A 144,179-nucleotide genomic window follows, 5' to 3' on the forward strand; every position below is an offset into this window, starting at 1 on the left:
TGTGTTGGTATATTGCCCACACGTCCTGCATTTTTAAGGTAATAACCAATGGCGTCCCTGGGGGGGGGGCAGAGGGGGCTCTGACCCCCCCCCCCCCCCCCAAATTATGCTATGCCCCACCATGTGCCCCCCCCCCAATTTAAAAAAAAAAAAATATATATATATTTTTTTTACAAAAAGGCAATGTCTAAGAGGGAGAGCATCCCCAGTCAGCTCCTGCGGGTAATTCTCCCCCCTCCCTATGATCGCTGACACTGCATAATGCGAGCGTTCACACAACCACGGCCGCCCGATCTGCTCCTTCCCCTGCATCCTCATTGGCAGGGAGAAGAGCGAGTTGCAGGAAGGACTCCACCAGGACTCTCAGTTACTAAAAAAACAGACTGATTTCTCCCATCCTTAGGACAGGAGAACCAGCCTGTAAATTCCAAGAGATGCCAGACCAGCGCCTGTCAATAGCAGGGGCAGGACAGCAAGAGGAGGCTGGGGAACCCCACAGTGGCAGAACAACCAGGGCCCGGCAAGACAACCTTTGCAACCCTGATAGTTCTCCCACTGCCTTGGACCCTTATATTTTCTTGGTATGCTGGTGACATATATCTCTTGTTTTCTGCAACCCTGGGGGGGGGGGGCAATACAGTAGGACGTGAGCTCACTGCAGAACATGTAAAAGGGCTGTTGTGGGATCGTAGTAAAGGGCCCCAGGATATATATAGATATATATAATATTGCATTTTATAGTTGCCCCCCTACTTTTGTCCCTGTCCCCTCATGTTCCCCCCCAAATATGAAAGCTGGAGACGCCACTGGTAATAACTCACAATCTTTATCCACTTCTTTCCTTCATTTCATGCTCCCCTTTTCCCTTGCACCCCAGTTATCACTCATTGTCCTCGATGTATCCTTCTCACCTTGTCTTAGCTTCACCCTTCACCTGACTAATTCACCCTTCACTTTTTTTCACTCACGCCTCCACTTTTCCTACACAATTTTTTCAGTGTTGGCTGTTTCACCTCAGGCTTTTTTTCACAATTGCACTTTCCCTTTTGCTTCAGCCTCACTTCCCATTCTCAGCAGTGTTATTTTGCACATCTTTTCAATTCTTTTTTCTTTTCTGCCTTTGTCTAGCTCTTTCCTTTCCCCTCTTTTTCTTTCTTGTTTTTTCTTCCTTTCATTGTCCCCCCCCCCTTTTTTTCCCCCATTTTGCTTTTCCTTCACCTTACTCCCTTCCCCTGCCCCCCCCCTTTTTTTTCCTCCCCCTCCTTCCTTCCCACTTATTCCTCACTTGTCGGGGTATTTTCCTTGACTGCTGAGGCGCAATGGGCTTAGGTCCCACTTAACGTAACACCAAGGGATAAAATCCCCCACCACCCTTGCCCTTCACTCCATTAAATAAGACACTTACAACCATTAGGTTGGAAAGGGCAAGGCCACAGCTTTATTAAATTCCAACACATAACATGTGAACATATTTAACCAGTACCAGTGACAGTCGTACTGTGAGCACTTAACCAAAAGAGGGAAGTGGGGATTGTGCTTACCATAACTGCTGGACATACAGCCTATTTCCAATTTTCCATCAAGGGCATAGCCCATTAGAGCAACTTTAACTGCTGGCAAGGTCAAGAAAACCGCAGCAAGCTCTGACATAACAAACATAGGAAAAAAGGGGGTGGGAGGGTGGGCAGCTCTTCCAACGACTCTTCCGAAAGACCCAGAATTCCCTGGGGCACACGATTTCCTGAGCTCAGGCCCATCTCATCCCCATGTCCCAACCAATCGTTCCCCTTGTCACACACCTAGCCATGCCCCCATCAGTCAAGGCTCTCTTTCCCTAGGGGGTTCAAGAGGCCTTCATGACTGCTGAGGTGCAATGGGCTTAAGTCCCACTTAACGTAACACCAAGGGATAAAATCCCCCACCACCCTTGCCCTTCACTCCATTAAATAAGACACTTACAACCATTAGGTTGGAAAGGGCAAGGCCACAGCTTTATTAAATTCCAACACATAACATGTGAACATATTTAACCAGTACCAGTCACAGTCGTACTGTGAGCACTTAACCAAAAGAGGGAAGTGGGGCCTGTCCTTACCATAAGTGCTGGACAGAAAGCCTATTTCCAATTTTCCATCAAGGGCATAGCCTACTACAGTAACTTTAACTGCTGGCAAGGTCAAGAAAACTGCCAAACGCCTGTCAGTTAACAACTGACGAGCGTCTCACCGCAGCCAGCACCTGTTCGACCAGATGGGCACCAAATTGGTGTAATATGCATAGCATTAAGCAATGTCCCACTTGATGGCAGAGATCAAGTCACAGAATGTCTATAACCCACATAATTCCCCCCAGCGTGAAGAATCAAGATGATGGGGCCAGACACGTGGGACCGAATGCGTAAACACTCTGGAAGGACCGAGGCCAGCGTAAACCGTGAAGCCCAAGTCAGCGGATCCGGTCGAGATCATAGGTAAAACCCCAATTCTTCCCGTAGCTCCGAACCTCCGCCCGACGCGCGGCCCAGTAAATGAAGGAATCTCTCACGATCCAGAAGAGAAGGGTCTCAAACGGGGAAACAAACGGACGGTAACAGGGAAAGGATACCGGAGAGAATTGGGAGGGAATCCGGATGCCAGGAATCGGGGGAATAAGTTGCACACCTCCAACCCCGCAGGACCCGACGGGTCGGAAACGCTTCTGTGATGTCCTCCCACCCAAGGAGCTGAAACCAAGAAGGACAAAGAAGGCATGGCCGACGAAACCGTGGCAACCTGAAGAACCTCTTGTAGTAAATAAACAAGGTAAGAAACAAAGCCACGCGTATTACCTGTGAAGACGAGATGGAAAACTGACCGCCCGACGCCTGGACCCATTTGTCCCACACGCGGCAGTACGACGCCCACGTCCAAAGGGAAGGCGACACCCAGAGGACTGGCAAACCTCGAAAACGAGGTTCCACAAGTAGGCCGGACAGGGGAGGCCCTCCGGGGAAGCCGACGGGGCAAGGGCGCAGAAATGATGGAGCTGTAAACGAGAGGGAGCATCGGCAATATCATTAGCAGTTCCAGGGACATGCCTAACTCTAAAGCAAACATTAAACTGCAGGCACTTTAAAACCAAAAAACACAGCAACGACATGACCAGAGGGGATCTAGCAGACTATTGACTGACCACCTGCACCACGCTCATGTTATCGGACCAGAAAAAACCCACCTATCGATTACGCAACCGCTCGCCCCACCGCTCATTGGCGACAATAATCGGAAAGCGCTCCAGCCATGTGAGGTTGCGCGAAAGATCCATGCGGGCCCATGAGGCCGGCCAACATTCAGCAGACCACTCCCCTTGTAAAAACACCGAAACCACAGAATCCTGCCGCATCAGTGTATAGCTCCAGCTGTGAGTTCATTACCTCCTCCAGCAACCAACATGACTGGCCGTTGTAGGACTGGAGGAAGGACAGCCACATCCCCAAGTCATGGGCTTGGTGATACGGATATAATAGAGGAAGTTATCCAAATAGTGTAACACGGACTGCAAACCAGTCCCCTGTACAACTACCCGTTCAAGAAAACTACTGGAGAGTTCAAAGAAATACCAAGAAATAGCACAGCCCATGGGAAGGCACATGTCAAAAAGTAGCTTCCCTGAAAGTAGCATCCCAGCTCTTCCAAAGACTCTTCCGAAAGACCCAGAATTCCCTGGGGCACACGATTTCCTGAGCTCAGGCCCATCCCATCCCCATGTCCCAACCAATCGTTCCCCTTGTCACACACCTAGCCATGCTCCCATCGGTCAAGGCTCTCTTTCCCTAGAGAGTTCAAGAGGCCTTCATTCGTTCTTCTCTCTTTCCTTTCTTTCTCTCCTTCCTCCCACTATTCTATTCCTGTTTTCTTTTCTTTTTTTCACTTCATTCACCTCATGAGTCCTACCACTATACTTGGATACACGTTATAATTTTTATCATTAAGTACATAATTCATTCTTATGTTGCTTGTCGTGATAATTACCGTATTTATTGGCGTATAACACGCACCGGCGTATAACACGCACCCCAAGTTTAGGAGGGCATTTTAAGGAAAAAAACTTTTAGAAGGGAAGTTTAAGGAAAAAAGCTTACATTTAAATGCCAATCAATGCAGCCTTATCAGTGTCCATCTGCAGCCTTGTCCATCATTGCAGAATGATCAGTGTCCATCTGCAGCCTTGCCCAGTGCCATTTGCAGCCTTGCTAAGTGCCATTTGCAGCCTTGCCCATTGTCATATGCAACCTTGCCCAGTGCAGCCTTGCCCATTGTCATATGCAGCCTTGCTCATTGTCATATGCAGCCTTGCCCAGTGCAGCCTTGCCCTGTGCCGCGTGCCGTTTGCAGCATTTAATTGTTTAAATTTGCCGCCGAGATAGACAGAGCCTGTGTACTCGGCTTGTCACGCCTCCACGCCTCCCTGCTGTCTCAGAGAATGAGGAGCGAGCGCTGCCGAAAAAGACCGAGCCGAGTGTACTGTGTACTCGGCTCGGCTCCGCTCGCAGTCCCGCCCAGTCCCACCATTGGATGGAGTGTTATGCCTATCATAGGAGCTGGGCGGGACTGCGTGCAGAGCCGAGCACTCGGCTCGGTCTTTTTCGGCAGCACTCGCTCCTCATCCTCTCAGAGACAGCAGGGAGGCAGGACGGCGTGACTGCGAGCGGAGCCGAGCACTCGGCTCGGTCATTTTCGGAGGCACTCGTTTTTTTTCGGCGGCGCTCGCTTTTTCAGTGGCGCTCGTTTATTCGGCGGCGCTCGCTCTTTTTTGGCACACAGACAGTGGGGATCGGCGTATAACACGCACCCACGATTTTCCCCTGATTTATACGCCGATAAATACAGTAGGTACAATAGCTTAAATCTAACTAACATCATGATTATTATCATTAACCCTTTTACCCAATTAAGTACACATACTTATAATCAAAATCTTAGTTGTATCTCCTTATAAGCACTAACAGTGCTGTTGCTTGATGTGAAGATTGCAGGTGCTGCTTGCCCACACGCCCCTTGCCGACTATAGGGCAATTCCACAATTGTAATCCATCGTAAGTTGCGCAGTTGTGCTCAGCCTTCCCCCCTTGGGGCGTTGGCGGGCCGGGGGGACCCGGGCCGAAACCAGGTGGTGAAAGTCTTTTAAAAACTTCAGATTCAGGAGAAATGGCTATACACACGTGATTGGTAACTATGCCATAAATTGTTCTGTATCTCTACATTTATTATATATAATCATGTATACGCGCATTGATATATTTTTCATGCATGCAATCTTTTCTACAGCGCATACTTATCCTCTGAAGAAGACCTGATGGGGTCGAAACGCGCCAGCTTTATCCAAGAGCTTGATTATTTGTACAATTGTGTGTAGTTTTACATGCGCTATTGTGCTTTTTATATCTCCTGTACCACAGCTCATGTTTTAACTTTATTGTCATTTTGTTCCAATAAAGACTATTCTTTTAATTTAGTGTCCCCTTTTCATATTGCCTGCTGCCTAGAAAAACCCTTTTTCCTGGGGGGACAATTCCCTTTTTTCTGACATACATTACTCGGGGTGTGCAGCAATTTTGTTTTCCCAAGTGTTCCATTGTCCTCAGATGATCACAGTTTAACAACTTAAGGACCGAGCCTCTTTCCGAGATTTGTTGTTTACAAGTTAAATACAGGTTTTTTGCTAGAAAATTAGAACCCCCAAACATTATATATATCTATAATTTTTTTCTAACACCCTAGAGAATAAAATGGCGGTCGTTGCAATACTTTCTGTCACACAAGGTCTTACAAGTGCACTTTTTGTGGAAAAAATACACATTTTTAAAATTAAAAATAAGACAACAGTAAAGTTAGCCCAATTTTATTTTTTTATATTGGGAAAGATAATGTTACGCCGAGTAAATTGATACCCAACATGTCACGCTTCAAAATTGCGCCCGCTCATGGAATGGCGACAAACTTTTACCCTTAAAATCTCCATAGGTGACGTTTAAAAAATTCTACAGGTTGCATGTTTTGCGTTACAGAGGAGGTCTAGGGCTAGAATTATTGCTCTCGCTCTAACGATCGTGGTGATACCTCACATGTGTGGTTTAAACACCACGGGCACTACTCATGTATGCGTTCACTTCTGTGCGCGAGCTCGTCAGGACGGGGCACATCTAAAAAAATTTTTTTTTTCTTATTTATTTTACCTTTTATTTTTTATTTTTACTCTGTTCTTTTAAAAAAAATGTGTCATTTTTACTCCTATTACAAGGAATGTAAACATCTCTTGTAATAGAAAAAAAGCATGACAGGATCTCTTAAATATGAGATCTGGGGTCAAAAAGATGCATCGCATACTAGCTCATAATGAAATACTTACCTTAGAACAATGCCCTGCAGTAGCACCGGCACACCGCTAACATCTTCCCCGGAGTTACTTCCGGGTTCACGGGCTCTGGCGCTGTGATTGGCCCGGAGCCGCGATGACGTCACACCCACGCATGCGTGCGGGTGCCGCTGGTCACAGCACGGGCCCTGAAGAAACAGCACGAGCAGGTCGTTTCTTCAGTGTGCATGTGCCGATGACATCGGCGGCAGCGTATATAGTAAATATCTTCTAAACGGTGCAGATATTTACAGTACCTACAGATAAGTCTTACTATAAGCTCACCTGTAGGTACAATTAAAGAGGAAGACTTTACATCCTCTTTAATGATTCTTACTTGGAATGGTCTAAGGTTATCAGTGGTGTACCCCAAGGTTCAGTGCTGGGACCCTTACTTTTTATTACCTTTATCAATGATATAGAGTCTGGGATTAAAAGTATAACTTCTGTCTTTACACCAAGCTATGCAGTGGAACAACGTCCTTACAGGATGTCTCCAATTTACAAGCCGACCTCAATGCTCTGTCTAATTGGGCAACTGTGTGGCAAATGAGGTTTAATGTAGATAAATGTAAAGTTCTGCACTTGGGGGCTAAGAATATGCATGCATCATACATGCTAGGGGGAGTACAACTGGGGGAATCAATGGTGAAGAAGGATCTGGTAGATCATAAGCTTAATAATAGCATGTAATGCCAAGCTGTGGTTTCCATAGAAAGCAAAGTCCTTTCTTGTATTAGGAGCGGTATGGACTCCAGAGAGAGAGAGAGAGAGAGAGAGAGAGAATTTTGCCCCCCTTTTCAAATCATTAGTAAAACCTCATCTGGAATATGCAGTTCAGTTTTGGGCACCAGTTCTCAAAAAGGATATCAGGGAACTGGAGAAAGTGCAGAGAAGGGCAACCAAACTGATAAGAGGCATGGAGGAGCTCAGCTATGAGGAAAGATTAGAGGAACTGAATCTATTCCCTCTAGAGAAGAGGAGATTAAAGCCGTGTACACACGATCAGATTTTCCGACCGGAAATGTTCGATGAGAGGCTGTTGGCGGGAAAATCCGACCGTGTGTACGCTCCATCGGACAATTGTTGTCGGATTTTCCGCGGACAAATGTTGGATGGCAGGCTTTAAAATTTTCCGCGGACAAATGTCTGTTGTCGGACTTTCCGAGCATGTGTACACAAGTCAATCGGACAAAAGTCCAAAGTACAAACACGCATGCTCGGAATCAAGGACAAGCCGGAAGTGGTCGGTCTTGTAAACTAGTGCTCGTAATGGAGAATTAACGTTCGTGATGCAGCAAATTATGAAATCTCGAAATGAAGCGCACAATTCTCTTCTTCTTTAATGGGATAATAATGAAGCTGCTTTGCTGGTGATACTGATGGAGTTATTGCAAACAAATTTTCAAAGGCTTTTTTTTTTCTAGTGATATCAAGAATAATATTATTATGCTTTTTTTTTTTTTATTTGGGCAAGTTACCACAACACCATTATCCCGCAGTTTATAAGATCAAAGATACAACTATGTTGGTGTCCCTTGTTAATTTTACATTGTATTAAATAACGTAGCGGGTGACCCCTCCACCCGATGACACCACGGGAAAAAAACATAGGGAAGTCCCCATGAAGTCCCCGTGCGTCAGAGGGGGTGGGGTCACCTTGTCACCCTCAGTTATATAAGAACTGTCAGAAGAACAGAAGCGTCACACAGCGGGAACCTCCCATGGATGCGGATTGTCCGGAGAACGCAGCGGGAAGAAGACACCGGAGGAAGATTCGGACGAGAAGACTGAAGGAAGAAGCAGAGGATTGGAGGAAGAGGAAGAAATGGGGAAGAACAAGATGGAGGAAGAAAACCGAATGAAGACCAGAAGAAGATGGAAGAAGAAACGGGGAAAGACATTAGTAAAGGAGTTGTCAAAAAACGTCTCTTGTCTTTTTTAACATTTTTGACACTTTTTTGTGAAATGGTAGGGGTACATTTACATCACATTACCCCACTACTATTTTACACAGAGGGGGCGGGATCTGGGGGTCCCCTTGTTAAAGGGGGCTTCCAGATTCCGATAAGCCCCCCGCCCGCAGATCCCCACAACCACTGTGCAAGGGTTGTGGGGATGAGGCCCTTGTCCCCATCAACATGGAGACATCCTCCCCATGTTGAGGGCATGTGGCCTGATACGGTTTAGGAGGGGGGGGCGCTCTCTCGTCCCCCCCTCTTTTCCTGCACCCTGCCAGGTTGCGTGCTCTGATAAGGGTCTGGTATGGATTTTTAGGGGGACACTCACGCCAATTTTTTCTTTTATTTTGGCGCAGGGTTCCACTTAAAATCCATACTAGACCTGAAGGGTCTAGTATGGATTTTGAGGGGGACCCCACGCCATTTTTTTTTAAATTTTGGTGCGGGGTTCCCCTTAATATCCGTACCAGACCTTAAGGGCCTGGTATGGAATTTGGGGGAATCCCCACGCATTTTTTTTTTTAAATTCATTTTGGTTCGGGTTTCCCCTTAATATTCATACCAGACACAAAGGGCCTGGTAATGCACTGTGGGGGAATCCCAGGCCGTTTTTATCAAGGACTTTTATGAGTATTGCAGAGAACCGACAATTCATTATAGTTGCCGGCGCTACCGCTAGCACTTTTAAATTACTTTCTTTTCCTTTAGAAATGTCATTTTGCTCTGGGACTGTTCTAAACACAGGAAACATGCGTCCCTTTACAGGCATACTATAGACACACCCCATGTACGAAATTTAAAGGAATATTTCACTTTTATTGTTTCACTTTAAGCATTATTAAAATCACTGCTCCCGAAAAAAATGGCCGTTTTTAAAACTTTTTTTTGCATTGATTCATGTCCCCTGGGGCAGGACCCAGGTCCCCAAACACTTTTTATGACAATAACTTGCATATTAACCCTTAAAATTAGCACTTTGGATTTTTCATGTTTGTGTCCCATAGACTTTAACAGTGTTCATGTGTTCGAACAAATTTTTTGCCTGTTCGCATGTTCTGCTGTGAACCGAACAGGGGGGTGTTCAGCCTATCCCTATTGATGAGGTGGCACTTATGGGCACTGATTAGGAGGCACTAATATGCCACACTTATGGGCACTGATATGTGGCACTGATGGGCATGGATTGACAGCAGTGATGGGCATCACTGATAGGCACCACTGATTGCCAGCACTCACTGGGATCACTAATGGGCACCGATTGTGGCACTTGTAGGCAGTGGTGGGCACTGATTGCTGCCACTGGTGGTCACTGATAGCTGGCATTGGTGGGCACTGATTTGTGACACTATATTGCAATATGGTAATCAGGGCACTGATGATCAGTGCCCCGCTGACATTCCTAGATGTCCCCCTGCGTGGAGATGCCGCTGATTGGCTCTCCTCGCCACACACTGTCAGTGTGAGGCGGGAGGAGCCGAATACCATCACTGCCTTGTTTACATGTGACCGGCTGTGATTGGACACAGCTGATCACAGGGTTAAAGAGCCACGGACGCGGCTCTTTACAGAAATCGGGGTCGCGCCATGTCCTAGCAACACGGTGCGGCCGCAATCGCCATGCTGTGTGCCCCCACGAGAGCGGCCAATCTTGGCCATTCATATGACGGCGTTCCAGAACGAGAGCTGCACCGATCCGCCGTTATTTGACGGTGGGCGGCGGCAAGCAGTTAATGCCTACCAGGTGCTTAGTCATGACAAGGTATTAATAAAGCCATAAAGAAGTGCAGCCATCTGGATTCTATTGGTGTTGGCGTACTAATATTGACTATATCTACTGCTCACAGTACAATACTGTGATGGTCACTGCGAAGAAGGCTCCTTGCATTTGTGGTCATTGGGAATAATCCCCCTACAGACAGCTGAAAAGATCATTGGTGTCAGCAGTTACTTATCTGAGAGGCAGGAATTGCCCAAGGATACCCAGGAGACCTTGAGGAACCTTGGTTGAGAAAGGTTGACTTATGTACTATGAAAATCTTTCAGATATGAAACTGCCACTCATGCTGTATAGCAAAATGGATAAATACCAACTTAAAGACACACTGATTCCACAGAACGTTTATTAAAATAATAATGTATTAATGTAATCTTTATTAGAATGTAGATGAAAAATGTTGGATGTCTTAGTCATGGATGTGATCCGAGATGAAGATAAAAATTGTATTTTGTCCTTACAGGGAAATGTATAGAAATCGGCGTTGTGGATTATTAAATGGAGATCCGTAATACTGAAGACATACTAACATTTTGCAGGTATATACTGTATGCAAAAGAGTAACAGGCTGTATTCAAGTATTGTGAATAAATAACTGGGTTCTTTCTTCCTTTTCACATGCGGTGGATTCTGTGTATAACCAATCACCAACATTTAGTATCTTCACTTTGTAATACAAGAACTCTGCAACCACAATGATATCCATCTAAAGTTTAACTGCTGCTTGAGTTGGTCTTGGCCAACATCTTCTAGGTACAGTAGGTTGGGCCCTGGCCGTAGCCCAGGGCCGTCTTTAAGGCAGGGCAAAAGGGGCAGCTGCCCTGGGCCCTGTCATTGTTGTGGGGCCCAAAGCAGCTGCCTCATACTTACAAACTATCCTGGTTTAAATTCCCCTGTCCCTTAAAGTTTTAGTCCTGTGCTGTGTGCCGAATTCTCAGTGTGAAGTGCTGCTACTAATTTTGCCCAGCTCTGCCCTATTGTTGTGTATAGATGACTCACCTGCAGACTCCACCAGGACTCTCCGTTACTGAAAAAACAGACTGATTTCTCCCGTCCTTAGGATAGGAGAATCAGCCTGTAAATTCAAAGAGATGCCAGACCAGCGCTGTCAATAGCAGGGGCAGGACAGCAAGAGGAGGATGGGGAAACCCCACAGTGGTAGAACACCAGGGCCCGGTGGCAAGACAACCTTTGCAACCCTGATAGTTCCCACCCTGGGGGGGCCCAATACAGTAGGAAGGGAGCTCACTGCAGAACATGTGAAAGGGCCGTTGTGGGATCGTAGTAAAGGGCCCCAGGATATATATAGCTATATATAATATTGCATTTTATAGTTGCCCCCCTACTTTTGTCCCTGTCCCCCCATGTGCCCCCCTAAATATGAAAGCTGGAGACGCCACTGGTAATAACTCACAGTCTTTATCCACTTCTTTCCTTCATTTCATGCTCCCCTTTTCCCTTGCACCCCAGTTATCACTCATTGTCCTCGATGTATCCTTCTCACTTTGTCTTAGCTTCACCCTTCACCTGACTAATTCACCCTTCACTTTTTTTCACTCACGCCTCCACTTTTCCTACGCAATTTTTTAAGTGTTGGCTGTTTCACCTCAGGCTTTTTTTCACAATTGCACTTTACCTTTTGCTTCAGCCTCACTTCCCATTCTCAGCAGTGTTATTTTGCACATCATCTTTTCAATTCTTTTTTCTTTTCTGCCTTTGTCTAGCTCTTTCCTTTCCCCTCTTTTTCTTTCTTGTTTTTTCTTCCTTTCGTTGTCTCATTGTTTCACCTTCCTCCCTTCCCCTTCCCCTGCCCCCCCCCTTTTTTTTTCCTCCCCCTCCTTCCTTCCCACTTATTCCTCACTTGTCGGGGTATTTTCCTTGACTGCTGAGGCGCAATGGGCTTAGGTCCCACTTAACGTAACACCAATGGATAAAATCCCCCACCACCCTTGCCCTTCACTCCATTAAATAAGACACTTACAGCCATTAGGTTGGAAAGGGCAAGGCCACAGCTTTATTAAATTCCAACACATAACATGTGAACATATTTAACCAGTACCAGTCACAGTCGTACTGTGAGCACTTAACCAAAAGAGGGAAGTGGGGCCTGTCCTTACCATAAGTGCTGGACAGACAGCCTATTTCCAATTTTCCATCAAGGGCATAGCCCATTACAGCAACTTTAACTGCTGGCAAGGTCAAGAAAACTGCCAAACGCCCGTCAGTTAACAACTGACGAGCGCCCCACCGCAGCCAGCACCTGTTCCACACCTCGCTGCAGGCCAAGGTGGAATATATCCAACCCAATGTCATTAAGGTGATCACCATCCGGTCTCAACAGATCATCATTTTTACCCTCCAAATCCTTGTGACGGATGAGGAACCCCCCCTATTTGCCGAACAAACTTGGCGACCTGAACGTTCACTTTCTGACGGAAGCGTTCTAGCTGGGGGGGGGGGGGCAGGTAATTCCCTTGAGGCACAATTTCCGACCAGATGGGCACCAAATTGTTGTAAACTGCATAGCTTTGAGCTATGTCCCGCTTGATGGCAGAGATCAAGTCACAGAACGTCTATAACCCACATAATTCCCCCCAGCGTGAAGAATCAAGATGATGGGGCCAGACACGTGGGACCGAATGCGTAAAAACTCTGGAAGGACCCGAGGCTAGCATAAACCGGGAAGCCCAAGTCAGCGGATCCGGTCGAGATCATAGGTAAAACCCCAATTCTTCCCGTAGCTCCGAACCTCTGTCCGACGTGCGGCCCAGTAAATGAAGGAATCTCCCACGATCCAGAAGAGAAGGGTCACAAACGGAGAAACAAATGGACGGGAACAGGGAAAGGATACCAGGGAGAATAGGGAGGGAAACCGGATGCCAGGAATCGGGGGAATAAGTTGCACACCTCCAACCCCGCAGGACCCGACGGGTCGGAAACGCTTCTGTGATGTCCTCCCATCCAAGGAGCTGAAACCAAGAAGGGCAAAGAAGGCATGGCCGACGAAACCGTGTAAATGTAAACATCTCTTGTAATAGAAAAAAGCATGACAGGACCTCTTAAATATGAGATCTGGGGTCAAAAAGATACATCGCATACTAGCTCATTATGAAATACTTACCTTAGAACAATGCCCTGCAGCGGCACCGGCACCGCTAACAACTTCCGCGATGACGTCACTCCCGCGCGGGTGCCGCCTGTCACAGCACAGACCCTGAAGACACAGCACGAGCAGGCCGTTTCTTCAGTGTGCATGTGCCGATGACATCGGCAGCAGCGTATATAGTAAATATCTTCTAAATGGTGCAGATATTTACAGTACCTACAGATAAGTCTTACTATAGGCTTACCTGTAGGTACAATTAAAGAGGAAGACTTTACATCCTCTTTAATGATTCTTACTTGGAATGGTCTAAGGTTATCAGTGGTGTACCCCTAGGTACCTTTATCAATGATATAGAGTCTGGGATTAAAAGTATCATTTCTGTCTTTGCAGATGACACCAAGCTATGCAGTGGAATAACGTCCTTACAAGATGTCTCCAATTTACAAGCCAACCTCAATGCACTGTCTAATTGGGCAACTATGTGGCAAATGAGGTTTAATGTAAATAAATGTAAAGTTCTGCACTTGGGGGCTAAGAATATGCATCATACATGCTAGGGGAAGTACAACTGGGGGAATCAATGGTGGAGAAGGATCTGGTAGATCATAAGCTTATTAATAGCATGCAATGCCAAGCTGTGGTTTCCATAGAAAGCAAAGTCCTTTCTTGTATTAGGAGAGGCATGGACTCCAGAGAGAGAGATATCATTTTGCCCCTGTTCAAATCATTAGTAAAACCTCATCTGGAATATGCAGTTCAGTTTTGGGCACCAGTTCTCAAAAAGGATATCGGGGAACTGGAGAAAGTGCAGAGAAGGGCAACCAAACTGATAAGAGGCATGGAGGAGATCAGCTATGAGGAAAGATTAGAGGAACTGAATCTATTCCCTCTTGAGAAGAGGAGATTAAAGCCGTGTACACACGATCAGATTTTCTGACCGGGAAATGTTCGATGAGAGGCTGTTGGCGGAAAAATCCGACCATGTGTACGCACCATCGGACAATTGTAGTCGGATTTTCCGCGGACAAATGTTGGATGGCAGGCTTTAAAGTTTTCCGCGGACAAATGTCTGTTGTCGGACTTTCCGAACATGTGTACACAAGTCAATCGGACAAAAGTCCAAAGTACAAACACGCGTGCTCAGAATCAAGGACAAGCCGGAAGTGGTTGGTCTTGTAAACTAGTGCTCGTAATGGAGAATTAACGTTCGTGACGCAGCAACTTATGAAATCTCTAAATGCAGCACACAATTCTCTTCTTCTTTAATGGGATAATAATGAAGCTGCTTTGCTGGTGATACTGATGGAATTATTGCAAACTAATTCTCAAAGGCTTTTTTTTTTCTAGTGATATCAAGAATAACATTATTATGCTTTTTTTTTATTTAGTTACCACAACACCATTATCCCGTAGTTTATAAGATCAAAGATACAACTATGTTGGTGTCCCTTGTTAATTTTACATTGTATTAAATAACGTAACGGGTGACCCCTCCCCCCGATGACACCACGGGGAAAACCATAGGGAAGTCCCCATGAAGTCCCCATGCGTCAGAGGGGGCGGGGTCACCTTGTCACCCTCAGTTATATAAGAACTGTCAGAAGAACAGAAGCGTCACACAGCGGAAACCTCCCATGGATGCGGATCGTCCGGAGAATGCAGCGGGGAAGAAGACACCGGAGGAAGATGCGGACGAGAAGACCAAAGGAAGAAGCAGAGGATCGGAGGAAGAGAAAGAAATGGGGAAGAACAAGATGGAGGAAGAAGAAAACCGAATGAAGACCAGAAGAAGATGGAAGAAGAAACGGGGAAAGACATTAGTAAAGGAATTGTCAAAAAACGTCTCTTGTCTTTTTTAACATTTTTGACACTTTTTTGTGAAATGGTAGGGGTACACTTGTACCCCATTACTATTTCACACAGGGGGGGCGGGATCTGAGGGTCCCTTGTTAAAGGGGGCTTCCAGATTCCGATAAGCCCCCTGCCTGCAGACCCCCACAACCACCGGGCAAGGGTTGTGGGGATGAGGCCCTTTTCCCCATCAACATGGAGACATCCTCCCCATGTTGAGGGCATGTGGCCTGATACGGTTTAGGAGGGGGGGGGACCGCTCTCTCGTCCCCCCTCTTTTCCTGCACCCTGCCAGGTTGCATGCTCGGATAAGGGTCTGGTATGGATTTTTAGGGGGACCCCACGCCATTTTTTTAAAAAATTTTGGTGCGGGGTTCCCCTTAATATCCATACCAGACCTGAGAGGCAGGAATTGCCCAAGGATACCCAGGAGACCTTGAGGAACCTTGGTTGAGAAAGGTTGACTTATGTACTATGAAAATCTTTCAGATATGCCACTCATGCTGTATAGCAAAACAGATAAATACCCACTTAAAGACACACTGATTCCACAGAAAGTTTATTAAAATAATAATTTATTAAAATAATAATTTATTAATGTAATTTTTATTAGAATGTACATGAAAAATGTATTGCATTTTTCAAAAGCGAGATGAAGATAAAAATTGTATTTTGTCCTTTCAGGGGAATGTATAGAAAGCGGCGTTGTGGATTATTAAATGGAGATCCGTAATACTAAAGACATACTAAAATTTTGCAGGTATATACTGTATGCAAAAGAGTAACAGGCTTTATTCAAGTATTGTGAATAAATAACTGGGTTCTTTCTTCCTCTTCACATGCGGTGGATTCTGTGTATAACCAATCACCAACATTTGGTATCTTCACTTTGTAATGCAAGAACTCTGCAACCACAATGATATCCATCTAAAGTTTAACTGCTGCTTGAGTTGGTCTTGGTCAACATCTTCTAGGTACAGTAGGTTGGGCCCAGGGCCATCTTTAAGTCAGGGAAAAAGGGGCAGCTGCCCTGGGCCCTGTCATTGTTGTGGGGCCCAAAGCAGCTGCCTCATACTTACCAACTATCCTGGTTTAAATTCCCCGTCCCTTAAAGTTTTAGTCCTGTGCTGTGTGCCGAATTCTCAGTGTGAAGTGCTGCTACTAATTTTGCCCAGCTCTGCCCTATTGTTGTGTATAGATGACTCACCTGCAGACCCTGTGTTTATATATAAAGATGCATTGATATGTATAGTAAATAAAGGTGGCATTCATATGTATATCATACCGCCCTGAGGTCATATCCACCATCACCTATACTGAATGCTGCTCACTGGGGGAGATAAAGGGGCATGCTTGAAACTCCTTCCTGCAACTGTGGTCATTAAGCCTACCATCATCCTGTTCTGCAAAGGTAAGCAAATTAGTGGGGGGCGGGTAGTGTGGGGTGTGCAGAGGTAGGCAGAAAAGGAATTACAGTTTGGGGTGCACAGGTGAGCAAGGAGGGGATGTATAGAGGTAAGGAAGGTGGGTCCAAAGATGAGCAGAGGAGGCAGGTAGAGTTAAAGGGGTGGAGGGTTGGAGTGGAGAGAACAGGAGGAGAGCAAAATTGCATTGGGGGGCCCAAGAAAATGTTTGCCCGGGGTTTAATCAATATTAAACATGGCCCTGGTTGGGCCTCTTATGGTTGATAATTAAATAACTGGGCTCTTCACATTCGATGGATTCTGTGCATAACCAAATCACCAACATTTAGTATCTTTGCAATAAAAAAACTGTAAAAACAAAGTTCTATGCATTCAGAGTTTAGCTGCTGCTTGAGTTGGTCTTGTCCAAACTCTTCTAGGCAGATTGGGATGCTTATGATTGGATTGTTGATGCCCAAGTTGGCCCTGAACTCATAGGCTGACAGTTATTGGAGGTTGTGATATCGTACCAACGTTTAACTGCTGCCTGAGATGGTCTTGCCCAAAAAAATTCTAGGTAGGTTGGGCTGTTTATGGTTGACTGGTTGAAGGCGGAGTTGGCCCTGACTTCATAGGTTTTGAAGTTGTGATGTTGTACAAATTAAATCAACATTCATACCCTGAAATGTAAATGACCAATGTGCACATGAGAATGCACACAGGTAAAACAAAAAAATGAAAAAAAAAACAAAAAAAACACAAGGTCTATTAATGTCTTATCGTTGGCATGGAGCACCATATCGAAGATGACCATCCAGTTTCCACACAAATGTTCTTTGCTTGTTTGTAGTTTTCATTTAAATAGTGAATGTAAAAAAAAAAAGAAAGCTTTTCTGTCTTCCAGTCCCCAACCGTTCCTTCACATGTGCAAGAGTAAGCAAATCAGAACCATCAGCAGGGACGCGGTAAAAACTGACGCAGATGAGTAGGATCGAGTGGCTCCATAGGAGTAGATCCACGTATAATAGTTAGGGACATAGGTGTAAACTCCGGGCCGGTTAGGTAGGGCGCACTCATCTCCCCAGCTGACAATGCCAGCTTGATACCAGCGACCATTAACTTGACAGACCAAAGGACCCCCAGAGTCTCCCTGCAAGAGAAAATGACAATCATCAGCTGGTTTTACATTATCATGGACATAACCAAAGCCAGACCACTGAGAGGGTTTTCTACAACAGAAGGATAGTTTCCTTTTGAATGATGACTCTAAAAAAGGTAAGATGAATTAATGGTGATGAACTGAAGAGCTGAAATTGTGTCAGTTGGGAAATATTTTTTGGCTCCGGTCTACAGTTATGAGTGCTGCTTAGTGGCGAAGGAATCCAAAGCAATGCATTAAATGCTAAAGTCCCTGCACAAAATAGCACAAAAAGCAGAGTTTGAGGTTTTTAAAAAGACAAGCAAACAGTGATATTCTTTCCAATAGGGCGTGTTAAATATTCCAACTAGTCTTAATCATGACAGTTCCCACAGGTCTGTATGAGATGTATGTTTCACCAAGCTCTTTTGACCTGCATAAGTATCCAATTTCTTTATATTCCCATCAGCTAGCACAATGCCATAAAAACTGTTTTACTATTTTCTTGCCTGAAAGGATATTTCCAATAAGACATACTCAACAATTATTTTGTACAAATTTTCTTTTATTACATATTCATATTCTACTGTATATGCCATTTTTGACCCACCAGTAAAGTTTAAAGGCATGTTTCCCAGTTCCCCTGATTTGCTGAAAAAGCCCTTCTTTACAGGGCTCAGTAGCTCAAGAATAAAGAAGGTGAAGCCAGTCATCAATTTTCCCTTTCAGCTTGAAAGCATTATTACCACGATCTGAACCTGCAACCATTGCTGTGTCTGGCAGTACCTCTTCTTGCTGAGCCACCTAAAATGCTGGACAGCTCCTTGCCTGACTTGTTAGACAAGCTTGCCTTGGGTCTTGTTTCTGGTGAACCTTAAAGCCCTTGCTCCTCCCATGAACTTCCTATTCAGGCCGTGCCTTTGTGCTTCCTGTCTGCTAGATAATCGTGCTCTCCCCAGCCAATACCTTTTTTTGTCAATCCAGATGCGGTCTGTATCTTCACTACCACTAATTACCGACCTTTGGCTTGTTCTTTGACTATGCTTCAGCTTGATTCCAACCTGCAACCGCTTGTTACTGACCTTTTGCTTGTTTACTGACTATGCTTCTGTTTGAGTCCTACTTGCTACTAAGAATGAGCTCCAGTGTGTTCGCCTACCCCACGTGCAGAGCCCGCCAGGAAGTCGGCACTGCGCTGATCACAGGCAGTGAGACATTGTCCTGATGCGCGGCTGCATAGATCAGCTCAGTGCCAACTTCCTGGCAGGCTCTGCACGTGGGGTGTGCGAACACGCCGGAGCTCATACTTACTTGCTACATCTGCTACTGGGTCCCAGATTGCTCTCCACCATCTCCACCGTCAGCTCTGGTGAATATCAGTTAGTGCTTAGACCCAGCAACTCGGGAAAGCCTGCATCATCCGCCAAGGTGACTTGATTGTATACCTATCCTGCTGATCGGTGGGAGCCTCTCTACTGCTACAGCTGCCGGTGTCCGAGCCTGACCTCTGCCAGTCACGGAAACTCTGCTGTGAGACATTTATGCATTTTACCTCCCTACTAAGGTTAAGTCAGAGCCGGAGGAATAGAAATATTTATACACATATGGGGGGAAACCTCCCCAAAACTTTAAGAGATGCACTTTAACCACTTAAGGACTGGAAGGATTTGATGATTAATTAATGAACAGGCCATTTTTTGCAATTCGACACTGAGTAGCTTTAACTGACAAATTGCGGGGTCGTGTGACGTTGTACCCAAACAAAATTGAGGTATTTTTTCCCCACAAATAGAGATTTATTTTGGTGGTATTTGATCACCTCTGTGGTTTATATTTTTTGCGCTATAAACAAAAAAAAACAAAAACAAACAAACAAAAACAAAAAAAAAACCTACAAATTTTGAACATTTTTTTTTTTATAGAATACATATCCACAAAAAAATAATAATAATTTTATATATATTCATTCATTCATCAATCAGTTTAGGCTGATATATATTCAACATAATTTTTGGTAAAAAAAAAAAAAATAGCAATAGGCATATATTAATTGGTTTGCTCAAAAGTTATCGTGTCTACAAACTATGGGATAGATTTAGGGACTAATTTTTTTTATTTGTTTTTACTAGTAACAGCGCTGATCTGCGTTTTTTTTTTTTAGCAGGACTGCGACATTGCAGCGGACAAATCTGACCCCAAATTACACTTTTGGGGACCAGTGTCAGTATTACATTGATCAGTGCTATAAAAAAAAAATGAATCAATGTAAATATGACTCTGGCAGGGAAGGGGTTAACAGTAGGAGGCAATCAAGGGGTTAAATTTGTTCCCTGGAACTAGGACGGGGCCACTCATGGAGTGCTAGCCCATACACGGTGTCGAGGTTATATTGAACTATATGTTCTTGTATTGATACAATGATCATCCTCTTAACCACAAACCATCCTCTAAATCCATGTGTTGCTCATGCATACCTTCGTCATCAAGGCTTCAATTTTCCTCTAGCACCCCCGCGTGGGTAGCACGTGCCTTTTTATATTCTAGTTCGTTTTGTTAAGTTTATTTTGTTTGAAAAATGTATGTGAAAAATATAGAAACAAAAAAGTGCAATAAACACCCTTTTTAAATCTATTTATAAAAAGTGTTCCCTGAGTGTGTTCTAACTGTGGGGGGGGGGCTGCCTGGGACATGACAGAAATCACTGGGAACAGTAGATCTCCGACATGTCCCCCTGTCAGAACAGGAATCAGTCTTGTTTACACAGGCAGATGCCCGTTCTGCCACAGTACAAGGTGATCGCAGGTCGCCGACGGACATCGTGCAGCAGGCGCCTGCCCGCAACCACACATGCGCGAGCCTCTGTACAGCTATGGGGGTGATAAAAGCAGGCAGTTGAGCCTTGGTGTTTTACTGTCATCCGACTGCCCAGCAAAATAAGTCATGCAGCTACTCAGGGCGGTACACATGCTGTGGCCATGATGCTTTTTGTCTGTGGTCGCAGCAAAAAATTAAACTCCTTGTCAATGAATGGGGCTACGCCACAACTGCACTGCATCCATGTGCAGTGCACACAGTTGCATCAGGGTGATTTGACCATTTGAGGGTTAAAATAGGAGATGAGGAGGCGCATTATGGTTCTTCAGCCACCCGTTACCCACCATCCTTTGGAAATAATAAATCTAAGGCCGTGTACACACGATCAGAAATTCGGACAGCAAAAGACCGATGAGAGCTTTTGGTCGGAAAATGCGACCGTGTGTACTGTATGCTCCATCGGACTTTTGCTGGCCGAATTCCCGCCAGCAAGAGATTGAGAGCAGGTTCTCAATTTTTCGGTCGGAAAAAGTTCCGATTGGAAATTCCGATCGTCTGTAGCAATTCCGACGAGCAAAATTCCTACGCATGCTCAAGAAACAATTCGACGCATGCTCGGAAACATTGAACTTAATTTTCTCGGCTCGTCGTAGTGTGGTACATCACCTCGTTCTTGACGGTCGGAAGTTCAGCAAACTTTTGTGTGACCGTGTGTATGCAAGCCAAGCTGGAGCGGAATCCCGTCGGAAAAACCATCCAAGATTTTTCTGACGGAAAATCCGCTTGTGTGTACGGGGCAATAGGACACAGCGAGTGCATCACCCTCTACAAAAAGGTGGAGATACAGAGCGAGTTGCAAAAAAAAAAAATTTGTGGAAAACATTTGCCAATTCACTTATAATAACACAAGGAATATGCTTAACTGGTGCAAAGAAAAAAATATTGGAGTAGCATATACTTCTAAATAAAGGTTACAAAACCCTAACATAACCACTCTTTAAATGAATCAATTTTAAAGTTGTAGAATAACTGCTTAGACCCATGCAATTGAGAAATTTTGGGTTTGAGGTTTGCAAACTATAGTGTAGTGCCCTCCAAGATAGGTTGTTGGTAATAGGAAAATTTAGTTTTTGGCTGGGTGGTAGTTAGCCCAGTTTTGATTTGTACACTTGGTTTCTCGCTAAGTTCAGTGGGATTGTGATCTCAGGCATCACTGGCTATAGTAGAAGGTTTCCCTGCCAGGCTAAGTTATGAATAGTCATCGCCCCCCCCCCTCCCCCAGCCTTTCCAGTTGGAGGTTCAGGCTACTTGGGCATGATGGGAGAGGGTATAAATATTTGGGGCGGCCATGTGCTAATTCTCTTGCCTTATGCCCCGTACACACGAGCGGAATTTCCGTCAGAAAAATCTTGGATGGCTTTTCCTGAGGGAATTCCGCTCAAGCTTGCCTTGCATACACATGGTCACACAAATGTTCTCTGAACTTTCGACCGCCAAGAACGCGTGATGTACAACACTACGACAAGCCGAGAAAATTAAGTTCAATGCTTCCGAGCATGCGTGCTTTTTTCGTACGTCAGAATTGCATACAGACGAACAGAATTTCCAATAGGAACTTTTTCCGACGGAAAAATGGAGAACCTGCTCTCAATCTTTTGCTGGTGGAAATTCCACCAGCAAAAGTCCGATGGAGCATACACACGGTCGGAATTTCCGACCAAAAGCTCACATCGGACTTTTGCTGGTGGAATTTCCACTCGTATCGGGGCATAAGGCTGAGGACTGACGAGTTGCTGTTGGACTGTTCATGCTGCCGGCCCCCGAAGCCTGTTAGGAGCATGGCATGTGCAAAGTGTACAGCCCTACACATCTGGCCTAGGAGATTCACCAATACAAACAAAATGGCCACTGCCCCCACCTATAACTGGTCTTTGCAGTAAGGAGCACAGGGAAGGGTGATGCATGTCAAACAAAAACAAAGAGAATTCCAAGATTTCCAAGAGGTGGCAGCTTTCCCAGCTGGTGAATCTCCTAGGTCAAACCAAAGAAAATTCCTAGCTCAACTCACCGACCAGCTTGCAACCAACCAAATTATCCTGTCTGACTAACAGAGTGCGGTAAAAGCAGGAGCTTAAGTTTTCATACATTTTGCAAATACATGCATAAGCTGCGGAGCTACTTCATGGCACCCCAGTATTATCTGCAGTCCTAACTATAAATTTTGAGAGCCTTCAAAATAGAAGCACATGCATTATAATGGATACATAGAGGGTAAGTGATCCTGGGGAGGGAGCCCACCCTTCATTAAAAAGGCACAGGGGCACACTGGACACCCAGCATATAACACAATGGCAGCAAAGGTGTCCAATGTGTCCCCTCACCAGTATTCTAACAGTACAAACAAATTGCCCCTGCCCCCCACCTATAACTGGCCTTTGCAGCAAGGAGCACATGGAAGGGTGAGGCATGTCAAACAAAACCAAAGAAAATTCCCAGCTCAACTTACCGATAAGCCTGCAACCAAATTATCCTGTCTAACAGTATGCATTAAAAATAGGGGTTTAGTTTGCCCTCTATCCATTATAATGCATGTACTTCTACTATGGAGGCTCTAAAAAAAATGTTAGAGTTAAGACTGCAGATAATACTGGGGTGCCGTAAATTGGCTCTGCAGCTTACACATGTATATTACTACTAAACCCCTGTTTTAATGCATACTGTTGGACAGGATAATTTGGTTGGTTGCAGACTGGTCGGTAAGTCAAACTGGGAATTTTCTTTGGTTTTGTTTGACATGCATTACCCTTCCATGTGCTCCTTGCTGCCACCTATAGGTGGGCAGGGGTCATTTGTTTGTACTGTTAGAATACTGGTGAGGACTCGGAGATACACTGGACATTGTGCTATATGCTGGGTGTCCAGTGCAGTGGCGGCCCATCCATAGGGGGCGCATGGGCGCCACCCCCCCAAAGCAGTCACAAAAAAAAAAAAAATATGTAGAGATAGAGATTTTTTTTTTTAAAAGGTCCCTTAAAAGAAGAAAAAAAAAAAGTTCAAGTGCACTTTGACCTGCTTTGCGGCGCAATCTAAAGCGCCGGGCAGTGTCCGCCCGTAGCTTTGTTATTCAAGTGGAGAGGTTACTTTCGATTCCCCATTTCAGGGAACCCGCAAGTGACGTTGGCAGCTCTGTGGAACGCACAGCGTGAGCGGAGCTGCCTGTAAGGTAAGTGAGGCTCAGGGCTGCATTAGACGGGGCACAGTGAGGCTGCAGTAGATGGGGCACAGTGAGGCTGCATTAGACGGGGCACAGTGAGGCTGCATTAGACGGGGCACAGTGAGGCTGCATTAGACGGGGCACAGTGAGGCTGCATTAGACGGGGCACAGTAATGCTGCATTAGACTGGGCACAGTAATGCTGCATTAGATGGATCACAGTAGCTGCATTTGATGGGGCACAGTAGCTGCGTTTGATGGGGTTATTTTTCAGTTTGCACCTCCCCCAAAATTTTGAGCACCAGCCGCCACTGGTCCAGTGTGAACCTGTGCCTTTAATGAGGGTTTTTTTGACCTAGGAGATTCACTAGCTGGGAAAGCTGCCACCTCTGAAAGGCCTTGCTACTGCTCTACATTGATGTTCATCAGGGTCCTGTAACTACAAAGAAAGCCCTGAGACTTCACCCATGAGGTCCCAGTCTACTAACACTTCACTAGAAGGCAACAGGAAGCCAAGTGTGGGCAGCTATTTGGTGGCCTCATAAGTAAAAGTCTGTTTGCTGATCCAGGTGAGGTTGGTGCTGTAAGGATGCAAGAGCCAGTGTAGCTTTACAGCCTTTACATTGTCCCTGATTTGGCCATTCCTTCTACTCTCAGGGACAAAGAAGCGCTACCTACAGGACAGTGAAGTTAGTGTCTGCCTCTTTGGAACTTGCAGTTATCCGAGTATCCCATGCCCTATTCCCCTCCCCAGATACAATTTTTATCAGCATTCAAACCAAAAAAGAACTTCCCCTAGACTAGTTGCTGGGTTAGTGTGCATGGAGTCGCTATTGTGTATTGTGATGGTAGTCTCTGCATTATCAGAAGAACTCTGCTCATCTGTGTGACTGTACTTTTATTACATTTTATTATCAATCAGCAGCCCTTTCGGGGGTAACGCTACATATATTTATTTTCAGGACATTAATAACTCACCTGGCAGGAGTCTTTATTTCCAGCCTTGTACCCGGCACAGATCTGGTCACTGGGGACGAGGACTTCACTGCTGCTGAGGCCGGAACCAATGTGGTACATCGCGTCACATGCACTGTTGCTGATAAGTGGTACCGTCACCTGCTGGAGGATTCCTGGGTATGGCAGCGACACTGCAAAAAAAAATAAAAAAATAAAACGAACATCATAACACTATGTTCTCAGCTCCAAAAACAACAAGAAAGGCTCTGAAGACACGTGTATCTAGTGTGTGTGTGTGCTTTAAAGTGGTTCTAAAGGCACAACATTTACATTAATGCATTCCCTGCAGTAACGCCCCCTCACCCACCCCTATACCTACCTTAGCCCTCTTGATCCAGTGCTGCGAGTGGCTGCAGCGGTGCTGGTCTCTCTCTTCATAGGGCTACGCAAGAGCAGTGGAAGCCATTGGCTCCTGCTGCTGTCAATCAAACCCTGTGAGGAGGGAACAGGGGAGGGGCGGGCCACACTGTCTGCATCTATGGACTCACTCAGCCCAACTTGGGAGCAAGCTCGCAGGTGCATTCCTATGGGGGCGCACAGAGTAGTGCAGGAGTGGACAGTGCAAGCGGGGGACCCTTAAATAGGTTTGGGGCCACTCTGTGCAATATCATTACACTGGAGAAGTGTAGTATAAACCATTTCTTTTAGAAAAAAAAAAAAAAGTTTTACAACCACCTAAACCTGTGCCAAGGCTATGCACACCAAAGTTTTAACATATTCTTAACAATCAGCAATAACACTTTAAAAATCGAGCCCTCATTCTCCTCCATAGCTATAGGCATTGTGAAGAAATGCGTCTTCAAACTTAGAGACAGTGAAATCTCAACTCTTTTACTAATACTTTCTATTGCAGCAGAGTTTTTGAAGCCTGCCAGCCCTCACCTAGTAGAGATTTCTAAACTGTTAGAAACTGACTTCAGAGATTACGATTTGTGATATTTGAAGATTAATTATTTCACAGTACAAGCAACTACAGAGGTTGGGGTTGGCTTCTTCTTCTAATACTCTATCCCTGCTGTACAAGGTCAATTATCAGGGGGTCACATTCAGGTACCTACACTATTTGCATTTAAAATACACATTTGATGATGTATTAAAGATTACAGAGCTACATTCATGCATGTTGGTTATACCTGCCTGGAGTTCAGTTTTAGGGATATGTAAATACTTTCATGTCCATGGTCTGAACCCAAGTGCACTTTAAAGAAACAAATATTAAAACTTTTTTTTGTTTTTCTCTTTCTTGTTGGGGAGATTTCCCTTCACTCCCTGTCCAGAAAACACAACAGGAAGTAAGAGCAAATCTCTGAAACAGAGGACACACCCCCTAATAGCTGAAATAGGAACATGAATAGAGGATATTGGACACCTATGACAGCTATTCAAATTGGGGGTTTTCCCATTATTTTCTTGCTCAATAAAATTGGCCAGCAGGACAGGATGAGGTAGGCGAATCTCAACAGCGGAGACACAGGCCAAGAGGTTCTTATACTTCCCAACTCTATTTAGAAACTAAAACAATGTTTTCTATTTAGATCCACAACAATTATGCATTTACAGATACTTTCGTAACACCCTCCTGGCATAGGTTGCTACAGAGGTTCAGGTCAAATGGTAATAGTTTTGGCTAATCTGTATTCGTTGGAGCCGTGTGCGATTAGTTTTGGCTGCTCTGGGTCTCACAGGCCAACTCGCCACTTGAGTCCCAGAGCTATTCTTTCATGCAAAAACGGACCGTTTTCCCGTTTTTCATCAGATCCATTTTTTTAATGGAAGAAAAATAGGGCTTTGACCCATTACAAAAAATGGATGTTGATGGAAGCGGATGGTCATCCATTTACATCTGTTTTTCATTAAGATGCATTGATGTCTGTTTTTTCATTTGTCAATGGATGGAAGAAAAATAGACAAACGGTCCGTATGTGAGAAAGGAGCCCAAGTGCTGCTAAAGTGGGATTTGCCCTGCTGGGAGTATCAGAAGTGCTTGTGTCTCTAGTCTCTGCCAAGAGAGGGGTGTCCCTGAACAGAATAGATAGAGTCCTCCAAATATTGTGTGTAGCACCCTGGGGTTTAGTCAGGGAGCTCTTCACAAATTTACTTGCCAAGAGTAGTCATCTTGGTTGATTGATAGAGATCTATTGATTTCTCCCTAAGTTTGACCTTGTTGCACCTCTCTCTTCTACCACTAGGTGGCCGGGAGCTTGGTGGTACTAGATATTAGAAGGGCAACCCAAGGTCAGGTTATGGGTATATGGTGTATCTCAGCCAAAGGGTAGGGGTTTTCTTGAATCCCTTGGCCTGCTGGGAGAACCAATATATTCTGGTGAGATCAGGTGATCGGTGTTCTGTGCCACCTGGATGGACGTGTGTCGGACACCCAAGGCTGCTAGGCCAGAGATTGGGCCTATCACGGGGGCATCTGGCTGCCAGGCTCTGAGGGCCTATCCCAAAGTAAGAGGGCAGCATAGGATTGGCTTGCTGTCCAACTGAATGCGACTGTTCTGTCGGCTGGAGAACCTGTCAGTGGTCGGAGGTAGAAGGGAAGCTGTCCCCACAAAGCGAACAACCACCTTTACCAGGGACCATAGTGAGTAACTGAAGAAAGTACCGGAACCATATGCTCACCAAACGGGCACAGTGGAGAATCGGGAAACTGCAGGCGGTGATCAAGTCAGGGACCCAACCTGCAGAGGAAACGCTTGCAGTGCAGTCTTGTGAGTAAAGCCAGGGACCGAGACGGTTAGCAGGGGTGAAGCATCTGGAGTGCCACCAAGCTAGGAACCCAGCAGGGAAGCGTGGGTGATGCTTCAGGGAGATACCACCGCCAACCTTGGAGGAGCTCAAGGGATTCAGAGTCAGTGAATCAGAGAGTCTAGTGAGAGACCGGGAGCTCAGTGTTTAAGAACTACAAGAGGCAGTTGTAGTGAAGCTGAAAGGACTGTTACGTTTGAGTTAGTAACTGTTAAAGGATTGTTGCCATAGGAGACAGCATTCCTACATGTGCAGAAGTGGCGCCTTGCTGGGGCCTTTCCCTGCACAGCTGTCCTCCTATTGAAGTTGGAGTCTGCTAATTGAATTTATAACTACCTGAGGGGGCCCTGGCCCTAACCTTCTTTCCCCCAAAAATACAAGAAGGACTGTCAAAAGAAATAAAACCTCTTTTACATTCAAGAAGTGTCTGGCGCCCAATGACTTTCACCATCTTTGCCCCCACTATGCCTTACAACCCACTACATATTGAAGGATATCAGCTATCTTTGGCCTTGGAGGTCCTCATTAGACTGGACAAGGCCAGAGACCTAGCTACATGTGCAATAAATTCTGAGTATTCCAAAACTTCCTCGCCAACCCATCCACGTTTAACCAGCAAAAAAAGCCTAAAAAAAGACATCCACTGCCTGGTTATTGTGAGAGAGACTGTCCAAGTGTTGTGTGCCTGGCTGCCTGGGGACCTAGATCGGAAGGTAATCTGGGACAAACCAGTGGGACCCGTCAGGGGTCTGTGCTACACTTTATGAAAATATGTTTTGCTTTTACGAGGCAGGAACATATAAGTGCATGTTATGATTGAGTTGATATATTCGATCAGTATTAGTGGTAAGGGAAATTCTTAAACAGTTTGCATTCCAATCTAAATTTGTCAGATAAGTTTGTGGTAAATGTTATCCATCTTACCGCCAGTCCCGATATTACCCCATCCGGTCACAGTGCAGTTCATGCCCGCTGGGAAGTTCATAGATGATGGTGGCACACACACAGGCATAATGTACTCGGTATAAGTGATGGGGTTGGAGAGTCGGATTAATGCGATGTCTCCGGGGGTCCCAGCACCGCTCCAGAGAGAGTTGATGATGAGATTCTGCACGGTGGATGTTATCTGGTGAGAATTGGTGATGCTAAGCTTGTACGCCCCCATAACAACCGTGTAGTCTGATGGGTTGGTAGAACTAAACAGTGCAGAGAACACAATAGAAATGTTAAAAACATGTCAGCTACTTACTATGAATTGTAACACAAACATAAAAATGTAAATCCCAACAAGATATTTTTATTGTGTTGGTTCTGAGTTGAATTGAGATTCATTTTGTGGCGGTAAACAAATACATTTGTGCTCAATGTTATTTAATTGTTAAGTAAATCCCTTGGCTATATGCACCTGGGCACGTTTGGATGCATCAGACCCCAGTTGGCTAAAGAACCAGATTGCCGCATGGACCTTTCTTTTCCCTCAAAACGAGTCCACTCAAAACATTTTTTGGACAAGACAAATTTATATAAAATCGATAGATCTATTCATTATTAACAAGTGCTGAATTTCCTGCACCAAAGCAGCACTCAAATGCAATGGTGAGCAGATGAACCCATTATAGACATCAAATACCACTTACTATTCAAAACAATGGGCAGCGGTCAGCACCCATTCGTTGGAGATCAAGGAGCCACCACAAATGTGGGAGCCCTGATAGCGCAAGCTAATCTGCCATGGCCATGCTCCGTCAGTTGCGTCTGTACCACCGACTATCCGACTCTTGATGATCGGTGTGCCACAGGTTGGCTGGGCCGGTGTAGTAAGGTTGGAGATCACAGATGTGGGATACACTGAAAAAATAGAGATAAAATTAATGAATGATTCAGTTCAGATCTTTGGCCAGGCATTATGAAATCAAGTCAGGCAATCATGACTCAGGAACTCCACACTCCTTAAATGACTGGAAAAACCTGCAAGAATTTTTTATATTGGGGGGGGGGGGATTTATCAAAACTGGAGCAGACAGAGAATCTGCAAGGCAACCAATTCATCTTCAACTTGTTCAGTTAAGCTTTAAAATGAAAGATAGAAGCCGATCTGTTGCCATTCACAGCTGCTCCAGATTCTGCCCGCTCTAGTTTTAGTAAATTACCTCCCCCACCCCCTCCAACGTCCTCTGTCAGTGGCCTAATTAGCCAAGCAGAATATGGGGGGTGTCACACTATGGAAACCTCCCCGAGTCCCTAATTTTTATACCCAAAAGAGAACTCAAAATGACCATGGGAGGACCCTTAGGAGTTATAATATTCTTAACAAATCAAACTTAGTTGGACTAAATTATCAATGCACATAGAAAGAACATTTAGTAAAATATAAAATATTTACAATAAAGTTTCAGGACACAGCTAAAAAAAACTATCCCACAGTAGAAGCCTACAAAAAGGAGTATCAATTTTTTGCTCAACCAAAAAGGTCCTTTTAATAAATATACATTGGAAACAGAGAATCTGCGCTAATACATTATAAACCTAAAAGAGTGATTATTCAATAGGAATAAAGTAGTGTGAAAAAAATGTGAGAGTTAGAAGGTGAGTAGACCACCCCAAAAACACAACAATTATGTGATATGCTAATTAAAGTACGAAGAAAAAAAAATTATTATTCAAATAGTTCAAATATTGGCACTCAGTGACTTGACATACGAAGTGTATCCCCAACTGATGAATGGCATGCTTACCAGAAGGTAAGCCAAATATACAGGTGGCCTTAACCCTGCCAAGGTCTTGATATTTATCCGTCCGGAGGATTGGATAAAAATTGGACAGGCGGTCCATTTTCATCCGATCTCCCCATAGAGGTGAGCAGGACTCTGACAGGTCCAACAGGTCTGTCTCAGCACAGTAAGCGGAGACGGACCTGTCACCCGCCTGCTCAGCGGGGGGATCAGCAGATCGATTCTCCCACTGGGCAAAGCGGAGTCAGTTGGGCGGACCGCCTGTGTGAAAGAGCCCCTAGTAAGGAGTTTGGATTTAAACTCTTCTGTGTATCACACTGTTAAATTCTATCTGAAGGGGAAATGGCTTTTCTATTAGGGCCTCTGGGAAGTCAACTGGAACACCACCCAACCTGCCATAGAAAATCATTTGAATTTTTTTTAATTGTTTGATTTGTTCAAATATTTCCATCCAGTCACAAACAATAGACACAGAGGCATTTTTTACACCATTATTCATCTGGAATATCCTGTTTCATTGTAAAACCGTACCAGGCCCCTAGCCATCTACAGCCAGCTCGGTGGGTACATACCAGTCATTTTTACACCATTATTCACCTGGAATTCACCTTAGTAAGTACTTCTTTCATGAACACCACATAATCATACATTCATGTTTACTATGCTTCAGTTTATGAATGGGCAATAGTCTCTGTCTGCTGTTCATTCATTTTCAGTGCAACTGAGGCCGCAGAGAAAGGGGCTGGGGATTCTGTGTCCTCAGTACATGTCTGTCTCAAAAGCGAGACTTCAGGGGGTCTGTTTAGACCTCCGATATCACACCAAAGCCCCCCCAACTGAAAAAAATAAATAAAAAATATTAAATGAAAAATTTGAATTAAAAAAAAAAAATTCCACATCATCAGCGCATACACTTTTGAAAGTCCGGCTTACAGTGCCAGACCTTCAGAGCTCGTGCCGGAAATGGCGCTGCGCACATGCGTGGGAGTGGCGTCATCCAGTGCATTACTTTGCCCAGGGGCCCATGACGCTGTTAAGGTGGCACTTCCCATGTGAGGCTCCCAGTACCTTTATTGGGTCACCAGCTTTAAGTCTCCTGCCACTCTGCATGTCACCAAGCTAGGTGCCCCTCCATGAGGCCCTGCGGCATTAATGTTGCATCAGAAAGATGGCTGCTTTGTGGTGGCCATCTTTAAAACCGCCCCCCCCCCATGACCCCCTAGTGCCCAGGGGCCCCATGAGTTGTCAGTCCACCCCTGATCCTACCCCTGCTGTACATTCAGCTAATTCCACAAACTATAGTACAGTGACAGAATGTCCCATTGTGTGACTAGTTTGTACTGGGAATGCCAAACCTTCACTTCCTTGACATCCTCATCATGCTACTTCGAGGAATGATACTTTATCTCGGTGGATTAAAACCTTCCTCAAGATGACTTTGTCAACAAAAAACAGTCTATTGTGAAATATGGGAGAAACATTAACTCCGACAATGTATTAGTTTGCGTAAGATCCATACCGCTTCCTCTTCTCTCTCTTAGTCATTTCATCCTCCTCCCCTTCTCCATCCCTCTAGGCAGATATTGGTTCAGTAAAAAATGTCCTGCTCTGATCTATCTGAAGCCAGTATCTTTGGCTTTGGGTGGATAGAGCTTCAAGGTAATAATTTAAGTTCCATTCTAAAACTACTCTGGTCTATTTTCTATCTTATACACTCTTAGTACATCGTAAAAGGGGACAGTCTAAACTCATAATAGCGGAAACCATCTACGAGACGAAGACAATAAGCAAACACAGTTTAAAGCAGAACTAAACCCTCCTATTGTTTCGAGCCAAGGAAGCTGCCATCTTGGCCCAAGTTTGATCTTCAACTGCCTTGATGCCACACATGTGATTATGACACCAGCCATTTGATGGTTTGACAGTTTGGTCGAGAGCACAAACAATGTGGCAACTACATTTTGGAACTGTTTAGAACGGTTTTGTTCTGTTTTAATGCTGCAGGGTTTTGTACAGCAAGTCTAATGCAAAAAACAAAACAATCAACTAAACTCTGCTCAGTTTCTGATGAATGGGGTGCCCCCTAATGGGTTTCCCAAAAGAAACAGCATATGTACCTTTCTAAAGCTGGCCATAGACTGATCAAAATTTGACCAGTTCAGCAGGGACAATCTGAAAATCGATAAGTATGTGGCCATCCCTGTTCAACAGAAATTGATTGGTTGACTTTGAAGGGGAACGCTGGAAATTTTTTGTCAACCTGGCAGGTCCCACTCAGAATACTATAGGTTCAGGGAAAATCTCCTGCACTGATCTATACTATATTATATCTATACTATATTACCAAAAGCATTGGGACACCTACATTAACTTTAATGGCATTCCAGTCTTAGTCCTTAGGGTTCAAGATTGAGTTGGCCCACCCTTTGCAGCTATAACAGCTTCAACTTTTCTGGAAAGGGTCTCCACATAGTTTAGGAGTGTATCTATGGGAATGTTTGACCATTCTTCCAGAAGCGCATTTGTGGAGGTCAGGCACTGATGTTAGACGAGAAGGCCTGGCTCACAGTCTCCGCTCCAATTCATCCCAAAGGTGTTCTATCGGGCTGAGGTCAGGACTCTGTGCAGGCCAGTCAAGTTCCTCCACCCCAAACTTGCTCAGCCGTGTCTTTACTTTGTGCACTGGTTCAAGTCATTTGGTGGAGGGGGGATTATGGTGTGGGGTTATTTTTCAGGGGTTGGGTTTGGCCCCTTAGTTCCAGTGAAGGGAACTCTAAAAGGCTTCAGCATACCAAGACATGTTGGACAATTTCATGCTCCCAACTTTGTGGGAACAGTTTGAGGATGGCCCCTTCCTGTTCCAACATGACTGGGCATCAGTGGACAAAGCAAGGTCCATAAAGACATGTATGAGCAAGTTAGGGGTGGAGGAACTTGAATGGCCTGCATAGAACACCTTTGGGATGAATTAGAGCGGAGACTGCAAGCTAGGCCTTCTTGTCCATCATCAGTGCCTGACCTCACAAATGCGCTTCTGGAAGAATGGTCAAACATTCCCATAGACACACTCCTAAACCTTGTGGACAGCCTTCCCAGAAGAGTTGAAGCTGTTATAGCTGCAAAGGCTGGGCCAACTCAATATTGAACCCTACGGACTAAGACTGGGATGCCATTAAAGTTCATGTGTTTGTAAAGGCAGGCGTCCCAATACTTTTGGTAACAGTGTATCTGAAGTCAGTATTGTTGGCTTTGGGTGGATACAGCTTCATTGTAATAAATTTGAGTTCCACTCTAAAACCTATCCAGTCATTTTTCTATCTCATCCACTCTTAATACATCGTAAAGGGGACAGGCTATACTCATAGTGATAGCAGTAAACACACACACGACAAAGACACACAAGAACAGTCCAAGCAAGTTTGTTTTTTGCATTACCTATAAAAAAGTGCAGGACAAACACAGTTTAAAGCGGAACTAAACCCTACTATTGTTTTTAGCCAAGGAAGCCGCCATCTTGGCCTCGGTTTGATCTGCAACTGCCATGTTTCAATCATCGTTATTTTTTATATTCATCATTTTTTGTTCACTCATTCACACATTCCCATCTACACTCTTTTTAGATCACTCCAGGTTACCATTTTGGGTTACCCTGGTTTTTTACTCATGCACCAGCTTTTGTGTCATGGACCATCGGGAGTTTCCGTCATGGGCGCTTTGCTGCACACGGCCATGAGTACCTCAGCTCCCGGGGGGGACTACTTTGGGGACCCTGATCGCATGATCGCAGCACCTCACCGCACTGGACTTTTTGTGAGTATTTAGGTTTGGCAAATCTGCCATTCCTTTATATTACCTAATAAATAGACTAATATAATTTATCAATTTTATACTCTGCAGACATACCTGAGCATCCGCCCCTGAAGAGTGTCTCTACACGAAACACGTCGGGCACACGTGATGCAGATTTATGTCTGTAATGGACATATTTACTCTGGTTTACAGTAGATTAACAATTTTGACATTTTTATATATCTATTATGGTCCATAAAACTTTCTCCTTTTATATTCACATTTTCGCTGTTGGTGCTGCTTTTTGTGTGATATGTACTTATATGAACCCATTCCATGCAATGTAACCATGAATTGTTTTGAATCTTTATACTCTTGTAATCTTTATCCATGCCGCACCTGTATGTCTTGTGCGGGTGGATTTGATACGTATTGATATATTCATTGTATTCAATATGTTTACTAATAAAATCTGTATTTATTCAAACTTGCTTCCACAAAGTCATCCATCTCATTTAAAGTCCCACTTTCCCTTTTTGTTGATCATATACTACAGGGATGGAGGCACACCGCATATGTGCCTCATTTAAAGTCCCACCTTTCCCCTCCATGTCTTGTTACCATTCGTGATAGATCAGGGCATCTTTAAAAGTCCAGAAGCTAAGAAGGTTTCTGTGGGATGCTCCAGTTTCTTCCCCCAGTACAGAAACGCATGGATAGATTCCTTTCTTTGTATGACAGTAGGGATGTTAGGGAGTAGAGAAAATACACAGACTCATGTGAATGGCTACAGTTCTCTGTACATCAGTATGGAATGTGTCAGAGCTATAAAAAGGTATAACTGGGCTCAGCAGGTGTACAGACCTGGAAACTCCGCACAGGGATGGTGGGAACCCCTCCCGACGGGTACAGCAGGTGTACAGACCCAGGAACTCAGCACAGAGATGGTGGTAACCTTCCAAAATGGGCACGGCAGTTGTGTAGACTGCGTGTGCCCATGACCTCAGCGTAGGGATGGTGGGAAAAACTCATAATGGGTACAGCAGGTGTGCAAATCCAGGAATACAGCACAGGGATGGTGGGAAACTCTCAATGGAGATAGTGGGAGCTCCCCTTAATGGACACAGCAGGTGTTTAAGGCCAACAACTCAGCACAGGGATGGTGGGAGCATCTCACAATGGGCACAGCAGGTGTACAGACCCGGGAACTCAGCACAGGGATGGTGGGAACCCCTCATAATGGGCACAGCAGGTGTACAGACCCGGGAACTCAGCACAGGGATGGTGGGAACCCCTCATAATGGACACAGCATGTGTACAGTCCCAGGAACTCAGCACAGGGATGGTGGGAACCCCTTACAATGGCCAGAGCAGGCATACAGACCTGGGAACTCAGCACAGAGATGGTGGTAACCTTCCATAATGGGCACGGCAGTTGTGTAGACTGCGTGTGCCCATGACCTCAGCGTAGGGATGGTGGGAACAACTCATAATGGGTACAGCAGGTGTGCAAATCCAGGAATACAGCACAGGGATGGTGGGAAACTCTCAATGGAGATAGTGGGAGCTCCCCTTAATGGACACAGCAGGTGTTCAAGGCCAACAACTCAGCACAGGGATGGTGGGAACCCCTCATAATGGGCACAGCAGGTGTACAGACCCAGGAACTCAGCACAGGGATGGTGGGAACCCCTTACAATGGCCACAGCAGGCATACAGACCTGGGAACTCAGCACAGGGATGGTGGGATCCTCCCAATGGACACAGCAGGTGTGTAGAGACCTGAACTGAGCACAGGGATGGTGGGAGCTTTTTATTATGGGTACAACAGGTGTGCAGACTCAGGAACTCAGCATGGGGATAGTGGAAGCCCATTATAATGGGTAAAACTGGTGTGGAGACCTGGGAACCCACCAATAAAGTCCCCGAGATATAGAAGAAACTGTCAGGGGCTTGAACTCTACAGCATCCACCAATCTGAAATATCAGTTCTGAGTGAGCCAATACCTATATTACCCTAGGTCAGATCAGAACCACAGCAGGTTATTCTGAAACTGATAGCCAAGTTTCGAGGAAACGCTGAAAAACACACAAATCCTGTACATAACATGTTCAGGGCGATTCTTTAAAACTGTACATTGTGTTATGGAGCAGTACAATTTTCACTGACTCTCAGTGACAGAATACACTTGCAGTGCAAATTTGGCTGTTGAACTGAACAGTTTTTTACTTTTTTTTTTTTTTTTCACATTTAGTGTGGTTTACAGACAGCAGCAGCATCCTTATCTGATTCATTTTAGTTTGAAAAAAAAAAAAAAAAGCTTTCTCCCCCCCAGGTAACTTTAGCAGCAACACCTGCCTTTTCACAAAAAAACAAAAAAAAAAAAAAAAAAAAAAAAAAAACAGTAATGCACCCACTTTGACCCTGTTTTTTTCTGATACAAAAAACTTTCCTGCTGCTGACCAATCTTGGTCAAGATCTCATTAAGAATTATGAGACTGCAGATGACACAGCGGTGTAAAACTGGCCATAGGCAGGATAAAATTAATAGACAACGCTAAGCCCAAATTTACTTGAGACTAAAGCCTCATACACACGATTGGATTTTCCGACAGGAAATGTTCGATGACAGGCTGTTGGCGGAAAATCCGACCGCGTGTACGCTCCATCAGACAATTGTTGTCGGATTTTCCACGGACAAAATGTTGGCTAGGAGGTTTTAAAACTTTCCGCGGACAAACGCGTGTTGTCGGATTTTCCAGAGCGTGTGTACACAAGTCCGTCACACAAAAGTCCAAAGTACAAACACGCACATTTGGAATCAATGCTCACCAAAACAAGACATTAGCAGAAGGTGCCCAAAGGGTGGCCTCAAGAGCTGAAATTCCTCGTAGTACGTCACTACGTTCCTGTTTGTTGGCCGACAATTGTGTGCCGTTTGTATGCAAGACAAGTTCCCGGCACACACCCTTCAGACAAAAAAAAAAAAAAGTCTGACGCTTTGTTGGCCAACAATCCAATCGTGTGTACGAGGCTGAAGAGTCAGGCTAGGGATTTACTGAAAGAATTAAGATCTTACAGGAGGATATAGCCGTGTAAAATTGGCCAGCAGCAGGACAGATTAGTCCAGAAACAAAAAAAAAAACAGAAAAGAAGAAAAGAAAAGAAAAAGAAAAAAGAAGAAAAAGAAAAGAGAAAAAAAGAAAAGAAAAGAGAAAAAAAAAAAAAGAAGAAAAGAAAACAAAAACGAAAAGAAAAAGGAGAAAAAAAAGAAAAGAAAAGAAAAAAGAAAAGAAAAACAGGAAAGAAAAGGAAAAAGAAAAGAAAAGGGAGGGAAAAAAAATAAGCTACAATGAAAACCCAAAAAATACCAAGGCTAAGTCCAAATTTACTGAAGACAAAGAGCACAGGCAGGAGATTTACTACGAGAATTAAGAGTTATACTACTTTTCACTGTACTGGGCCCAGGTGCTCAGTTACATTTATGGAATCCCATCCATACAGCTCTCTAATGATCCCTGGATATGCTTGTTTAGCGATGTCAGCCTTCCTCCTTGTCCTCCTCCTCAACTAGACGGCTGCCACAATGGGTACACTTGTGCCTACTTATGGGCAGACGCGTCATTTTAAAAACTTGGAACTCTACGGCTGTCCCCACTGCATCAGCCTTATTATTATTATAATCATAGCTCCCAACTGTCCCTGATTTCGAGGGACTGTCCCTGATTTGGAGCAATGTCCCTCTGTCCCTCATTCCTCCTCAATTGTCCCTCAATTTGGTCTGATCTATAGAGTTGGATATAAAATGCACTTTTTATCTATCAAAAAGTGTTTCCCAGCGCTAAACCTTTCATCTGATTTCTAAATTGCTGCATTTGTAAATTCCAAAAGCCAATATAAAGGAACAGTAGTGGTAAAAAAAACACTTGTGGTTTTAATAAATCTTGTTTTTTTGTACAATTCTCCTTTAAGGGGGCGTGGCAAGGGGTGTTTCCTTTGCCTGCATACTTTTGCTGATAGGTGTCCCACATTCCCATCTCAAAAAGTTGGGAGGTATGTTATAATAATAATAATAATATTCAGGATTTATATAGCTTCAACAGTTTGCGTAGCGCTTTACAACATGAGGGCAGACAGTACAGTTACAATACAATTCAACACGGGGAGGGATCAGAGGGCCCCGCTCGTTAGAGCTTACAATCTAGAAACCAAATTGAAATCACTTTTACATCTTGAAAAATTGGACACAATTGTTTAAAACTTTGGGCCAGTTAAGCACTTTCGCCTAGTGGGAAGCGATTTATAGAGCACACCCTTTCACCCCAGGATAAAAAAAAAAAAAAAAAAAAAAAAATCGCTTCTTTTATGTAAAACTTCAAATCCACTGAATAGTACCTCCCCCTCCTCTGTGTATGCCTCGTGATCAGAAGCAGAAGTGCCGTGTTTGTTTACTTGTGGCGTTGGTTCGTGACCCAGAACAATTGTAACGCGTCTGGAGGAGAACATTTGTAACGCGTCTGGAGGAGAACATTTGTAACGCGTCTGGTGGAGAACATTTGTAACGCGTCTGGAGGAGAACATTTGTAACGCGTCTGGAGGAGAACATTTGTAACGCGTCTGGAGGAGAACATTTGCAACGCGCCTGGAGGAGAACATTTGTAACGTGTCAGGAGGAGAACAATTCTAACGCGTCTGGAAGAGAACATTTGTAACGCGTCTGGAGGAGAACATTTGTAACGCGTCTGGTGGAGAACATTTGTAAAGCGTCTGGTGGAGAACATTTGTAACGCGTCTGGAGGGGAACATTTCTAACGCGTCTGGAGGAGAACATTTGTAACGCGTCTGGAGGAGAACATTCTAACGCGTCTGGAGGAGAACATTTCTAACGCTTCTGGAGGAGAACATTTCTAACGCGTCTGGTAGGAGAACATTTCTAACGCGTCTGGTAGGAAAACATTTCTAACGCGTCTGGTAGGAAAACATTTCTAACGCGTCTGGTAGGAGAACATTTCTAACGCGTCTGGAGAGAACATTTGTAACACGTCTGGAGGAGGATACGTGCTGACATCATCACGCAGTCTCGTTAGGAGGACGGGTTCTTGTTTGTAGTCGGCCGGCTCTGCTGTATATGCGCGATTTTAACCTTTTTATATGCAAGTACAATACTTTATTTTTACATTAAACATTGTTTGAGGCAATATTACACTATGGATGCTCTTTTCTTCCCTTATGCATGGCTGGGGTACTGGGCCTCTAAATCCGAGTCGTACGGCGCCAGGAGCATTTGGAATATCCATGCAGCCATTCAAATCACAGCTTACCAGATGATCTTCTGCACAAGCAAAGGCCCTGGCTGGGTTCAAGCTATCTGCCTGGTTTTGCTTGACAGCTGGTAAGCAGGTTTTTCTTAAGGTGGTGGCACGTTTTGTTTGATCAAGCTCACTTGTGGTGTTTGTTTTCGATCAGAATTGAACTGTTATCTATTACCTGTTACCTACAAGCAATTGTTTGAACAAATCCTTCAAGCAGCGCAGCTTTTCTTTTCCATATTCTTTTTGTGCATATCTTAAAATAAGCTGCTGCTCATTGGATATTTATCATTTTTTATCATTTGATTTATTTACTGTATTAATATTTTGACTGAGCGCAGTTTTTTTCCCCAGTACCTGAAGGCTGCTTTTATAAACTCGTTAGATAAACTTAGGATCCCTGATGCTGTCCAACAACCAGGTTAAAATTTTCCTGTTCTGAGAAAGTTAAGCTCCATACACGCCCTTAGATTTTCCTGCAGATTTTTGTCTTCAGATTTACCAAAACCCATATAGTGCGAGTGCCGGCCTGATTGCATACAAATGGAAATTCTCATGCCCCGCACACATGGTTCGGATTTTCCGACGGAGAAAGCGCGATCGGAGTGTGTTGTCGGAAATTCCGATCGTGTATCGGACTCTTTCCATCGGAATTTCCGACATACAAAGTTTGAGAGCAGGCTATAAAATTTTCCCACAACAAAATCCGATCCTTTAAATTCCGATCGTGTGTACACAAATCCGACGCACAAAGTGCCACGCATGCTCAGAATAAATTAAGGAGATGAAAGCTATTGGCTACTGCCCCGTTTATAGTCCCGACGTACGTGTTTTATGTCACAGAATGATCGGATTTTCCGACAACTTTGTGTGTATGCAAGACAAGTTTGATCCAACATCCGTCGGAAAAAATCTGATGGATTTTGTTGTCGGAATGTCCGATCAATGTCCGATCATGTGTATGGGGCATTGTGCCGCGTACACACGATCGCACATTCCGACAACAAAATCCATGTTTTTTTTTTTCCTTCGGATGTTGGCTCAAACTCGTCTTGCATACACACGGTCACACAAATCTTATCGGAAATTGCGAACATCAAGAACGCGGTGACGTACAACGCGTACGACGAGCCGAGAAAAATGAAGTTCAATAGCCAGTGTGGCTCCTTCTGCTTGATTCCGAGCATGCGTGGAACTTTGTGCATCGGAATTGTGTACACACGATCGGAATTTACGACAACGGATTTTGTTGTCGGAAAATTTGAGATCCAGATCTCAAAATTTTTGTTTGGCGGAAATTCCCACGGAAAATGTCCGATGGAGCCTACACTCGGCCAGAATTTCCGACAACAAGCTCCCATCGAACATTTGTTGTCGGGGCTTTAAGGTTTGACCTCAAATTATACGGTTTGGGTAAATCTGAAGACAAAAATCTGCAGAAAGTCTAATAGTGTGTATGGGGTCTGAAGCCTGGTGCACACGATCAGGATTGTTGGCCAACAAAGCGTCATACTTTTGTCTGAAGGGTGTGTGCCTGGAACTTGTCTTGCATACAAACGGTACACAATTGTCGGCCAACAAACACGGACACAGTGACGTACTACGTGGAATTTCAGCTCTTGAGCGCCACCCTTTGGGCACCTTCTGCTAATGTTGTGTTTAGTGAACATTGTTCCCGAGCATGCGTGTTTGTACTTTGGACTTTTGTGCGACGGACATGTGTACAGACGGTACGAAAATCTGACCACAGACCGTTGTCCGCCGAAAATTTACTAGCCTCTCATCCAACATTTGTTGGTGGAAAGTTGGACAACAATTGTCTGATGGAGCGTACTAACAGTGGGATTTTAGGCAGTCTGTCATCACACAATTCCCGATCGTGTGTACGAGGCTAAACTTTGGGTTCCTGAGTGTCTGTTTGCATTGCTTTTGCCCGACGGGATCAAGTTGACCTTCTGACTACTATCCAAATTATATCATTTTGTGGTCATCTTCATCCACATATCTAGTAGGTCATATTTGGCCTACCATATAGTAGTAGTAACGTATAGTGACAAACTAATGCTGGCCATACACTATACGAAAAAAATCGGCCGAAAATCGGTCATTTAGACCGTTCGTTTGTTTTTTCGGCCAGTTAATGGGCACTAAATTGTTGGGACGTTTTCGAGCCGAAAAAAAGAAAGGCCCAGGTTGGAAATTTTATGCCAAACGAATGATAAATTGAAAGGTTAATGTGTTTGCCGTCCGAACAGTCTGCACTAGGTATATGTAAAAAAAAAAAAAAAACGAACCAAAAAAAAAATTATTTATTTATGTCCACTGAACGATTTATCGGTCAATACATGATGGCACAATCGTTTGCGGTCACGTCCGAACGTTCGTTCTTTCGAAAATGGGTTCGGCCGATTTTTCGTATAGTGTATGGCCAGCATAAGAGTACAAAACTTACCTCCTTAGTATTATCCTCTTTAAATGAGGGGTCTTAAAAGAGTTTCTGCACTTTTATATACATAAAAGAGTTTAAAAAATATATATAAATAAAAAAAAAAAAAAGGGGAAGAAAAAATGTGCGTAAACCCTCATATGTGAACCCAGCCTAAAACTGACCAGCAGCAGCACAGATTTATTCCAGAATAGTAAACCTTGCTGGTTAGTAAGAAGTAAATGAGTCGATTTAAGCCTACTTTTTTTTTTTTTTTTAAGCCCCATCAACACTACATAAAAAAAAAAAAAACAAAAACAAACAAAAAAACAAACAAAAACAAACAAAGAAAAACAAACAAAAAAACAAAAACAAAACAAAAAAAAACAAACTAAAATAAAATAATAATATAATGAAAACTCAAAAATACCACGCCTGAAACAATCCTGTATTTTTGTGGGAAGTACTTGTAGCAAAGAAAGAACAAAAAGCAGGTCAACCTAAATAATAAAAAAGGAACTATCAACCACAACACAATATACCCAAAATAAAACTCCAAAATACCACTCCCTGAAATCAAACCAACAATTCTTGTAAAGGAAAGCCTTGCAGCAAAAGCAAAAAAACAAAAACAAAAAACACCCAACCACACTGCACAAAAATGCACTGGAAAATATGAATCCTGAACCCATGGTGAGGGCAAAGCTGGACCTCACCTCTATTTCAGAGGCAGAGGACAGATTGGGGCTCTACTCTTCTCTCTAATTGTAACAGTATTGGTAGGAGGTAGGAGGTAGGAGGTAGGGGGTAGTGGGTGGGGGGGAGTTTAAAAAAGGCAATTGCTACTAACTACAAAAATATTTAGAACCAAAAGGAATTATCACTTACCTGCAAGGAGCATAAAGCCAATAAAATATATAACATCTTCCATGACTCTTGGGTCTAGTCTTCCAATCTGTCCTGGGTGGACACAGCTTGTGCTTTTTATCACATACTAATTATCACTCCAGGTATATCTAGCAGCTCAGTCTGCAGCACCTTTCAAAGAATGTAGACAGACCTGTTCTAAGGGAAGTTTTGCCTTCTTTCATTGATATGCAGAATTTCTATTGATATTCAATCACATGGTCGTTTTTTGGTGTCAAATCTCTACCTGACTCGGACCAGCGTTATCATTTCTAAGATGATTGTTAGTGTTGCGAATGGCTTCTTGTTAAGACTTGTAGCAGCTATGCTGTAGCTTTGCTGAGCCGAAGTGCAGCGCGTCTGCATCACGCTACAGACATTAAACATTTCGTACGCAGGGCGGGATTTAAAATTAGGCACAGTAGGCTTGTGAATATAGACTGCAGTGCAAAAGGGGCAGCATTTCCTTGAATTACTCTTGAATAAACATTTTTTTATATATATATAAGGGTGGTGTTTAAATAAAATTTATATAAAATTTATATATATATATATATATATATATATAATTTTTTTTCCCATTTAATCACTATCATTATATATATATATATATATATATATATATATATATATATATATATATTTTTTTTTTTTTTATATTAACAATAATAATTCTCATGTGTTTAATTGATTATTATGGGCATAGTTATGTTCAGCGCTGTCACTACTATGGTCAATCAGCTGTCCTGTAATTTTGTCATAAAAGAAAATTCAGGAATGGAGCAAGTTGGAGTAAAGCTAAGACATAACATCCTTGAATTACTGTTGAATAAACATTTGTCAATCACTAGTAGAAACACAGTGTGACCAATTAAAAAAAAAAAAAAAAACGTTTTCCAAAAAAAACATTATACATATATATATATATATATATATATATATATAAAATAAAGATTAAAATTTTTATATATATATAATAAAGATTTACATTTAAATATATATATATATATATATACATATATTTATTTATTTAGCACCCTGTAGCTTAGGCAGGGAGCTCCTCACAAATTGACTTGCCAGGAGTAGTTATCCTGGTTTATGGATAGAGATCCATTGATTTCTCCCTAAGTTTGGCCTTGTTGCACTTTTCTCTTTTGCCACTAGGTGGCCGGGTACTTGGTGGTACTGGATATGAGGACAACCCAAGGTCAGGTTATGGGTACATGGGGTATCTCAGGCAATGGGCAGGGGTTTTCTTGAATATATATATTCGGGTGAGGTCAGGTGATCGGTGTTCTGTGCCACCTAGACTGCTATCTGGGTGGACATGTGTCATCTGCCCTGGGCTGCTAGGCCGGAGATTGGGCCTATCCCAGGGGCATCTGGCTGCCAGGCTGTGTGAGGGCCTATCCAGAAGTAAGAAGGCAGTGTAGGGTTGGGTTTGCGGCTTGAAGTCCAACCAAACGTGATGGTTCTGCCGGCCGGAGAACCTGTCGTGGTTGGAGGTAGAAGGAGTTCTGTCCCCACTAAAGAACCATCCAAGTAATTACCAGGGACCACTGTGAGTAACTGAAGCAAGTACCGGAGCAGTATTCTCACCGAACGGGCACAGTGGAAAACCGGGAAACTTCAGGCGGGGATCAAGCCAGGGACCCAGCCAGCGGAGGTGACGCTTGCAGAGCAGCCTTGTGTGTCAAGCCAGGGACCGAGCTGGTCAGCGGGTGGTGAAGCTTGAGAAGTATCTGGAGTGCCAAGCTAGGGACCCAGCAGGGAAAAAAAAAATCACAATTGGCAATTCACATTAGTTAATGTTTCACCATTGAGAAAATGTCATTAGGGAAGGTCTGTCTTCTGCTGACCTTTAGTGTTAGTTGTGGGCTCTTAGCAACACCTTGCTGAATGTTTGATAACACTAAACCAGTTCAGGGAAGTGTGAGAGGCGCACAACGGACCTATGACGACCAGGCTAACGATAATTATATACTATATATACATATTATCCAGCAAGTAAATTAGTTTACGGGTCCATTTGTATTTTTGTAAATACTTTAATGTCTATGGACACAGTTGCACTGAGATCAAATCACTTTCAGGATAAGTCTCCTGGAGACTAAGCTGCATTTAGCTGGTCTGAATTGACTGTGGACTTGCACTGAGATGAAATAAATGGTGAAATACATATAATGAGGGTATATGTCTGACATTCAAAAAGAGAACAAATCAGAGCAAATATGTAAATAAAGACACAGCAGCTGAACACCAGGGTCAAATATCAAATCCCTAAAAAGCAATAAAAAACAAGCGGTGCAGCGCTAAAATAAAAGCAGCAACATAGAGTCCATAAATAAATCAATCCGACCAATCATGTGTGATGTGACTTCATGCTGACATCTCAGTGACTTTCTGTGATCCCTCCACCAGTGTAAAAGATGGCCTCTCACCTTATGGCTGGGACCCTTTGATTATAGAGGGTCAGAAGTACTTTCCCTTACGGGTCAAATGTGGATGATGCACCTCAGATCCAGATCGGTCAAACAGCAGGACAAGGGCAAGCATATGGCAGCATAAAACACTCTCCCAGCGTTTTAGTTTATACGAAACAGAAAGAGTACAACATAGTGCTCTCCATAAAATACAATTTTATTAACTAAAATGACAAATGTTGCACTTACAAACAAAGCACTCATCCTGTGCCGGATATTGTAGCGTGTAGCGTGTATAGGAGAAGATGCGAGATGGCTGCGGGTGACGTCACGGCTCTTCCTTCCTTCCGAACGCATTGCGTCCCAGTGGGCGGGGACTTCATCAGCGGGTACGGAAGGAGCGTGGACACCCGCGTATTATACTAAGAACGTTACCATAGCGACACTCGTCATCAAGCTACGTAACAAGAGCGGAGGGCAGAGATTACTATGCAGGGATAGAATCCCGGAAGTGTCCCCACTTATAGAAAAACGGACAAACGGAAACAAATCAGAATATAATAATGTAAATTCGCAGCTTACAAAGCATAAAATAACCACCGTGGTGGCAGAGGAAATGCTAGTAAGTGCATAACCGGAGGGAATAATACCAAGCAAACATAAATATTACCCAAGATATAAAAATAATATATATCTGCATATATTAATTTATAAGAAGTAAAAATTGTATAAAAATATATATAATATATAAAAAAAGTGTCATCCGCGACCATCTATTCCATCAACAACGAACCATAATTAAAATAATCAACGATCAGTAATAAAACAATTCGTATCAAAATCAACATTCAATCCATCAGGGCAAAGAACACGGGTTTCATGTATCCAATAAGATTCCCTTTTGCTCAACTGTCGTATAAAATAACCCCCTCTCCAGTGTTTGGTGACCCTCTCAAAACCCCAAAATTTTAAACTCTTGGGGTTCTGTTGGTGAAATAATTTAAAATGTTTGGACACGTTATGGGTCTTGAGACCTCTTTTGATATTATTGAGGTGTTCCGCCAACCTAACGTGCAGGGGTCTGGAGGTTCTGCCAATATATTTGGAGCCCACAGCCGCACTCCAACATATAGACAACCCCCACCGTATCACAAGTAATAAGTTGCTTAAAGTGGAGCTCCACCCACTTTTACAACTCTTCAGCATCCCTCACTAACCTGTGCACTGTAAACACATTGGATATTTTTTTTCTCAGCACCTACTGTATATCTGCTGTTTTCATTTCTCACTTCCTCCTCCCTGGCCGCGGCCCATCACATCATTTCCTGTTTGCAATGCCTTCTGGGAAGGGGCGTCAACTGACACTGCCGTTGCTATGGAAACCGGACCTGAAACCTATTACACTGCTTGTGCTGCACTGAGCATGTGGGGCGGCAACTTCCTCTGAAACTGCCATTGCTATGGAAACCTGACCTGAAACCTATTACACTGCTTGTGCTGCACTGAGCATGTGCGAGATCTGCGAGGATGAGATCCAGGAAGAAATACAGTCTGGCTTCAGATGCCCACACTTAAGATGGCGACGGCCTGCTGTAAGTTTATAAAATAACAAACTACTGCTATAAACTAACAAAACAGACCTTAGTTTACAGACTAACTTTACTAGAATACATTAAGCTTGTGTATTATAGGGGTATTTTTATTTAAAAAGTATAATTTCGGCCGCAACACCACTTTAATGTCATATTCTCTATTGGTGGCTGATGCTAGGAACTTTTTTCGTTTTTTTGATGTTTCCTTTAGAATGCTTGCATGGGATACACCGTCCACAGGCGTAAAAGCCCCCCAACAATGAGAATAATCTGTCAGTAAGAGGAACTGGAGGATTGAGGACGCCAGGGGGCTAGGCGATCTCTTAATGAGGGAGCTTTTTTATAGATAAACTGCGGTCGCTCTGGTAAAACAGGACCTAAAACCTTGTCCTGCTTCAAAATAGACCAATTTCTTTGAATGATTTTTTCGAATTTACGGTATTGCACATTATAACCTAAAATCATTTTAAAATTATGGTTATCCCCATTGGAATCTTTATTAAGGTCAGAGACCAATAAACGTCTATCCGTGGATTTAACCCTCAAAATTTTTCAAAAAATCTTCTAAATTATTTCGATCATAACCTTTTTGTTCAAACCTGGAAAAGAGAACGTGAGACTGAGTAACAAAGTCATCCTCATTGGCGCAGTTTCGACGTAATCTAATAAACTGTCCCCTGGGGATGTTGCGCAACCAAGAACGGTGGTGACAACTCCCCAGGGGAATATAGGAATTACGATCGGTAGGTTTGAAGTAATTAGTAAGTTTAAAACGATCGTTGTCAACACTAATGACCAGATCAAGATAAACAACCTTCTCAGGATCAATAGTCCCTGTCAAGGATATATATGGTTATTATTCAGAGATTCAATGAAGGCATCAAGCTTCGATCTATCCCCCTTCCAGATCATGATGAGATCCTCTATGAATCTGCGATAACAAATGAGTTCAGGGGGACGATTTAAGAATACAGCCTCTTCCTCCCAGTGGGACATAAAAATGTTAGCCACACTGGGAGCAAAGCGTGCCCCCATAGCCACTCCCCTGGTTTGTAGATAGAATTCCTTGTTGTACCAGAAATAATTCCTGGTTAAACAGAAGTCAAGACAACCAAGGAGAAATTCCTGATGTTTACCTGACAGAGAAGAAGAAGAGAGGGCCTATATGTCTGACATTATATATAAACATCATAGAACGCTCTTCGTAAAAAAAAAAAAGAGAACAATTTTTAAAAAAAGGGCAATTATAAATCTGCAGAGATAACTAGTTTCCTTTAAAGATGAAATATCAGCATTTTCAACATTTTCTATGAAATTAGTTTTTTTTTCTGGTGCATATTGATTATTTATAGCTTGTGTATACTGGTTATTATTTTCTGATGTAGTTTTGTTTATTATTTTTTGATAAAGAAATATTCACTTTTTTAAATTATGTCTTGTGTTCTAGTACATAATAAAGAATATAATTTCATAGTTTTTTTGAAATGTATGTCTTGTTTGGCACCTTTAAAAGTTCCACCTTTTTTGTTTATTTTTTTTTATATATTTCTTCTGAGTTTCTTTGGGATGTGGTGCCTGTTGGTCTTTCCTCCTATTTTATTTATGTAATATTTTCTGATGCATTTTGTTTTTTTTATGGTGTATACTGGTTATTATTTTATGGTGTATACTGGTTATTATTTTATGGTGCATGTTGTTTATTATTTGCTGATGTATACTGGTTACTATTTTCTGATGTATACTGGTTATTATTTCCTGATATGTATACTGGATATTTTTTATTTTTTGGTGTACACTGGTTATTATTTTCTGATGTATTTTGGTTATTATTGTTTATGTACTGTATATTGGTTATTATTTTCTTATGTAATTTGTTTTTTTATTGTTTATGCACTATATACTGGTTATTATTTTACTGATGTATTTTGTTTTTTTTATTGTTTATGTACTGTTATTAGTTTATGGTAAATACTGTTTTTTTTTTCTTCTGTATATACTGTTCATTATTTTAGAGCGCATATTGGTTTGTATTTTCTGCTGAATACTGGCTATTATTTTCAGGTGTATATTAATTATTATTTCCTGTTATATACTGTTTTTTGTTTTTGTTTTCCTGTGTATATTGATTATTATTTTCTAGTATATGCTGGCTATTATTTTCTGATGCATATTGATTATTATCTGGTATATACTGGCTATTATTTTCTGATGTATATTGATTATTATTTTTTGCTGTATACTAGTTTTTATTTTGTGATGTGTATGATTTTTAGTTTTCTGCTGAATACTGGCTTTTATTTTCTGGTGTATAATAATTATTGTTTCCTGTTTATATACTGGTTTTTTTGTTTTTGTTTTCCTGTGTATATTTATGATTATCTGGTATATACTGGCTATTATTTTCTGATGTCATTTGATTATTATTTTCTGCTGTATACTAGTTTTTTTTTATGATGTGTATGATTTTTTATTTTCTGCTGTATACTGGGTTTTTTATTTTTCATTCTAAAAATAATGATTATGTTCTTGAGTTCCTGTTGTCCTAGGCTGATGACATATGTGTGGCACTTACAAGAATGAACATGACTGTCTCTGTCTCTCTCTCTGCCTCGGGGCAAATGACAAGAGAATTACATTCTTTTAGTTTTCTATTTTTGTTTAATCATGCAAGAGCATACAACGAAAGTCCAGAGTATTTTTGGATAAAACATATTTTGTATTATGATTCAAGTGCTACATTTCAAATATTTTCCATGTGACTTTTACATTTTACGTGCGAAGTTTTGTTACACTATTAAATGTGCAGATTTGCAAGCTATCCAGTAGGAGGCGCTCTGTATATCACCATAGGAACTCAGCCTCCCTGCTTAACCACTTCAGCCCCGGAAGATTTGGCTGCTCAATGACCAGGCCATTTTTTGCGATACAGCCCTGCGTCGCTTTAACAGAGAATTGCTCGGTCGTGCGACGTTGTACCCAAATAAAACTGACGTCATTTTTTTCTCACAAATAGAGCTTTCTTTTTGGTGGTATTTGATCACCTTCTGAGATTTTTATTTTTTGCGCTATAAACAAAAGAAGAGTGACAATTTTGAAAAAAACACAATATCTTTTACTTTTTGCTATAATAAGCCCTCATGCACACAGGCTGTTAAAAAAACGTTATGAAAACGCCAGTATCTTTGCAGTGATTTTTTTTTTACTTTTTTCAGCGTTTTTCAGCGTTTTTGCAATAGCGTTTTTTAGCGTTTTTCCGCGTTAGTGTTTGAGCGTTTTTTTTTTTTAATTTTTTTTTTTTGTTTGTTTTTTCAATGGATCAAAAACGCTAAAAAACGTTGGTGAATGACGTTTTTGAGCGTTTTTGAGCGTTTTTGAGCGTTAGAGCGTTTTTACAGCTGAAAAACGTCTCTCAGAACCCACTGGTCCTGGGTTTTTTTTACAGCTTAAAAACGCCTATGCCACTTGCAGCTCAAAAACGCCTAGGTGGGCATGAAGCCATAGACTAACATAGACAGGCCTTTTTAAGCTGCAAAAAAAGCTCAAAAAAGCAGCTGTAAAAACGTCCGTGTGCATGAGGACTTAATATCACAAATTAAAAAAAAAACAAATTTCTTCAAACAATGTATTCTTCTACATATTTTTGGTAAAAAATTTTCAATAAGCCTATATTGATTGGTTTGCGTCTACAAAATAGGGGATAGATTTATGGCATTTTTATTATTATTATTATTTTTACTAGTAATGGCGGCGATCTGCGATTTTTTTATCGGGACTGCAATATTGCGACGGACAGATCGGACACTTTTGACATGTTTTTCGGACCAGTGACATTTATACAGCGATCAGCGCTATAAAAATGCACTGATTACTGTATAAATGTCACTGGCAGGGGAGGGGTTAACACTAGGGGGCGATCAAGGGGTTAACTGTGTTCCCTAGTGTGTGTTCTACCTGTAGGGGGAGGGGACTGACTAGGGGCAGACAGAGATTGGTGTTTATACTTAGTAGGAGCACACGATCTCTCTCCTCTCCCCTGAGAGAACCAGGATCTGTGTGTTTTTCACTAGGGGGGGGGGGGGACTGAGGAAATGTTTCTTCCAGCATGCAGCAGACTGATGACATCATCTCAGCCTAGGCAAAGTCACTCAATGGAGCTCAAGCATTGATTTGGTGGAACTTTTCTAGAAAAAAAAAATAAAATACTGCTGCTGTATACTGTTTTTTAGAGCTGGCACTCGCCTCTCTTGTATTGGCAATTGGCATGCCGATCATTGGTTTACTAATAGGCATACAGATGTTTTTATACCTACGTGAATTTGTTTGGTCCCACCACACACACCTCATTCAAAGTCCTGACCTCCCCCCCTCTTTACATATAGTATAGGGATGAGGGCGTGAACCTTCCCTCACGTCCCATTTAAAGTCCCAATGTTTCTCCCCTACTTCTTTCATACAGATTAGGGATGGAGGTGTGTTATGTGGTCGGGACCCGTCATTTTCTTACGGCTGACCCTAATGGGTTCAGACCATAATTTAACCACTTCAGCCCCAGGAAGATTTTACCCCCTTCCTGACCAGAGCACTTTTTACAATTTTGGCACTGCGTCGCTTTAACTGACAATTGCGCGGTCGCGCGACGCTGTACCCAAACAAAATTGGATGGTATTTGATCACCTCTGCAGTTTTATATTTTTTGCGCTATAAACAAAAAAAAAAAAGAGCGACAATTTTGAAAAAAAAACAATATTTTTTACTTTTTGCTATAATAAATATCCCCCCAAAATGTTTTTAAAAAACAAATTTCTTCATCAGATTAGGCCAATATATATTCTTCTACATATTTTTGGTAAAAAAAAATCACAATAAGCTTATAATGGTTTACGCAAAAGCGTCTACAAACTTTGGGAAAGATGTATGGCATTTTTATGGCTTTTTACTAGTAATGGCGATGATCTGTGTTTTTTTTTTGTTTTTTTTTTTTTAGCGGTATTGCAACATTGGGACGGACAGATCAGACACTTTTGACACATTTTTGGGACCATTGGGACATTTATAGACCGATCACTGCTATAAAAATGCACTGATTACTGTATAAATGTCACTGGTAGGGAAGGGGTTAACACTAGGGGGCGATCAAGGGGTTAACTGTGTGTTCCCTCAGTGTGTTATAACTGTGGGGGGGGTGGGACTAACTAGGAGAGATGACAGATCGCTGTCCCTACTTTGTAGGAACACATGATCTGTCTTCTCTCCTCTGACAGCACGGGCATTTGTGTGTTTATACACAAATGCCCGTGCTGGCTCTCGTGCACACGATCGCGCACGCCGGCCACGCGCATCGGGTCCCCCACTGTGCATCAGGCGTGCACCCTCTGGTGGCTCTCCTGGACAAAGCCGTATATATATATATATATATATATATATATATATACAGGATTTCGCCCAGGAGAGCCATTCTACCGCAGTATATCTGTGTGAGCCGGTCGGGAACCGGTTAATATGTCATATACAGAATATAGTTTGCATTTATAGATACATTGTTGCCATTTACCACATCCACTCTTTTTAGCTGATCTGTGTCCGTGTGATCTGCGGCTAGTGGGCCGGTGTGTGTCTGATTGCCCGGGAACTGCGATGCAGGCTGGGCGCCCTCCCTCCCCCTTCCAAACCAGTTGGATGTGTGCGATTGGGCGGGGGCGTTCCCACCGTGCATCGCCGCCACCCGTTTTAATTAATTTTTCTGAATATTCGGAAATTCAAATTTTCGAAAGTTCGGAAGTTTGAAAATTCAGAAATTCATAAATTTGAAAATTCATAAATTTGAAATTTCATTAATTCAAACTCTTGACAATTTGTAAATTTGAAAATTCGTAGATTTGAAAATTCATAAATTTGAAAATTCAAAAATTCGAATTCTCGAAAATTTATAAATTCAAAAATCTGAAATAATAACTAACTAATAATAACTTAACTATTGCTAACTATTAAGTTATAGGTATTGGAATCTCCTTTCAAAATTGGCTGTTAGTGAACGTAACAAATACTAATTTATCCGAAGTTACGAATTATCCGAAATAACGAATGCCGTATCTAAACAAGTGGAACGAAACAAATTAATAATAATAATATTTTTATTATTGTTATTTATTATTATTATTATTATTATTATTATTATTATTATTATTATAATGATTATTAACGAATAATAATTATTATTATTATTATTATTATTATTAACAAATGGAACGGAACAAATTAATAATAATAATATGTTTATTATTGTTATTTATTATTATTATTATTATTATTATTATTATTAACCAATAATTATTATTATTATTAACAAATGGAACGGAACAAATTAATAATAATAATATTTTTATTATTGTTATTTATTATTATTATTATTATTATTATTATTATTATTATTATTATTATTATTAACTAATAATTATTATTATTATTATTATTATTATTATTAACAAATGGAACGGAACTAATTATTAATAATAATAATAATAATAATAATAAATAACAATAATAAAAATATTATTATTATTAATTTGTTCTGTTCCATTTGTTTAGATACGGCATTCGTTATTTTGGATAATTCGTAACTTCGGATAAATTCGTATTTGTTACGTTCACTAACAGCCAATTTTGAAAGGAGATTCCAATTTGTATCTAAACAAATGGAACGAAACAAATTAATGATAATAATATTTTTATTATTGTTATTTATTATTATTATTATTATTATTATTATTATTATTATTATTAATAATAATTTGTTCCATTCCATTTGTTTAGATGCGGCATCCGTTATTTCGGATAATTCGTAACTTCGGATAAATTCGTATTCGTTACCTTCACTAACAGCCAAATTTGAAAGGGAATTCCAACACCTATAATTTAATAGATAGAATAACTAACTAATAATATAACTTTCTTAAGTTTTGGATTTTATTTCTTACTTTCGGATTTTCTAACGTAGGAATTTACGAATTTTGGAATTTTCGAATTGCAATTGTAACGAAAGACCCGAAAAACGAACAAAAATAAAACAAACAAATTTTTCGGCGGTGCACATGTCTATTGTCTATTGGACACATGACTTATGGGTCAGCCCCTCCTCCCGTCTTTTGCACAACGCCGTGTAAATTCCTAGAACAAGTTCCGTCTCCCCACCATGATCCACGCTCCATCATTCCACCTCGAGTCATCACTGTTTATCTAGAGACACGACGCGGGACGTTCAGCTTTTGTTTGTCTTGCTAAATAATTGCTCCAGCTGTAGGTCTAGTGGATTGGAACATTGCGTAAAGTCAGATAATTACTTGTTTAAAAGACGAAACTTGTTAGAGGATAAAGAGACAACACTTGTTTGGCTGACATCAGAGCTAAGCTACCTGAACCTGTTTATCAAGTGGATTCATTTTTATGACAGTGCAGATCATAGTCACATGCGGGAAGTCATGTCTCCTTTCTATTTATGTCATGTTTTTTTTGGTGTTCTAAGGAATGATATGTCGCCATGAGGGGTGTATGTTATCTGAAGGTGTTGGGGTATATCCACTTGCCAACCACAATACGTATATACACTAAATTATCAAAAGTATTGGGACGCCTGCCTTTACACGCACGTGAACTTTAATGGCATCCCAGTCTTACTCTGTAGGGTTCAATATTGAGATGGCCCACATATTACAGCTATAACAGCTTCAACTCTTCTGGGAAGGCTGTCCACAAGGTTTAGGAGGGTGTCTATGGGAATGTTTGATCATTCTTCCAGAAGAGCATTTGTGAGGGCAGGCACTGATGTGAATGAGAAGGTCTCTGTTCTAATTCATCCCAAAGGTGTTCTATGGGGTTGAGGTCAGGACTCACAAACTCGCTCATCCATGTCTTTATGGACCTTGCTTTGTGCACTGGTGCTCAGTCATGTTGGAACAGGAAGGGGACATCCCCAAACTGTTCCCACAAAGATTGGAGCATGAAATTGTCCAAAATGTCTTGGTATGCTGACGCCTTAAGAGTTCCCTTCACTGGAATTAAGGGGCCAAACCCAATCCCTGAAAAACAACCCCCCACCATAATCCCCCCTCCACCAAATGATTTGGACCAGTGCACAAAGCAAGTTCCATAGACATGGAAGAGCAAGTTTGGGGTGGAGGAACTTGACTGGCCTGCACAGAGTCCTGACCTCAACCCGATAGAACACCCTTGAGATGAATTAGGCCTGGTTCACACCTATGCATTTTTTAGTGCGTTTTCAGTTTTGCAGAAACACACTACAGTCCATATGACATGGTTTCCAATGGATGTAGTTCACATCTGTGCATTTTATGGAAAGGGCCAGGGATTTTTTTTCTGGTTTTTGGTTCCATAGTCTTCAATGGATCAAAAGCGTGCATTGAAAAAAGCAAAATGCACCTGGAATATGCAAACTGCAACCTGCATAGATGTGAATCAGGCCTTAGAGAGGAGACTGCGGGCCAGGCCTTCTCATCCAACATCAGTGCCTGACCTCACAAATGCTCTTCTGGAAGAATGATCAAACATTCCCATAGACACACTCCTAAACCTTGTGGACGGCCTTCCCAGAAGAGATGAAGCTGTTATAGCTGCAAAGGGTGGGCCAACTCAATATTGAACCCTACGGACTAAAGCCTTCGTGCACACGGTACGATTGTTGGCAGGGGATTGTCTAACGACAGACTGTTGTCCTAAAATCTTACCATTAGTGTGCTCCTTTTGACAATTGTTGTCCGATTTTTGGCCAACAAATGTTGAATGACAGGCTAGAAAATTTTCGGCGGACAACGGTTTGTTGTCAGATTTTCGGATGGTCAGTACACAAGTCCATCACACAAAAGTCGAAAGTACAAACACACATGATCGGAATCAATGTTCACCAAACAGGAAACTAGCAGAAGGGGCCCAAAGGGTGGCGCTCAAGAGCTGAAATTCCTCGTAGTACGTCACCACGTTCGTGTTTGTGGCACGACAATTGTGTACCGTTAGTATGCAAGACAAGATTCTGGCACACGCCCTTTTGACAAAAATCAGACGCTTGGCTTAAGACTGGGATGCCATTAACTGCTTGCCGACCAGCCGCCGTCATTATACTGCAGCAGATCGGCACGTTCCCGCGAGCTGCCGTAGCTATACGTCGGCTCCTTTAAGCGGGATAGCAGGCGCGTGCTTGCGCCCGCTGCACTGCGGGGTTGCAGATGCTTGTGGCCGACGGTCGCGATGACCGCCGGCCACAAGCGATCGCGGGCACGAGAGGCAAAACAGGGATGTGTGTGTGTAAACACACACACACACACATCCCTGTTCTGTTCTGTGTGGAGAGGAGACGCAGATCGTGAGTTCCTAATAGCTGGGAACAGCGATCTGTCATCTCCTCTAGTCAGTCCCCTCCCCCTACTGTTAGAACACACAGTCAGGGAACACATTTAACCCCTTGATTGCCCCCTAGTGTTAACCCCTTCCCTGCCAGTGACATTTACACAGCAATCAGCGCATTTTTATAGCACTGATCGCTGTATAAATGACAATGGTCCCAAAAATGTGCCAAAAGTGTCCGATGTGTCCGCAATAATGTCGCAGTCATGATAAAAATCGCAGATTAAAAAAAATTATAAAAATGCCATAAATCTATCCCCTATTTTGTAGACGTTATAACTTTTGCTCAAACCAATCAATAAGCGCTTATTGCGATTTTTATTACCAAAACTATGTAGAAGAAAACATATCGGCCTAAACTGAGAAAAAATTAGCTTTTTTTAAAAAAAATTTGGGGATATTTATTATAGCAAAAAGTACAAAATATTGTGGTTTTTTTTTTTCTAAGTTTTCGCTTTTTTTTGTTTATAGCGCAAAAAATAAAAACCACAGAGGTGATCAAATACCACCAAAAGAAAGCTCTATTTGTGGGGAAAAAAAGGGACGTCAATTTTGTTTGGGTACAGCGTCCCACGACCGCGCAAATTGTCATTTAAAGCGACGCAGCACCATATCGAAAAAAAAAAAAAAAAAATGCTCTGGTCATTGATCAGCCAAATCTTCAGGGGCTGAAGTGGTCAAAGTCCATGTGGGTGTATAGGCAGGTGTCCCAATACTTTTGACAATATAGTGTATGTGCTTCATTTAAAGCCCCCGGGTCATTGTATTTAAATTATTTGTTTACAAAAAAAAAAAAAAAAATCCTTGTCCAAGGATTATAAATTGTGCACGCTGACATCACAGTGCCTCGTATACAAGTTACACACAAAAATTATACATAATATAGTAAATCAAGAGTCTGCTAGTAAAAATGTAAACCGTGTTCCATATATAGAATAGCATGTTGTCTATATGGCTATATATATATATATATATATATATATATATATATTTATATATATATAGCCATAAATATGTAGCCATATAGACAATATAGCTATATATACTGTGTATATATATATATATAGCTATATTGTCTATATGGCTATATATTTATGGCTTTCCATAAATCTCTAGCAAACTGAGGAAACAAAAGAGAGACCCTCTGTGATGAATCGTATAGATAGAATGGCTCATTGCGTCTGATGTAGTGTGCAATTCTACCACAAAGGGCTGTATACTGTGTATCCATGGGTTGCCCGAGCAACTGTCCATAGATGTCATTTGCGTAGTCTCAAGTGGTGGGGTTGTAACCATAGACTAGGAAGGATTGCAAGAACTCCAACCCTCATCAGTGGTGCTCACAAGGCATGCTTCGCAGTGACAATAGCTGCAATACTCCAAGGTGAGTCACGAGGAAGGAGAATGAGCGCAAGTCTGGCGAGTTTATCGCTCAATCAAAAAGTAAACAGAATGGCGAGGCTCAAAGACGAGGTCAATGCAGCCCAATCATGAATGCACTCAGACAACCATAACCAGGGCTTTTTTTTCCCTCAAAGACTAGGTGCATGACCCCCCCCCCCACACACACACTTTCTTAGTCACCTCATTTCTCCTCCCCTATCCACCTTCCAGTACTGCCCATTATTGAGAATACAGAACCAAGTCTCATTTTGGTGCCAAGTAATTTGTATTACAAGAAAAGCAGTAAAATAGATCCCCCTGCAGTCAGCAATAACAATAGAACCTCCAGCAACAATAGATCCCCCTCCAACAACAATGGACCGCCCGCAGCAAAATATCCCCAAGCAACTATAAGACCCCCTGGCAGCAATAACAGGTCTCCTCACAGCCAGCATCAATAGACCCCCCCCCCCAGTAGCCAACAACAATAAACCCCTCCTTCAACATTAGATCTCTCCCAGCAACAACTGACCCCCCCCCCATCACCAGCAACATAAGACCCACCCCCACCAACAAAAGACCTCCCATCAGTAACAATAGACTTCCCCACCAACAATAGACCTCCCATCAGTAACAATAGACTTCCCCACCAACAATAGACCTCCCATCAGTAACAATAGACTTCCTCACCAACAATAGACATCCCATCAGTAACAATAGACTTCCCCACCAACAATAGACATCCCATCAGTAACAATAGACTTCCCCACCAACAATAGACCTCCCATCAGTAACAATAGACTTCCTCACCAACAATAGACCTCCCATCAGTAACAATAGACTTCCCCACCAACAATAGACTTCCCATCAGTAACAATAGACTTCCCCACCAACAATAGACCTCCCATCAGTAACAATAGACTTCCTCACCAACAATAGACATCCCATCAGTAACAATAGACTTCCCCACCAACAATAGACCTCCCATCAGTAACAATAGACTTCCTCACCAACAATAGACATCCCATCAGTAACAATAGACTTCCCCACCAACAATAGACATCCCATCAGTAACAATAGACTTCCCCACCAACAATAGACCTCCCATCAGTAACAATAGACTTCCCCACCAACAATAGACCTCCCATCAGTAACAATAGACTTCCCCACCAACAATAGACCTCCCATCAGTAACAATAGACTTCCTCACCAACAATAGACCTCCCATCAGTAACAATAGACTTCCCCACCAACAATAGACCTCCCATCAGTAACAATAGACTTCCCCACCAACAATAGACCTCCCATCAGTAACAATAGACTTCCTCACCAACAATAGACCTCCCATCAGTAACAATAGACTTCCCCACCAACAATAGACCTCCCATCAGTAACAATAGACTTCCCCACCAACAATAGACCTCCCATCAGTAACAATAGACTTCCTCACCAACAATAGACCTCCCATCAGTAACAATAGACTTCCCCACCAACAATAGACCTCCCATCAGTAACAATAGACTTCCCCACCACCAACAATAGACCTCCCATCAGTAACAATAGACTTCCCCACCAACAATAGACCTCCCATCAGTAACAATAGACTTCCCCACCAACAATAGACCTCCCATCAGTAACAATAGACTTCCCCACCAACAATAGACCTCCCATCAGTAACAATAGACTTCCCCATCAACAATAGACGACCCCCCCCCCATACAAAAGTAGATTCCTTCCAACTACAATAGCTCTCCCCTGCAACCCAAATTAGTAGACCCTTCAGGACACCCCAGCACCCCTTGCATATATTCAGGTGCCGGAATGCGTTCTCCTGTATTCCTGCTGAAAAAAAAAGCCCTGACCATAACACCGGTTTCAAATCCACGTGGCACGAGTGGGACAGACAAATTACGTGTATCACTAGTGCCATACCTCCCAACATTTTGAGATGGGAATGAGGGACACCTACTACCCTGTTTCCCCGAAAATAAGACCTAGCGTGATTGTCGGTGATGGCTGCAATATAAGCCCTACCCCCTCAAATAAGCCCTACCCTGTTTCCCCCCAAAATAAGCCCTACCCTGAAAATAAGACCTACAAGGACTTTAACTAGGACTTATTTGGAGGGTAGGGCTTATATTGCAGCCATCACCGACAATCACGCTAGGTCTTATTTTCAGGGAAACAGGGTAACAAATGTATGTAGGCATAGGACACGCCCCCCTTGCCACACCCTCTTAAAGGAGAATTACTGTAACCCCAAAAAAGGTTAATCAAATCCACAAGTGCTTTTTTTTATTAACCACTACTATTCCTTTATATTGGCTTTTAAAATGTACAAATGCACCAATTTAGAAATCGGATGAAAGGTTTAGCTCTGGGAAATACTTTTTGAAAAATAAAAAGTGCATTTTATATAACAACTATATGGATCAGACCAAAATGAGGGACAAATGAGGAGGAATGAGGGACAGAGGGACATTGCTCCAAATCAGGGACAGTGAGGTATGCTAGTACTTATCAGTCATGGGCAACGTCTCCATAAAGCTTACATTGAGGGAAAAAAGTATTTGACCCCCTGCTGATTTTGTACGTTTGCCCACTGACAAAGAAACAATCAGTCTATAATTTTTAATGGTTGGTTTATTTTACCAGTGAGAGACAGAATAACAACAAAAATATCCAGGAAAACGCATTTCAAAAAAATTATAAATTGATTTGCATTTTAATGAGTGAAATAAGTATTTGACCTCTTCGCAAAACATGACTTAGTACTTGGTGGCAAAACGTTTGTTGGCAATCACAGAGGTCAGACGTTTCTTGTGGTTGGCCACCAGGTTTGCACACATCTCAGGAGGGATTTTGTCCTTTTTGCAGATCCTCTCCAAGTCATTAAGGTTTTGAGGCTGACATTTGGTAACTCGAACCTTCAGCTCCCTCCATATATTTTCTATGGGATTAAGGTCCGGAGACTGGCTAGGACCTTAATGTGCTTCTTTGTGAGCCACTCCTTTGTTGCCTTGGCCGTGTGTTTTGGGTCATTGTCATTCTGGAATACCCATACATGACCCATTTTTAATGCCCTGGCTAAGGGAAGGAGGTTTTTCACCCAAGATTTGATGGTACATTGTCCCGTCCATCGTCCCTTTGATGTGGTGAAGTTGTCCTGTCCCCTTAGCAGAAAAACAACCCAAAGCATAATGTTTCCACCTCCATGTTTGATGGTGTTCTTGGGGTCATAGGCAGCATTCCTCCTCCTCCTCACACAGCGAGTTGAGTTGATGCCAAAGAGCTCAGTTTTGGTCTCATCTGACCACAACACTTTCACCCAGTTCTCCTCCGAATCATTCAGATGTTCATTAGCAAACTTCAGAATGTACATGTGCTTTGTTGATCACGGGGACCTTGCGGGCCCTGAAGGATTTCAGTCCTTCACGGCGTAGTGTGTTACCAATTGTTTTCTTAGTGACTATGCTCCCAGCTTTTTTGAGATCATTGACAAGATTCTGGGCTGATTCCTCACCGTTCTCATGATCATTGAAACACAACGAGGTGAGATCTTGCATGGAGCCTCAGGCTGAGGGAGATTAACAGTTACTTTGTGTTTCTTCCATTTGTGAATAATCACACCAACGGTTGTCACCTTCTCACCAAGCAGCTTGGCGATGGTCTTGTAGTCCATTCCAGCCTTGTGTAGGTCTACAATCTTGTCCCCGACACCCTTGGACAGCTCTTTGGTCTTGGCCATGGTGGAGAGATTGAAATCTGAGTGATTGCTTCTGTGGACAGGTGTCTTTTATACAGGTAACAAGCTGAGATTAGGAGCACTCCCTTTAAGAGAGTGCTCCTAATCCCAGCATGTTACCTGTATAGAAGACACCTGGGAGCCAGAAATCTTGTTGATTGATAAGGGATCAAATACTTATTTCACTTATTAAAATGCAAATCAATTTAGAATTTTTTTTTAAATGCGTTTTTCTGGATATTGTTGTTGTTATTCTGTCTCTCACTGGTAAAATAAACCGATCATTAAAATTATAGACTGATCATTTCTTTGTCAGTGGGGCAAATGTACAAAATCAGCAGGGGGTCAAATACTGTTTTCCCCTCACTGTAAATGGATCAGCAAACAAAGCAAAAAATTTTATTTTTGAATTTTGTCAGTTATTAACAAATGTGGAGTGTAGACCCGGTTTGAGGATTTTTTTTTAGTCTTGTTGAAACCAGATGGATCCTGTTGGGTGCGCAAGCTTTGCATGGGTGGGAAGTTCAGCAGATAAAAGATAGCAGGCAAGGAGTTGTCATTTGTGAGTGACACCATATGGATTGTGTTGGGTGTGTGTGGGCTCTGCGTGGGCGGGAAGATCAGCAGCTGGAAGATAACTGGCAAGGGTTTTCTATGATAAAGCCCCATGGGTGAGGAGAAACACATCAGAGGAGTGTAGTCAGGAGGAGCTTAGGCTGAATCCGTATCTTCACCTTTCTGTATAGAAACCAGATGGATCCTGTTGGGTGCGCAAGCTTTGCATGGGTGGGAAGTTCAGCAGATAAAAGATAACAGGCAAGGAGTTGTCATTTGTGAGTGACACCATATGGATTGTGTTGGGTGTGTGTGGGCTCTGCGTGGGCGGGAAGATCAGCAGCTGGAAGTTAATTGGCCAGGGTTTTCTACGATTAAGCCCCATGGACGGGGCGAAACACATCAGAGGTGTGTATTCAGGAGGAGCTTAGGCTGAATCCGTTCACCTTTCTGTATAGTGGCTGGGCTCTGGTGTGTGTCTTTTCCACCTTGTGTCTTCTGATCTGCTTCTGCTAGCCTGAATGAGCTTGTTTGATCGCCTGAACCTGTTTTGTGATTTAGACTGCAGGGGGGAGGCTTTGTAGTGCTTTGAGCAGAGCTCTAAGTTCTTTTGCATATGGGTCACTATGGCAAGGCAATCAGCTTTACAACAAGCACCTTAAGCCTTTATGATGGAAAATGTATCTGGGGTTCCCTGGTGGTTTGCTACTAGGGCTGTATGAAAAGCAATGCCTCCGTGTCTAGTACTCTTGCCTGGGTGGAAAGATTTTATTAATATATTTAATAAATTAAACAATAATTTATGATAAATATATTTAATATCTAAATGAGCCGCCAAATGTATTCTCTTTCATTTTGCATATAATGTTTTCTTCACAGTCAACAGATGTGTACATTTTTGCCAAGGTAAAGAAACTTAGTAAAAACCAACATAGTCGAAGTCCACATTTCTGCAACCAGGTCTTGACAATGTTCTCAGCTTCTTCATTGGAAGCCTGATGGTGTCGACAAAGGTCTGGGAAAAAAAGGAAGTCAGAGAGTCTGGAGTATATGATGGATGCTGTAGGATGTTAAGATTCGTACTCCCTTGACATCTTTGCATCTGACGTAGCGTTCACACAAAGGCAGCTCTTATACATCTGTGAATTGTGGCTTGAACAACACCTTCTGTCATGAACTTAACTACTTCCTGATGGGTGGATGTCCATGGTTGCCCTTGACTTTCATCTGTTATACCGGGATGATACCTGCAGCTACAGGCATCATCCCGGTATCTTATTTCTTTCAGCCAGCGGTTCCCTCTGTTGTCAAAGCCATCCTAGCAGCTGATTAGCTGCTGAATCGCTTTTACGGGCAATGGGTGGGAACTCTTTCACCTCCCGCCACCCACTGGCACCTCTCCAGGCCCTTACATGTGATCGGGGAGCCCAGTATCCAATCCAGTGGTCCTGCCAGGTTACCATAGTGCTGGCCGGGAGGCGGATGATCCCCAGCCATCTCTATGGTCCTGGGAGGACTGACATTTTTTTTTTTTCTGGACAGCAGAGATCAATTTTTTTTTGTTTGTTTTTTAATCTCATGCTTTCCACGGTAGAAGAGAAATCTGGGGGCTTATAGACCCCAGATATCTCCATAAAGAGGACCTGTCATGCCTTACTTTACTGTAATGACTTGCCACCAGATGAGGTGATAGAAGAGAACCTATACAATGCGTCAGTACTTGTCACCTATCAGTGCTGCCAACTGTTGACGAGTTATAAAAAAGGGGAGACATTACTTTTCATCCAACATTTGAAGATAAGGGGCAAATGTAGTTAATTACCCATTTAGGAGCTGAATATGGTGTGTGGTTGTACAATGGCCCCTTGTCAAGAACCCTATTTCAGCTTTTCCTTTAAGCCCTGCCCATTTATTTTGGCTTGTGCTGAAAGCTAAATGACCACTTCACACATTGAGTGTTTGAGGTGTCTTCTCTGCTGGAGAACTGGCCCCGATTTATGTGTTCATATGTTGTTTGTCTCAGTCATGATGGTAAAAACAAAGATCAGAGTAATTTCCTCTGAACAATCAGGTTGCTCTGTGTATAGTATTATCACATATGGGATTTCATACATATCACCTGAGGTATAAGAATTGTCTTGTGTAACGTTACATGAAGGCGGGTCAGAAAACCTGTCCGTGAGTTTCATGTTTCTTCGAAGTTTCGGTGGCTCTGGGCCAAAGAGCACTATACCTTTCATTGGATGGAATCCATACAGGTGTCAGGAAACTATTATTGGCTCAGGCGGCTCCCAGAGTGATACGGGTGCTGAAAAAAATAGATGAGCGATGTTTGTGTTTCTGTGATGTCACCGTTCATTCTGTCCATTGTTTGCACTTTTCCTGGAGTTCTTCATCTCTTTGTATGTTGCTGTCATTTGCTGAGTCATGTGTGTTTATTCTGGAAATTGTTCTCTAAGCCTGCCTGGTGACACCATGGCCACAAAACACCTTGACCTTGATAATGCAAAAACGTTATATTTAGACTTAGTCCTCCTTTATTTCTCCCCTGGGGTCCCTAAATGTGGGGGCAATCTCAACTTCACAATAAGACGTGGTGCTTGGTGCCCTCCTACCATCCGAAGCTCAAGATTAGTCGAGGCAGCCACATGTGTGTATACATTTATTTTATTTTTTGTGATAATATATATTTGTCAAAATAGTTTAATTTAACAAACTATTTTTTGTTGCTACTTTTATGTTTTATTTATTTATTTATTTATTTATTGCTACTTTATTTTTTTTTAATTTTTTTTGTTTTTTTGTTTTTTAAGGCAGGCTTATACTATACTTTAACAAAAGGGGCTTACTGGGATAGGCAAGTGGACAGCTAATATATTTACCTCTCCTGGAGAACTTGATGGTCCAGGATGGTTGATGGTGGAGAAGTCACTGTATAATGTATCTTCAAATCAAACAAAAATAAATAGAACCTGGCTGAGACTCAAACAACCACTCTGTAGTTAAATCTTATAAATAAATATGACAACTGATAGAAATGGCAATTATGGGTAACTCTTTTGTGATTTATATGTGTTAAGTTTTGCATTTTTTTTTTTGTACATTTTTTTATTGGTATTTTTATCAGCCGGCATATTTATTCATTTATAAGGTTTAACTACAAGGTGGTTGTTTCAGTAACAGCTAGCTTATTATTATCATTATACGGGATTTATATAGCGCCAACAGTTTACGCAAGCACTTTACAATATAAAAAGGGAGACAAGTATAGTTACAATACAATAAGATACAAGAGGGTTAAGAGGACCCTGCTCGAAAGAGCTTACAATCTAATAGGGTGGGGCAAGTGATACAAAAGGTTATAACTGTGGGGGATGAGCTGATGGAAGTGATGAAAATAATTAGTTGGAGGCGTGATAGGCTTGCCTGAAGAGATGAGTTTTTAGGGATCACCTAAAGGCAGCAAGAGTAGGAGATAGCTGGACAGATTGCAGTAGAGAGTTCCAGAGGATGGGAGAGGCTCTGGAGAAGTCCTGGAGACAAGCTTGTGGGGAGGAGCCAAGGGAGCTTGAGAGCAGAAGGTCTTGAGAGGAGCGGAGAGGATGTTTGGCTGATATTTGGAGGTAAGATTGGTGAGGCAGCTGGGGGCAGAGTTGTGAATGGCTTTGTATGTTGCTGATTGTATTTTGAATTTAATTTGCTGGGCGATGGGGAATCAGTGTAGGGATTGACGGAGAGGGGTGGCAGACACTGAGCGGTTGGTAATGTAGATGAGTCTGGTAGCAGCGTTCATGATAGACTGGTGAGGGGATAGCCTATGGAGGAGTAGGCCTGTGAGGAGGGAGTTGCACTAGTCAAGGCGAGAGATAACGAGGGAGTGAATGATTAGCTTGGTGGTTTCATTTGTTAAAAAGGGGCGAATTTTAGAGATGTTACAGAGGTGAATTCTACAAACTTTTGACAATGATTGGATTTGGGGCTGAAAGGACAGGTCAGAGTCTAGGATTACACCTAGTACCCTGGCGTAAGGGGAGGAATTGGTTGCATTATTGATTTTGATTAAAAAAAGTCATGGAGGGGGGCACGGGTGGGGGTGAATATTAGCTCGGTTTTAGAGAGATTTTGTTTAAGAAAGTGGTGTGACGTCCATGCTGATATGTCAGTTAGTAATGGGAGAGGAGACTAAAGGAGTGAGGTGAGGAGTAGAGAGATAGACATTGAGATGGTACTGGAAGCCGTGGGAGGTTATCAAGTGACCAAAGGAAGGAGGTGTAGTTAGAGGAGAGAAGGGGTCCAAGAACAGAGCCTTGGGGGACACCTACAGAAAGAGGAATTGGAGAGGAGGAGACAAAGTTGTAGGCAACACTGAAGGAGTGCTGTAATATGTTGAACAAGGATAGAGTGGAATCTTGGAGGCCAAGGGAGTGAAGTTTATTGAGAAGGAGTGGGTGGTCAACAGTATCAGGCCGCAAAGAGGTCTAGTAGTAAGGGTATGGAGTAGTGGCCTATGGTTTTAGCAGTTAATAAATTGTTAGTGAGTTTTAGTAGAGCAATTTTTGTGGAGTGCTGCAAGCCAAAGCCAGACTGTAAGGTGTCAAGAAGGTTGTTTTCAGTGAGGTAGGAGCTAAGACAGTTGAATGGGTGCAATGAGATGGGTCTTCAGTTTTCATTCTTTTTGGTTTGCTCCCAACATAACCAACAGCCTGAGCATTTGGTCACAAGATCAAAAGGATAATCAGCAATTTAAGAAAGCAGATATGTCCCTTTTAGAAGAGATAACATGATGTACCGTATATGTCTTTTAGTTATATCATCATTCAGTAGCATCAGAGGGAACCTGGAACGTCAAGTTTCCCAGGAGAGGTAGGTATGTCTGCCTGTTAGTTGCTCTTTTTAGCCATCCCAGTAAGACTGTAACATAAACGTATGAGTATAGGTTTATCCAAAAATGGGGAAATCCATTTCAAAGTCTACCTCCAGTTTATTTCATTCTCTAGACCAGGGTTTCTCAACCAGGGTTCCACAGAATTCTAGGGTTTCTCCAGAGGTTGCTAGGGGTTCCTTGAGCAATTTCTGCCTCTCAGACAAGTTCCCACTGACACCATTGATCTTTTAAGCAATCTGTAAGCAGGGAATTCTTCCCAATGACCACAAGTGTAAGGAGCATTTTTCTAACTCATCACTAGAGTACTATAAGTGTATAGTCATTTTTAGCAGGGGTTCCCTGAGACCAGAAAGTTATTTTAAATCCTTAGTTCCTCTGCGTTGAAGAGGTTGAGAAAGGCTGGTCTAGACAAATTACACAATCTCTGAATGGTTGCTTCATGCAGAAGGTTATCTCCATGGACTTTTGTACTTTACGGAGTGAAACAGTAAGTCTTTACCTGTGCTCTCGGGGGTGGTGATATCATCTGCTCCACATACTCTGCTGGGCTCCGGTATGTTTGTCAGATTGACGAACATAAGCTCTGGGACCTCCTCCTCCATCCATAACTGGTAAGCTGTCACCAAGGTGTACACCCCGGGGCGATATGGTAGAGCACAGTCCTCACCCCAGCTTACAATGCCAGCCTGGTACCAGACTCCCTCAACATTACACACCAGAGGCCCGCCGGAGTCCCCCTGCAATTCAGTGGTTATAAATAATTAGACCAAATAGGAAACATTTCTATCTTTGCCTTGCAGTAAAGTCACATGCCTTGCTGTCTTCCTATTTATTGTGAATGGCACCCTAATGTACCAAGGCAATGCACATGTATTACAGCACGCCACATGTCATGGCTGTAGTGCTTTGCAATGCATTGCATTACAAATTTTGGGACACGTGATGTTTTGGTGCATTGCCAGCCCATTATTCTTAATGTGTTGTCTTAACGCAATGTTCAATATTGTGCGGGTGTTAAAGCCTAAATATATAGTAGAAATACACACAGAGAGCTTCAAAACTAGGCTACCGTGCAAAGCACATAGGATAAGAGAGTGTGCTGTGATGAACGTTGCAGGTGGTTTAACTGAGGGAATTTGGCTAAAGAATGGTATGAACAAGAGCAGACATGACCAGGTTGCATTGCAGACAGAGTGGGAGGGGGGAGCTGTACAAGAGAAGTTAATGCAGACAATGCCAGAAGACATAACATGGACAATAACATGGACAATGGGGTAAGAACTGTGGGAGAATCTGCATGAGTTGGGCAGGCCATAGATGGGTCGAAACTCGGTCGGTTCAGCAGGGACTGGCCAAGATTCAAACCATCTATGGGCAGGCTGATTGTACCCAAGTTGATCCATTGGCCATGCATGCCAGATTTTCAGCATGCAATTATTGCCAGTAGCTATAGCCTCTAGCAATAATCACTCCTGCCGGGAGAACACAATGGCTCAACGGGAGGGATTCCCTCTTCAACATTGACTGTGGTTGCAGAAAATAAAAATGGCATCATCTATGGTCAGCCTTAATAGTCTAAGTACAAAGGTACTCCTGTAGCGCCCTCCTCTTGTTAGGCTGCTTGGCTAAATTTAGTTTTTTGATTCACTGCAGTCAATGTAGCGGTAGTTGAGAGTTTATGTTTTCAAGCTGGGTGTTTGATTTCTCTCACCTGTTTCTGGGATGAGCTTCCAGAAAATAGGGCAGGGAGAGTTAAATGTCCAGCAAGAATATTTATCATGCCCTAGCCAATCTCTGGAAAGAGGTGTCCAGAAGGTGGCTGGGGAGGTGCTAAATGTTTGGGAGGCTTTTATAGAGTGTTCTTTCCTCTCCAGGGTGGATTCCAGTTCTCCTGGGGCTGCTACCCCTGGAAGATAGCTAGTGAGACAAGAAATTGCAGTCTGGGCCTCAGCCTGAGCTGAGTTGAGGACAGAGGCGTAGCTTGAAGCTTGTGGGCCCTAATGCAAAAATTGACCTAGGACCCCTCCCCACCCCCCACTTCCACTGTGCGTGCTGATACACTCACCATACACCAAGATACTCAAAGTGGCTTAAGAGTTTTGAGTTCCCAGAGTCACTCCTTACATCAGAGGACAGGCATCACCACTGGAGAATCAGAGGACAGGAATCACCGCTGGAGAATTAGAGGACATAGACCCCCTGGCAGGTCACTTGGCAGAGCTCCTTTCCCATCCCAGCACTGTATACAGCCCCCCACACTACACAGAGCTGAAATCACATTCCTTTACACACAGTCTGTCAGCCTGCACAGGGTGTATCTGCCTTTTATGTTGCCCTTCTGACCTGTGAAATTCTCTGGTCAGAACTGCAGTGTAGTTGCAGTAGGCAGATACACCCTGTGCAGATCATGGCTAACTGGCTGTGTTGTAAAGGAATGTGATTTCAGCCCTGCGGAGGAGGAGCGGTATAGAGTGCCATAATGGGAAAAGAGCTCAGCGGCCAGGCATAGCATCCAGGGCACAGGGGGTGGTCATGGGGATTTGGGGGGGGGGCATAACTTAGATATAGGGGGGCAAAGCAAAATCTGGAGCCTGCAGACCCTCAGGGGCCCCTCAGTAGGTGTTAAGGGATTTGGTTTAGCAATTTCTGAAGGTTTCTCTGTCAGTGTTGGCAGGTGTTGGGGGAAGGTCACTTACCGGAGATGTGTGTCTTTTCCCTAGTTGTCAGGGAAGTGGGATAAGCAGACATCACCGGGTGGGGGTACAGAGAATCCCAGCTGGTGACTAGGAGACACTGAGCGGTGTCTTTCCTCACCAGTAACATCAGTCGTATCATGGCTACAGGACGGCACTCTCCTCCTCTTAACTCGCTGAACTTGGTTACTATTCCATGTTGCCAGACACTTCCCCATCCTGGGCTGTTCTCACCCCGTTCTCCTCTCCATTCAGGAAATGGCTCACAGCTTCTTCCCAGCCAATGAGAACAGAGGGGTGTGGACTGTGGAATCCCAGTACTGGAGCGTGGCTGTGGGGCCATAGGGCAGATCAGAGCTGGACTTTGTTGACGATATGATAATATGACAGGGAGGCTGCAGGGGCCTCCTGGAGCTAGGGGTGGGGTTGTGATTGTGACCCCTGCATCCCCTTATGCCACACCCATGGCTGAGGGCCTGGAAAAGAGTGCTTATAAATTTTTGCTGGAGGGCACCATCCTCAAGTCCTGGTCTGGAGAAGGATATTTTGTCTCCCTCAATGAGGATCTACCTGTGGAAAATGGGTGGCAGGCGGCCTCTGGGACATTTTGAGTAAAGACCTGATTTTGGGACAATAGTGTGTGCTGCTCCTGTAAGGATTTTTTCCTACTAAGAATGTTTTCCGCTCATTGATTGATATTATTGTTTTGTTCTTATTTATTTAGCAATAAATAGTAAAATGACATTCCCTGGAAGGAACCATTAATGTCAGTGTTCGTCAGACTGTGCGTGGGATTGGCAGCCTCTTTGCTAGCAAGAGAGACCTGGGCATATTCTCAGTAGCCCCTCTAGGGGTGAGCGCCACACCCCAATGTAAGATCAAGTAGATTACTTTATAAAAGAGCCTGGCTTCTACTTGTTCTTAAAATTGTGTAGCACCCTCCTAGATAGGTAATTGTAATTATTTTTGACTCCTCTGTAATCAGTGAAGCAATTGATTGCTTTGGGCTGTTCTGGGTCTCATAGGCTGCAGATTTGATTGTTTCCCCCTGAACTTTAGACTTTTCTAAAATATAGGAGGGTGGAAAGTCAAATGAGCAGCCTGAATATTTATTGCGCTTCAGCCAATCTCTGAGGAGGTGTGCCCAGCAGGTGGCTGGAGAGGCATATAAATAGTCTGAGAATTAGAACACCAGGGTCTTCCTGTTGGAGGGATTCCACCCATCTGGTTGGGTTGGTCTGGCCTCCTGGATCTAAGAAACTGGTCTGGAGAACTCCCTGAAGAGTGCCCAGTGGAAGCTGAAGGGTGCTTACCCATCCAGTGGCATTGTGAGCATTAACCTCTACCACACTGAAGAGTGTCGGGTGTATACTGGAACAAGGCAACCGGCTATCCTGTAACATTGTGAGTACAGACCTAAGCTTGAGGGCTCTAGTGCCTGAGTGCTGGTATTCTGTGGGTGAGAGTGCCAGTGGTGATTCTGGCTGAGGCAGCCCTCGCAAAGACCCAGTCTGGCTACCTTATTTTGTTCCTGGTTCAAAGAAGTGTGTCCTCCTGTTCTTATGTAGTGTTTCCGAAGTATCCCATACTGCCCTACACCCTCTCCAAGTTTATTCAGCAATAAATACAAAAAGACATCCCCTGGACTGGCTGCCTCTGCACTGCTTTGTGAAAGAACCTGTTAAACCATAGCAGGTCCTCTATGGGGTAGCGCTACAATCAGAATAAATTGTATCTGGGCTATGAACCCTTTCATTGTGGTGAAAACAGTATAAATCTCAAAAGTTTTAACCCACCTGGCAGGAATCTTTTTGTCCCTGGGGGTACCCAGAGCAGACCATATCACTATGGATGATCACTGTGCTGTTACTTTCATCGGTTCCCACATGGTACATCTGATCACAGGTCACATTGTCAATAAGTGGCGTCATCACCTTCTGTAGCGTTTTCGGATACTGGAGGCTGACTGCAGGTGAAAATATAGAACTGCTGAGTCCAGATGATAATGATTAAAAGATCTAATGGTGTTTGGCCAGCTTTAGATAGAGGAAGGAGCAGAGTCTTCCAGCAGAGCAGAGTATTTCAGGAGAGGAGAGTTATAGAGGAAGGAGCAGAGTCTTCCAGCAGAGTATTTCAGGAGAGGAGAGTTATAGAGGAAGGAGCAGAGTCCTCCAACAGTGCAGAGTATTTCAGGAGAGGAGAGTTATAAAGAAAGGAGCCGAGTCCTTCAGCAGAGCAGAGTATTTCAAGAGAGGAGAGTTATAGAGGAAGGAGCAGAGTCCTCCAGCAGAGCAGAGTATTTCAGAAGAGGAGAGTTATAGAGAAAGGAGCAGAGTCCTCCAACAGTGCAGAGTATTTCAGGAGAGGAGACTTATAGAGGAAAGAGAGGAGTCCTCCAACAGTGAAGAGTATTTCAGGGTAGGAGAGTTATAGAGGAAGAAGTAGAGTCCTCCAGCAGAGCAGAGTATTTCAGGAGAGGAGAGTTATAGAGGAAGGAGCAGAGTCCTCCAACAGTGCAGAGTATTTCAGGAGAGGAGAGTTACAGAGGAAGGAGAGGAGTCCTCCATCAGAGCAGAGTATTTTAGGAAAAGAGAGTTATAAAGGAAGAAGCAGAGTCATCCAGCAGTGCAGAGTATTTCAGGAGAGGAGATTTATAGAGGAATGAGCAGAGTCCTCCAACAGTGCAGAGTATTTCAGGAGAGGAGAGTTAAATAGATTAAGGAGCAGAGTCCTCCAGCAGTGCAGAGTATTTTAGGAGAGGAGACTTATAGAGGAAAGAGAGGAGTCCTCCAACAGTGAAGAGTATTTCAGGGGAGGAGAGTTATAGAGGAAGGAGCAGAGTCCTCCAACAGTGCAGAGTATTTCAGGAGAGGAGAGTTATAGAGGAAGGAGAGGAGTCCTCCATCAGAGCAGAGTATTTTAGGAAAAGAGAGTTATAAAGGAATAAGCAGAGCCCCCAGCAGTGCAGAGTATTTTAGGAGAGGAGAGTTATAGAGGAAGGAGAGGAGTCCTCCAGCAGAGCAGAGTATTCCAAGTATGGTGCGGAGAGTAAACTATTGCAGACTTTCTAGTAATAGGAGATCACTTACCTCCAGAAGATGTGGCACCCCAACCGGTTACCCAGCAGTCCATGCCACAGGGGAAGACGACAGAGGAAGATGGCAGACAGACTGGCATGATATTACTGGTATAAGTGACGGCACTGGTCATCTTCAGCAGGGCGATGTCCCCTGGATTGCCCACAGTCATGTATTGTGGATTGGTTATCAAGGTCTCTACTCCAAAGAAGAGCTGATGGAGGGATGGGACTGCCAGCCGGTACGCTCCTAGGAGGACCCTGTAGTCCTGAGGACTGTGACTCCTGTGTATAAAAAGGGGAGTGTGTTACATATGACACTCTCTCTAAGTCATTGTGAACTTTTTAAAAATTGGCAAATTTCGAGGCAACATGGTGACTTTTTGGCCAATAAAAAGGAAACCCTAATTAAAAACCGGCAGTCATGGATATTTTGCAAAATGCAAAAGGCTTCTTTGCTTTGATTAGATAAAACTTAAAGGTCTTGTCCCTCCCGCCAGCCTGTGGCTGGACAGTAAAAGGATACACAGCAGACTGATGAGCTCATCTCTCTCTCACTCTGCTCTCTCCTTCTATCTGCATCCTTCTTGTACTGCAGCAGAAACGATTGGCTCCTTGAGCTTTTTCTTCTCTTTCAGTTTTCCTGCCCTAGTAGCCTATTTATTTTTTTTGATCCCTTGGTATGTTCCCTTGTTTCCTCCTCCTGTTTGGTGCTAGTTGGTACAGTTTTTTTTATCTAGACACTCCCTGCCTCACTCTGCTGTACAGGTTGTTTCACTTTTTACTGAAGAGACGGGGCTAAAGAAAGTCATTCAGGAGAATTCATAAAGAGTGTTTGCAAAGAATTTCATTGTGCCTCTGCATGGCAAATGGTGTAGGTGACAAATTGATGTTCCTGTTGTAAACTGCATCTGGAGGCGTCAGGAAGACCAGAGTGTTCATATGAACAGTCCATCTTCAGTGCAGCTGAGCCCCGTCCCTGATCATACAGCAGTTACTCAGACAGTGTAGGCCTTGAGGATTTCTGAAGCTGGGTGGGCGGAACCTGGTGAGGATTTAGAGACCTTTCCCCTATCAGGTCCACTCACCTTGTGATTGACAGCAGGCAGTCAGTACATCCATAGCCTATACACAGCCTGCTATTGGCTATAGGCCCTGTCCACGGCCTGCTGTTAATCACATGGAAAGAGAGGACTTGATGGGGGAACTAGTGTCTTAACTTCCCTATCAGACTCCACCCACTGTCGGCATCACTGGTTGCTAGGAGCCATTGCTATGATGCTGACAGCATGCCTACCAACCAGTGACAGCTGGGGAGGAGTAACAGCAGCAAACTTGCTGCTTGCTATACAGTGTACAGAGACAGGCACTCTACACTTTGCCTGTCTCTGTACGCCTACTTAGAGTTGGGCTTAATTACCTCCAGTTTCATTATCTACGAACTGGAGTTAATTCTTTTCTAATATGGTGCATCAATAGCACCATTTTGTAAAAAAGTGACACTATTAAGAACTACCTGAATCTGCCGCACGTACCCAAACAGGTGGCGGGGATTTGTTAGACTGGGGCAGGCCATTTTAAGGGGCAACACCACAAGAAGGTGTTGTTGGAGCTTTTTTGTCTGCTTACCAGTGGCGGCTGGTGGAATTTTTTTTTTTTGGTAGCAAACAGTATGGCGACCCACCCCCCCAAAACCCCACCCCCCATCGGTCGGTAGCACTTACCCCATCCCTTCCCCCTGCTCGGCGGTGACTTCCCATTCTCCTGCTCTCCATCACCGGTGGCTTCCTGTTCTCCTGCTCTCCAGGGCAGCAGCTTCCGTTTCCTCCCTCCTTCTCGGCGGCCAATAGGGAGTCTTCTCTTTTCAGCAAATTGGAAAACGGGTCTCACACCTGCTTCTGATTGGACGGATTGAGAATTAGTGTTTCAACAGCAAATTTTCATTCGCTTTTGTAACACACCTGGGTGGGCGCCAGTCGCATGCTCTGCGACCCGAGCCCACCCCTTTTTGAAGCCCATTAGAGCCTCTGGCTCTAATCAGGTGCTCCAAAAAAAAATCCCCTCCCACTGTAATTCATGCAGCCGGTGCCCCGAAAGGGGCCGGACGCATGAATAGGGGGGTGGCCGCGGCGGCCAAGGACAAATTCATGCCATGCATGAATCTATTCATTATGCATATAGGGGGTGTGGCCTGGAGAGAGGATGTGGCGCTTTGGGCGCCCCTAATGGACGGGCCGCCACTGCTTCTTACACTTCAAAAGCCTGGAAAACATATTTTGTATTGCACCTATCTGAAGTAAAACCACACTGGATTCCACTTCTGTGTCGTATTGAAGAGTTAAGCTGCCTGTGGATTCTGCAAAACCAGCAAGTGTCCATACTTTCTGCACAGACTGGGTCTTAGGAGGTACAATTACAGATATCGGTATCTGGAACGGAACGCTCAGTCTGAGCTCTGGTGTACAGAGACTACGATAGGCTGCAGGCAAGCCACGTTCAGGTAGTTACGCTGCTAGTATTAATTTTTTTTTTTTTTAAAAAGCAAAATTTGCCAAAATGGCACCCTAGACCAGTGATGGCCAACCTTGGCACCCCAGATGTTTTGGAACTACATTTCCCATGATGCTCATGCACTCTGCAGTGTAGGTGAGCATTATGGGAAATGTAGTTCCAACACATCTGGGGTGCCAAGGTTCTCCATCACTGGTCTGGTCCAACCCTTCTGAACCCGGCTGCAGCGACACCCTGTGGCACAGTCTGGATTCATCAGGGTGCCACATATACAGTAGGTGGCATCTCAAAAGTAGGCTCTCTTCTGTGGCTCTGTATACATGCAGCATGTTCTTGTGCTGGGAGTATGCTTGATTGAGCACCCCCATCATGCCCCTGAGTACCAATCAGAAGCCGGAAAGACACTCACAGCCAATCACAGTCATTGCTTGTGTTAGAACCCTCCCCTTGTACTGTAATGTTTCCGTTTCCAGGTGGGAATAATGATGCCTCCTAAATGCCATCTTTTTTTTTCCGATCCCAAGGGGGATTTTGCATTGAATGACTCTGTTGCACCCATGCGCAAAGCAGTTTGCCCCCTCCCCCCCAGTTATGGCACGGTTCAGTGCACACATATGGTAAGCCCCATCATCTGCCAAGCATTACATTTGGCACACCTTGCAGCAAAGAATCACAGCAGTAGCATGTACCTAAATCAGGAAAAATGCAGCATTATGGCCACTAGATGGTGCGGATGATCCTTTGCTGCCTCTGAGCTATAGGTATTTATGTATAATTGTATATATAAAAAAATTGTACAATTGGGTCAATCAGTCACAACTAATCTTTATAATAATTTGCTCAATACATTTATTTTCTAGGATCGTCACTACCATCTAGTGCAGGGATATGCAATTAGCGGAGCATGTTCTCACATGGCATAGATATATTGACGACATATTTCTGATTTGGACAGGCACAGAAGGTGAATTAGACCTGTTTTTGACCCGTCTTCAAAACAGTGATTTCAATCTGAAATTCACAGGAAATTACGGTAAACAGTCTGTAACTTTCCCACCACATCTTCATTATGGTCCAGGAGGATGGTTCACTTGCATCACATCTGTTTAGGAAACTTACCTCAGCAAAATACTATATTACATGCTAATAATGAATATCCTGCCCCTTTGATTTAGAGCAGGGGGTATCAAACTGGCGGCCCTCCAGCTTTTGCAAAACTATAAGTCCCAGCATGCCTCTGCCTCTGGGTGTCATGCTTGTGGCTGTCAGAGTCTTGCTATGCCTCATGGGAGTTGTAGTTCTGCAACAGCTGGAGGTCCGCTAATTGCATATCCCTGATAGTGGCAAAAAAGGTGGGTTTTTTTGCCCTGAAATACCTAAATCAGGAAAAATGCAGCATTATGGCCACTAGATGGTGCGGATGATCCTTTGCTGCCCCTGAGCTTTAGGGATTTATGTATGATTGTATATAAAAAAAAAATATTTAAAAAAACTGTGCAATTGGGTCAATCAGTTACAACTAATCTTTATAATAATTTGCTCAATACATTTATTTTCTAGGATCGTCACTACCATCTAGTGCAGGGATATGCAATTAGCGGACCATGTTCACACATGGCATAGATTTATTGACGACATATTTCTGACCAAACCCCCGTATTTTTTGAATATGTTCAGGTGTTTTTAACTAGCCCTGCAGGAAATGTCATTCTTGTATGTGTGCGCTGTAAAATATTTTGTACTGTTTATAGGTCTTACAGCAGCAACATCTTGAATTTAAATGCATTGTATGGTGTGCCCCCCAAATATGTTCTTGTATATTTCTGATTTGGACAGGCACAGAAGGTGAATTAGACCTGTTTTGACCCGTCTTGGGAGTTGTAGTTCTGCAACAGCTGGAGGTCTGCTAATTGCATATCCCTGATAGTGGCAAAAAGGTGTTTTTTTCTTTTGCCTTGAAATACCTAAATCAGGAAAAATGCAGCATTATGGCCACTAGATGGTGCGGATGATCCTTTTCTGCCCCAGGGCTTAAGGCTGCATTCACACCTGACCGTTTTCAGCTCATAAAATATTTGTAAAACACCCCAACAAAAATGCCTGAAAAACACCAAACAAGCAAAATCCCATTCATTTATAATGGCACCTGTTCACATCTGAGCGTTTTGTCACCTGAAGCAAAACGCCTGAAAAACACCCTAAGAACATGAGCTTCTTTGGGGCAGATTCCAGGCGTTTTTCTGCCTTTCAGATTGGTGACCTGTACAAAATTGCGGGGAAAACGCGGCAACATAGCGGTAAAAATGCCCGACTTTGAAATGCTCAGGTGTGAATGCAGCCTTAGGGGTTTATATATATATATATATATATATATATATATATATATATATATATATATAAAATGTGTGCAAACGGGTCTATCAGTCACAACTAATCTTTTCGATAATTTGCTTAATACAGTTATTTTCTAGGATCGTCACTGCTATCTAGTGATAATTAGGTGTTTTTTTAGTCCTGAAATACCTCGATAAGGAAAAATGCAGCATTATAGCCACTAGATGGCGCTGATGATCCTTTGCTAGATTTTCTGCAGATTTTTGTCTTCAGAGTCACCAAAACCCTATAATATGAGGTCAAACCTTAAGAGTTTCAATTTGTATGCAATCAGGCCGGCCCTTGCACTACATGATTTTGGTAAATCTAAAGACAAAAATCTGCAGAGAATCGAATAGTGTGTATGGGGTCTAAGGGGTTTATGTATGAAAAAAAAAAAAAAAAATGTGCAAGTGAGTCAATCAGGTACAATGATTTTATACGATCATCAGTGCCATCTAGTGGCAATAATGACTTTTTTATGGAAAAAAAAAAACTTTTTTTACCCTTAGTCCTCATGCACACGGACGTTTTTACAGCTGCTTTTTTGAGCTTTTTTTGCAGCTTAAAAAGGCCTGTCTATGTTAGTCTATGGCTTCATGCCCACCTAGGCGTTTTTGAGCTGCAAGTGGCATAGGCGTTTTTAAGCTGTAAAAAAAACCCAGGACCAGTGGGTTCTGAAAGACGTTTTTCAGCTGTAAAAACGCTCTAATGCTGAAAAACGCTCAAAAACGTCATTCACCAACGTTTTTTAGCGTTTTTGATCCATTGAAAAAAAAAAAAAAAACGAAAAAAAAAAAAAAAACGCTCAAAAACGCTAACGCGGAAAAACGCTCAAAAACGCTCAAAAACGCTAAAAAACGCTATTGCAAAAACGCTGAAAAAAGCTGAAAAAAGTTAAAAAAAGTCACTGCAAAGATACTGGCATTTTCATAACGTTTTTTTAACAGCCTGTGTGCATGAGGGCTTAAACACCTCAATCAAGAAAAATGTTGCATCATGACCACTAGATGGCGATGATCATCCTTATGGTATCACCGTAAACCTCAGGTGCTGGAGTTTTAGCGGTATGGGGTTGTGCCATAAAAAATATACAGCTAAATGAAAAAAATAAATTAAATGTAATATTTGACAATAAAAAAAATTGTGATATCCTTATGAAATAAGATAAAATACAAATGCTGATGTAGACATTTCGGAAGTAAATGATTACACTCACCTGTCAAAGCAATGTGCGGCACTCAGCACCCACTGCGGGGAGATCAGGGACCCCCCACATATAGGGGAGCCCCGATACTGCAGACTGACCTGCCAGGGCCACTCGCCAGCCACAGAGTCTGAACCCCCAACTATACGGCTGGAGGGTACTGCCGGGACACCACAGGACATGGGGTTCGAGGAGGAAACTGGGAGAGAAGAACATATCGTGTGTTCAGAAAAGTTACCAGATTCCTTCTGTACCACAAATTATTATACAGTATATACATATATAATGCTTTACCGGTGTGTGACTATGGAGGGGCATTAGATTGTAAGCTCTGGTACAGAGACTGATGTAACTGGCTGTGTTCTCCGTACAGCACTGCAGTATATGTCAGAGCTATATAAATGTATAATAATAATAGTATGTGATTGTGGGGGGGGACATTAGAGTGTAAGCTCCTCTGTTATGAGAGAACGATGTGACTGGCTCAGTGTTCTATGTACAGCACTGCAGCATATGTCAGAGCTATATAAATGTATAATAATAATAGTGTGTGATTGTGGGGGGGGGACATTAGAGTGTAAGCTCCTCTGGTACAGAGACTGATGTGACTGGCTCAGTGTTCTCTGTACAGCACTGCGGTATATGTCAGAGCTATATAAATGTATAATAATAATAGTGTGTGACTGTGGGGGGGGACGGACGGACATTAGAGTGTAAGCTCCTCTGGTACAGAGACTGATGTGACTGGCTCAGTGTTCTCTGTACAACACTGCAGTATATGTTAGAGCTATATAAATGTATAATAATAATAGTGTGTGACTTCGGGGGGAGGGGGGGACATTAGAGTGTTCTCTGTACAGCACTGTGGTATATGTCAGAGATACTGTATATGCAGAAAATGTATTATAATAATAATAGTGTGATTGGCTCAGTGTCCTCTGTGTAGTATGATAACCATGTAGTATGATAAGCAATAAACATAACATAACAATCTACAGAACGACCACTAGGTGTCATATATGCCGCATAAACAACAAACAGTTGTGATTTTTTTTTTTCTTTGAAGGTTTCATTGTGAATATTGATGGGTGTATTTTCCCGGGTTTGGTGAACGTTAGAAAAAATGAAACACAGCGCCAAAGATCTATGATAGGAAATATAAGATGGAAACTGATCTTTGGCAGGACCAAAAATTTAACTGAGAAACGAAGGCAGCGCTAGTCAAAAATAAATACAACACCCTATAAATATCTCTTTACAGTGAAAAAAATGTGACCAAAGATGGGAGCTAAAAAAAAGCCCCAAAAAACAATGAATCTAAAATACAAATCAATAAAGTGCAAAAGTGTTCAAAATAAATAATAATCTGCACACACAATACATTTCATAATGTGAATATAAAAACTACAAAGTCCATCATTGTAGTGCTCCAAAAATATCTGAAGAAAAAAATCAAAATACAGTATCTCACAGAAGTGAGTACACCCCTCACATTTTTGTAATTATTTTCTTCTATCTTTTCATGTGACAACACGGAAGAAATGACACTTTGCTACAATGTAAAGTAGTGAGTGTACAGCTTGTATAACAGTGTAAATTTTCTGTCCCCTCAAAATAACTCAACACACAGCCATTAATGTCTAAACCGCTGGCAACAAAAGTGAGTACACCCCTAAGTGAAAATGTCCAAATTGGGCCCAAAGTGTCAATATTTTGTGTGGCCACCATTATTTTCCAGCACTGCCTTAACCCTTTTGAGCATGGAGTTCACCAGAGCTTCACAGGCTGCCACTGGAGTCCTCTTCCAATCCTCCATGATGATATCACAGAGCTGGTGGATGTTAGAGAACTTGCGCTCCTCCACCTTCCATTTGAGGATGCCCCACAGATGATCAATAGGGTTTAGGTCTGGAGACATGCTTGGCCAGTCCATCACCTTTACCCTCAGCTTCTTTAGCAAGGCAGTGATCATCTTGGAGGTGTGTTTGGGGTCATTATGTTGGAATACTGCCCTGCGACCCAGTCTCCGAAGGGCAGTATGTCACAGTACATGTTGGCATTCATGGTTCCCTCAATGATCTGTAGCTCCCCAGTGCTGGCAGCACTCATGCAGCCCCAGACCATGACACTCCCACCACCATGCCTGACTGTAGGCAAGACACACTTGTCTTTGTACTCCTCACCTGGTTGTTGCCACACACACTTGTCACCATCTGAACCAAATAAGTTTATCTTGGTCTCAGACCACAGGACATGGTTCCAGTAATCCATGTCCTTAGTCTGCTTGTCTTCAGCAAACTGTTTGCGGCTTTCTTGTGCATCATCTTTAAAATGCCTTCTGGGACGACAGCCATGCAGACCAATTTGATGCAGTGTGCAGCGTATGGTCTGAGCACTAACAGGCTGACCCCCCCACCCCTTCAACCTCTGCAGCAATGCTGGCAGCACTCATACGTCTATTTCAAAAGACAACCTCTGGATATGACGCTGAGCACGTGCACTCAACTTCTTTGGTCAACTATGGTGAGGCCTGTGGCGACGTCCTGTTGTATGACAAAACACGTAGGGAGGAGGAGCGACACACTGACGTCACCGCAGTATGCCTAGTCCCGGAAGCAAAGGGCTTTATTTGAGGCCAGCCAACTCAATTCTTTTTAATGCTGTATCTTATCTACTTAACTGTAAGTGTCCATTTGTCTTACGATATTTGTAATAAATGTGAAGGTTTTACACTATGTGAGCCTTTGTTGTTTTATGGGGATTCAATTACCATGCCTGATTTGACCTTTGTGAGGACCATCATCGCTGAGGCTGAGGAGTTCCTCAGCTTATATTAGCAGAATTGGTACTTAGTACTTATATTAGCAGAATTGGGTGTCTCCAATCATCTGGAATACAGACTACTTGAAGTAGCTCCTCCCCCTGGATTATATTGCTGAACATCCTTTTTATTTGGATACTCACATATGAGACCCTTCTGTAAGACAGTGAGATCCGTTCTCTTTTCTTATCTTTGAAACCTTGAATGTGTCCTGAAGAAGCCTAACGGTGAAACTCGTTGACGCACAAGGGCTCACTGTATACTCTGTATCATTATATAAGATTTTTAACCCTTGAATGCTCTACTCATGTATTGTATTTTCTCAATAAAGATTGTTATTTTTTCATACTTTTCTATTGTTTCTTATGCCTTTAAACTCCGACCTAGGGATACTTAGTAAGTATCCTTTTTCTTTTTGTTCCCCTCTAATTTACGGATGTGGCTATGTGAGCGCCTTCTTTCATATTAGATCACCCAATGGTCTTAAAGGTTTTTTTTTTTTGTTTGCAAAAAAAAAAAAATTGACATTTCATTATTTTTTTTTATTTTTTATTTTTTTATTGCATTTAAGTGTAAACATGAGATCTGAGGTCTTTTTGACCCCCAGATCTCATATTTAAGAGGTCCTGTCATGCTTTTTTTCTATTACAAAGGATGTTTACATTACTTGTAATAGGAATAAAAGTGATCCAATTTTTTTTTTTTTTTTTTAAAGGACAGTGTAAAAATAAAAAATAAAAAGTAAAATAAATAAGAAAAAAAAAAGAATTTAAAGCACCCCATCCCGCCAAGCTCGCATGCAGAAGTGAAAGCATATGTGAGTAGTGCCCGCATATGAAAACCACACATATGAGGTATCGCCGCGATTGTTAGAGCGAGAGTAATAATTCTAGCACTAGACCTCCTCTGTAACTCAAAACTGGTAACCTGTAGAAACTTTTAAACGTCGCACATGGAGATTTTTAATAGTCAAAGTTTGTCGCCATTCCATGAGTGGGCGCAATTTTGGAGCATGACATGTTGTGTATCAATTTACTCAGCGTAATATTATATTTCACAATATAAAAAAAAATTGGGCTAACTTTACTGTTGTCTTAAGCCAAAAAAGTGTATTTTTTCCCAAAAAACTTTGCTTGTAAGACCGCTGCGCAAATACGGTGTGACATAAAGTGTTGTAACGCCCACCATTTTATTCTCTAGGGTGTCTGAAAAATATATATATACTGTTTGGTGGTTCTAAGTAATTTTCTAGCAAAAAAAAAATGATTTTAACTAAACAACAAGTGTCAAAAAGAGGCTCGACCCTTAAGTGGTTAAAGTAGCTTTTCGCACTTTTTAACTGTATGTTTTGACACATATTCACAGACATGAAGCATGTCTTTTGTGCTGCCTTTGGGGTGCACTTAAAAATGAATGGCAAGCAAAAAAGGTGTTAAATATATATGCAAAATCGCATGAGTTTATCAATGTTTACATAACACTAAAGCGCGAAATGCAATCTTAAGAAAAAATGTATTCTGGTAACTTGGAAAAACATTTTCTTTAAAAAAAAACAAAACAAAATACAATCTATCATCACCCTGGAGATATTGCTTTGTATTTGTAATATAATTTCTGTATTTCCTGAAGACGGATTGGTGATCTACTCTGAAAGTATACAGTAGGTATTCTATTTCACTATATATAAATCACACATGCTCTCTTTTTTCTCTTTGCTTCCTATTTTGCTTTATTTTACTTTGCGTGACCTTTTGTGTTTAAAGACCGTGGGTAATTTCAAGTTGCAGAGTGGTAACTTTTGGATTTAGATGGGACTAAAAAATGAATTTGTTTTTGATGGTTTGGAAAAAAAATTTCTTAAAAAAAAAATAAAACATTTAATTAAAAAAAAAAAAACAACTTTGTATTTGTAATTATATTTCTTTTTTGTATATTTTTATTTTTTGTATATATATATATATCTCTATATATATATATTTTTTTTTTAATATTTGTATTGATAATATGTTTGCTATGTTTCCTGAAGAGGGAATAATGATCTATGCTGGAAGTATTAGGTTATGTTTAACTTCGATAAAAAAGAAAGAAGCGCTCGGTCTCTAGAGAAATGGGACTTCTAAAATATGGTTTGTAGACGTTTATTAAAAATTTGAAAAACCGAGTCAACGCGTTTTGGGGGAATAGACTCTCTCTTCTTCAGGGCTGTTGCTGCATACCATTTGGTGGGAACAATTCCCATGAGTGGTTATGTTGGACCAAGAAATAATAGGACAAGGATAAAGAAATTCTTTTGCTTTTTATGTTAGATTTGGATTATTGTGGTGGTCCCACACTATACCCTGAGGAAGCCATTATTGGCGAAACATGTTGGGATTCAACATCCACCTGTGACCACTTTTTCCTTCTCCCTTGGGTCACCAGCAACTCAATATTTGAATTGTATATGCTCTACCAATGATTTGAACTATTTCTATACCTCTTGATTAATCTTGTATTTATCCTCTTGTATTTAATAAAAATAAATTATATTTTTATCTAACTTGTTATGTATTAATTGTTGGCAGCACCGTTATAATCCCATTCCTCTACATTAACAATTTCGCCAAACGGGATGAGGTGCATGACAATATAGAGCCACTCAAATTATACTCTTTAATCTGAATGTTGGATCAAGGTTTCTGAATGACAGGATGTCGGCTTTAGTTGTATGGGATTGCTGCCTATAGAACTAAAGCCGACATCCTGCCATCCAGAAACCTTGATCCAACATAACCACTCATGGGAATTGTTCCCATGAAAAAGTACACAGCAACAGCCCTAAAGAAGGGGGGAGTCTGTCCCACGAAATGCCTTGGCTTGATGTACATGTTGCTAATTTTAAATAAAGACCCATGAACCATATTTTGAAGTCACATTTCTCTGGACACCGGGCGCTTTTCTCTTTTTTTATCTAAGTCTACAAACTGAAACGACCTTAAGGTCAAACAGAAAAGGAAGCGGCCCAATCCCCGAGAAGGCCCATCGCCACCATCCATCACTGGGCACTATCCACAGGAAGGCATTTCTTCCTTTTTGCCCAGATGAATACCCACTCAGGACTGGTGATCAATCCAGTCAGTCCAGCATGGTCTCCAACGCAAGAAAGGTTATGTTTAAGACATATCTCCTACATTCAATATATCTCCTTAGTCCATTGTGTAGCACATTTTCAATGAAGGGTTCCCATATGGGCCAAAACATTGGTTTTCTACAGTATGTGACCATATATTATAGCTGTGTCTTGTTAAGAAGGATTGGTGATTCTTTTCGGAAAGTATGACATTATGTTCAAAACACATCTCCTAAATCCTGTATATGGTCGAGTCCATTACTGATACTGAATACTCAGGGCCATTGTGTATCACATGCCCAATGAAGGGTTCCCACATGGACCAAAACGTTGGTTTTCAATGTGACTATATAAAAATAAGGAGCTTTGTTGGTGTGCTGAAGGCATATCTTACCCATGTTGTGACCAGCTGGGAGCTGATGCGGCACCCTTAGAACCAGTTGGTCAACACCATTATGGTCTTTAAAGGAATGTTCCCTGGCGATGCTGTGGAACCCATTATTGGAACCCGCGGTCAGGAGTCAGCTTGCTGTCTGGATTAGAAACGTTCTTGCTGTTTGAAACATATCCTCTTAGACACCCTCCCCCTCATTATGTTTTATACATGTATTGGCTGACAAATGATGTTTGAAATGAAAGCTTTGCAAAAAATTGAGAAGGAATATTTCACCTACCGATATTCATCAGAAGAATTGCAGAGAGGCTCCTCATTGCCATATTGGTGTGTCCTCCCTTTTGGGTCTTGGTGTTCTGCTCATCTCCAGGATAATAAAACCTCACACCTCGGAGTAACATGAGACCCGGGATGGTGTTTTCTCATCCCTCTAACACCTTGGTAACCAGCAACAAGCTAACACCACCCAAAATCATCCATTCTGTGTATGGAGAAAATTAAATATTCATAACACTCTACAGCTGAAGTGCGGCTTCCTTTGTCATAGACATGTTTACACATATAGGTGTCATGTTCCAGATCTCTATCCAATGACTACAGAAACAAAGAATATGCTTACGAAGGTGCTGAACTCTAGGAAAATAGAATATTAATATGAAAACTAGCAAATTGGTTTTAGATGTCACTCACTCTACACAGTGCTGAGGAAGAGAAGATATCCATAAACAAGGAGGACTGTTCATTAAAGTGGACCTGTCAACAGATGTAAATTTTGAGTCAACCATGCTCAGTAATACTGTGTGACACTTTCAGGTATTTATTCTTTTTCACCAGGATAGTGGTACTCCCCCTGGCAATGGCTTCATCTGCTTTTCTCCCCAAAAGGATGGCACTACCTTTTTCAGGCACCATCCATGGTCACCATCTACTTCCTGGACTGAGATGCTCAGAGATGGCACAGTCATGTAAATCCTGAAGACTGTGTAGTGCTCACAAATGCTACCTTGTTACAATTCTGCAGTCTGATCACTGGGGGAAGGGAGACTGAGAAAATGCTTCCTCCTGCCTGCAGCAGACTGGTGGCATCGTCTTCACCTAGGCAAAGTCACTGACTGGAGCTCAACGATAGCTTTCTAATGATAAAAGGTAGAGCTTTTCTGAGCAATGATGCTGTTGCTGTATTTTGGAAATTATTCATGCAGACATGTAAAGTTACTGACAGGTCCACTTTAAGGTTGGAAGATTTTTTTTGTTATCCCCCTACTAGCTTTTGATACCTTATAGCTAACTGCCTAAGCTTCTCCTTATTTTCTAAGGACTGCCATGATTAAGGGCCCATGCATACTATTGCATTGCAGTAATACGCACTTTACCGCAAAACGTGGCAACACGCTTTCCATGCATTTGTGCAATGCAGTGCATTATTGCATTTCAGTATTCTGAAATGTGCGTTGCAGCTTCTTGACGCAGCGCGTGTACTTCCTTGACTCAACACATGTTAAAGGGCAGTATGATACGTGTTAACAAACCACAATGGTATGAATGAGCCCTCGGTGACAGGTGGTCTGAATCTGGAGGAAGCTGGGAGGATGTGTGAGTAGTGACCCTAAGCTGATTTCTGAGACTGTGTGCTGGACGCTGCGCTGGTGTCAGGAAAGGTCTCCTCCGCTGGTAATATCGATTATTTGGCATGCAGTACTGAGGTCCACCAGCAGGTGTCTCCTGGCAGTTTGGAGCTGTCAGAAGAGCTTTTCCCTGCTGTTATTTTTTTTTTTTTTTTACAGATAATATGGTGTTTTATTTGAAGAGCAAATGGCATGCAGGTTACATATATTAATAATACAGTGGCATTAAATTCAAATAACAACAAAGGAGTCCAAAAAAATGGAGTATACAACAGGGCATATGTATATACAGTGTCACATTGCGTGGATTTAAGTAGTCATAAACCAGAGGGATGCTAAAGACCCAGACTTCGGATCAACATTTAGAAATACACATGTCCCCAGAGACATCAATCAGACAACATATTACACGTGGTAGCATTCCCTAACCAAGTATCCCAAATTTTGCCATATTTGGCTGGGCAGCCCCTGTGGACATAAATTTCCTTTTTATATGGCAAACCATTATTTATAGCAGAGATCCACTCCTGGAGTGTTGGCGGTGCAGTCTGCAACCATTTCCTGGCTATAAGTAACCTGGCAATAAACAATGACTCCTGGAGAAATATTTTATGAAATTTATCCGAGTCAGGATCTGGGAACACCCCCAGTAGGCATTGTTTGGGGCATAGTGTTAAGGGGGATCCCATTTCATCGTGGATAAATTTCACTATTTGGGACCAGTAGTCTTGTATTGCTGGACATAACCAAAGGAGATGGAAGAAGGTACTAGAAGGACTATCACATCTGGGGCACTGTGGGTTTTGATCAGGTTTGTATTTGGCTAGACGGAGAGGGGTCAAATATGATCTATGTATAATGTAGAGTTGTGTAAGACGGTCCGATAGCTTAGTGGAGACCTTTTTACAAGTGTCTTCCCACTCGTCGTCTTCCAGCCCCCCCACATCTCCAGACCAAAGATCCTTCAATTTTGATGCAAGGGTCCTCGCTGTGGGACGGAGCAAAGAATTATAGAACCCCGAAATAAGTTTGTGAGAGTCTGACCCCAGCATAATATGTAGGACATCTAGTTTCTCTATATTAGGGGAGATTTCACCGAATTGAGCCCTGAGGGCATGACGGAGCTGGAGGTAACGGAAGTGCATAGTGTTAGGAAGGCAGAATTCCACTTTAAGTTGTTGGAATAATTTTAGAACAGTATCACAATAGACATCCAACAAAAACCTTACCTCCTGGTTAAGCCACAGATCATGATTTGGCACTGTTAGTAATTCCCCCAGATCAGGATTGTCCCTTAGGGGTGTGTGGAAGTGTGTGGGTGGCAACTTCAATCTGCACCTCACCACCTCCCAGATTCTACAGTGATGGTATAATATTCCTTTCCGGTTACCCAGCCCACAGGTACCTGCAATACCTCTAAACAGAATCTGGAAAGGGTGGGTAAGCCTGCGACCATGAGGGGAGCATATCAAAGTCAAATAACGGTCTCTGTCATGTTTGTCTAGATGAAAAAAGTGGCATAATTGCGCCGCCAGGTAGTAGAGGTTAAAATCAGGTAGCGCCACACCACCCAATTCAGTAGGATTTTTCAGTGTTTGCCAGGACAGCTTATGCCGACTCGACCCCCAGACAAAAGAGTTGAGGAGGGCTTCAATAGATTTGAAGATCCTTAAAGGTAAGTATACCTGGGTATGCCACAAAACATACAAAAATTTGGGGAAGGGAACCATCTTAATTAGGTTCACACGACCCATCACCCCAAGGGGTAGTTTGGCCCATGTCTGTGTCTTAGATTTCAATGTTGTTATCAGGGGTTCTATGTTGAGTCGGACATAGTCCTCCGGCGAGCGGGTGATCACAATTCCAAGGTATGTCCTAACCCTAAGAAGTGGGGAGGAGGTCTGTATTTCTGTGGGGACACTTACATCTATCAGGAGGATTCGGGACTTGTCCCAGTTAATCTTCAGGCCCGATTATCTGCCAAATTTTTGAATCACCTCTAGGGCTAATTGTAAGGATGGGCCTACATCTGCCAAATATAGCAACATATCGTCTGCATACAGACTGATCTTTTCCAGTAAGTTTCCATGACTCAGCCCCTTGATACCTGGGTGCATTCTAAGGGAGGAAGCAAGGGGTTCTATCGCAAGAGCATATAACAGGGGGAGCAGGGGACATCCCTGCCGCGTGCCCCTGGAGAGAGGGAAGGGATCAGAAACTTTTCCATTGACCAAGACCCTGGCGCATGGGCTCTGATATAGAAGTCGAATCCACTTCATAAAATTGGGTCCAAAACCAAATCTTGCAAGGCACTCCCAAAGGTATTCCCACTCAACTGAGTCGAACGGCTTTGCGGCGTCGAGAGACACCACAAATCTAGAGCCCAGCTCATCATGTTCAGCCTGTATATTCATTATGGAGCCTATGTAGGTGTAGCAATAACTCTCGGTGGAGCTGCTGGTTTAAGCGGGTCTGTTACCTTCACTCTGCTTCCCTCTGTTTCACCGGCACTGGGTCTAGGGTTCCGTTGAGTTTACCCCTGGACGACACACGCACCAACACTGGAGTACGTTTTCAATGCTTTATTAAACACTTGACTTAGGAAATAGCAGGAAAGAGGCGGAAAGGAAACTGCAGAAGAAACTCAAACATCTTCTTGTAGGGTTCTTTTGACAAATGTCCCGGTAGAATTCAGATATTGTATGGAATGCGCTCCCCTCGTGGGACACACTCCTTGCTCGTCTGGATAGGCCTCTTTCACTAGCCTAGCAGCCAGTACGCAGCACGAATGAAAGTCTCTGCCACAGACTTGCTTGGGAACAAAACCCGTACGATCTTCTGCCACAGGATGTATCAGATTTTCTGTAATGAATGTCAGTCACAGTCCCTGAACCTTTAAGCCAACCCGGCAACACTATGCTGTATAGTTACTTTCGGATACGTCCTCCAACCAAGTCACCAGGCCCCTCTATAGACCAGCACGCTGCGTGATCTCTCCAAGACGGGTCCTCCCCTGGGATCTCCTCGGTTGTCCAGCTTCGTCACACAGGACCGACAGCTCAGGACCATTCCTCGGCCACGGTGGTAGGCCCCAGACAAGCCTCTGGACCCACCCCTGCGCCGCAGTATCGCGGGCCTCCGGAACGGAGGACCACGAGGTAGCTCCTTAATGCATACCTTTCGGCCAGGAGGGCCAGCAGGTGGCTGTAAAACGAACCCCGAAATATGGTGCCTGTCCCATAAATACCCTCGTCCAGAATGCAACTCGGAGGACCACCTCCACCTAGTTGTCTCCAGGACAGAAGAGCATCCATACACTTCAGCACGTTGCCTTTCCAACACTAACCAATGGTAACAGCGACACCCACCGGTCAGCACGGAAACACACACAACGTCAGCCAAGCTGGAACAGAGGCAAACTTAACCTTCCTAATGAACAATTTACTTAATTTACCTAACATGCGGTAGATTGCAAATCTACCAGCGCTACATAGGTTATATGCCGTGTTTTTTTGCTGGGATAAACCCAGTCTGATCCGGATGGATTAATGTGAGGTTCACTTCATTCAGGCGTAGCGCCAGGATCTTGGCTAGGATTTTAATATCTAGTTGAAGAAGAGATATTGGGCGGTACGATTCGGGGAGTTCTAGGTCTTTGCCAGGTTTGGGTATCAGTACTATATAGGCCTCGCTCATGGTGGAGGGTAAAGAGCCGGATTCAAATATAAAGGAAAATAGCTTGTGAAGTCTAGGGATTAGGGTCTCACTATAGGTTGTGTAAAATTCAAGAGGCAGGCCATCTGAACCTAGCGCTTTAGATGGATTAAGCAAGGAGAGCGCCCTCGCTATTTCGTCTTCAGCAATGGGGGCCTCTAGCAACTCCAGTTGGGGTTGTGTAAGACTGGGTAGTTCTATATCCGACAAAAGTGACAATATCTCTTCCCTAGGATTGTTAGTGGCAGAGGAGTATAAGGATGCGAAGAAGGAGCGAAACTCTCCGGCCACTTCATAAAGGTCAGTCAACAACACGCCATCAGTAGCTCGGAGAGAAACCACCGTGGGAGGCCTATGGTCCAGATGTGCCAGATAGGCCAAAAGACGACCCGCCCGTTCTCCACATTCATACTGCCTCTGCTTACTATAACATATTTTCCTATCGGCCTTCTCAAAATGAAGATTGTTTACTATTCTGTCCTGCAGTTTCAACTGGTCTGCTGTAGATGGAGAGGGGCTATCAGTAAAGTTTTTTTCTGCTTCCACGAGGGACTGCTCTGCTTGTCTGATCACCTGGGATGAGGTCTTTCGGTACCTGGATATACGTTGAGATAGGATCATACGGGCATGAGATTTAAAAGAGTCCCATATCACATCAAATGGCGCCGTGTCTCTATTTGTCTGGAAAAAGAAATCCCACTCAGTGGCGGCTTCTCCCAAATCGGGAATAGCCGTCAACCAAAACGGGTTAAGTTTCCAGTTGTATGTCTTGGGGGGGGGGGGGGACTCTAAGTAAAATCCAGTATGGGGCATGGTCAGATAGAATGCGCGGGTTAAATCCTACCTCTCCCAGCAAAGGAATAAGGGTACGGGATAGCAATATAAGGTCAATTTGTGACATAGTATTATGCGTCGTTGAGAAGCATGAGTATGCCCTGTCCAGAGGGTAGCGGTGTCTCCATGTGTCTATAAGTGCAAGATCAGTAAGACTTTTACCAAACCTGGTGTGTGATTGGGAAGGGTTATCATGGGGTGTTAGTGACAATCGGTCTAGGTCCCTGTTCATGACATTATTAAAATCTCCTAACCAGATCGCAGGAACAGTAGGAAAATGGGTACATAAATGCTAACCCCTCATTTAAGACATTGAATTGGAAGGGAGGAGGCATATAAAATGCTAATAAGATCTCTAGGCCGTTTAATTTAGCATGTAAAAATAAGAATCTGCCCTGGGGATCAGACCTGAGCATTATTAATACAAATTGCACTGTTTTGGCCACCAGTATAGCAACACCCCTGGAGTTGGCAGAATGAGGAGCTTGATATAACCATGGTTTCTGAAGCGTCATCTGGAGTTGACCTGTGAGATGGGTTTCAACCAGCACTATGAGGTCTGCACGTTGTGCTTTAAGATATGATAAAAATGCATTTCGTTTGGGCTTCGCCCTGTGGCCCCTCACATTCCACGTAATACATTTTACATCCAGCATGATAGCAAAAATAGATAGTTAGATACCAGACATCCAAGGCCCATGGCACCCCGGGCCGCCCCAAAATCAGGAGAGCCCGCACCGCCTCCTACCGAGCCCAAGACGAACCGGACAGGACAGGGTAACAGAAGCCAGTAAATTTCCTGCAGTCCATTAACATACAAGGACTCGCCATAATGTAAAGCGACTGTATTTTTAAGCAAACACCAATATCTATTACTCTTCAGCATATAGTGTAAAAACTGAACATTAAACCAACAATAACAGTCTAAGTGTAACTGTATCAACACACTAGCGTGACCGGGTAAGCAATGCATCAAATTGATATCAAATGCAGTTTGCTGGAACCAGGCAGGCCAGGGAAACCTTACTTGTGCTTGACAGCAAACGTTACATTGGATATTGGAAATAACAGGATCCACGGGGACTCCCGCAACTAGGGGGGCAGTAATTTGCTGTAGAGCGAGCAACAGCAGCAGGAGTGAGACTTCTGATCAAGGGGACGAAATGTCCAGAGTCCTTGTTCCAGGTGTCATGGCGGGTGTTAACTTGCCACAAGGATCTAGGGATCGGGGTTATCCTCCATGACTGCCCACGGGACTCCTTTCCATGTCCATTCATGGGGGGCACATATAGAACATAAGGGGAGAGATGAATATCGGACACTGGGGATAGCATAGAAGTTTATCAGTCAATGAGGGAGGAAGCAATCCGGCCCGGGGGATAATTATCCTCCGTGACAAACGAATGGAGTTCGGGTGGGTGAAAAAAGGAAAAAAATAAGGTATAATGGAGACACAGTACCTACAGGGGGAATAAGTTCAGGCATCCTGTAGAGCACACAGGCGTAGTGGAGCATATTCCATTCCGTGAGCCAGACGCTCATGATCTGGGGTGTTAGGAAGGCTCCCAGCCCGGTGCTGCTTTATCCTCCAGCTAGGCGAGGGCGGCCTCTGGTGTGTCAAAAAAATACGCTCGATCCTCTCCAACAACACGCAATCTCGCCGGGAAGAGCATCGCGTAGGAATAGTGACGGATCCGCAATTGACATTTAGCTTCCATGAAGTGAGCTCTCTTTTTTTGGACCTCCGCCAAGAAGTTCGGAAATACCTTAATTTCGCCGTTTTTAAAGGGGATGTTGCCCTTCAGCCTGGTAAGCCGGAGAACAGCTTCTCGGTCACGGAAGTTAAGCATTTTAGCAATAAATGTTCGTGGCGGCGCACCCTGGAGGGGAGGTTTAGCCGCCAGTCTGTGCGCCCGTTCAACTACAAAGGATGTGGATAACTCGGCTCTCCCAAAGGTGTTAACAAGTAGGTTCTCCAAAAATGAGGGGGGTCAGAGCCCTCCGAACCCTCAGGCAGACCTACAAATTGCAGGTTACATCTCCTGAGGCGATTTTCCATATCGTCTTGCTTGGCTAACACCATGTTGAGCTGATGTTGTAGACATTCGGTGTGAACTTGTAGCGGCGGCATCTCGTCCTCCACGTGGCTGATGCGAGCTTCTGTCTCCGTGACTCGGTATCTTAATTTTTGTCCATCCTGACGGATTAGTGAGACATCAACTTTCACCTCCTCAATCTTGCTTGTAAATGTACTTTTGCAATCTGAAATAGCTTCCAGTACTCGCACAGTATCCTCTGCAGCCGGGTCTGTATGGGAAGAGGAGCCGGCGCCATTTTCCTCCCCAGCCTCCTTATCTGTGTGCCGGTATTTCACCAGCTTAGCGGCTGAATCTGCTGTTTTTTTTGGTGGCGACATGGTCTCCGTGGGCAGGGGGTACCAAGGAACCCAAGGGTGGGTGTATTTAAGCAATTTTAACCCCAGGATATACGGATTCGCATGATAGGCAAGCGGAGCTCCCGTTATTCACTTCTTACACCATGCTGGTCCAGGCCACACCCCCCCCGCTGGTATGTTGTCACCTTTGGGCCTCAGTACTGGCGTCCACCAGCGGAGGAATCCTGGCAGTATGGAGCAGGTATTCCCCTCTGCAGACAGGTGTCACCTGACTTTAATTAGCAGCTGCAGTATAAATACCCGGTAGGTGCACACACATCTTGCCTTGGTATTTTCCTTGAGACCTGAGCTGCAGCCTGCATCCTGTTTACCTGATTCCTGAAACCTGATTCCTGTACCTGAGACCTGATTCCTGGAGCCTGTTGTTCCTGTTCCCTGTCTGTTTCCTTGCTCTGGACCCTGAGCCTTCTATCTGACCCGTCCCTCCAGTGATCCATCCATCCTCTCTTGTCCTGTTTGTTTCCCTTCCCCAGCTGCTGACCTCCCGTTGACGACCCTGGCCTGGCTCTGTTTATGATCTCGGTATTTCCCTTACTTGTATATATTTGTTCTGTTATTATTATCTGCTGGCTTTGCTGGAATGAATCTCAATGTGATCCCATATTATGCTGTGCTGGTGTCAGAAAGTGGTGAGTATCTCCGCCAGTCACTAAAAGAGTGGACCAATGACCAGCTACTTGAGATCATCCGTTTGGCTCACTCCCTGGTTGACCAGGCCTGTATGTTGTTTGGGGATGTGCAGCCTTTGATCCAAATATGTGCTGAGCTAGCCCTGTCCTGTTTGTAATGCCGCGTACACACGACCGGACTTTACGGCATACTTGTTACGGCGGACCGGAGTCCGTCGGACAATTCGATCATGTGTGGGCTCCAGGGGACTTTTTTCCCCCAAAAGTTCAATGGACCTAGGAATGAAAAAGCTATTGGCTACTGGCTATGAACTTCCTTGTTTTAGTCCGGTCATACGTCATCACGTACGAATCCATCGGACTTTGGTGGATCATGTGTAGGCAAGTCCGTTCAATCATAAAGTTCGTCGTAAAGTCCATTGAAAAGTCCGTCGGAAAAAGTCTGCCGTAAAGTCCGCTCGTGTGTACGCCGCTTAAGACCAGTGATGATTTTTCTCCCTCTTTCAGTGCTGATCAGGTGGAGTCTCTGGTGTGGCTGTTAGAGGATGATTCCATATGCTTTTTTGAGCACTATTCCATCTGATCTCAGCAGAAGCTTTTGGAGTGTATTCACTCAGTACAGACCCTTGTTAGACAGGCAGCATGTGATCCGTCCTTTGTTCAACCCATACTCTCAGCATGGACTAATATGTTACAACCAGCCCCAACCAACCCACAACAAACCACCTCTGCCATCAGACTCCTACCTGCCCACAAGTCTGTCTCCCCATCACCCACGCCACACTCAGTTGCAGCTCAGTATACATTGCTCCCAACCAGATACTCATATTCAGTCTCTGCTCCCTGTACCTATCCTGCATTCAACCCACCTGCCTCTTCTCAGCTGCCTACTAATCCACAAAAACTTCCTCCAGTTACAGTTATCTCTTCTCCACCATATCCCAATCCTCCTTTCCAGTCTGCTGCACTCCCCACCTACAGAGCCTCAGTGACTAAACCCAAGAAAAATTAAAGTTTTTTACAACCAAGATGATCCTGCCAGTAACCCAACCTGCCTCCGCACCAGCTAATCCAATCCAGTCTGACGTCCCAGTGCTTGCAACCCAGTCTGACGTCCCAGTGCTTGCAACCCAGTCTGACGTCCCAGTGCTTGCTATCCAGTCTCACGTCCTAGTGTCTGTTATCCAGTCCGATGTCCTGATGTACGCTTTCCAGCCTGATGTCCTGGTACCCGCCTTTCAGCCTGAAGCACCAGAGTTCCAGCCTGAAGCACCAGTGTTCCAGCCGGAGGCGCCAGTGTTCCAGCCGGAGGCGCCAGTGTTCCAGCCGGAGGTGTTCCAGCCGGAGGTGCCAGTGTTCCAGCCGGAGGTGTTCCAGCCGGAGGTGCCAGTGTTCCAGCCGATGGTGTTCCAGCCGGAGGTGTTCCAGCCTGAGGGGCCAGTGTTCCAGCCTGAAGAGCCAGTGTTCCAGCCAGAGGTGCCAGTGTTCCAGCCGGAGGTGCCAGTGTTCCAGCCAGAGGTGCCAGTCCCTGGCCTGGTGAGCCCGCTTTCCGGCCTGGTGAGACCGCTTTCCGGCCTGGTGAGCCCGCTTTCCAGCCTGATGTGTCCGCTGCCCAGCCTGATGTGTCCGCTGCCCAGCCTGATGGATTTAAATGACTACTGCAATAATATGGTGTTTGATTGGCAGAAAAGAATGCTTGAGGATTTGGCTGGTCAGACCAACACTGAGATGGAGGTATCTACCCAGGGTCATGGGGAAAGTTCAGGAGTTCCCTCTAGACATCCTCAACCTACATAAAATACTAAAAAAGGTCCCCTTGGTAAAATCCAGAAAGGTCCCCAGAGATATCAATCCCCTCAAAGACCAGGAGGGGCCACTAAATCCAACGACATTCTCCCTCAACAACCTTATAACCTAGGGCCCCCTAGATCCAATTATGGCCAAAGGGGGGGGGGGACACGGCATATACCACCACCCTCATGGAGGGGAAGCCACCAAAATGGTGGTAGAGGGCGTGGCCTACCTAAACCCAATAGAGGTTGTGGTTATAATGCTGGTTACCAGGAATGGTGGAGACCCAATCAGAATTATGACTCATTTCAAAAACCACCCTATCAAGATCCTTATGCCTCTGACTGGGAATATAATCTTCCCATACAGAATAGGTTTTTCCCTATGAGTGATATGAATCCATATGAAGGGGGGTCGGACCCTCATGGATCATATGAACATCAACAGGACAATCATGGTCCTTCTACGGCCTACTCCTCTCAAAATCTGATCATGTCCAGCTATATTGTCCCGCCTCCTGGTGTCTCTGGGACTTGGGGTTTTTCCAAACCAGGCCAAGGTCTAAAAAGGCCAGTAGAAAGAAGCGAGGAACTAGAGGGGGGAGGCGCTTGCGAGCAAAAAAGAGCCAGAATGTAATTGGGCAGGGTATCTTTAACCTAAGTACCAAAGAGCTATCCCATTCTGAGAAATTAGTTTTGGACAAGGGCCTTAAGTTTGCCCCTCCTAGGAGCCTTAATAGGTTCCAAACTTATATGGATGTCCACAAGTTTGTTCGCAAACTCAACATTAAAAGATACATGATTGGGAATCCCATTACAAGGAATTCCCAACCTACTGACCAATTTGTTCATTCAGGTTTGGCTAATGCATCTCTCTTCAATCCGCCTGGAACACTTGCTCCTACATTGAAAGTGTTCAGAGATGTAGTCCTTAGAGATCTGGAAAGTTTAGAAATAAAGAATGCAAAAAACTCAAAAATTATACAAGAGGGTTTAGAGTCTTTATGTAAGAATAAAGATCTGGTTATCCGCCCCGCGGATAAGGGGGGAGGGATAGTGGTGCTCGACCGTAAGGATTACCTGGCTGAAATGGCTAGGATCCTTGGTGATGTTGACACCTATACTCCCCTGCCTTCCGACCCCAAAAATGGTTATGTAAGAGAGCTCCGTAAGATGAAGGACAAAGAGAGTTTATTTTTAATTCAAAAAGCCCCTAAGACTCCCATTATTTATTATTTACCTAAAGTTCACAAGAATCCTATCTGACTTCTTTCTTCAGCCCCTTGTCCAAAGAATGCCTTCGTACATCAAGGACACACGTCATGTGTTGAACCTTTTTCTAATATTGCCATTAAACCTGGTATGTGGATGGTAAGTGCCGACGTCACTTCCCTATATACCATCATTCCCCATGATATGGGTTTGGATGCAGTCAAAGATGCTCTGGTTAGGGATTCTGGTCTTCCCGCAGATCAAATTTCCTTTATTATGGAGCTGCTTGTTTTTGCGGCTTCCCATAATTATTTTTGGTTTTCCAATCAGTTTTACCGTCAAAGCCGTGGTGTCGCTATGGGGGCCAAATACGCCCCCAGCTTGGCAAATCTTTTTATGGCCAAGTGGGAGGAGGATGTCATCTATGCCCACCGGAGTCCCCATCTTGTCCTGTGGGCAAGATATATAGATGACATCCTCCTCCTATGGGATGGCGATGGCCAGGAGCTCCAGCAGCTCCTATCCTTGCTCAATGTAAATAACCGCGGTATCCATCTCAATTTTGAGTCGAGCCAAACCCAGATCCATTTTTTGGATCTTACTTTGACCATAGAGGGTAATTGTCTGTCCACATCTACCTTTTTCAAGGAGAGTGACCGTAATTCCTACATCTCACTAGAAAGTTGTCACTATAGACCCTGGCTTAATGCAATACCTAAAAGCCAATACATGAGAATATGTAGGAATTGTTCGGATCCTGATAAATTTCTAGCACAGAGCGGCACTCTCACTGAGAGGTTCCTTGAAAAGGGATACACCAGTGAGAACCTGTTACCTGTTTTGAGAGATGTGCAGGATATGGATAGAGAGCTCCTATTGCAAGACAAACCACGGCCAAGGAGTTTGGATCGCAATCTGGGAGTACCCTTCATCACCACCTATTCCCTTCAACACAAGGAAATAAAACAATTAGTTTCCAAACATTGGCATATTGTCACCAATGATAAAGTTTTGAGGGAAGCTTTACCATCAAAACCTAAAATTGTTTTCAGAGGAGCTCCTTCATTTAGGAACAAATTGGCCCCTAGTATATTGGATCCCCCAATAAATAGAACTACCTTTTTCGATCAATTGACTGGCTTTTATAAATGTAATAAGTGTCGGGTATGTTCCTTTAATTCCTGTTCGAACAGGAGGACCCAGTCCTTTGTGTCTACAGTAACTGGTCGAACCCAGTCTATCACCCCATTCATTACTTGTTCCACCTTCGGGGTGGTCTACATGTTGCAATGCCCTTGTGGCTTACAGTATGTGGAACGGACCAAACGTCCCCTCCAAGTGAGGCTTAACGAGCACATCACTAATATTCTGACAGGCTTTAAGAACCATTCAGTTTCTAAACATTATCGTCTGGTACATGATAGAGATCCCTCTAATACCCTATTTTTGGGTATTGACCGATGTAAACCTCTTTGGCGAGGGAGTTCCATGGTACGAGATATTTCTAAATTGGAAATGTCTTGGGTCCTTAGGATTAAAAGTTATACGCCCCATGGATTGAATATAGATGTGGATGTCAACGCTTTTATTGACAATTCCTAAATTAGGATTTTGATGTGGATTATCTGTAAGGGGTGAATAGAATATACCTGAATTGGGGAATAACCATATACATTTTTGATGTGACTATTGGTATTGTCTATGTGATTTTGTTTTGAGTTTTCTGTTTAATATGGGGTTCACCCTAAGCAATATTATGATTTATAAGTTTTCTTCAGCTAAGTCTTATCTTGCTGCCCGTTCATATAAGGTAGCCTTGTTTGTTTCGGGGAGTAGTTCATCCCATTCACAGCAAATATAAGGTTTTCCTTTCAGTACATATGCATAGATATTTTCATATCTCTCAAGACAGGTAATAGGTAATCTTGCTGCCTGTTCATATAAGGTAGCCTTGTTTGTTTTGGGGAGTAGTTCATCCCATTCACAGCAAATATAAGGTTATTCCTTTCAGTACATATGTATAGATATTTTCATGATTCATTATACCTATAGCATGATTTGTGTGGCACATTTGAGTGTTGATGGGAGAATATTGTTTCTGTTTTATATGATTTAGAAGTTTTTTTTATTTTTATTTTTATTAGTATTGATGATACCCACTAAAAATATTGAACTTGAACACTTCAGGTATTAATATTCTATTAGTGTCATAGGTTTATAGTCTCAAGGTTGGTCTTTGATATGTCATCATTTACATCTGTTTTAGTTAGAGGAATGTTTGTCTGGTGGTACCTCAGTATGCCTTACTGGCCCCATTCCTTATGTTACGCAATGTAGATGCCCACATCCAAGATGGCGCTGTGTGTTTCCCTGAGTGGGACTCAGAGCGAGGCTTGATGTGCGCATATAACGTGGTGGCTCAGCACGCTGCCCGTTCCCCATTGAAAACGTCAACGTATGACGAAATGCATCTGGGAGGGACGTGCTGACGTCACCACGTTGCCCTGTAGAGGACGGGAGTGTGTTTGAGTGCCGGCCGGCTTCGTTTTATTCCTTCGTTTTAAACCTTCATTTAAGTGTAAGTGTGACTCTATTTTAATAAATTATGATTTATGCAGTATCACACTATTGGCTGCTTTCTTACCATATATGCACTGCTGAGCTCGGGTCCAATTGGTCAGGACGTATCCACGCCGTTCATGTCAGAAGTCCATCTTGTGCTCTATTGCATCTGCCCACCTTGTTTGGATATCTGGTAAGCAGGATTTCCCTAAGGTTCGCTGCAGTTTATACCCGGTGTTTCTATATATGGTGATCAGTCTTTGGCTGTATGGAGTTTGCTCACAATGGTTTGTCATCTGGTAAGCAGTTTTGTACATGTGGTGTGCTGCACCTATAGGGATCTCCTTTCATGTCTTTATCTGGGTGATCGGTACATGCTTACTCTCTACCTATATCTGGTAAGCAGAATCTGGATATCGTTCACATTTCTATCCTACCTACTCACTACAATATATATCTTTGCATGATTGCATGACACTCACCTATCCATCCTAGTTGTTGCTCTGACACTGGATGTTTTATGACCACACATGATTTTAGGTTTATGTTGAGTGTTGCACTTATTATTTGTTTTTGGAGTGTTTTATGTCATCAGTATTACGCTATGTTTTTGTCATATATTTTTGGATAAATCTCTGTGGACTGGATACACGGGACGAGTGCGTTTATCCTGCCTCACCTGGATCGTTCATCCAAAGGCCCAGGCTGGGTTTAAGCCACTTGCCCCATTTTGGCTTACTTCTGGTAAGCGCAATACCTATTGGTGTGTTCCAGTTAAATGTCTTCTCATCACATATTTACTTTGGATGAATTTCACGTTATTCACCTATGATAGACTTACCTTCTTTTGTCTTGGACGTTTATATGGGACTACACAATTTGTATATGGGACTTCATATTCTCATTATTGTTTATATCACCTTATAGCGCGTTTTTTTTGTTTTAATTTTGTATTGGTGTGCCTCACTTGTAACCGCAGCTTGTTTACTTATTCCAAGCGCAGTTTTTCTTTTTTCTTTTATTCCAGCCTGATGTGTTCCTGTCCGCTGCCCAGCCTGATGTGTTCCTGTCCGCTGCCCAGCCTGATGTGTTCCTGTCTGCTGCCCAGCCTGATGTGTTCCTGTCCGCTGCCCAGCCTGGTGTGTTCCTGTCCGCTGCCCAGCCTGGTGCGTTCCTGTCCGCTTCCCAGCTTGGTGTCTTCCTGTCCGCTGCCCAGCCTGGTGTGTTCCTGTCTGCTACCCAGCCTGATGTGCCACTGCCCGCTGCCCAGCTTGAAGTGCCCGCTGCCCAGCTTGAGGTGCCCACTGCCTGGCTGGACACCATGGACTTTCCCCAGCAACGGCTAGTTGGAGTGTCCGGAGGGGGTGTACTGTCAGGAAAGGCCCCCTCCGCTGGTAATATCGATCATTTGGCGTGCAGTACTGAGGTCCACCAGCAGGTGTCTCCTGGCAGTTTGGAGCTGTCAGAAGAGCTTTTCCCTTCTGGTATTTTGTCACCTTTGGGCGGCAGTACTGGCGTCCACCAGCTGAGGAATCCTGGCAGTATGGAGCAGGTATTCCCCTCTGCAGACAGGTGTCACCTGACTTTAATTAGCAGCTGCAGTATAAATACCCGGCAGGTGCACACAAATCTTGCCTTGGTATTTTCCTTGAGCCCTGACCTGCAGCCTGTATCCTGTTTACCTGATTCCTGAAACCTGATTCCTGTACCTGAGACCTGATTCCTGGAGCCTGTTGTCCCTGTTCCCTGTCTGTTTCCTTGCTCTGGACCCTGAGCCTTCTATCTGACCCGTCCCTCCTGTGATCCATCCATCCTCTCTTGTCCTGTTTGTTTCCCTTCCCCCGCTGCTGACCTCCCGTTGACGACCCTGGCCTGGCTCTGTTTATGATCTCGGTATTTCCCTTACTTGTATATATTTGTTCTATTATTATTATTATTTGTGGGGTTCTGTTTTGTATTGGTTGTGGTGCATATTGGAGGTGGTTGTGTTATATTTATTCATTTATCTTTATTAAGTTGTGTTATATTTATTCATTTATCTTTATTTATTATATCTTTTATATTTTCACTTATAAACGTCTGGGTTTCCTCTGTTGCAGTCCACACAGTTCTGGTCTTATCTGGTACATGACAGCTGGGCACCAATAGTTACACGTTGGTGTAAAGTAACCAGATGCCCAAAGACTTGTCCCATGGTCTTCAGCTGTGGGGCCTAGGACTGTTCGCTACTAGCTTCTACTACTATTAGAAAGACTGTCCTCTGATCACCAACCATTGGGGAGCACTTTTGGAGTACCCTATGCCCCAATTCCCATCCAGTTTCCAATGTTTACCAGCAATAAACCATAAAAAGACAACCGCTAGACCAGGAGTCTCAAACTGGCGGCCCTCCAGCTGTTGCGAAACTACAAGTCCCACGAGGCATTGCAAGACTGACAGTTACAAGCATGACGGGACTTGTAGTTTTGCAACAGCTAGAGGGTCGCCAGTTTGAGACCCGCCTGCTCTAGGCTGTTTATTGGAGCCGTAATGAATGGATTGTTGCTTGGGTGACTGGCATCCTCTATACTGTTTGGAAAAGAAAAAAGTGAATCCCTGCAGGGGTAGCACTACATGTATAGTATTATTGAAACAAAAACTTTATTATATTATAAACAGTTTTTTTTTATTTTTTGTTTAATATTTCTATAAAATCTTTGTTTTACATGTGAACATTAATACAGGTAGTACCCATGACAGAGGATTCCCAGAGCACTAGGGGTCTTCTAGAACTTAGCAGAAGATGTTTGCCTTCACACACTCTCTTTAATTAAGACTCTGTATCGCCAATCTGTACATGGCTTGGATGAGGAGGAGTCCCTACTCTGAGTCTGCCAGATGTGTGTACATTTCAGCTTGAGTTACTGAGCTCTATGAGCAGAAGGCAATCTGCACAGGAGATAAGCACATGCAAAGGGGCCTTCTGCTGTCTGGATACAGAAATGCAACATATTTATATGTAATATTTCCTATTTGCCTACCAAAAAAAAGAAAACGTTATTTTGTACTCCTGACCATAAGAATATAAAGAAAATAAATACAACATTGCAGATTTTTCTTTACCCACACCCCCCACCTGTACATATATCACAACTATGCTTTCCTTTTGCCACCTACCACCTGTGTGTTTAGCAATCAACCTGACCCTTGTCATTAACCCTATACTCCTATTAAGGTAGATGTTGGGTCATTTATTTTACTATAATTATTGACAGAATTGAGAAAAATGTAAGGCATTCTCTAAGGCCCTGATCACACCTGCACTTTTCTGCACTCATTCCCAAAAACACACATCGTGCTTGCGGCGCCATTAATTGTTAATAGCACCCTAAATGCAGCTAGCAGACACGCGTTTCGTCATGTGATGAAATGCGTTGTACACACAAAAAATGGAGAGATACAAGAGCTTGCAAGGCTCACTGCTAAAGCAAAAATTCAAGAGCCTTTTTGGCCCATTTGTAGGGGAAGCCCATTCAAGTGTGCTTACGCACAACAATGTGCAAAAAAACACACACAAAAAAGTGCATAAAACATGAAACACAGGTGGAAATGGAGCCTAAATGGTGGCCATGCCAAACCAGTAACTCCATGTGGTTAATTAACAGAAGAGCCCTCACTTGGTACGGCACCCAAAAGATTGTGGCCATCACTGGAGTAGCTTGGGATACTACAATGGTTCAGTTTACAGGGGAGCTGATCAGATATCATATATGCATAAATACATTGAGCCAAGCTGGCCCAATGTTCAAAATAGTGGCCATGTCAAGCGAGCATACCCCCTGTGGGGTTATTATGTAGAAGGACAGCCTCTTGGCATGGAACCCAAAAGTTGCCAGCCATCACGGTAATAGCTTGGGCTACTACAATGATTTACAGCTTTCACAGAGGCTGATCAGATATCACATATGCATGCTTATATCGCGCCAAGCTGGCCCAGTGTAAGCAAAGTATATCATCGCTGGAGTTCAGCTTTAAGATATCTGAAAGACCTAGACCCCTAAATTTTCTGCTTGCTTTCAATATTGAAGTATTGTGTAAAAATGTATAGGGAAAAAACTGGAAGTCCATATATCAGGGCTTAATAAATTATGAGGTAAACAAAATAAAAACATACAAATTCTAGAAATATTAAGGGAGTGTGGTCACGGTATCTTACTGTATATATTAAGCAAACATTTAAATAATATACAAAGAGCTCAAACACAAACTATATATTTAAGGTTCGGCTTACGCCATACAGGTGTAACCGAGTGCGGGCATTCCCACAGGCCGCATGTAGGGCAGCCCATTCATTTCAATTAGCTGACCTATGAACGAGCAACTAGGAAAAGAAGTCTCTGACTTTTCCAAAAACACATAAGTTTGTAGATGTGTGGGGGTTCCGTCCAGAATTAACAGCGTCGTCACACATCTGCTAAGGGGCTACGCGTTTCTGTAGAAAGCACATGATTTTTTGTGAGTTCCCCACAGGCAAAGCTGTGGCTTTACCCTTAGAGGCTGATTTAGAGTGATTTCAAAAGCTGTCTGTCACCTAAAAACTATTTACTATCTTTATTATTGCTAAGGCAACAACACAAGGGTCTTTAAATCTCAGAGTAGAGCTAAGGCTAGGTTCACACCTTGGAGCGTCAGCAATGGTTGCAAAATCACACACTTTCCCCACCAGCACAGAAACGCGTTGCCCCGTAGCAGATGCACAACGGTGTCATTAGTTAATGCCACCCCCCCCATGGATCTGCAAACGTGAGCTTTTTCCCAAGGTCCAAGCTGTATGGTGCAACAGCATCATGCAGTTTGATGTGGCGTGTTTTTTGGCAAAAAGTCAGAGACTTATTTTCAGTGTTTCTAGCACATAAGGCAGCACCATTGAAATGAATGGACTGCCCTAAACGTGCTGAACAGGAAAACACCCACACTCAGACTCACCTGTATAGTGTGAACCGAATCTAAAGGAAACCTGAAAACCACTGACTTTCTAAAAATGTCATAGGATCCGCATAAAAGCCAAATAACTGTTCAAAAGGAACATTTAGCGGTAGTTTCCCTATATAAACTCTCAGTACAGGATTCCTTTACTAGCTACATCATACAAATGGTTAAGGGATAAGGAGCCATGAATAGATATATAAAGAGGAAAGGATCTCCGCTACTGCTACTCCCGACCAGCTCAGTTGAATAAACGATAAAAAGCAGCCTCAGCCCACTTTTCTCCACCAAACCACTCTCATACATTTACCCTTGCCCACCGGTGGCTTAATCATAGGGTCCCTAGGCTTAAACCCCGTTGGACAGGGCAAAATGCATCAGGATGTGTGGTTTGGTGGAGACAAGTAGGCTGAGGCCCCATTTATCGTTTGTGCACCTGGGCTGGTCGGGAGTAGCATCAAACCTTTCCTCTTTACATTTAATAACTATCTGGATTTTTATCAGGACAAGCCTGCAACTTGTTCTGGGATGCAGAAATATGCTTCCACTTCTACTTTGAGGGGTGACTTAATCAAATAAGCCATAAATAGTTAGTTGAAAGTTCAGCGTTAGTGTTCCTTGAGAGTCTCACCAAAAACATAATGGGAGAGAATACACAAATATGAAGGAAAAAAAATAACATGTTGGCTTTGTCATCTTAATTATGGTATTTCAAATAATCCTTCACAGAATGTCCTGTATTTTGGTGATTATTGAAGATATAATCAGGAGGCTTATCGGTATAGAAGATCCAAGGTTGGCTCCATTGGCAGCAGTGGTTTGTTGGATCACACTTAAGCCCTGAGCTGCCTGTTTGGGCAGTTGAGTGGAGCATTTGGCAGTGGAGAATTTGGCAGTGGAGAATTTGGCAGTGGAGAATGTTGCAGTCTTTACTGTTGTGGTGTTGATTTTTTTGGTGAAGATGTCGTTAAGCTCACAGTGTTCAACCATCCAAGTGGTGAAGTTGGAGACTTTGGTGTAGACTCCAGGGATGCCAGGTGTGGCACAGCCAACCCCCCAGCTGACAATCCCAACCAGGAACCAAGTGTCACCTACCTGGCATGCCAAGGGACCTCCTGAATCTCCCTGAAAAAAAAATAAGCAAAAAATGAATCCCAGAAATTCCAAATGGACCATTTCTTCTATCAAGAAAAGCATCTGGCTATATACAAGCAAGTTTAAGTATGGTGTTTGATCGACCAGTCAGCCATGCACCAATCTTTATTTTAACCCACCATACACTACATATAAGCATTCTATTGTGTTTTTCTGTTAATATTTTTACAACTTGTTGGCTTTCCTTAAGCTGGCCATACACCATACATATTTGTTATTCAATTTTAGTCTGTGGAAAATTGGACTTCCCATTGACCAGTAGACCATAGAGCATTGGGCATTGGCATTGGGCTATTGAAAGCCAGGGTAGAGGCTTCACTCTGTAGGGTGACTGAGCTAAGAGTCAACTACACATACCTCTTTTTTTCTGCCCCTTATCCTACTAGATTCTAAGTTGGTAAACAACAACAAGAACAACTTAGCCTTGCTCAAAACATTACCTGTGTACAAAACTGCTTGGGATGTCAACATCAAATAAATCTTCAATAACAAAATAGAAAATAAAAAATAGAAGACATGAAGTCGGTTTTACACACCTGGCAACCATCTTTTCTTTGGTTGGCATAACCGGCACAAATATTGTCACTGCGGATAGTCCCCGGTGTGTACATGTTTCCATATTTAGCAAGGAACATTTGATCACATGTTTCGGCATTTATCAGCGGGAGTTTCACTTCCTGTAGGGTGTATGGCGAAGGTAATGAAACTGGAAAAAGAAGACGACATTAATAAGGATGAGTGGCACATTTTGACATTATATCAGCCAGTAAAGCCATAATTTTTTTTTTTTTTTGCTGAACCTCCAAAACAAGTTAATAAATGAGACCATCCCTTATGAAAATATTTTGTATAAGAAAATAAACTGTCCTCTCAAATGCTACAAGGTCTGGCACCTTTGGCGTAACTCCACTTTTACTCTACATTCTGGTGGCCTACACTGTTCCAACATACCATTTTTAATATGTCAAAAACAACATAGATCAAAAGCCGGTGATCCGTAGACCTTTCACAGCAGTCTTTGGGTGGTATCCACAATGGCTAGCAGTGCCCGGGTCCTGCTCCATTGCCCGGGTCCTGCTTCATCCTCATGCCAGTGACCAAGGCTGGGGTATGCTGAGGTCATGCTGACTGTCCCCCATGGTTTCGAAACTTACCTGCCTGCTTTCCACCACTTTTGTGAGTGCAAGTTTTACCTTCAATACCCTTCTTTGATTTGACGTGCTACACTATGATTTTTTTTTTCACCTTGTGCCTATTAGTTTTTAGCTGGTCTTAGGCAGATCATCTGTAGGCAGCTGCAGTCTATGTTCTCCACTGCTGGTGGCGCTTGACCATAGCAACAATGCAGATAGGAGAGGAAGTTGTGAGGAACTTTGTTCCTCTATGTTTTTCTCGGTCACAGAGAGACTACTATTCGATTGGATGCTGACGCCCCATGTGACTTGAGTGGCCACCTTGGGTGGGGGCAGAGCCTATTTAAGGCTTAATCCTGAGCTTGGTACGCATTTTGCAAGTGGCTAGCAAAGGGACAGGACACCCATCTTACGGGGACAATATTTAGAGTCAGGGAAAGGTTCCGGAGGAGTAGGGGAAGTGCAAAGACTCTCCTAGGAAGTCTCTCCATTGGGTTTGGACTGGCCAAGCCGCATTCTGCTCCTTGTGGCAAACACTGTCAGCATCTTCAGGTCTTCAGACTACTGGTCCATCAGTGTTACAATTGCAAGTGGCTCTGGACAAGTTGACTTCCCGCTGGGCTTGTTTTTACTTGCTGAACTTTTCAACAATATATTACTATTGCCGAACTTGGAATCTGAGGTTGATTTACTAAAACTGGAGAGTGCAAAATCTGTTGCAGCTGTGCATAGAAACCAATCAGCTTCTAACTTCAGCTTATTCAATTAAGCTTTGATAAAAAAAACCTGGAAACTGATTGGTTTCTATGCAGAGCTTCACCAGATTTTGCCCTCTCCAGTTTTAGAAAATCAACGCCTCTGTGTGTTTACTGCCCACCACACCATGCTGCACCCACCCACCTTTGGCGTAGTTGGCAGGATACTGTAGGCTGGGACAGTCTATGTTTTTCACTGCAGGTGGCGCTTGACTGTAACGGCAATGCAGATGGGGGAGGAAGTTGTGAGGAACTTGCTTCCTCTTTGATTTCCTTGGCCATAGGGTGACAGCTATACTTGGATTCTGTGTGTCTACTGCCCGCCACACCCCTCTGTATCTACCCACACACCCTCTCCTGGTTCCCTGGCAGCAGCATTTTCATAGTTAGAGCGGTCACTTTAATTCATTTCAGGGCTACCCACACCTAGGGTGCTAGCTCCTTCGGGACGGAATGTCACTCACCGCCTTCTGAAATGGACCCCCAGCCTGTTAGGGAACACATCATCCCATCGGGAAAGTTCTGATTGGGCCCAGGGAGGCAGATTGGAAGAATGTTGCTTGTGAAATTTATGGGTTTCTTCAATTCAAGCATTGCAAGGTCTCCAGCGTAGTTTTTGTCATTGTAGTTCGGGTAAAGGGTGACGTTTTTTACATCTATTTCGACTCTGGTGACAGAGTCGGTGACTCTGGTCTGACTAGTGAGGTTCACGGTGCCCAGCACGACGGAGAGCTTCGTTGGATCTTTTCCACTAAGAAAGAAAGAATGAACATTATCAAACCTTCATAACATCTCCATTACAATGGTCCTGATTTCATTAGCCATTCCACCACCCGGCCATGCACTTACATACGGGAATGTAGCAAGAGGAGAGCGACAAGGAGGAGGACTTCCTACAGGGGAGAAGTTCTATGGGGCAATCTTGCCTCTATTTGTGTAAGGAGTTGGTCTTGGGTAAACTTAATCAATTGGTGGTTTCCACCATTTAAAATGAACCTGTCGGTACCTTTACAAGTCCACATAAATAAGTTCTTGGCATGCCGCAATTTACAGCAACAGTATCATTTCTCAGGAAAGCTACACGTTTTATCATTAAAAAGTCATCCTTGAGCTCTAATCCAGTGACTTTTCTGAGATAATAGCATCAGTGTGCTGCAGGCAGGAGGAAACATTTCCTCAGTCTCCTCTCCCTCAGTGGTCAGAATAAAATGTTGAAACTCAATAAGAAGTCACAAAGTGAGCAGCTCCAGCAGGGGCTGATCTGTATCAGACATTTTGTGAACACAGCCAAGCACCCCAGACACCAGGATTTACATGATTGTGTCATCTCAGTCCAGGAAGTAAATGGTGACCCCAGATGAGGCCTGAGTATAAATGGTGCAATCCCTCAGGAGAGAAAAGCAGGTGAAAGCATTGTCAGGGGGAGTACTGTGATCTCTGCGAGAGGCAATAAATACATGCAAGCGTTACAATGACACTGGGCATGTATTTTCTTAAATTGGAATTTCCCCCCTAAATGGAAGTTCCACTTTTCTGCCTTATATCCCCTGCCTCTTTGACTCTTTTTTTTTGGGGGGGAGGTACCTAGGGTTGCCACCTGTACGGGAATGACCCGGACAGTCTGGGTTTTGACACCACAGCATAAGCTACAATCCCAGCAAGTGTGAAAAGTACCTGCAGCCCTCCACCAGCACCATACCCTCAACCCCCCCCCCCCCCGCTGAATACGCTCTCTCCCGTGTCCCACCAGTAGTACTCCCCCCGCTCTCGTGGCTTCAGTGGTGAGTGCCTCATCCTGCTCTCCCACTCCGATGCACTCTTTCCCGCCAGCAGCAACACCCCCCCCCCCCCCCAGCCTTCAGTGGTGAGCACTCCCGAGTCCCCCATCGCCCCCCCCCCCCCTTTCAATGTGCCGATCCCCTCCAGCAGAGCTAATGTCTTGTTTGTGAAAATGTGACAGGTAAGTTACAGACTAGTCCGGTCAGTCCCCCTCCTCGCCCTGTCAATGCAGCACTTGCAAGAGCCCAGCAGAAGGAGTAGCCAGTGTAGCGATCAGCCTCAGTACAGGGAGCAACCCACAGCTTACAGAACGGCCCACCGTTGAAGAAAATACCGGGATTATGACAGCTATCTGGTGCCATAACCCCGGTATTCTACGTCAAAGTACCGACGTACAGCCACGGCAGGTTGCGGTAAGTGGTTGGGGTGAGGATAGCGTTGGATCCTGAGACTGGTAAACGTAATTTTATTAAAGTGGTTGTAAACCCACTTAAAAAAAAAAAAAAAAAAAACTAACACCTGCAAGACAAAGGCCTAATGAGCTAGTATGCATAGCATACTAGCTCTTATGTAATACTCACCTGAGATCGAAGCCCTCGCTGCGGTGCCCATACACAGCAGCACCAGCCAGCGACATCACTTTCAGGGGGTTACATCCGGGCATCGCAGTTCCGGCGCTGTGATTGGCCGGAGCCGCGATGACGTCACTCCGGCACGCGCGCGCGAGACGCCAGTATTGGCACACTCGCTGAAGCAAACGCCCTGTACGTGACATTGCTTCAGTGCGCATGTGCCGATGATGTCAGCACATGCAGATACAAGGGATATCTCCTAAACCGTGCAGGTTTAGGAGATATCCTGGGTAGCTACAGGTAAGCCTTATTAGCAAAAAGTGGTCTGTAAGGGTTTACAACCACTTTAAACGTCAGCAGCCGCACTATTTGAAGCTATCGTCCTTAAATTTTTTTGGGTGAGTGGAGGGACTGAAGAACCTCTTTACCATGAAAAAAAATATTTGATGTCAGGTTCACATTAATTCTTATCAATATTCCTATCGCACACTTTCCTGGAAAACAAGACTCATAAAACGGTGTGTGCTGCCAGGGCCGGTGCTCCCACTAGGCAATCTGGGCAGCTGCCTAGGGCGCACTGCTGCCTAGGGGGTGCAGCCATGGCCGTTGACTTCCCCACTAGCCTGGCTGGGGAACACGAAGGGCCCTACACAGGGATCGGGCGCTGACTGACTCTCCAGAGAAAGTAGCAGCCGTGGAGGACATCGTCATGGCTGCTGCAGAGAAGGTCAGCAGCAACTCAGCCTGTGAGGAGGGCGAAAGTGGAGGAGGTGAAAGAGTTGGGCACAAGGACAGCTGGGTAGGAGGTGGGCAAGGGGGCAGCTGGGAGGTGGGCACCATGTCTCTGAATGTAGAAGAAATTCTGCTGCCCCGGTGAGTCCGCTCTGACCCTGTTGTAGTCAACTACGCAGTCCTAGGCAAGACTAAGGGGGGGAGGCGGGTGGGTTGGTGTTAGCCTTGCCTAGGGTGCAAAATAGTCAAGCACCGGCCCTGGGTGCCTCAGAGATTACCAGCTGGGTCCTGGAAACATCAAGCAAGTGTACAAATTCGCCAGTACACCATGGATCAACAATCACCGTCCAAAGGTTTCTTTATTGCAGAGAGATCACAGACATAAGGCAACTTTTTGGAGCCGCACAAGGCCCCATCGTCAGGCATGTGAAGGTTCACATTCATTTCCTGTTCAAATTTATTATTATTCTGTTCTTTGCACTTTTGGAAAAGAGAATTGAAATTGTGGTAGACAACTTACTTTAGACAGTGAGCCGCGGTGGCCAAACAGGTTCTGGATATGACTGACACCCCACAGACATGATTGCCATTGTAGACGAGGCTTCCCATCCATGGCGTCTTGCCTGGAGAAGTACTCTCTCCCCCCACAACACGCTGGGATATAGACGGATGACCACATTCTGGAAAAGAAAAGTAAAGTGTTCTGTCGAGCTAAACCCACCAGGGGTCCAGAGTCCAGCCTGCATACCCAGACACAGACCACCAGCTTAGGCCCATGGAGGGTCATGGCCTAAAAACTTCTTCAATGTCTGATGTGAGTAAGTGGGTACAGATTTTTCTCTTTTGGTGTGTTGTATTTTGACGCAAGCAATTTCCTTAATATTGACAATAATAGGGTTGTCTCGGTTATTTTTTCAATCATTTTTTGTAATAATGGTTCTTAGCTGGAGAGTTAACCTGAGCTTAGGAGATTGATTGAGATAGGTGGAAGGTTCAAGGCATAGGCTTGTAGGGTATGGGCACAGGAGTGTCCAGTGTAGTTCTCCAAATTGGTCACTAGATCTTGCCATTTTAATAAATGTAATAATTGGGATTAGAGATCCTGTAGCTCAGAGATCCCTTAGCGCAAAGTAGGCCATGTAATCGCTTAGGTAGCCACTAGAGGTCCCTCGAGTAGTGAATGGTGTATACCATAAATAGTAAGGTAGTGTCAGTCCTGTCCTTGCCAGTGTGGTGCAGTGGTGTTGGACAAAGGGGTTCTATATACAGTAAATAGTTAAATATATAAATAGTCGGTGGGTTGGTCATTGGAAGCAGTGCAAGGACCAAGATAGGCAACACATAATTTTTGAGGAGTTAGCTTCTGGCAGCTTCCCTTAGTGGAGAAGCAAGGAAGGAGAGCCGCAGCATTAGTCATATGAGATATAGAACTCTGGCAATACCTTAAAGCAGTGATTCTCAACCAGGGTTCCTCCAAAGGCTGCTAGGGGTTCCTTCAGCATTGGGCAATTTCTGCCTCTCAGATAAGTTCCCACTGACACCATTGATCTTTTTAGCCATCTGTAAGGAGGTAATTCTTCCCAATGACCACAAGTGTAAGGACCATAAGTATAAGGACCATTCTTCCCACTGACCATCACAATATGGTATCATGAGTTGTAGATTTCTAATTTTTAGCAGGGGTTCCCGGAGACTGGAGAACTATTTCAATGGTTCCTCTGTGTTGAAAAGGTTGAGAAAGGCTGCCTTAAAGTATTGGGCTGCTCCTCAACTCAGCTCTCAACTCTGTGGTTATCTGTTTGCAAGGAATGTGCTGTCACCATTGGGATAAATTAAAGTGTGTAAATCTGTTCATCAATTGTGTTCCAATAAAGGAGTCAAAAGGCTGCCATTGTGTAGACTTCTCCTTCTCCTAACCTCAAGATGGGAACGTCTTCTGGAAATAAAACTTGTGCTAGGTGAAGCTGCTATTGGGGTCCATTGCCATAAAGCCTGAGGATGAGGAAGGAATGGGAAAGACTACTGTTGGTGCTGGTTAGGTCAGGCCGGGGAGGGGGGGAGGGGGGGGTTCCACTGTCATGGTGCCCATTGGAGGATCCCATCATGCCTGTAACACCTCAATGACTCAATGAGTGAGCAGGAACCTCTTTTGGGCAACAAATGCGCATAGGGCAGCCCATTGAAGTAAATGAGCTGCCCTATGCACAACTTGCAGAAAACGTGTGTAAATTGTGCTTTCAGAATCTCAAGCGGGAATGCTAGTTCTCGCAACGCCATTTCTGGACAAGGCCTAAGTCTTAGAACTATTCATTTTCTTTTGAACGTCAACAAATCTTAACTAATTGCCAAAAGAAAAAACATACTTTTAGATTTTAGATATATAAAATATTTTAACATAAAACGTTAAAATATTTAACATCGTCTGCCCAAAGATATTGCTATATCGAAAGACAAATATAAAAGTAGAACATTACCTGTACAGGAAGCCACTTTCAGGACAACACCTGGAGAAGAGAAACATAGGATGAGATTTACTGAAGCTGTTGCAATCAGAACCTGGGGCAGCTGTGCATGGTAGCCAATCAGCTTCCAACTTCAGCTTGTTCAATTAAGCTTTGACAATAAAACCTGGAAGCTGATTGGTTTCTATGCACAGCTGCACCAGATCTTGCACTCTTCATCTGTGGTAAATCAACCCCATAATGTGTGTGATACACCGACCAATACATTCTGTACACAGTTTTTCCCAGTAGGTGGCAGAAGATTACTGCTGCGTGTCTTCTACTACTTCTACTTTTCTTTATATTAGATCAGGGGTTTTAAAGCAGTACTAAACCCCAAAAGCAAACATTAATTATATTGCAGCTTACCAATTCTTAGATGTGATGGCTGCATTAGCTTTCTTTTTTTTTTTTTTTAGGCTCTGTCCTCAAATATAAATCAAAAATAAATAAAGGAATGCAATTTATAAATCAAGATTACTTATATATAAATAGGGTTACATTCTTATTTTGATTTATAATTGTTTCTTTGAGAGACTCTCTTGATTAATATAATTCTTTTTGATTTTTTTACAATTTTTTTAATGTATTTTTATTTTGTCTATTAACATTTATTTTTCTTGTTTATACATTTGTTGTTTATATTTTTTTTCTCGATATACATATATTGTATTAATGGTGGTTAGTAGTAAATTGTGATTGTTTTTTTTTTTTTTGGTTAAATTATTACATATATTGTAATTTTTTGTTATAGGTAAAAGTTTTTTTCTTTTTTACAGTGTGGGAGAGTCGATCCTTTTTCGTTTTCAATATTGAGCTTTCTCATGTATTGCAAACATTTTGTGTAAATAATCATTCAGTTGTTAATTGGTTCTAGATTGCTTAATTACTTAATTGTGAGAGAGAGAGATAAATATCTAAGCTACATATGTGCTGATTTGTAGGTATTTTTTTTTTTTAAAGAAGGGCGTTATCTGTTCAGCCCGAAACTGTCAACCTTAAATACCACGTAACCTTGATGTATTTTTAATCTTTCCATTTTCATAAAGAAAATTGTTTTGTGCAGCAATCCCATCTCATATATATACACATACATATATACACACACACACACACACATATATACATATATATATATACATACATACATACATACATACATACACACACATACATATATATATATATTTTTACTATGATTATTTATTTTTTGTTATTTTATTATAAAACACATAAAGTAAATAAGTAAATACATATAAAAAAAATAGGTTAAATAACATTTATATATATATATATATATATATATATTTATTTATTTAATCTATTTTTTTTATATGTATTTACTTATTTACTTTTACTAGTACTAGTATTTTATAATAAAAACACAATAAATAAATAATCATAGAAAAAAGTAGCTTTCAGTGTCTAGTAGTAGTTATTCATATTCAATTGGAATCCTTTTGTAAACTTAAAGACATGTTATGGCTTCTTCAGGAACTTAAGAAGTGGGCTGGATAAGCTTTGGAACATCTTCAATATCACACAAGTCCAGTTGAATGCGACCAACTACTACTAGATACACCATGACCTGGAGAAATGAGAACCTTTGCAGACAAACGGTAGTCTTTGGGATGAAATGTTTTTTTTTTGGTGGTTACAGAAGCTTCAAATTGCTACCAAGAAGGTTATTCTAAAATACTTTTAATGCTTTTTTCCTCTAAAGGAACATTTTTTTTATTTTTGTGTGCCATCGGATATCACTCACCCAGTGTCAGGAATAAGATGGGGAATAACCTTTTCCAGCTGAACAGACATCGGTTTCCAAGCTGTTCTTGGCCAACAAGAGTCAAAGTTTGAGCCTTCATCATTTTCACCACAAGAGAATTAAAACAATTCTCAACTTAGCAAACAGCTACCAAAGTTCTTCTAAAAAAAAAAATGATGTATTTAAAGCCAAATTCTGGTTTTGAGTCTCTTCCTATCTTCGTGGCCAAAAATCCTAAAATTGCCACATCAATAAATCTCAGCTGGACAATGCAGCTTGACACTACGATTCTTAGATCTACGAAGTTCTGGTGTGCTCTTATCGTTACAAGCACACGTTTATAGGCTCATATAATTGTAGTTTTGCATGCCAAATATTCCCCTAAAGCCATGCCAGTTTCATGTGAAAAAAAAAAAAAAGAGTCCTACCACTATACCTTTATTGTCTCTCAAATGGTTCAATGGCATGGATCTCAAATGGATCAATGTCCTCATTCTCTTTAGCCTTCGTCAAAGTGTTGAGTTGCCAAAATACACAAAACAATTGTTCTCAATCACATTACATAATTATCGATTTTGTTGGAACCAATTCATTTAATTGTGCCCAAAGGTGACATAAGAAATACAAAATACTATATATCTTGTCAAATAAGTACACATTCTGTCCAGTGTACATGGTTGTACTAGAACAGTTTGCGTGTGTCATGTCAATTTATGATGAAGAAATTGTAGATGTTTACACTACATCATGGAGCATTTTAGAACTGTAGAGCACCCCAAGTAGGAGCCTCCACCCTGCACAGCAAGGCACACCGAATTTCCACAGGCACACTTGAGTCAGAAAACAGTCCAGTGTTTTGTTTTTGTATTTTATTGAGGGGATAAAACTTGGATGGGGAGTAGGGGTATTATGGGATGCCCACTTGACTTCAGACAAATTCAGGAACAACTCTCCTATATACAGTTTATATACACTCCTCTCTTCCTCCAGCACTAGCTTACTTGCAGAACTTCAGCTGGCACACTGATGGTTAATACTACAAAACACATATTTTTAAGCAATAGCCCTTTACAGACCCCTTTAAATGTGTAGCAAAAAAGTCAGTGTGCAGCTTTACATCCCTGGGGCTACTGATCCCAGCACCACTTTTTAAGGTACTGCCAGCCTGCCTGGCTGTAGCTGCCCCTTTTACTAGCCCTCCTGGCTACTTCTCCTCGGTCCTCCCAGACTGACACCTCAATCCCCCCAGACTGCTCACTCACCAGCCCACCTGGCTGACTCACCTGGAGAACTCTTGGACGTGCTGACCTGTTCCTGTTGTCTTCTCCATGGTCCTGTGCCTCCAGGAAGGATATCCTCCATGTGTTGTAGAGGGTCCTCCAGCACCCAAGCTCCAGGCTCTTCTGCACTGTGCTGTCTAGGAGAATGAGAGCTCGTCGCTAAGAGATAGGCCTGTTGTTGCAGTCAGATTCCCAGACCCCGCTTAGTCTACAGCAGTGATACCAGTGACTTGCTGAAGTAAAGACTAGCCATGAATGATGCCAGGGATTGGAGTGACCGTGCGGAGGGGGGGATCCCCGCTCGCTCAGTTTGTTCCTCTTAGCCAGCCCCACAGCCCAGACTTCCGCTGCTGCTTGCTTCTCCCTGCCTGAGTGCCTGTTAGTGTATTACTATGCGAACCCCAACACTTTGACCCTGCACGACCACCCCAGGACTGGAGGAAACCTGAGCTCAGGCATCCACACAGACAGAAGCCCCTGCTCAACAGCAGCTTGCACAGACATTGTGAGTACTCCTCTACAGAGGAAAGCTCTGTACTGGATGGTGGCAGCCAAGGGAGAGGGGGGGGCTGAGCTTTGACCTGGAATCTGCACGCTGTACACACAGCGCACTCCATACAATCCATACACAGTGCACCTCTAAACCCTGCATTCTGTACAAAGCGCACCCCTCAACCTTGCACTCCATACACACCGCACCCCTCAACCCTCATTGCTAATAACTAGTTCTAGAATTATTTTGTGTATTGGTGGGTCCTGTCACCTCTACAATCTGTGGTGTGCGGGCAGTAAGATGATATACTGTAACCTTAAGCAACCAATCAGAAAGCTGTAATGATGTGCTGTAACCTCTAGCAACCAATTAGGGAACAGTAATAGTGTGCAGTAACCTCTAGCAACCAGTGAATGTGATGATGTGCTTCAGCAACCAGTGAACAGTAATGATCTGCTACAATCTCTAGCAACCAGTGAACAATAATAATTTGCAGTAACCTCTAGCATCCAATTAGTAGTAATGATGTGCAGTAATCTCTAGCAACCAATGGGTTAGCGTTAATTATGTGCAGTAATGTCTAGCAACCAATCAGTGACCAATAATAATGTGTGTAATGGTCAGTATAGGAATCAGGTGGGTTAGTGTAGTGGTCAGGTAGGTCAGTGTAGTGGACAGTGTGAAAATCAGGTAGGTATGTGAAGGAATCAGGTAGGTTAATGTAGTGGTCAGATAGGTCGGTAAAGGAAACTGGTAGGTCAGTGTAGTGGTCAGTGTAGGAATTGGGTAGGTTAGGATAGTGGTTAGGTAAGTGTAGGAAACAGATAGGTTAGTGTAGTGGTCAGTGTAGGAATCAGGTTGGTCAGTACTACTGTACTAGTGTAAGGGACTTAGGGAGTGCTAAAAGTCCGTGAGTTAGGGGGCGCACATTTTTTGCCTTGCCCCGAGCGCTGACAATACACTCTACACCACTGACTCTGACACTGGGCAATTATTAGCTCTGTGGTAGTGCTTCCCAATGAGTCCTGTCCACTTTAGGAGCTCTGTTTAAGGGCTTGTTGGCTCACTTTTATTAAAAAGAAAGAAAGCGTTCACAGAGAATTAGGATGCCCATGCAGGGGTTTTCATCATCACTATTTTTCGCAAGGCAAAATTCTTCAGGCCCTGGCTCTAGCCTTGGGTCTGATCTTCAGACCAAAACACACAAGCTACTTAAACAAAAGCTCTTCAATGCACACCTCAAATCTGGCCTTAATCCTTAGGCCCTTGTCTGTCTCCTCCAGATAATCTTCTTTCCCAACAACAATGCACACAGCTCCTCTTGTCTCCTAAACAGATACCTCCTGTCTCTCTGGTGGAGTGTGGGGAGGTGCAGCTTGGTGTGGTGGAAGAACATACACAGAGTTCAGGTGCAATAATAAGTTTATATTAGAACAGAAGTCCAGCAAAAACAAATAGGCCCGGTGGGAAGGCAACACAAGATGTAACAGCAAAACAGCAGTAGAGTGGTGGCCCAGAGATGCCAACAGCATCTCTCTCGAGAAGCAGAATGTGGCCTGGCTGGTCTGCACCCAAACGGGAAGGCTTCCAGGAATGATAGGGTCCCGGCACTTTCCCTACTCCTCATGAACCATTCCCTGATGCTAAGCACTGTCCCTGACAGATGGTGGACCTGTCCCTACTCTAGCCAATTGCAAAAATGTGCACCAAACTCGGGAGCCTGGGGTCTTATATATAGACTCTGCTGACCCAAGATGGCTACCAGAGTCACATGGGATGCCAGCATTCAATCAGATAGCTGCCTCCCTACAACCAAGGAAACTATAGACAAACTAGGTTCCTATCAATGTCCTCCTCTTCCTGTCTTGCCGCTGTGGACGAGCACCACCTGCAGTGGAGAAAGTAGACTACACCTGCCTACAGGAGCAGGTGGTGATTTAGGGTTTAGGGTTTTAGATTATAAGGACTGTGAATACACACGTTGTAACAGCAAAGAGACAGTAGAGTGAAGACTCAGAGGTGCCGATAGCATCTGTCTTGAGGAGCGGAATATGGCCTGACTGGTTTGTACCCAAATGGCAAGGCTTCCAGTAAGGACAGCCTGTCCCTGCACTTTCCCTGCTCCTCCTGCTCCTCCAGAACCTTTCCCTGATGCCAAGCACTGTCCCTAACAGACAGGTAACCTGTTCCTAAACTGCCACTTGAAAAAATGTGTGCCAAATCCAGGAGCCAGGGGTCTTAAAAAGACCCTGCCTGACCCAAAATGGCCACCAAAGTCACATGGGGTGCCAGCATCCAATTGGATAGCTGCCTCCCAGTGACCAAGGAAACCATAGAGAAATACAGGAGGTTCCCCTTGACTTCCGCCCCCATCTGAATAGCCACTAAGGACGAGTGCCACCCACAGTGGAGAAAATAGACTGCATGTAAGAGTCCAGGGCTTACTACGCATGCACCAATGGCGTGTTGACGCAAGAGGAAATCCGTGCCAACTAAGCTTGCACCAAAGACGCCTCAGGGCACCAACCCGCACTTGTGCAGAAGACTTGATGGAAAAGGGCAGGAAAATGCCCAGGACGTGCAGAGGAAGTGACCTCAACCTGATGGAAAAATGCGGGAAAATACCCAGAAGGCGCACAGGAAGTGACCTCAAACTTCCCTATATGAGACCAGCCCAGACACTACCAAATTGCTTGATTACCTTCAGTACCCCCTTGTTCCTGTGCTAGTGTGTGATCTGTCTGAACCTGTTGTGGCCTGGAAACCTATTTGACTACTCTTGATTGCGGCTTGCCATTGACCTCGGATTTGTACCTTAACTTTTTAAGGTACCTTCTACTTCTTTGCCCCTTTTGTAGTCAGCTGCAAGATTGGAACCAACCCCGGCTTGGATCTCGACCATTCTTCTTTGGGTTAAGCCTTTTATGCTTTGTTGCCCAACTGGACTTGACCTGGGCTCGGATCTTGGACTAAGGCTTGCACGGTGTTCCGCATCACTGGCACCCCTGCCACTTGGTCTCCACCAAGTCTCTGTTTCCATCTCCAGAGGCTTTAAGGACCCGAGGTGCAAGGGAGGCCTCCCCACTTCCTCGGTCTCACATCAGGTACGTGGCTCTCGTGACACTGAAACTACCTACACTCCCCAATGGGACAAAGACAGCACAAAAAAAAATAAAAACAAAAGGTTTAACCCACCCCTACGTCATTCAAAATTTGGCTTTAGATATACTCTCAGCTTTAGGAGAGCCATTTAGGTTCAATGACACAGTGCTGTGCTGGAGCATCTTCGGAGGCCCGGCGTCTAGCAGTCGTTACACCCTGTAATATGAGGATTTGGAGTTTAACTTTAAGATACAGCCTAATCCCCCTATTAGTCCATAATACAAAGCCAGCTAATTGGCAGAACACGTTTATGGCTCAGGGACAAATCGCGGGACACAATCCCTTTATCCTTCAGACTGATGCCTCTTCATAGAACTGCACAATAGACGGACTACCTGGGATTGTTGGCCTCCCTTTCAGAAAGAGTGTTTACTGACATCTGCCGCGCTCCGCAGTAAAATGGGCTTGTCACACATGATGTGTCCCTGGCTGGAAAAAGTGGAAAGGAGAGCCGCTCATTGTCTAGGCTCCCTTTTGACGGCAAAGTTTACCTTTCCGAATACAAAAGCTGAAGCCGCATTTACATTTTTATTTTTACTCTTCCCCAACGCACAGTTTGACTTGACAGATAAGGGAGACTAAAAATAGACACAGAAACCTCCGGAAATGGAAAATAAGTAGCGTTTAATTTTTTTTTTTTAGTTTTTTTTTTTTTTTTAGAAATGTGTATTTAAAAAAATATAAAGTATTCAACAGAAGTATTGTGTGAGATGCACATAAAACAAATTAAATCTGAACCCCAGAGACTTGGTTCACAACTACGGGTGTGATTGACAGCGTTCCAGTGTGCCGCGTGTAGGGCGGCTCATTCGTTCTAATGGGCTGCCGTATGCCCGAAAAATGCAGAAAAGAAGTCCCCGACCCTTTTCCAAAAGCATGCCAAACCAAAACCACAAGGTTTGCGGTTTGGCGGGTGTTGAATGTAAGTGTTTGCAGATGCTGGGGTTGTCTTTTACAATTAATGGTGCTGGAATGTGTTTCCATGTGTGTCCGGAAAGCATATGATTTTGTGCGCATTATCTACATGCATAGTTGTGATTCTAGCTTAATGCACAGTTGAATATACACTATAACGTCAAAAGTATTGGGACATCTGCCTTTACACGCACATGAACTTTAATGACATCCCAGTCTTAGTCCGTAGGGTTCAATATTGAGTTGGCCCACCCTTTGCAGCTATAACAGCTTCATCTCTTCTGGGAAGGCCGTCCACAATGTTTAGGAGTGTGTCTATGGGAATGTTTGACCATTCTTCCAGAAGAGCATTTGTGAGGTCAGGCACTGATGTGGATGACTAGACCTGGCTCGTAGTTTCTGCACTAATTCATCCCAGAGGTGTTCTATCGGGTTGAGGTCAGGACTCTGTGCAGGCCAGTCAAGTTCCTCCACCCCAAACTCGCTCACCCATGTCTTTATGGACCTTGCTTTGTGCACTGGTGGGCAGTCATGTTGGAACAGGAAGGGGCCATCCCCAAACTGTTCTCACAAAGTTGGGAGCATGAAATTGTCCAAAATGTCTTGGTATGCTGACACCTTAAAGTGGAGTTCCACCCTGAATTTTTTTTTTCAGAATCGGACTCCTCTAAACCTAAAAAAAAGAAATTACCGGAATCGCCCTGTTGCTATGTAGTCCTCCTAATCTGCCACTTCCTGGTCTGTGGATCTCCTTGTCACTTCCTCCCTCGCCTGTGCTCCTGGGAAATGATGTGTCATTTCCCAGGGGTCTTTGAGCAGTACTGTGATGTTGCCATAACAACGGGGCGGGACCTTCCTCCGTCGCCGTCCGTTGTTATGGCAACTTTAGAAACAATCGGCGCTATGGCCGGTGAATCACGCATGCGCGAGATCGAGAGGTGCCTGCTGGTTGCCCAGCATGCACCTCTCCAGAACGAATCCAGGAAGAGATCTCGATTGAGCTTCACATGCCCACAATCATGATGGCAACAGCCACAAACGGAGGCAGAAATTATCCGAGTAAGAAATTTATATTTTTGCGAAATTGATCATGATCATTGTATAATCGTTTTTGTATTTCTTTGTAATAATGCTAGGATCAATTAAAGAAAAAAATAATAATAATTTTCGTCGGAACTCCGCTTTAAGAGTTAATTTCACTGGAACTAAGGGGCCAAGCCCAACCCCTGAAAAACAACCCCACACCATAATCTCCCCTCCACCAAATGATTTGGACCAGTGCACAAAGCAAGGTCCAAAAAACATGGATGAGCGAGTTTGGGGTGGAGGGTGAGTCCTGACCTCAACCTGATAGAACACCTTTGGGATGACTGCAAGCCTGGCCTTCTCGTCCAACATCAGTGCCTGACCTCATAAATGCTCTTCTGGAACAATGGTCAAACATGCCCATAGACACACTCCTAAACCTTGTGGACAGCCTTCCCAGAAGAGGTGAAGCTGTTATAGCTGCAAAAGGTGGGCCAACTCAATATTGAACCCTATGGACTAAGGCTGGTCATACATGGTCGAATTTTGAAAGAATTTTCTTTTAAAAATCAAAAAATTTGCACGTTTTGTGATCCGATGCCACCATTGATTTCGAAATTTGACCAACCAAGCCTTCAATTTCGCTACAGAAAAGAATTTTCGTAGCTGGGAATCTTCTTTTCTTTTTGGGAAAGTTCTTTTCTTGCACATGCAAATTTCTTTTTCGATTACATTTCTCGCATGATTCTCCAATGGTTGATTAGAAAATTGATAGTTTTTCAAAAAATTTCCAACATGTCCGATTACTAGAATTCGAAAACAGTCCCCTTATATGTATTCCAACACAGTATTTAGCTGTTTACCTGGATCCCAAATAAAGTTACAGAAATGGTCAGACATGCATTCCATTTTCATAGTCTAACTTCCACTTTCTTGTTATAGAAGTTGTGCAATGTGTGTAAATATGATTGTGCAGTCTAATAGGTACCAAAATTAGACCCAGGGCACTCGGTAATCAGGCAGACATGCCCTCTATCTCTGTGTGAGGACACTTGAGCCGAAGGGCGTGGCTGTTACTCAGCTCTGCAAGTACAGAGCACTGGATGATGATGGCACAATTTTAATATAAAGCTACTTTAACACATTAAAAAAAAATTCACAAATCATAAAATGCAAGGGGTACAAGACTATAAAGCAGTGAATCTCAACCAGGGTTCCTCCAGAGGTTGCTAGGGGTTCCTTCAGCATTGGGCGAATTCTGCCATCTAAGATAAGTTTCCACTGACACCATTGATCTTTTTACCTATCTGTAAGGAGGTAATTCTTCCCAATGACCACAAGTGTAAGGACCATTCTTCCCACTGACCACCACACTAATGTATCATGAGTTGTAGATTTCTAATTTTTAGCAGGGGTTGCCAGAGACCGGAGAACTTTCAAGGGTTCCTCTGTGTTGAAAAGGTTGAGAAAGGCTGCTATAAAGAGATAAAATGTCGTGAGACATCAACTCTGGGCTTTAAAGCCTCAACACAAAAGCGAAAAATAAAAACTTTTTTTTTATATCTCACTTTTTTTGATTATTCCCCAGGCCCAGTTGAAAGGTCCCTTGTCTCGCAATATTATGCAGGAAGTACTGCTCTGCTCAAGCTGAGGGCAAAGGTCTAATGGTATCGGCTGGGTCAGACCTACAGCTATCCAATGGCAGTCTGCGACAGGTTCCCTTTTAATGTAAAGTTTAAATATTAATTATTCAAAGATGAATGCTTCATATCTGATGATTTTGGCAGACTTGATTAACACCGGAGCAGCTAAAACTGCTGAACAACATCTAACCACCACTGTACGAACAAGCTTAACCATATCTACCATAGCTGTGGGATTCCTCTGGAAGCTGGAAATCACTGTAGCACACACCTCTACTACACCGCTACTCCGGTGATCTCCACTAGAATCTGAGTCAAGCTGCTGTCTTGAAAACAAGAAAGTGCAGCTCTCCCAACCAGATATAGAGACATCAAGACAGCTTTAACCTATGAGCCTCCACCCTGGGATTAAGCCCTGATGGGTAGGCGAGACTCATAGACTGAAGCCATCTTGATGTCTATACTTCAGTGCCCGGTTGTGAGAACGGCGCTTTCTTGTTTTCATGCATGCCCTGTCTCGGATGGGCTTTTTGGCAGTCTGCACTCCTCATCTGAGGGTCATGGGAGCTCGGTCTCTGGCTTTGAGCAGCATTCCAAGTGTGGTATCAAGACCACAAGTGGCTGTTCTGCTGCATTCTGAACACATAAGGTCGTCCACTAGGCAAGGGCACTATTCAGAGAATGCTTTGAATTTTCTCAGTGAATGGAAAGCATTCTCTAAATGGACAAAGTAGAGTGGTGGGGTGATGATGTCATTATCTCCACCATGTCCAATCAGAGAAGGCTTTGAATTAATTTAGAAAATGCAAAGCATTCTCTGAATGGTGCCCAGCTGCCAACCTCCTGTGTTCAAATGCAACAGGACATCTTTTTGCATGGGACCCAGAAGCTAGTGGAGAAAAGTGGAGTGGTGATGTCTATGAAATGATTTCCACCTTCTAGAGGGATGCCACAGGTATGTTATATACTGTACATAATTTTAAAGTATGATAGTTGATTAAATGTTAGCGTTCTGCCAGTATGTTAGGGTCCATACAGGACATTGTCCGAGTAGGCTGAGAATTTATGTTCCATGGTGCCTATGCAAATTCCGTGGATGTGAGGATTTAATCTAGTTTTATTGAGCAAGGGCTCAAGAGTCAGTGCATAAATGAGGCAGCAACGATGGGCAGCCCTATCTCATCCCATTCCTAATTGGGAACGGCAGAGACTGGGCACTATTCAGCTTCACCTGAGCTTCTGGTAAATCATAAAGCACCCTAATCCACTGGAGCATATGTGGTCCAATGCCCACTTTGGTTAGGACAACCTGTAGGTACAGCCAATCCTCCCTGCCGAATGCTTTTTCGGCATCCGCTGAAAGGAGAAAACCAGGGCGGATAGGTGTCATTCACATGTGTACAGTAGATGATCTTGATCGCCCTGTTGGAGCTGCCCTGTGCCTCCCTTTCCTAGCATATACATAGTTACATTGCTCCAAGCTGGACTGATCTCATGATGGAAAATGACGTGTACCTGTAATTCTTATTTAAACTATACCTGTCCTGCTGTCTAAACTTTCTACAACAGCCCAGATAGAACCAGCAGAGAATTATTAATTGCTAAATTTCTCTCCAACATACTGTACACTCACCTGTGATCAGGGCAGATGTGAGAAGAAAGATTTTCGTTGGGGGCTTCATGAAAGCAGCTGGTGAGAAGAAGACCTGTGATAAGAGAAAGATGAGTGTCACTCAACTTAGATTCCAATGGGTAAGCTGGTCATAAGCAGATAGTAGCAGTTTCTTAGCAAAATTTTCCATGATTCTGCCAAGATTTGTCACACCCTGATTACCTAACTTTGAAAGCACGAAAAAAATCAGCAGAAGGGGAAACTTGATGAGAAAGTAAGATATGGAGACGAGTCATAAGAGATAGCAAGATTCACTACAGAAAGTACAGATAGTAGAGGATAAATTACAGATAGTAAAGATAGTAGATGTACTACTGATAATATAGAGATCTGTAGGAGAGTCAGGAAGATGTACTACAAATACTAAAAGATACCTGTGCGAGAGCAAGGAGCTTGTACTAGTATATACAGGTAGTATATACACCTGTATGTGAGTCAACAAGATGTTCTACAAATAGAGAAATACTTATATGAGTCATGTAGATGTTCTAGTGATACCCTGTTTCCCCAAAAATAAGACCTAGCGTGATTGTCGGTGATGGCTGCAATATAAGCCTTACCCCCCAAATAAGCCCTACCCTGTTTCCCCGAAAATAAGCCCTACCCTGAAAATAAGAGCTACAAGGACTTTAACTAGGGCTTATTTGGGCGGTAGGGCTTATATTGCAGCCATCACGACAATCACGCTAGGTCTTATTTTCGGGGAAACAGGGTAGTAGTTATCTATGGAAGAGCCATGGAGATGTTCTAGAGATAGTAGATCTGCAGTAGTTATCTATGGAAAAGTCATGTAGATGTATTGGAGATTGTAGATTTGCAGTAATTATCTATGCAAGTCATGTGGATCTAGTTGAGAATATATGCAGGAATAGAAGTTATGCACTAGAAGAGTCATAGTTCTAATAGATATTAGAGCTGCGGTAGTTATCAATGGAAGGGTCATGGAGATGTATTGGCGATAATAGATTTGCAGTAGTTATCTATGGAACAGTCATGGAGATGTTCTAGCAATTGCAGATCTTCAGTAGTTATCAATGAAAGAGTCATGTACATGTTCTAGCGATAGTAGTTATCTATGGAAGAGCCACGGAGATGTTCTAGATATAGTAGATCTGCAGTAGTCATCTATGGAAGAGTCATAGAGATGTTCTAGTTGTCTATGGAAGAGCCATGGAGATGTTTTAGAGGTGGTAGATCTGCAGTAGTTATCTATGAAAGAGTCATGTACAGTAGATGTTCTAGAGATAGTAGATGTGCAGTAGTCATCTATGGAAGAGTCATAGAGATGTTCTAGAGATAATAGATCTTCAGCAGTTATCTATGAAAGAGTCATGTAGATGTTCTAGAGACAGTAGATCTGCTGTAGTTACCTATGGTAGAGTCATGTAGATGTATTGAAGAGCGTAGATTTGCAGTAATTATCTATGCGAGAGTCATGCAGATGTAATGGAGATAGTAGATTGCAGTAGTTTTCAATGTGAGAGGAATGTAGATGCAGTGGAGATAGCAGATCTGCAGTAGTTACGCATCTATGTGAGAGTCATATATAGATGTTCTAGAGATAGTAGATCTGCAGTAGTTATCTATGTGAGAGAGATTTAGTGGAGACAGTAGAACAGCAGTAGATATCTATGGAAGAGTCAGGTAGATGTTCTAGAGATAGTAGATCTGTAGTAGACAAGCCTGTGTGAGAGTCAGGAAGGCGATCTATGTACCGATAACACACAGACAGTAAAGTTACCTGTATGTGACTCAGTGCTCCTCTGTCATGGAATTAGACCACTAAGTAGTGTTTCCTCTCCAGGTGGATGGAGACTGGAGACTTTCTGGTGTAGGAGCAGAATTTCTTTCCTTCTGAATCCTTGTAATTATTGGAGATAAACATTGGCGTTACACGTCCTCTGAAAAATGACACCACTTAGGAACACAGTCATTATCCACTCTATGGATCTGTCCACCAGTCTTTATCTGGAGCAGAATCACACAATGCCTTCAGACACAATGCTGTGTACAATCCATGGTATAAACTAATATAGCCATTCAATTCACTTCTCAGTACAGGACTTGGTACCTCAAGTGATGTATATTTGCCTTACATATGTCTAATAATAAGTATTCCTATTGTCTCCAATAATTTAACAAATATGTTGGCTGCAAATTAAGTAAAGCCGGATTGGTAAAAGTTAATGCTTTCCAGGCTCTTTGATTTTTTGGGCTTTTTTTTTTTCTGGGCCCTTATAAAAGAGGGGCAGTGGTCCAGAGTGGAGAGGCCCAGGGCCCATAAAAAGGCTCAAGAGGAGGGGGGACCATGTGAGTAGAGATTACATGTCCTCAGAGACCCAGGGCTCAGTGCCCATAGGGGAAAGTAGCAGAGAACAGCACTGATGAGAAGCAAAATAATGTCACTTACCATGACAACAATGTAAAGGTCATCAGAACATGGGGTTCACATAAAGAAAAGATGGGCTTTGTATTATACATGGACTCTACCTTTGAAGATATGCCAGGGCAGCACATAGCCTGAGTAAAGCTCCATATACACAGGCCGGTTAAAAAAAAAACTGGCTGACATTCGGTCCGAGTGTATGTCGGTCTGGAAAACCAGCATGCGTCCGACTCCCAATCAGTGCTCTCACCCAATGGCAGAGAGCGCTGATCAGAATGTTCTGGCAGGGGCCAACCCCCTGTCAGAACACAACAGCTCAGCTAGGAAGATCTCTGAACTAACCTTGCATGGTTAGTACAGCGGCTCCAAGCAGAGCTGACAGGTTTTTTTCATTCAATCCCCTGGGTTGAATGAAAAAAAAAAAAAAAAAACGAGTAGTGTGTACCTGGCTTTAGTGTTAGGGATGTAGGAAAGAATGATGTTTCCCCACGTTGGAGCTCTGCAATGCATTTTGCACTTTTTCAAATACAGTTCTGAAAACTTGTTCCCGTCTGGTCTGAAGTTACTAAAGGGGTGTAATGCAAGTACAGTATCTGGCACTTGGGGTATGAAGACATCAATACGAGAGTAGTACGGCATGAAGACACTAGGGCTACCTAGGCTAACAGAACTTATAAGCAGCCTGTCGATAAAGGTGTGCCAGAGATAGGTGGGTTAGCCTCTTGCATGAGGGTTGTTGTTGGTACCCTCCTCGTGAGCTGTCCGTCTCCCACAGCCATGGGAGAAGACTCACACTGCAGATGCCTCCAGCCTATAGCCAGGTACAGAAGAGTTAAGTGAAGTGCATGCATGGAGTCCATCCTATGTGCACAGAGAGGCCCATACTGTTACTGGGATTGAGGTACTGATGATGTGCTGGAGAGGTGGATGTGGACAAGGCTCACTGTGTCCCTCTTAATTGCAAGTTACAGAAAGGTGTACATTGTCACGGGGACCCAAAAGTTAACTAGAGAACAGTTCCGGTGCAAGTGTACATGGTGTACATTCATCTGTAAAAGTAGAGGCCTGCCTTAAGATCGAGTATTCCTCCACAGCAGCCTTAGCCTTGTCCCAGGGCAATGATGAAAATGGCACAAGAGTAAAAGGTACCCTTGTGTGTAAAGTGATCCTGTTACAGGTGCCTAGCATAGTCGGAAGAACCCACCCTAGGGTTGGCCTCTCATGTGACCCTTGCTTGGCACCCTGTGAGGCGGGAAATATGGAGGACACGATGAATACCACAGAACCCTGCCCCCTTACTACATATTGGATTCAGATATATTGATTGTCTTATCTGCATGCCTCAGCAGAAATGGAGATTCTTCAGACAAGGCAACATTTTTCTAGTGTTCATCTCAGCTTTCTGATCTTGGCTTACAGGAACCCAGCATGATCTTCTGCTATTGTAGCTCATCCACTTCTAGGTTCAATGTTATGCACTGAGATGCTTTTCTGCTCCACACAGTTGTGAATATTGGTTATTTGAATTTCTGTAACCTTTTTGTCAACTCCAACAAGTTGACCAAATCCCCTTTGATCCAAAAACATCATGAAGCATCAGTTCTGTGGACAGAAATGCCTTGCTAATGAGAAAGGTGTCCTCTAACCCCCCCCCCCCTTCCCAATACCAAGGGGCTTCTGTCCACAGAACTGATGCTCACTAAATGTTTTTTGCACAATCATGAGTAATCTCTGGAGAATGTTGTATGTGAAAATCAGCAGTTAGAGATATACTTTTAAGAAAGCAACTCTAATTACTAAAGTCCTTCTAGAAGGTGAGTTCACATCCTTCCTGGCAGGATCCTCTATACAGTCTGGGTGAAGCTTAGCCAGTGTTCAGAGGCTGAAGCCTGAAAAAAAAAAAAAAAATATATGGACTAAAGGACTTAAGTCTATTCTGCCAACTCCATGGATGGGCACCTCTGATACCAGGTCCTGAGAGGTACAGTATATTGCCATGTAAGGAGGAACTTTCTTACTACTGAGAAATAAAGTATTCTTTTAACATGGTCTGTTACTATTGTCACAAATAAAATATAGATGTACTGAGTCTGATTGCTTTGGAGTGATTGAGTTGGATGTCTGCTACCATTGGATGTGTAGGATGGCACAGCACCCCATTAGTCCATAGTGCTTGACTGGTTCATCTCATGAAGAAACACGGGGGCAAAAAGAATCCTAGAGAAACAAGCCAAGTGCAAACTTGGTTGGGTTAGGGCAGGTGGTGGATAGGGGGATGAGGTCTTCCTCTTGTTGGTGAGGAGCTGATCCTCTCCGTGTAGCACACAACAGGTGACTTGGCAACCCCCCTATCAGATGGGCTTCAGCAAACTATTAAAGACCTATCACCACACGGAAGACAGTGGGCCTAATGCAAGGTGATCGACGGGTTTAGGACCCACAATATGTGCACACCTGAGGCAGAAATGGAGTTTTGCATGGGCTGTAAGTAGTCATATGATTAGACCTTAGGTCATCCCTGTTCTAAAACAGCCCCCTACTAGAGAGTGTGAGTGACTGTCAGTTTTTTTTTTTATTACACAATTGTACTCCAGCTGCTGCTACATACTGCCCCATATCACTCTGGTGCTCTACTATCAGTCCATGGCCTGTGTCCACAAGAGCCCAATGGGTGGAACTGAACATGTTTTCATTGATGGGACAGGATGAATAAAAAAAAAAAAAAAAAAAAAAAAACCTATGCAAACTTCTTGAGAAAATTAGACTTTCACGTTAATTTCTAACCAAATCTAAAACATTCTGGAAAAAAATAATGCTAAAAAGTCTCAAAAATTTGGTCCTGTAGAAGCTAAATTGAAGGGAAAAGCATTTGGTAGTAGAAATAGTCAGTGCAAAAAAAAAAAAGGTCCCATAGTTAGTTCGATTGGCAGAGGCGGCCGATGTGGTTGTTCAAAAGATAGGACGAATCCTCTGCTTTGGTAAAACATCCAATTATTTCACCAAATAAAACCCATTTTGTGGCTTTAAATTGCCACTTCCTCAGTTTAAGGTGATCCACCTAGATGACATCACTGCCACAAGCTCTAGATTCAGCCTAATGGCCAATAAAGAATGTTCCCCAAGCTGATAATCAACACCTAATTTTATCACCTTTGCCATACAAGCCCTTTTTACGCTGACTACTTCTACTACTTCATTTCACCCACCTGAGAACCCCCTAAAAAAGCACCCAGGATGGGAACGCCCGGGGCATAGAGAGCGATCACACTGACTGATGGAGACAGGTCTTCTCCATCAGTGCACTAGGAAGGCCGCGTGTTCACCTATAGTTGGGCCTCCACAGTTGTAAGTTCATTTTGACCCACTTTCCTTTTATTGTGGAAGCACTGCGTTCTTGTTTTTGAATTTATCTACTTAAGTGCTCCCCACCTCCCTCTCTTCTTGGTGGAAAAACTTGAGATTTACCAGAAACCCCCAGCCAGCGTCTCAGGATCCTTTGGTCCACGATCTACCACCACACCCCAGACCTTAGAAAGTTTTCGGCAGCACACTGGATAAGGGTTTGGATCTAAAATTTGCCCACAAGGTGTGTAACTGCATGGAGTTTGCAAGTTTATTTTCAAACTGAGTGGGTTTTGTCCTAGTAAACTTGCCTCCACCCAAAATAGCCTCAGTCTACAGTATGTGTTTAGATGACTGTGGTGGGAACAATAACCTCTAAAAAGGTTGGTTGAGAGAATGAGCCTGAGATGGTATTGAAAACCTTTCTGGTGGAATGATTTTACACACTGTAAAACGAGTGTTCATTTGCTAATACCCACTCGTGTGCCTCCTAATACTGAAAGCACATAGAAATCAGCACGCCAATAATGTAATAAAGACGTCAAAGCACAAATAAAAAAATATTTTATTAACCTTTTTCTTTTACACAAGGAAAGAAAAAAAAAAAAAAAAACACAACAAGACAAATATTAAATAACTGCAGATACAGAAGATAATAGAAATGTAACAGTTGCCACTGCTGATCCCTTATGAACATTCTGCAAGCCTGGCAGTTATACTGTTCCCTGGCTTTGATGTTTTGAGCTTCTGATATAGAACAGGTATGGAGCTTAAAGTCTTCAGAAGGCCAGAAGCTCATATCTGCCTACTTAATCTGGATTAAGGTGTTGAAACTAGGAAGTCATCAGAAAAAAAACTTTGCATTGCAGAACGCATCTCTCAGGAAAGGTTTCCATAAAATTCCTCCAAAGGCCCAAAACTGGAGGTTAAATGTGGCTAATCAGTCATACCATCATAACAATACACAAATATTTAAAACAGCTATTACTAAAGCCAATATTGACATTCTGGGAAATGTAGCTCGGTTAGTCCCACTTTGACCTTTGTTAAGGTAAGCATCTTTGTTCACTGTGCCGGTGAAGTTGACGTCCACCATGTTCTTCTCTGTCTCAGGAGCATTCTGCTTAATCCAGGTCTGATAGGTTGTTAGTCGGGTGTATACCCCAGGGCGGTCTACCTCTCCACAACCATCTCCCCAACTCACCAGCCCGGCTAGGAACCACTGTCCACCCTCGGAGCAGACCAAAGGGCCCCCGGAATCACCCTGGAAGGATAAAAAAAAAAAAAAAAAAAACACACTGTGTTTAAGGCAAAAATTGAGTTAGTGAACCACCATCTTCCATTTGTAAAAGTGTAAAAATTTAATGGACACATCTCCACTACAAAATTAAACTGGCCTTAAAGTTTAACTCTATCTACATTTTTTTAAATAATCCCAAAGCCATTTTGTAAATTCATAAGCAGCTCTGGCTGCAATACTCCTCTCCTCATGGATGCTGTCCTTCGTAGACTCATTCGCTCTGCCATTCAGGTCAGTCCATCAGCCAGGCTGAATGAAGCCTTATTTTCTCTAAATTTAGTCATGGACCTACCCCACAATGGAGCCCTGTCTTCACAGTGCAATAACGCAGAGAATGGCATGAACATCATTAGGTCAGTGGCTTTCTCTGCATTTCTGAGGACTACCCAGTGCCAGAGAAGAAGGGGAAAGGAAGAAGACTACCCTGTTTCCCCAAAAATAAGACCTAGCGTGATTGTCAGTGATGGCTGCAATATAAGCCTTACCCCCCCCAAATAAGCCCTACCCTGTTTCCCCGAAAATAAGCCCTACCCTGAAAATAAGACCTACAAGGACTTTAACTAGGGCTTATTTGAGGGGTAGGGCTTATATTGCAGCCATCACCGACAATCACGCTAGGTCTTATTTTCGGGGAAACAGGGTATGAAACATCTCATTACTGGTCCTGGTAAACAGATAAATACATACACACTCATATACACCCACACAAGTTGAACTGGATGGACTGAGGTCTTTATACGATTTTACAAACTATAAAACGACAGTTGTGCTCAAAAGTTTGCACACCCTGGCAGAAATTGTGAAATTTTGGCATTAATATTGAAAATATGACCGATCATGCCAATTTAAGGATAGCAATTACATGAAGCCATTTATTTTCACATCGTTTTTAGGATCCCTTTTAAATCAGAATGATAAACAGAAATCACCCAAATGGCCCTGATAAAAAGTTTGCATACCCTTGAATGTTTGGTCTTGGTACAGACACAGAAGGTCGCACTTACAGGTTAAAATGGCAATTAAAAGGTTAATCTCACACATTTGTGGCTTTTTAAATCACAATTAGTGTGTGTATAAAATAGTCAATGAGTTTGTTAGTGCTCACATGGATGCACTAAGCAGGCTAGACACTGAGCCATCAGGAGGTAGAAAAGAAAAGACCTGCATAACAAGGTAAGGGAGCTTTATAAAGATGGAAAAGGATATTAAAAAAAAAAAAAAAAAAAAAAAAAAAAAAGATACCCAAAGCCTTGTATATGCCAGTCAGTACTGTTTAATCACTTATTAAAGAAGTGGAAAATTCAGGGCTCTTTTGATACCAATCCAGAAGACTCACCTGACAAGAGTCTGTGCCACCTGCTTTATACCCGGCACAGATCATATCACTCAGGATTATGGGAACAGAACTGCTCACATCGGAATTGATATGGTAGAGCGAGTCGCAGGTCTGTGTGTCAATCAGGGGGATCTGGGCCTTCTGCAGGGTCTGGGGGCTCTGGAGACTCACTGTAAATAAATTGATTTTATGTTCAACATTTATTTAATCAAAAAAAAAAAAAAAAAAGAAAAAAAAAGAAATACTTTGGCTCCGTTTACATCTTGCCGTTCTGAATCGTGGGCAGAACCACAGTGATTGTCGCCCGATAAATCGCAGTAAAAAATCACGCAACATTTCTTGTTTTTCGGGTCATTTGTTATAGTCGCAGTTCATAAAAAGAAAATCCGAAAGAATAACAATAACTATTAAATTCTAGGTATTGAATTTTTATTTCAAAATTTTGCTGTTAGTGAACGTAACGAATACAAATTTATCAAAGTTACGAATTATCCGAAATAACAAATGCTGCATCTAAACAAATGGAACGGAATAATAATAATAATAATAATAATAATAATAAATTTATATTATCATCAATTATTAATTTGTTATGAGAACGGCATTCATTATTTTGAATAAATTTGTATTTGTTACGTTCACTAATAGCCAAAATTTTAAAGGAAATTCCAATACTTATAATTTAATAGTTAGTAATAGTGAAGTTATTATTTCAGATTTTCGAATTTTCAGGTTTTCGGAATTTCAAATTTTCAACTATTCAAATTTACGAATATTCGGAGAATTCGTTAAACGGGTTATTTACGAATTTGTCGAAATTCGTTAAAAACTAATTCGGAACAACACGAATAGCACATGTCTATAAAATCAACCCCTTTGTACATGTGACATATTTGTAGCTATAGGGTCCCCACTGGGAAGATTTACCCCTCCATTTGTCCTGGTGACCCTTGTCATCTGGAAAGGGAGCAAGGGCAGATTCAAATCTTTATAACGTTGTCCCGAGTACAAAAGGTGAGGGAAATCTTCCAATGGGGACAACCGAAGGAAATTCCTCTCTGCTTAGGAGATGGTCTCATGTCCTGTTGCATCTCCAGGGCAGGAAGTGAACAGAAATGACCTTCAATGGTACACAGACAGCCATGACTAAACTGACACTTCACTTTTCCATCAAAAGCCTAATAAAAAAGGTTTTTGCTATATGTATACTTTAAAAGAAAATTATTTCTGACAAGAAATTTCTTTTAAAAGCAACTAATGCGGTTGAAGAAGTCTATGCCAAAAAGTTGGCAAATTAACCAGCTAGCAGAATGGATATTAGGATCTGGAAGTACATTGATAATAAATAGCTGAGTATATTACAATCATTTCGTAACATAACCTACCTCCAGACCTGATGCTGCCCCAGCCGGTGACCCAGCAGTACATCCCCATGGGGAAGTCCACATTGGCGTTAGGGAGGCAGACTGGGAGGATGAATGTGGTAAAGTTGACCGGAGTCTCCAGCTCTATGAGGCTGATGTCCCCCACAGAGCCCACGTTTGTATAAATAGGATTTCTTATGAATCTTTTCGGCTTAACAGAAATCTCATGGGAATTTGGTTTAGAAAGCTGATAACAGCCCAGGTGGATGGTGAGTGTGGAGGTTGTCACAGTACTGCAATTAAAAGAAAAAAAAAAAATATAACAGCAAATGCAGCAATATTGTAACCAATTAATGTAAATCGGAAAAGTAATAATGAACTCGCAGGACTAAAGCAAAGAAGATAACGGAAAAGGTTTGGTGTACACATGAGCACCCAATGGAGTTTAAAGTCTATTGGGCTCTCCTAGACACAGCTGAGTGCTCAGAAAAGCCATGCCAATTCAACCAAAAGAGGAGTCTTGAATCATCTTCATGACTTTAAGATCACCCCATCCAAAAATAAGAGACACCTGTGCAAACTACTGCAATGTTTAAGTTTGCTTCTGTCTTTCTCCTTTACCTAGAAGTTCTCAGGGTTAGTCAAGTGTAGCACCCTCCTAGGTTAGGTTTCTAGGGTGTTATGTAAATTTAGATCTTTTGGCTTCTTTGTAATCAGTGGAGCAAATCAGTGTTGATTGCCTTCGGCTGTTCTGGATATCACAGGCTGCAGATTTGATTGCTCTCCCCTGCTTTCTGGAGGCTTCTGGAACATAGGAGGTTGGGCGAGACAAATGGACAGCCTGAATATTTCTTGTGCCTCAGCCAATCCTTGGGGAGGCAGGCCCAGCAGGTGGCTGAAGAGTACAAATAGTTTGAGGCTTGGAGCAGCCAAGGTTCTTGTCCTACTGGAGTAGTTCCCAGCCTGAGGGGCTCTACATGCCCCCCATTTGCTGTTTACTGCATGTTTATTAAGGTCTCAATTGTGGCACTGGAGGCAGAGGTGCAAGAGAAGCCTACCTCTACATGTCAGCCTCCACCATCACATACGTTACAGCAAGTTTGCAGTATCCCATATCACCCTACACCCCATCCAGGTATGACTTACTTTAGGGGTAGAACTACACAAGAAATCAACTATTCTCCATTGGCAAATGGAGAAATCTAGCCTACAAACACCTTAACCCCCCCCTTCCACAAACTCTTCGCCTTGGTTTGCGCTTAGCCCAATTACATGCTTGCCAAGTTTAAAGGTATTAGGACTTATGGGTAGTGATTAGGGATGAGATGAACTGCCCTGGGTTCGGTTCAAGCAGGGTTTGTTGATCTTCAAAGAAATTCAGATGTAAAATCCAAACTCTGTTGAAGTCAATGGAAGCTGAATCTTTCAAACCAAAAGTGCCCATTTTCTGGGCAGATAGCCAAAGAGTTGTCACAAAATAGCATTGTGTCTGTTCGTCAAACACCTTGCCTTGGTTTGTGTTTAGCCCATTTACATGCACGCCAATATCAAGGGTAATAGAATGTATCGGTAATGATTAGGGTGAGCTGAATTGCCCTGGGTTTGGTAATCTTCAAAGAAGTTTGGATGCAGACCCTAAACTCTGGTAAAAATCAATGGAATCCTAATCTGCCAAATCAAAGTGCCAATTTTCTGGGCTTATAGACATAGAGTTGTCATAAAATTGCATGGGGGAGGGGGCACTGCTCTGGAGAATATATATTTTTTAAATTCATTTGGCGGGGTGTAGCAAGTTTGGGAAAGCGGTTTTAAATTTGGCTGGAAATAACATTTTCCTTCTGGCTTCTATTAAATAAAAACGCACAGACCCCTCCAAAAAAGGTCCTCCAGAATACGTAGTCTAGTATATATTTTAGGGGACCCCTGGAGAGATCCGCCTTCGATTTTATTCTTAAAGAAGCCATGACATGGCATTTGTGGACAATTTCAGCAGCAACATTTTTTTCTTTTTTTTACGTCACTTTTGTTTTAGCACATCCTACAGCAAGAATGAGAAACAAGTGGCATAGAGTGCCCCCCCCTCAAAATGCATACCAGACCCTTTGAGGCTAGTATGAATTTTCAGGGGGACCCTCACACAAAGTGAGTTTTCCCTAAAAATCCATACCAGACCCATTTCAAGCATGCAGCCTGGGTGGCCCTCCTGAACCATACGAGGCCACATGAGAAGGCAGGTGCCTTGCTAAAAGCGTCCCCTGGCAAAGCATCTTGTCCTCATGTTGACAAGGGCCTCTTCCCCACAATCCAGGCTCAGTGGTTGTCAGAGTCTGTGGGGGCTCATAGGAATCATAAGCCTCCTTTAAATTAGGGGGGGGAACCCAGATACTCAGTGTAAGGGGGATAACAGCACTCTGACTTATTTACAGAAAAGTATACCCTAGAAATAAAGATTCCTTTGTTTAAAAAACAACAATCCTCATAAATGTCCCTTGTAAATCACAATGCCGCCAACTTGCCAAAAAAAAACAAAAAAAAAAAAAAAAAACAAAGAACTTCCCAGCTCAACTTACTGACCAGCCTGCAACCAACCGAACTGTCCTGTCTTATCCCACGTACACACGACCGGTCTTTCCGTCGGACCGAAGTCTGGCGGTCTTTCCGACGGAGTTCCGCTGAAACTGACTTGCCTACACACGATCACACCAAAGTCCGTTCGTTTAGAATGGGATGACGTACGATGGGACTAGAAAGAGTCCAATAGCTGCCCTTGCGTCGTTCTTGGTCCATCGGACTAGCATACAGATGAACGGTTTTCCCGATAGGAACGGAGTCCGTCGGAAAGATTTGAAACATGTTCTATTTCTAGGTCCATCAGATTTTTCGAATGGAAAAGGTCCGATGAAGCCCACACACGATCGGAATGTCCGACGGAATTGTTCCATTGGATCTTTTCTGCCGGAAAGCCCACTTGTGTGTACGCGGCATAACAGTATGCGTTAAAAACAGGGGTTTAGTTTGCACACATTTGCAAATACATGCGTAAAAAGTTAGGACTCCAGATAATATTGGGGTGCCGTGAAGGGGCTCTGCAGCTTATGCATGTACTTGCAAATGTGTGCAAACTAAGCCCCTGTTTTTAACGCATACTGTTAGACAGGATAATTTGGTTGGTTGTAGGCTGGTCGGTAAGTTGAGCTTGTAATTTCTTTAGTTTTGTTCTGCATGTGTTGCCTTTCCATGTGCGCCTTGCTGCAAAGGCCAGTTATAGGTGGGGGGCAGGGGCCATATGTTTGTACTGTTAGAATACTGGTGAGGGGACGCACTGGACAAGTTTGCTGCCATTGTGTTATAGGCTGGGTTTCCAGTGCGCCCCTGTGCCTTTGTAATGCATGTGCCTCTACTATGGAGGCTCTCAAAATTTACAGTTAGGACTGTGGATAATGTTGGGGTGCCGTGAAGTGGCTTTGCAGCTTACGCATGTATTTGCAAACATGGGAGTCTAAACCCCTGTTTTTAACACATACTGTTAGACAGGATAATTTGATTGGTTGCAGGCTGGTCGGTAAGTTGAGCTGGGAATTTCTTTGGTTTTGTTTTGCATGGGTTGCCCTTCCATGTGCTCCTTGCTGCAAAGGCCAGTTATAAGTGAGGACAGTGGCCATTTGTTTGTACTTGCCGGAAAAAAAAAAAAAAAAAACCTGACTGACCCAGCACACACGACCGAACCGAACAGTACTCCTGAAAAATGTCAGCTCTTTAAGCCATCATCAGCTATGTACAGGAATGGTAGTGACATCAAAGCCCAAATCTGGTCATGACCAGATTTGGTCAACATCCTTGCCTAAATATGGACAGTGAGGTCACTGCTATCCTCTCTACTTTGCTTATGTAGCCGGGGATTCTTGGCCATGCATACCAATGTTTCGGTGACATCAGTGGTTGCTAGGGATGCAGGGAGTGCCGCTTCCTTAGGAACCATTGAAAAGCAGGAAGCTGTCATATATAGAAGCAGTAAAAAATACTTCTATATATGATGCTCGGCTCATGTCCAACAGATGAGGTGAACCGGCAAACTTTTTTTTTTCACTGTTAAAAAGGGAATATTGATGCGGGAAACCCTAAAAACGCATCCAAGTGAATGCTCTTTTCTGTATCCACCTAAATAGATGGATACAGATTCCCATTAGCAGAGAAGAACACAACTCATGAATCGCAGTTGAAGATCTCTTCCAACCACACTGTCCTTACCACAAGACCGTATACAGCATCAAACATAAGAGCAGACAGACAGGTTAGCGCCCCAGAAAAATATCAGTGTGACAGCCGGGGCCACAAATGTCAGTGACAGCTGGGGCCAAAATGCAGCTCAGCAGAACACCTTTACATATTACCCAAGTTAAAAGGATTTTATTATGGTCACCAACCTCTTAATGCAGTGGGCAGCGGAGACAACCCAGGAGTCACTGATAAGGGATCCACCACAGAAGTGTTGTCCGTTGAGGCGTAGACTCACTTGCCATGGCCACTGTCCATCCTGGGTATTCTGCCCGCCCATAATTCGGTTCGCCACCTGAGGCCTTCCACATTCTGCAAGGAGGTGAGAACACATAATATTAAAATGAAAGCCAAATAAATTTAAAGCCAACTTTTTGGTTTAAGTGATAATGTGTAATCTTAGCGCAAGGGAGCCAATAACAGCAGCCCAATGACCTGGTGGGTTTACAGATCTAACTGAGCTTATCACAAACTGGAAATATTCTCTGATGATCTGAAAATCCATGACCCACCATCAGCTCTCATGCAGACCACCTGTTGAGCAAAATTTTTGGTTTAAAACTACCGGCATGCGCTTTTCAGTCATAAGAAAAAAAAAAAAAAAAAAAAAATAATAATAATATGGCCCTAAAGCGTGGTTTTACCAAGAAAGTTACGAAAATGAAAAGATTGCAGATTTGCTTAATTTTGATTTTACTGAATATAGGTCAAGAGTCACGTTATCCGGAAATGTGGGAAATGATACCCCTTTAAAAATGTATGATACTTCACAAATTGCACAAATCTTTTTTTTTTTTTTTTCCCCTCGAAGAACAAAGGGGAAAAAGTTCCTGATGTGTCTAATTGCCTTCTAAAAAGGTAGGATCACATACAGACTGGGTGATTAAGAGGTTTAAAGATACTCTTACTAAATTAGGTTATGCTGAAATTTTAAGCCTACCTTTCAAATCAGAATGAATCCATGATTCTCATTTAGTGATGAGCTTAACTGCCCTTGGTTTGGTTTGAGCAGGGTTTGGCGAACTTCAAAGAGGTTCAGGTGATATTTTCTCCACTGCAGGTGGTGCTCATCCCCAGCAGCAATGTAGGTGGAGGAGGAAGCCGAGAGGAACTTAGTTCCTTTATGGTTTCCTTGGTCAAAGGGAGACAGTGGTAGATTGGATATTGGCACCCCCATGTGACTTTGGCAACCATTTTAGGTCAGGCAGAGTCCATTTAAGACCCTGGCTCCAGAGTTTGGTGCACATTTCACATATGGCTAGAGAAGGAACAGGTCACCTGTCAGCGACAGTGTTTAGCATCAGAGAAAGGTTCCATACGAGTAAGGAAAATGCAGGGCCTTCCTTCCTGGACACCTACCCTCTTGGGTATGGACCGACCAGGCCACTTTTCACCCCTTGAGACAGATGCCGTTGGCACACCTGAAACCTACTGCTACTACTCATTGCAGTTACTCCTGTGAGTGCTCCTGGCCAGATTGCCTTCCTGCCGGGCTGTTGTGCATTGCTGATGTAGCACCCTGATGTTTAGGCAGGGATGCTTTTCAATATAGTGGCCAGGCGGTAGTTGCCTTGGCCAATTGTTAGGAGGTCAAATGATTTTACCCCAATTCTGAAATAGCAGCACTTCTCTCTTCTGTCGCTAGGTGGCCGGGTACCTGGTGACATTTGATAAGACAAGGGCATTGCAAGGACAGATGAGGAATGAATGGCGTGTCTCAGCCAATAGGCAGGGATTTTCTTCGATCCCTTGGCCTGCTGGGAGAACCTATTTATTTGGGTGGAGTCAGGTAATCAGGGTTCTGTGCCACCTGGACGGCTGTCTGGGTAGACGTGTGTTGTACTGCCCCAGGCTGCTAGGCCAGAGTCTGAGGCCTATCCCCGGGAAATCTGGCTGCTAGGCTGTCTGAGGGGCCTATCCAGAAGCAAGAGCAGCGTAGGGTTGGGACTGCGGCTTGCAGTCCAACCAGCAGTGATGGTTCTGCCAGCCGGAGAACCTGTCATGGACGGAGGATCTACAAGAGGAGATTGTAGCCTAAAGTAAAAGGAGTTTGTTACAACTTGTGTTAGAAACGGTTACAAAACTGTTGCCATTGGAGACAGCGATCCTACTTGTGCAGATGTGGTGTCTTGCTGGATGCCTTTCCCTACATGGCCGTCTACCTGTAGAAGTCGGAGTCTGCCAATTAACATTACAACTACTAAAGGGTGTCCTGGCCCTAACCCTCTCTCCCACAGTTCTGTTTAAGAGATAATAAAATCTCTTTGCATTCAAGAAGCGTCTGGCGCCCATTAATCTACCTAGCATGGCACCCACCATGCCTCGTAACCCACTCTGCATAGAAGGATGTCAGCTGTCCCCAACTCTGGGAGGTCACCCTTAGGCCTGGAGAGGCCCAGGACTTGGCTACACTGAACTTCAATTTCAATATAGTTCTGTTTTCTACACTTGGACGCTGAGTGTTCTGCTGCCCCACCACGCTGCAAATACACACATGCCGAATCGGATCCCCAGAAAGGACCTACAGCTGACCAGTAGGGAGAGTGTTTCACCGCTCAGGTGGATCCAGACCCAGGTGTAAAGTTAATGTGAAGCCTTCAGAGTTGAAGAGTCCCAGGTGCTGGCTAAATGCTGAGTACAGCAAGGTGTTGGATAGAAAGATCTGGATGCCGCACACTGGATAAAGTAGAAAACTTGTCTTTATTGTAGAGATAGGACCATCAAAAGTACAAGACAATCATGCAGGATGTACAGGATCAGCTGACGCGTTTCACACTCGAAACTGAGTGCTTACTCATAGCTGGTACAGCTGACCAGTAGTCAAAAGAACCTAAGGAATCTAAGCTGGTTTGTGGCAGAGGCCTTAGGAGGGAGATAATCACCCACCTAAAGAATTTATGGGGGGGAAGAAGAAAGAAGGAGGAAGGAAGAAGGAGGAAGGAAGAAGGAAGAAGGAGGAAGGAAGAAGGAAGAAGGAAGAAGGAGGAAGGAAGAAGGAAGAAGGAGGAAGGAGGAAGGAGGAAGGAGGAAGGAGGAAGAAGGAAGAAGGAAGAAGGAAGAAGGAAGAAGGAAGAAGGAAGAAGGAAGAAGGAAGAAGGAAGAAGGAAGAAGGAAGAAGGAAGAAGGAAGGAAGAAGGAAGGAAGGAAGGAAGGAAGGAAGGAAGGAAGGAAGGAAGGAAGGAGGAAGAAGAAAGAAGGAAGAAGGAAGAAGGAAGAAGGAAGAAGGAAGGAGGAAGAAGGAAGAAGGAAGAAGGAAGGAAGAAAGAACTTTCGCTGTCTGTTGGGTCGGTGTGTCGTTGGATGCAGCTGCAGGGTGGGTACCATCAGGAAGGCAGAAGAGCCTCCTAAAATTGCAGCCACTCCTGCTACACGCGCAATTTACATTTCTCTGTATTGCGTTTTACTAAACTGATTTTTTCTTTTCTTTAGCAATGCGTCTTCTCCTATCAAACTAGTAGTTATTGCTTTTAACTTGTCAAAGTGGCTTCAGAGAGGATGTAGGAGATCATCAGCACTAAATACCCAATGAAGCATGAAAAGTGGCAATGGTTTTTGAACCAATGTGCACAGAGCAAACTAAAGGTCATTCCATCTCCTTTAGGAATAGTGGATGGACTTTCAAGTTTCTCTGATAAAACCTTTAGAGCAGCGCAAGGGTTAGCTCTCCAGTTATATAATGAGAGCAAATTTCAACAAACAACTAATTAGAAAACAGGTTGTGCTTGGCGCTCATCTCCCAGCAAACAATAAAGCTCTTTATAAAAGAGTCAAAAGAGACCTTGAGCCAAAAATTAAGATAAAATGAAGAGCCCATTAGAAGATAAAAACAAAGCTAGCTTTTGCTGCAATATTCACCTTCAACCCAGAGATTTCCCCTGCATTACTTTTTTGCCACTTGGTGACCTTAGTCTGATGGCCATAAAAGGAAAGGTCTTTATGGCGCAAGTAGTGTATGTTTAGCAGAGAAAAAAAAAAAAAAAACACTGGGAAGGATAAAAAGTGGTTTATTGGACTCATGGTTACCAGGGGTACACTTCAGTAAGCTTCCTTTCACAAGATGCATCTCCTCCAGAGAGACAGAAGAAATCTTTGTCAGGCTTGACAAAGAGGCAGGAAGTCCTTGAAATGCGTAGCCACACCCCAGAATGTCCCCTGGAATTTGACATCATCCATTGGGTTCTTCTGTCATCTACTCCCAATCTAGACGTGCTCCGAGCTTCCTATGCCTACCAGACTGGCGGTAGTGCTGCACAATCCCTGGACTTGATGCCTCTACTTCAGGGTTCCCTGGATGTCCCGATTTCTTATGCTCTACATGCCTTCACAAATTTCAGGACATGCAAGTTACCATTTTGTTTTTATCATACAATAAATGTTTTAATGCTGCACTTAGATGGTGCCCTCCGCAGTGTGTTTTCAGTCTGATGGCCATCATTACTCTCCCCCCCCCCACTTCAGTTGAGCCCAGGACTTGCTCCCAGGCCGTGACTGAACAATGAAAAAGGAAAAGCAGTACATCGATGGGATCTTGTCTTAGTCACTCTGCTCTTTCCTTCAATCAGTATGTTTGTCAGCACATGAATTGATTGGCTCTTTGTGCTGCTTATTCCTGTCACACTCCAGCTCTGCTGTACAGGTTGACACGTCTGCACGAAAAGCAGTCATTGTATGTCGCTGCTTCGAGAGTCATTGGAGGCGCCCGCAGGGCGACGCCGGAGCCGAGGCGCGTGGCCGTCGGCCACCCGCGATCGCTCCACAGAGGGCCAGAACGGTAATCTGTCAATGTAAACAGACAGATCCCCATTCTGACAGGGGAGTAGAGAGCAGTGGCGACTGGTGCTCATAATTTTTGTGGGAGGCAAACAAACTGAAAAATTCTGGAAAAAAAAAAACCCATCAATTGCAGCCTCACTGTGCCCATCAAACACAGCCACTGTACCAAATGCAGCCACTGTGCCCATCAAATGCAGCCACTGTGCCCCCCACCCGGCACTTACCTTGTCTCGGGTGGGCAACGGGTGACGGCGGCGAGCGGTGTCCTCCATT

General features: G+C 43.3%; 3 protein-coding genes across 3 annotated transcripts in view; all 3 read right to left on the bottom strand.

The window, feature by feature from the left end:
• Positions 1-15,643: 15,643 nt before the first annotated feature.
• On the bottom strand, positions 15,644-84,765 carry LOC141147936 (transmembrane protease serine 9-like). Its single transcript, XM_073635096.1, has 10 exons — positions 84,762-84,765; positions 78,450-78,636; positions 72,360-72,631; positions 71,067-71,236; positions 67,077-67,314; positions 62,624-62,707; positions 29,059-29,269; positions 28,346-28,617; positions 24,632-24,801; positions 15,644-17,638 (listed from the first exon to the last, which is right to left on the bottom strand). Exons 1-10 carry the CDS (start codon positions 84,763-84,765, stop codon positions 17,408-17,410), a joined length of 1,839 nt encoding a protein of 612 aa, XP_073491197.1. The 3' UTR covers positions 15,644-17,407.
• A 17,487-nt stretch (positions 84,766-102,252) lies between these two features.
• Positions 102,253-115,336, bottom strand: LOC141148261 (serine protease 33-like). Its single transcript, XM_073635529.1, has 6 exons — positions 114,940-115,336; positions 113,148-113,177; positions 111,194-111,353; positions 108,055-108,341; positions 106,239-106,408; positions 102,253-105,672 (listed from the first exon to the last, which is right to left on the bottom strand). The coding sequence occupies exons 1-6, from the start codon at positions 115,040-115,042 to the stop codon at positions 105,271-105,273; spliced, it is 1,152 nt and encodes a 383-aa protein (XP_073491630.1). The 5' UTR covers positions 115,043-115,336; the 3' UTR covers positions 102,253-105,270.
• A 16,074-nt stretch (positions 115,337-131,410) lies between these two features.
• LOC141148262 (serine protease 27-like) overlaps positions 131,411-144,179 on the bottom strand; it is a 42,826-nt gene continuing 30,057 nt past the window's right edge. Inside the window, exons 3-6 of the mRNA XM_073635530.1 lie at positions 139,283-139,445; positions 134,880-135,151; positions 133,495-133,664; positions 131,411-132,122 (exon numbers count right to left, since the gene is read on the bottom strand). Coding sequence (XP_073491631.1) covers positions 131,811-132,122; positions 133,495-133,664; positions 134,880-135,151; positions 139,283-139,445 — 917 coding nt within the window. The 3' untranslated portion in view covers positions 131,411-131,810. The remainder of the gene's footprint in view (positions 132,123-133,494; positions 133,665-134,879; positions 135,152-139,282; positions 139,446-144,179) is intronic.

The sequence above is a fragment of the Aquarana catesbeiana genome, linkage group LG06 (genome assembly GCF_042186555.1).
Source record: "Aquarana catesbeiana isolate 2022-GZ linkage group LG06, ASM4218655v1, whole genome shotgun sequence".
Classification (NCBI taxonomy): domain Eukaryota; kingdom Metazoa; phylum Chordata; class Amphibia; order Anura; family Ranidae; genus Aquarana; species Aquarana catesbeiana.

What these genes read in the sequence shown, in the direction of transcription:
- LOC141147936 (XM_073635096.1), bottom strand. An exon ending in CACCACCCCCGAGAGCACAG is followed by an intron (nt 62,708 to 67,076) that starts GTAAAGACTTAC and finishes TTTTTTTCCCAG; the next exon opens with ACCTTTGTCGACACCATCAG. An exon ending in GCTGCCCATTGTTTTGAATA is followed by an intron (nt 28,618 to 29,058) that starts GTAAGTGGTATT and finishes TGCACTGTTTAG; the next exon opens with TTCTACCAACCCATCAGACT.
- LOC141148261 (XM_073635529.1), bottom strand. Translation starts at nt 115,042, where the DNA reads ATGATGAAGGCTCAAACTTTGACTCTTGTTGGCCAAGAACAGCTTGGA. An exon ending in ACCGCGGCTCACTGTCTAAA is followed by an intron (nt 108,342 to 111,193) that starts GTAAGTTGTCTA and finishes TTTCTTTCTTAG; the next exon opens with TGGAAAAGATCCAACGAAGC. An exon ending in AAAGAAAAGATGGTTGCCAG is followed by an intron (nt 105,673 to 106,238) that starts GTGTGTAAAACC and finishes TTTTTTTTTCAG; the next exon opens with GGAGATTCAGGAGGTCCCTT.